This window comes from Nothoprocta perdicaria, unplaced genomic scaffold (genome assembly GCF_003342845.1).
Source record: "Nothoprocta perdicaria isolate Ctin4 unplaced genomic scaffold, notPer1 scaffold_56, whole genome shotgun sequence".
Classification (NCBI taxonomy): domain Eukaryota; kingdom Metazoa; phylum Chordata; class Aves; order Tinamiformes; family Tinamidae; genus Nothoprocta; species Nothoprocta perdicaria.
In genome coordinates, this window is record NW_020455821.1 from 2121271 (window position 1) to 2265449 (window position 144179).

The 144179-nt window shown below is 42.3% G+C and overlaps 3 protein-coding genes across 13 annotated transcripts in view; 2 read left to right on the forward strand and 1 right to left on the reverse strand.

The window, feature by feature from the left end:
• TRAF3 (TNF receptor associated factor 3) overlaps window positions 1-21633 on the forward strand; it is a 56405-nt gene extending 34772 nt beyond the window's left edge. For 7 of the 9 annotated variants that reach the window (XM_026048694.1, XM_026048700.1, XM_026048699.1 and 4 more), the window contains 8 exons: window positions 504-608; window positions 1546-1713; window positions 5282-5362; window positions 8035-8109; window positions 9899-9991; window positions 14336-14476; window positions 19369-19543; window positions 20512-21633. In XM_026048694.1, coding sequence (XP_025904479.1) covers window positions 504-608; window positions 1546-1713; window positions 5282-5362; window positions 8035-8109; window positions 9899-9991; window positions 14336-14476; window positions 19369-19543; window positions 20512-21083 — 1410 coding nt within the window. In that variant the 3' untranslated portion in view covers window positions 21084-21633. The remainder of the gene's footprint in view (window positions 1-503; window positions 609-1545; window positions 1714-5281; window positions 5363-8034; window positions 8110-9898; window positions 9992-14335; window positions 14477-19368; window positions 19544-20511) is intronic. The other 2 variants (XM_026048701.1, XM_026048702.1) reach the window with 2 other exon arrangements.
• A 13485-nt stretch (window positions 21634-35118) lies between these two features.
• Window positions 35119-55773, forward strand: AMN (amnion associated transmembrane protein). Its single transcript, XM_026048622.1, has 12 exons — window positions 35119-35161; window positions 38288-38406; window positions 38536-38580; window positions 47877-47964; window positions 49083-49300; window positions 49944-50081; window positions 50192-50282; window positions 51292-51374; window positions 52059-52245; window positions 53487-53667; window positions 55270-55387; window positions 55663-55773. The coding sequence occupies exons 1-12, from the start codon at window positions 35119-35121 to the stop codon at window positions 55771-55773; spliced, it is 1422 nt and encodes a 473-aa protein (XP_025904407.1).
• Window positions 55774-60322: 4549 nt separating this feature from the next.
• Window positions 60323-120022, reverse strand: CDC42BPB (CDC42 binding protein kinase beta). Of its 3 annotated transcripts, none has more exons than XM_026048691.1 (36): window positions 119936-120022; window positions 109122-109205; window positions 105949-106044; window positions 103001-103149; window positions 98239-98332; window positions 97254-97454; window positions 95235-95483; window positions 93928-94007; window positions 92764-92930; window positions 92529-92648; window positions 91114-91247; window positions 89055-89297; window positions 88061-88171; window positions 87025-87269; window positions 86744-86849; window positions 86068-86192; window positions 84864-84969; window positions 83131-83279; window positions 82417-82511; window positions 82220-82299; window positions 79536-79625; window positions 79014-79088; window positions 78486-78591; window positions 76881-77017; window positions 76190-76329; window positions 74576-74657; window positions 71557-71773; window positions 71092-71154; window positions 68034-68630; window positions 65913-66010; window positions 65714-65798; window positions 65455-65572; window positions 65205-65322; window positions 64042-64150; window positions 63870-63934; window positions 60323-61949 (listed from the first exon to the last, which is right to left on the reverse strand). In XM_026048691.1, the coding sequence occupies exons 1-36, from the start codon at window positions 119996-119998 to the stop codon at window positions 61818-61820; spliced, it is 4929 nt and encodes a 1642-aa protein (XP_025904476.1). In that variant the 5' UTR covers window positions 119999-120022; the 3' UTR covers window positions 60323-61817. The 3 variants fall into 3 exon arrangements, with proteins under 3 accessions (XP_025904476.1, XP_025904474.1, XP_025904475.1); XM_026048689.1 differs by having other exon boundaries at window positions 65455-65575; XM_026048690.1 differs by lacking the exon at window positions 79014-79088 and having other exon boundaries at window positions 65455-65575; window positions 119936-119998.
• Window positions 120023-144179: the final 24157 nt, after the last annotated feature.

Consider the following 144179-nt stretch of genomic DNA (forward strand, 5'->3'; position numbering starts at 1 on the left):
CTAGTGACAGTGTAACTGCCTTTTTAAAGATCCTGACCCCTCCAAACATCTGCATATTGGCTCTTTTGTCTTATGGTATCATATCTAACAAACCAGCTTTCTAAATAATGTAGTTCTAGCTTACACAGGTCTATTAAAAAAAAAAAAAAAAAAAAAAAAAAAAAAAAGGCTAAGGTCTCAGTTGATTTTTCTTTTTTTTTTTTCTTTTTTTTTTTTTTTCCCCCTCCTGCCTTTCCCCTACACTGTGTTTATAATGAAAGTGAAATAAGTAGTAGAGCATCTGTCCAAATATTTTTCTGGCAGAGGAAATTATATGGCAGAGGAATTTCAGTGACATGCACATTTAAGAAAAATTGGATGATTGGGTTGTGTTTCTTGCATATAAAGGTAGAATTAAATGACGCTGTAGTCATTGTTGTAGTGAAATTGAATGACATCTACTTTATTTGAATATTCTCGAGTGCTTTATAAATTTATAAAATGAGGTGGCTTTTGATTTTCAGGTATTTAAGGATAATTGTTGCAGAAGAGAAGTACTTGTCCTTCAGATATACTGCAGAAATGAAAACAAGGGCTGTAAAGAACAACTGTCTTTAGGACAACTACTGGTAAGTAATCAAACCTAGTCAAAGCTTCCTTTTGAGGTGTAGAAGGAGAAGGAATGTTGCAAATGAAAACCCCATCTGTTTTTTGGTTAGGTTATTCTATTGGTTAATCAGGTGACTAATGAATCTCAGAGCTAAATTGTTTAGAAATTCAGCTTTTGATGACTTGGAAGGAAATGCAGGAAAAAAATCAAGAATTTCTGTAACACTAATATGCTAGTATACAAATACATGATAAAAATACCTGAACTGAGAGGACATCCAAAATTAGGGAAGGATTGTAATGTGTACTTAATAAGTGTGAGGAGTTTGAATTCCTCCTTTTTGATGGCTTTCTCTGAACTTTAGTTGACTTTTTAAAATATTTTGAATTTCCATTTGTTTATTGGGTTGTCAGTTTTGGTCTTCTAATATAAGTTGTGGTTTATGTTTGGAGTTGTCAACACTGGGAGCTCTCCAGACCAATACAGAGTAACTTGTAGTGTAGTTGTGTGAAGGTGTAATGCAGTAATTCACTAGTCTCTGACAGCCATAAGTGCTGGTTACACAGCAGCTTGCAGTGAGGTGTGTATATACTTCCACTTGTTTTGAGTGAGCTRGGTACTGAAACTGCTTCAAGTAGTGTATATGTATTTGTATGAGACAACAGAACTTAAACCAAAAATGTTTATCTTTGACTAAATTGGCTTATGTGGAATTTGTACTGTGTTAGAACACTGTCAATATGAAGCCAGCTCAGGTGTATCTGTACTGCACTGACACCTGCCCTGTAGGTATATGGAGTGCAGTATCAGAAGTTTATTCCTCAGTAGATTTATTAGTACTTCTTCTTACTCCAGTCTTACTTTGGTTCCAAATTTCCTCATTGTGGGATGTTTTCAAAGAATAAAAGCAATGCACAGAACTTAGTTGTCTTGCCTGTTTCTTTTCAATCTTCCAGACGCATTTAAAAACTGACTGTCAATTTGAAGAACTTCCATGTCCTCGTGCTGATTGCAAAGAAAAAATACTGAGGAAAGACTTGCCAGACCATGTAGAGAAGACATGTAAATACCGGGAGACAACTTGTAAATACTGCAAAAGCCAAGTTCCAATGATTACATTGCAGGTGCAGTATTTCTTTGTACACAAGATAACTGTTCATGTACTACGTTGAATAGCAACTCTTGTGCTTCTCTTTAGTTATCAACTATGGTCATTCAGTTACTAAGTCAAAAAAGAAAACAGGCTGACTGCAAAGAATCAGAGAATAGTTGCAGTTGGCAGGGAGCTCTGGAGACTGTTTGGTCCAACCGCTTTGCTCAAGCAGCACAACCTAGAGCCCTGTGCCCAGGACCATGCTATTGGGATTTGAGCATCTCCAAGGATGGAGACTCCACAGCTTTCCTGAGCATCCTGGTTCAGGGTTCAAGCACCCTCATTGTGAAAAAGAACTTTCTTAGGTTCAATAGTAAAACTTTCAGAACATATGTTTGCTCTGTGTCAACTACTGCACTGATTGAGATTTTTTTTTTTCATTTTTTTTCTAATGTTCAGATACTGCATTTAAGAAAAAAATGCACCCACTGAATAATATTGATCCTAAAGTAACTTCTGCTTTTTGATTTTCTGTAAATGTTACACAGAAAAAACATGAACATGACAATTGACTGGAGTAATAGCACCTTTCTGTCTAGTCCTCTTTCAGTCCTATGTGAGCTGTTTGGAAAGGAAAGGAAGAAACAATACAACATCAAAACATATATTAGCATGGCCAGTAATGGAACCTGTTATGCCTGGAGAACTGTGCTTCTCTTCTTGGCATATGAGTAGCTTGTCTGATAGACAGCTTGATGTGCTCCAGCATGGAGATTGAGAAAGCCATGTAACATGGCAGAACTGTAACTTGAGCATATTGGCATTAATTCCCATAATACTGTATGATATTGAATCTCTTACTATAATTTTGATATTTATTTTTAGTCTGTTTATATATTTCCCATAGTTTGACAATCCAATCCATATCTAGCCCAAGGCTAGATAAATGAGATGTAAAAATAGGCAGAGATTAAGTTTGCACTGTTTATTCTTATGGTTTTTATCTTTACCTCTGTATCAGCATGCTTATTTAGATGGATTATGGATGCTGTTCTCCCAGARTTTTGTTAAGATTAAAAATTGTGTTAGACAAAGAAGGCGTTCAGGAATGCCTGGAGTCTAAACCGATGAAATCAGCGAGTATTAGATGAATTTTGCTATACAGCTAGATTCCCATATCTAGCCAGTATACTCACATGCTTCTGGTAGACATTCTTTTTTAATATGCTGGCAGTGGCAAAGCAGTTGTGATACACTTAACTTTCAAGAGTCTGAAATCATCTTCATCTTTTTGAAGATTAAACACAGTTTCTCTTTCAGTTTAAGAAACTTTAATTAAGTGTAGATGGATTTAGCTTTTTTTAAATAAATGTTCTTTATGAAAGTTTTGAACTAGTAGCTTTCAAGACGCAAAGGAGCTGAGACAAGCTTTAGTCTACCAGTTTCAATTCTCAGTGATTCATATTTTAGATAATCTAGTTGTTAACAAGAATGACATTAGTATGAACTGCAGGAAAAAGAACAAGTATTTGTTCTTTTTCAGAATCTTCAGCGGTTGTATTTTGAGTTGCTGTAAGAGGCAATAGTATTTACTTATCGAAAGAGCTTGGTTTAAATGCAGTTTTGTATTGAAATGTCACTATTTTGCTTGTATGAAAGCTGGTACTGCTATTCACATTCCTTTAATGCTCTAAATAAGGCTATGTTTGTAAATCACAGTATTTTCAGGAAATGTTAAATGTTTCAATTTGGTCATCGGTTTATATGTTTCAATGCATATAAAAAGAAAAAAGGCAATTTGCTTCCATGTTGCTTTATGGATGCAAAAGCATCTGCATTTAGAAGATCAGCAGTTGCCTAGTGCTGCTTGTTAATGTTTTAATTGACTAGATGTGATTTTATAAACGCTGATGGCTGTGTTGTGGCCTGATAAAATGCTACCTCATTGTACTTTAGTAATGAGAATTAGAGGCTTAATGAGACTGTACAATCAAATGAAGGGATTCTTTTGACTTTTCAGTTCAGCTTTTTCACCCYGGGCTTGAGTTCATCTCTAGCTTTTACAGCCTAATGTTTTAAGTATGAACAACTGAGGCGGGCTTCAGTGACTTGAACTGAAAATGGTGATAGAGAGAGAGAGAGAGAGCATACCAAGAAGAAAGGTATGCAAATGAAAACAAAAATAATTTTACCGGACCRCATATGGTTCATGTCTTCATGGAATCCCATGACCCGTGGGGTAGGAAATCCCCCTTGCCGAAGACAAACTCTTTGCTCACCAGAGGTTTGTAGGATGCGAGGCTCCCAAAGCTGCTGGTAGTGTTGTCTCTTTAACCCCAATAATGTGTTCAGAGTAGKGGGAGGTTCCAGGTTCAGTTTCTTAGTATGTCTGAAGAGAAACCGTCTCATCTCGGTCATTTCTTGGGAGAGCGCCCTGGTSGCTGCGGCAGAGGTTGTTCTGGCAGGAACATGGTGGGTCTCTTGGGGTAGCACTGCTYGTGGTGAGCAGCCATCTCCTGGTGGCCAGGGCTGAACCATGCTTGCTGCTAGGGGGAGATCCAGCTACCGGGAGCCACCTGAGCTTTCCTGCTTCCTGTCTCTGTGGCTGTGCCCATGTGTCACACCYGGGAGCTGATGGGAGCAGGAGGGACTGCAGGGTAGATCTGCATCATGATAATATTTCTGGTTATTTCTTTTTGGAAACTTTTTTTTTGGTTTCCAAAGGTGCCCGTTTTCATGGCGGTGATTTGAGGTTAGGCTTCTCAGAGCACAGGTCTTCTTTACATCTTGGTATTGTGTCAAAACCAGACATCACTGCTGGGCATTACTGCCACCTGTTCTTCCTTTCTAGCAATCTTACGCACCTTAACCATGTGTTTCCTTCTTTTCTAAACTACCAGAAATTCAGGTTGAATGGATTTCAGTTGATACAAAGTCACTTTTCCCCCCAGATTTTTCATTTTTGATGAGAAAAAGAGAAGTGTAAATTAACTTTGACGAGCCCTTGCTTCCTCCGTTCCCTGTAGCAATCCGCTTTGCCTGCAGCGCTGTCCTCAGCTGGGCTCCGATCAAAATGGCCRCCCTGCGGCACGACAGATTCCGCCATCTCCTTGAGCTGGGGCTGTTGATCAGTGTGATTCATGCTGATGTGTGGCAGCGAGGAAGGCCAGATGCTGCGGGTGTGCGACAYGGTTGCCCTCCTGTGCAGGGGCTGCTCTCACCAAAGGCTGCCCGCTTTTCGGGTAGCTCTTGGCGAGAAGACTTGTCTGTTATTGCTGCATTGCTCTAAGTGAAAACGTGTCGTGRAGAGCAAGTAGGTTAACTATGCGTTGGGAAAAGAAAAACAAGAAGAAAATCTTTTTTTCAGACTGCAAACCCATCTATTAAAAGCATAAACCATTCAAGCAATTGCYGTTCTGTGACACTTTGCACAATAGGGTTAACGTTGCCGTAAATACCTTATCTATTACTATTTTATTAATTTTATTATTGTATTAGTAATTTCCTACTATTGTAGGATGCTTTTCTTTCCAGGTAAGCCCTCTCTTTAATTTCAGATTAAGGGTTAATTTGTGATTTGTTTGCTTTTTCCTTTGTAGAAACATGAAGATGCAGACTGCCCGTGTGTAATGGTTTCATGCCCTCATAAATGTAGTGTCAAAACACTCATGAGGAGCGAGGTAAGTAATTGTGTCCAATATTGTGCTGAAATACTAAGTAATAGTAATTTTTTTCARTAAGATCTCGCAAGAATTTTGCCAGAAGCCATTTATTTTTTAAAATGTGAGATCTAAAGAAAAGCTTTTTCTACCACACAGTTAAGTGTGACAACATTCAAATTTTTTTTTAAGATTTTTTGGAAAGTTATCTTGCAAAAATTAATTAATCCCTTAATTTTCTGTCTCTTTTACACTCAGCTTGTGCAAGATTAGCGCATGTCTTTCCTGCTTTCATTTCTAATACCCCTCCTGCTCCCCCCTTAGTGTGAAGCATCTGTTGAGCACAGTAGAGCAGCCTCTCGGGGTAGCCATAGCTGGCATGTGCTGAAGCAGAATGAGAGAACGGAAATTCAGTGCTCGCTGACATGAGTTAAGAAAGATAGAAAAATCATATGGACAAGTAGATAATGTGTAGAATTGGTCCATGAAAAATATAAAGTGCCATTAAATCTATCATGTTTTGGTGAAAAACATAAAAAGTGATGCTTCGAGTATTAGTGTAAGACACAGGATTATGTGGAAATGGCATTCCTACAGCCAGATGCAACGAGCAGTGATGATTTCTCTATTGTATAGAAGTTTCCCTTAGTACTTTGGCCAGATGGAAAAGCCCTGTCTTGGTCAAAAAGATCCATGTTCTGTTATAAGTAGATGTAACGTCTGTCAAAGCCAAGGTGCATTTTTTTTTTCCTTAAAGTAAAATTTATTCACCTAAGATAGGATGGAGTCTATTTATCTCTTCAGCACTCCTCTAAGCTGTGTTTCAGACACAAGGATGAACTTTTCTCTTTTCATTCAAACTTACGTCCCAAGTTGGATTCTTTCYACTTCTTAAGGTATATTTAGGAATTAATAATCGTGTCATAGTCACTAGGGGAATAAGGCAYCTCACAAACACAGCTGTAGTCTGTGTTTGATAGAACACAGGATAGCAAAATCTATATGCTGGATACTGAGAGAGAAAGTGTGTCTGTAACTGTACTAGCCATTTGGGCCCATTCTGTCAGYGCTTGCTTCTAGGTTAGATCTTAGCACTTAGGCTTATTCTTGAATCTTGACTTTGGCACTGTTTCGAGGTGAGGTGTGTCTGAGAGTTGATAACTTTACCGCTAAAGCCTGGATCAGTGTGTCATGGAATTTATAACTTTTCCACAAGTAGCTGAAATTGGGTCTGAAGCAATTAGTAGGAATAGAATTTAATCATCATCTTGCATCTTGCCTTCCTTGAATCTTCTATTGTTGTATGTTGTTTAATTTTTTTCTATACTGTTGAAGTGTTACTCAGCTTCACAGTTAGATGGAACTACTCTATTGCAGAAAATGGCAAAATGCCTGCCTAACAGTTTGAGAAAATTCTGTAACATGTAGAAAGAGAATATCTTTTAGAATAAAAGGCAGTTTTCCATTTTTATTTCATAACTTGTCGATAGACTTCTGGCCTTGAGAAATGGAAGAAGTGGCATTCTAGTTAAGCCAGTTGCATCACATCTCTCTCTTATTTGATCTTTTTTTTCCTGAACCATGTGTTTCTTTCGAGACGTAGTGTGAATCTTTAGAAATAGTGTTTAGAATATAATAGGTGAGATTTATGCATAGGAGATTKATGCATCTCAGATTTTATGCATTACCAGATTTTAAAGGCTGTCCTGTCTGGGAACTAGTGGTTCAAAGCAGAATTGGTTCACCCCTTCTTTTCTTGGAGGTGGATGAGCTAAGCTGCCTGGGGCTTTTTGTGGGGGAATTTCAAAGGAGATCTTGAAACCACCCCCAAAATGATGCCAGCTGAGGAGCTAGCCCCTAGCTCCCGTCTGCTTTGTGGGAAACACAAATTGCAGATCTCATTCTTACGCTGTCCTTTCCCAAAAGGGCTCTCTGCTCTTTTAGGCAGTTTGCATATAACTGCTGCCTTCTGTGCTGCAATGGCTGCTGTCTGCATATATGTACACGCTTCTGTGAATTGGTTAATTGAAATGAAAAGTGCACTGTGCTCGTAATGAACCACAGTAATGGAATAAATCTCAATCTGTGAAAAATGCAGGCCTTTTACTAACTGGTTTTAATCCTGTGTACTGCATTTATAAAAGTGGTTATCCTGTATCTATTATAGAACTGTCCGTTTCACGCAGTCTCTGTGTAGTTTAACCGTTAAATTTGGGCACTGAGAATTGCATGTTTTGAAAAATTGGTTTCTTGTGAAATTAGGATTGGAGAAGATGTACTTTACTACAGTGAAACTGATCTTAAAAGACTTATCCAGAAGACCAGTAAAAATCACTTGTTAAGAAAAGATTAGTCATTCACTGAAGTCAAATGAAATCATACAGATAACTGTAGAGTGTGTTCTTTGTTTGCTTTTTCTTTAAATTGGGTTGCCTATTGAAATAGTCTTTAGTAGAAGTTTCACTGTATATTAAATGTATCACACTGTATACTGTATTGGCATGTGCGTGTGGTTTACATATGTGTATATATAGTATTTGCACTTGAGGTCAGATTGGAGAAAATATACACACGTGTATTGTATGTTCTGCAAATGGCACACAATACCAATTTGATAACCTTGTGCCCTTTATGTTTTGAGCATTATCATGCAAACGTCTTTTGCCAAAACTCACATTTTTTTCCTATTGCAGTTGAATGCACATTTGTCAGAATGTATTAATGCCCCAAGTACCTGTAGTTTTAAGCGTTATGGCTGCACTTTTCAGGTCAGTATATAACAATTATACTTCCCAATTGATGAAAATCTGCAAATAGAACTTAACGCTTTGACATGAAAATTCTGAATTTCTCTAGTCTTGGTTAAGAAAAAGTTACCCAGTTTCACAAGTGATTATGCATCAGATGTTTGGTTTTGCACTTCAAAAATATACAATATAAAAGTCCCACATATTCCYTCAATGCTTTGAGAATTCAATTATTAGGTGTATCTTGTTGACATAGGAAGATGATATATGTGAAGAACTCTCTACTTAAATAAGAGGAAACTCACTTTTGTTCTTCAGAAAAGAGTCTGGTAACTTCAGTTGTTGCAAAGAAAGTATTTTCTTGAGCTAAATATGTTTATATTTTCTCTCGTTTGTGTGTCTTAATATTTTCATTAAGATTAAACATGGATTGGCCCAATTAAGACATGTATTTTTATGTGCATTCATATGTCTGTGTGCACATAATTGTGTAATAAAACCATAGCACCAAACTTACCAAATTGTAGCTTTTAATCTTGGCAAACAATGGACTGTTTTTTAAAATAAAACAGAGCCAAGCCCTGGAGTTTATTTTCAGGTGTATTATTCCATTTTCTTACTATATTTTGCTTCCTGCACCTTATTACCTGCCTGTATCTTGGGCAATTCTGATCCTTACRTAACTAAGGGATTACTGAGGAAATTTCAGAAACTGCTGACAGGAAAATATGGAGTTTATCAAAGAGTATCATTCCTTTGAAAGGCCATGATAGAGACCAGAACTATGAGCAGCAGCACTTTTCTCTAAACTGCTTCCTGCAGGAATTTCTTGTTTCTTAAGCAAGGAGCATTCATCCCTCTAAATACTGACAGTACAGAAATGCTCTTAGTGCTAGAACTGATCAGTAGTATAACCCTGACCACTGTTATGTCTTCTGTATTGCCATTCATTTTATGTATGTATATGTGTGCATATATGTACATATATCCACATATATATTTTAGTATTTTATATAGAGTACATACCTTGATGATCATTGAAATCCTTACAGTTGCTTTGCAACGTATCTATCCTTAAAACTAATGTATACTGCATTGCAGGACACTTGCTGAAGAAAGTGTAATGCAACACAATACAAATGAACTGATATGGTCTGCATCTTATGTACTCTGTATATGATCTATGTGTGTTCTGTAAACTCTTTATATAGTGGTTATTTGTAACAGCACTAATAGGTTGTGCAGAGGCAGCATATCAGAATATCACAGAACAATCATGGTAACATTTTAGGATGACAAAATAGTTATTGTAATATCGAGAAGATTATAAAGCTGGCAGTTTCCAGTGATGATAAATTTATCTTGAATATTTTTCTTCAGTGCTCAGCTGAGGGGAAACTTAAAGCTCATAGAGCTGTTTATGAAATATAACACAAGTTAAATTATGATTTGGGGAATTGGACATGTTAGTTTTTTTTTATGACTCGAGTTTCATTGTAATTTATTTAGTTCAAAGCTACCCAGAAGACTCTAAAATACAATTCRCTTTGTAAATCTGTTAATCTGTGTCACCTTGGATGTATTGATGCATTGGATGGAGATACATGGCAGTTGAATAAAACACTTGCTGTACTAAATGTCTTCCTGACTTCTGTAAATCCCAAGTAGAATTGCCTTCTCTCTGCATTTCTCCAACGTGCATCCATGAACCAAAATATGTAGCRTTGGTTCGATGTCTTGATGTACTCTTTCTTTGTAGGTTTAAAAGAAGTGGRATTGGCTAAAATGTATAAATTCTTTGTTGTCACAGGGAACAAACCAACAAATTAAAGCACATGAAGCCAGCTCAGCAGTGCAGCATGTTAACTTATTGAAAGAGTGGAGCAATGCTCTAGAAAATAAGGTATATCTTCTACTCACTTCTAATTTTCATTGATTTCTTTAAATCATATCAAAGTATTTGAGGAAACAGCATTTTTTTTGTCTGACACCTGTTCAGCAGTACAGCTAAAGCACCAGTAGGATCCAAAAGTAATCAAGTCACTTAGCATAACTGTACCTTTATTATATAAAAATGCTGGGAGAAACATGGCTTCACAACTCTATATTCAGTTATCCTGATTGGTAACTTTAAGTTGTCCTATATTAAATTTCCTCTTCAAGCTGCCTTCCAGTGAAAGAAAGGTTTCAGGAAACTGTACTACAGTGCCTTCATCTATATTTTTGTTTCCTCAGTATTTTTCTGGAGATAAGATTTATCAGGAATGCTGCGTAATAAACTAGTTGTTTACTTTATTCACTTTCATTATTGCTCTCCAAATTTAATGACCTGCAAAGGCTGATTAAGTTAGGCATGCTGAAAGTCTTTAGGCATGCTGTTTGACCAGAATAAAGCTCAGCTACAGTGCTTCCCTGGCACTCTTGCTTTTTAGCAAATATTTTGGATTTGGGAGATGCTGGAGATCACACCAGGGACATTTAAATCATGTGAWCGGTTTAAATGACTTAACCTTATATTCTTCAAATAAGATAAAAACTTAAAATGTAAAATACAAAGCTTCAGAACAAATAGCTTATCTTAAATCTTTCGAAGGAGCTTATTCTAAATGGCATGAAAATAATTCTTCTAATTTGAGGTTGGGGTACAGCCCACAAAATTATGACATTCCGTAAAGACAGGCAGGAGAGTCAGGAGCTTCTTCAGGTTTTTCTAGAGCGAGTTGGAGATTTCTGTGAGAGTAAAGACCCCAGCTCAGTGCTGGTTGGGTGTCTGTRCTGGTGCCTTCTGTCCCCTCGCAGCAGATTGGCAGCCGACAGCTCAGCGAGCCCTGTCTGCAGAGCATATTCCCTGTTTGGCCACCACAGTAATCCCAGGGATTTCCAGCAAGGTCCTGCAGGCACATGAGTATAATTTGAAGGCAAAGACTAAAAGGAAGAGCAAAATATAATGGTGTCCCAAGCAGCTTGTTTCATGGAAACCTTTWTTATTATTATTTTTAGTTATTTGTTTAACTTGGAGCCCCTTTAGGAGACAGCCTGTGGAAGCTGGGAGAAGTCTAGGGTGATTTTAATCAGATACAGTTTTTCTTGCTCGTATAAATTTGATCAAAAAATATTTTGGTTTGCTTTTGCACTTCAATCTCTGTGTTAATAAAGGAACAGTATGGGGTTTTGGTTTTAGCAAATACAGATTTATAGGCTTCCCCCTCGCCATTAATCTGATTAAAGCTATAGCTTTAGAGAAAAATGTGTTCACTTTGACTTCTACTGTAGATCTCTCTCTGCCTTTTGTCAGTGTCCTGGGAGGTTTTCTATCATTTAAAAATGCTGTAGTAGCTTTGTGTGTGTGTGTGTCTTTTGTAGAGCTAAGAGAATAAACACTTGGCTACATTTTTACACTCAGGTTTTTTATTCTCTTGTTTTTGCTTAACCTTATTTGTTTGCCTCTTTTTTTCCCCCCCTTTTTTTTCTTTTCACTTCCTGCTTTGTAGACTTCTTCCTATTCGTAATAATGAGTTGAATCACTGGAAATCCCAGGACAGTGCCAAGTTACAAGAATAGCTAACCGCATATCATATGTCAGTGACTTAATGCTAGAGAAGGGTAATAAAATGATTTGCAACTTCACTGTTGTTCTCTTCTTCCAGATAAAAAATTAATCAATGCAGGGCAGGAAGATGGTGCAAAGTTGACTTAGCTGATGCTTATCACTCACATCCTCGCCCCAGTTTTAGTCAGTAGAAGTCGTGTCACTGGTTTCGGTGGGGTCAAGATTTCAGCAGAGACACTCGACTTGATTTGTGTGCAGGGGGAAGGAGAAGCTGCCTTCTCCAGGGCAGCGAGTTTGCAGAGCACACAGGCCGAAAGGCTTYGGGGCTGCGAAGCTTGTGCTAAGTTCACAGCTTTGTGTTTAAGGGGTACAACTGGCTAGAAGCAGTAAGAGGAGGTCAGGCTKAAAATCTTGAATCAAAATTTCTGGGAGCTGGTTGAAAATTTGGTGCTTTATTTACTCTGAGAGTCTGAATTCCCACAGATTTTTGTGATGTTGAAAATAACAATTCGTTTCTAATTTTGTATCCTCTTCCTATCCTTAAAGAAATCCGTTTTAAAAGATTTTTTACCTGTTAATGTATGACTTAAAGACGGACGTTGTCTGCTTTAATCYGATTCTTTGCATCATAAAAGGGGTTTTCATCCTTTTTAAGCATGCGATAAAGCAACAGTACACCTTGATTTGAAAAACAGCTGAATAAGAATAGATTTGTTTTATACTTAGTGTTTCAAATATGAGAAGGGAGTAAAAGAATCTGATTCATGATGTATTTTGTAAATAGAAGCTGTGTTTCCTTTATGCTTTTTTTTTTTTTTTAGCTTAAAATTAAATGCAAAAGCTAATGCCAAATACTATTAGGAGACTTTTTAAAAAAATGTTAAAGATTTCTTATTCACAAATTACCACTTGAACTACAATTACTGAGCTAGCAGTGGCAGCTCTGTGTGATTAAGGACTGCAGGGCATAATACTATTCCTCTTGTTCTGTAAAACTGTGGAAAATCTCAGCACAAGCCAGGCCCACCTATTGCAGCCTGTACAAAAAAGGAAACGTGGCGCTTTGGGAGGCCTGGGGAGGAAAGAGTGAGAGAAGAGGAATGTAAAGATCACAATTAACTAAATAACTCTGATTCATTAAGGAAAAGGAGGATGCAAAATTAAAGCAGCCACCCAGCAGATCTGAAATAGGTGGGAGGCAGGGTACCAGTTTAAATTTCTGTTTGTTCTGTAAAATCTTTTCTACCTTCAGTGCCTGGGCGTGTATTCCTTCAGCATACCAGGATACCTCTGTGCTGGCAAAATTAGTCTAGGCTCATTTCTGTGAGCTGCTTCTGCTAGTTTTTCATATCTAAAATGAGCAATTCTTATATGTGAGTGTGTGTATATAAGTGCATACACACAGGCATGCTATACTATATTGAAAATTAGATATAGACATATAATATGAAGATTGCCCCGGGATATTTTGGGGCAGCTGTCCAGTGTACATGCTGAGTGTCTGCAGGCCTCTGGCAATTCTTTTTGGTTCAGTGKGGGCTAGTATGGGTAGAACAGAATTGCTTAATGTTGGTTAGGTTCTTGAGTGCAGAAATACAGCCCCCTACAACTAATACAGTCATGTCTGATCAGAGGACAGCCACGGTAGTGGACAGCTACAGGGATGTCCATGTTGCAGGTAAAAATTACTTGACCTCATAAACTATAGTTGTTTATAACTGTGTTAGATTCTTCTGGGATGTGAAGCTATCAGATAATTGATCTGTGATGTGCTTCACWTGATCAAAAGCAGTGCTGCTTCCTATCCACATAGGGATCTAACTTTGGATCTAATCAGTCAAGCCATGTCTAAATGTCTTCTTGAGATGAATGTTTAAGTCTTAYTTAAAAAAAAATTGCATCTGAATAATCTTGCCTGTGGAAAATGAGATTTTAAAATAAAGGAAAGCACAGAACGACTCCATCCCCACCACCACTGCATTAATAAACAGAGCACAAAATAGGATGTATCTTCAGTGACAGAGAATATTTATTGCATTACTGTCATCTCCCAAGAGATATAAAATATGATGATCTTGTAACAAGACTCATGCTTTAAGATCAGAATGAGTCACTAATGAATAGATTCATAAATTGTCTATACAGAGAGAGAGAGAATATTATGTGTAATCTGCATCTCTAGCCTTTTATTTATTCTCTACTAGGAGACACCRTTGGATTTGCCCTCAGTTATGGATTCCTGCTCTATTACCCATCTCAGTAGCTTCCATCACCATCACGTTCTGTGAAGCCAAGCCAGTCCCATGCAGATGCCATGTTTATTTAAATGTTGTATAAAYAGGAATAGACTGGACTGGGAGGGGAAAGGCGAGCGTTTCTTTCTCCTGCCCAGCTTTTCAGCTCTTCCAAGAAACCCAAACCATTACACAGCAGAACAGATAAATGAAAGATTATACTTACATAACTTATGTCTAGCCTCTCTGCTCCTTTATTTGCTTAAATTATACCAGTAGCACTCTGGAAGTGGAAAAGTAGCTATCAGAAGCCTTTGTTTTATGTTTTTTCTTCTAACAAAATGTGGAGAGAGATTTTATTAGGATCCCATCTCAATCATGTATGTAAGATAGCTTAAAAATATTGAAGTTGGTAGGTATCTTTAATAAACATTGGCAGGAGTAATTGTAGAATTTTTTCCAGGTGGCCTTGCTCCAGAATGAAAGTTTGGAAAAGAACAAGAGTATACAAACTTTACATAATCAGATTTGTAGCTTTGAAATAGAAATTGAAAGACAGAAGGAAATGCTGCGGAATAATGAATCTAAAATACTTCATTTACAGGTAAGAATTAAAATTACAAATATCATCTGAAGAATCATCATCAGGATTTTTTCCCCCTGGTTTAAAAAAAAAAAAAAAAAAGTTTGCTTGAGGAACTACAGCCAAATTGGAGGAGAATATTAGGCCCCTTAAAACTGTTATATATTTATTGTATGSTTCTTTTCTGTTTTCTAGTATATTAAAAAAATTAATCATGGACAGAAAGACTGGTGCGGAATTAATCTAAATCCAGTGCAATGCATTTAAACATCGTTCTAAATCATTATTTCTTGTGTTTGAGTCTTCTGGGGAAACCTCTCTGTATGTTCTTTTGCCAGTAGGTCTGAGTTTCATTTTATGCTCTGAACCGCCTGGCCACAAGCCAGGGTCAAACCAAGAAGCCCCCTGAATGTTCTAACACGGTGTGAAATAGCCTGCTTTGCACTCAGAGCTCCCGTGGAATGTGGGTGCTGGGAATTGGGGTTGTCCTGCATGCTGTTGACCACAGTTAGGCAAAAACTCCAGAGACATTTGGCAAACTATTGCGTAGATATCACTTACACATCATTATAGCATGTCCATGGCTAAGTTAACAGATAGCTGCTTTAGCATCTGCCTTAAATTTAATGTAAATGAAAGTGTCCTGTTTGCTTAGTAGTAAACAAAGAAAAAAAGATACTTGAGGACATTTTTAAGTGTTCAAACTAACGTATGGCTGAAATTCAAAGGGGAGCATGTGCAAGAGTTGAGAGCCAGGAGCCCCTCAATGTTGGTGTCTAAGGAACCTGCGAGTTTGGCAACAGCAACATTTCTCCTTACAGCACTCAGTTCTTGCCATCATCTGTCCACATATTAACTCCATAGCACCACATAGTATCGTCTGATGATTGTTTAGGGTATTATTGAATGCTCACAGTATTGCATTCTGACACTGGGAAGGTAAATCTTGAAACTATTGGTACTGCTGATTGAATCTACCAGGAGGTAAGTTAATATAAGAGGGGCTTTTTACACATTGGCTCTCCATAATCTGTGGTGAGAAAGGAATTGGAAAAAAGGAGACTGAAGTTTTTCTTTTCTTTTTTTTCGCTTGTCTTGCCAACCAGTTACCATGTTACAGACTTGCCAAAGTTGTAAGAGTGTTAACAGGGTAAATTCTCAAAACTTTTGTGTTCAGGAAGGAAAAAAAAAGTGGCTGGCGGATTCCAACAGGTGGCATTTTAGTTGTAGCAAGTAGTAGAGAGGGTATTTGGGGTTTCTCTTCTGTTTTCTTTCTCCCACTCTATTGCTTCTTAGCAGTTTGAGCTATTTTACATAGCTTTAAAATAGCTTTTTTTTAAAAAACCAAACTGTTCTAGAGCTGTTTCAACCTGATTCTTTCTCCTTTTTGGATCTCCCTGGTTTAGTTAGGTTGCTAAGGGCACTCTGGAGATGCACCCCAGTTTATTTTTCCTTGGGCAATTTGACTAGTCACCTTCTTTTGCCCACTAGGAATTGAAGGAATTAGTTACCTCTCATGAAACATTATTTTTCCACACTGTGTGGAAAGTAGTTATGCCAGAGCCATAGACAATTCCAGTGTGGACCTACAGGTGTTATTTGCTTAGGCTCCAAGCCCTTTGCACGCTGGTGATTGCCGGTGCAGTGTCAACAGCAGTTGTCGTGTGATCTTCATTGGCCTGGGAACAACTATTCCATTGGAATCAGCTGGCATCATCTCCACAGTGAGTCATTGTGGAGCCACTAGCGTAGAAGCATGGAAGGTGTCTGGGCACTGGCAGGAACCTCAGCCTTGAGATAAGTCAATTTTGCACGTTCCAATCTCCAAGGAAAGCATTGCTGCTTTTTCTGCCTCCTTTCCACCAGCTTTACCAAGAGGGCACGTGGTATTTTCTTGATTGCTGCCGTGTTGAAAGGAACTTTCACATCCAGYCTCTCTTACAACTTGGCTTGCTCAAAGCACTTAAAAGCTGAGTGTGAACATGTAGTGCTTCAGACAAAAGAAGCAATGACCTTATGAACATAAGATGCTTAGTTAGATAATAAATTCCTTCAGAGGAGGATGCACAGTTCGTTTCCTCAGTCAAGTAGTGCCTTTAATTCCTTTTTTTTTTTTTTTTTTTTTTGGCTTTTCAGTTTTGCTATGTCAGTTGCCATGGAAAAACTTGCTATGAACATCTAAAAGATGGATAACTAAAAATACAGCTTCCTTTAGTTTCTCATGAAATTGTGAAATTCTCCTCTTAATAATAGTGCTGAAATTCTGAAAATAGTTTATTTAAAAAACAAAACAAAAAGCAGATGAAAATCAACATCCATAAGACCCCTCCGTGGCCTACCAGGGCTCACCATAGCTCTGTGGATTAATGATATGGGGAGGTCAGTTGCTGGAATAGAAAATCCATGCAGAAAATTGATATCTACTTGAAAATTTATGAGTACAGTGTGAGACATCTGTGTGCTTTCTAATGGCATAATTAGAGTGAAATTCTCCACTTCTGCATTAAATTCAGATTAAGTATGTCACCATCTCCCAGCATGAGACCCCACTAGATTCCTGTTGGGTAAAAAGATAGAAATCCTAGCACTTTTCAAAAGTGGAATATAGGTCTATTTCTRGTGATTGTACTTCTCTTGAATTGTCATGAAGATCTATAGGAGATAAAATGCTGACAAGCTAAAAACCAAAATAGGTTATGTATACACAGAGGAGTAGAGTGTTGTCTGCAGGTTGGTGGAGGGGACATGGCCCCTCTTAACAGCTCTCAGAAACTTTCTCCCAGAGCAAAAATACCTTAAAGTTCTTCTGTATCTTTGCCACTTTCCAGTTTCATCTGAAAATGTATTTACCTATTGTGTAGCATTTATATATTGGGTGTTTATATATTGTGTTGGCTCCTATATGTTAGAGCCAAAATGTGCCAAGCAGAGATGGGAGTTTGTATGAAGCACTGTGCAGACTCATAACAACATTGTTCCTGCTTGGAGAGCTTGTTTTGCTGAGAGAAAAGGGAAAGACCAGATTTAGGGGCACACTTTATATGTATTTTTGTATGTTAAATGTAAACTGCTGGCAAAATGTAGTGGCTTTGCTCCTACGATGTTAATTCAGGCCACTCTATGGCATCCTGCATTTGGTATGTACAACCAACAAGGATCCTCTATGTTGTTTTCTGATTTGCAGCAATCTGAGAGAAAAGGGTATGAATATGTTGGTAGCTGATGGAGGGGATGTCTAGGACCACAGCCCATGTYTTTGAGATTCAGTATACAGCTTTCCTTCACAAAAACATTCTATTGCAACTGATATATATTTAAAAATATATAAAATCTATATATAAGCATGTTTTAAAGTACCAGCACGGAAGGAAATGGCTAATTTTGAAATTAGCAGTGGTAGGTAGTAATTTTGAAATGCAACAAAATAAAACCATCCTGGAACATAATGATTTTACTAGTTGGCTTGTCAAACTGACAGCCATCAATTAATCATTACAGAATTTCAGTATCACCGAAAACCACATGATTAAAAGCAAATGTCTAGAAGGGGAAGTGAAGGTTGCATGAGCCAAAAGGGTTTTCCCCATCCGTGGGGAACACTGAATCCACATGCCTAACCAGAAAGCAAGGGCAAAGTAACTTTGTATTTTCTGGTTTTATACTCAAGAGTTGCTTTAAAAATAAAAAATAAAAAGAAAAAAAAAAAGAAAAAAAAGAAAAAAAATATTTTTGCACTACATGATACTGTATGTAAAGTTAAGAGTTGGAATTTAACTGTAGCTGGTAGCAAAAGTAGTTTCTTGTCTCAGTATATTATTTCTGTTATCACTTGAACTTCACAACTAAATATGGGGTTCTGGCTAAAATTCCTGCTAGTCCAACTTGGATGTGAAATATAAAATACTATGTATTTCTTGCATCAAGTTTGAAGTAGTCTGGGGAATGTGTTCTTTATAAGATACTGAGGTGCTTGCAATATCCCTGCTCGAGAGAATAGTGGCATTCACTATGCCTTGAGTGTTTATATTTTATGGCTTTCCAAAATCCAGCAAGCAGCTTCGGGATGCGTRGTGTATTCAGTTTAGGAAGCAAGGGCTGGGATTTTAAAAGCACTTAGGGGGGTTAGATGTACTAGCCTCACTGACACTCTTTAGGAGTTGTGCTTCTAAAGGCATTGACACAAAAAGCTGTTGTTAAGGCTCAAGTTACTACGTGAGCTTGCAGCCTGCTGCCGGTGCTGCTGTATCTGCACATGCAGGAGCACAGGCTCCTGTTCCGTGTGGAGTGCAGGAATGCTGACGTGTTTCCTGGGGTAGGATCTTGGGCTTTTACCCCTTGTAAACACACGCACGTGGGCAGCCACTTGCTTCACGCCATGGTAAGTTATTGCTGTGCCCGTCCTAKGCTTCTTAAGGGCTCCCAAATGAAATCAAATAGCAGCCTGTAACACCAGTGCAGAGATATTGCATTAAAAGTTTGAAGGGGGATTTGTTTTTGTTTTTTTCTAGTCTAGAGCACATTATCATTTTTTAAATAGTTGTGTTGGTTATTCTAATCTTATGTGTTCTAATATTAGTTCCCAGGAGCTTTATAAATACTGGGGCTTAGCAATGTTTTTATTTAAGTTAAAGCTTTGTTTTGGAACTGATAAAAGCTGAGATGTCCCAGAGATTTCTCCAAGGCCCTGTAGCAAAAAAGGATAGTTCTGCAGGAGTGTTGGCATATCTTTTTTAAATTCCCTGTTTTTAATTCCATCCTTATTATTTTGTATTTTGAAGGTTTTGTGCTATTAATAGACCTTAGTGAAACCTGTTTATATTTGAGATAAACCATAATCAAAATACAATTCATGTTTAAATCACATAATTTGTCTTTTTTTGTTTCTTTTAACTCTATTTTATCRTTTCATAAAGCGAGTGATAGACAGTCAAGCAGAGAAGCTGAAAGAACTGGACAAGGAAATCCGCCCCTTCCGACAGAACTGGGAGGAGGCCGACAGCATGAAGAGCAGCGTCGAATCCCTCCAGAACAGAGTGACTGAGCTGGAAAGCGTTGATAAAACTGCAGGGCAAGGAGCTCGAAACACAAGTAAGTGTAAGCACAGTGCAGTGAAGTACACAGCAGTTGTGTCAAGGTGATATCCCTGCAGTGTCACTCCCATTGAGTTTTCTTTCCCTATGGAAACGTCAAGAATGTTAATCGTGCTGATTCCTGACTAGGAAACCAAGTGTGTTAACCCTGTGTTAACAATGTGCTTATCCACCTGAAGCCTTCTGTTTTGATACTCCTACAGAGTGAGATATTTAATCCAAGAATACCATGGAATCTGAAGGTTTGCTGAGCAAAGTTTGCTAAGATAGTGTGGATCATATTTAACAGCTCAAGCAGGCCAAGGAACTTCATGTTTAAATAACTTGTGTAAGATAAACCTGTCTTGCAAATGTATCTGCTTCTTTGTATTGCTGCTTAGCCAGCATTGCCAGTATGTATAGAGTGATGTATGTGTAGAGACCTTTCATGCAAGAGAAAGGAGACATTAGAAACAACTCCCCCTACAAACCAAGCATGTGATCACATAATGCAGAATAACACTTAGCTTGAATTTTCTGTTCTCTTTTGATCAACRTTTGATGAGACATAACATCTTTTTTGAGCAACTCTGAGTGGTGCTTCTGAATTTCAGAGTGATTATGTAGGATCTTGGACCCCTTCTGAGGCCTACACTGATGATGATTATCTACAGATAATGCATTTAACTCTTATCTCAAAAATTGATGTCTCTGTGGTTGTATTGCTTCCTGACTTGAATATTTGAGACTTTTACTCTGTGCATGATTGACACCATGTTTGTAAGGATCCCAGTTAACCTAATTTCCAGTTGGCAAACTAGAAGCAGTGAAAATTGTTTTGAATGTCACCAAAGGTGGTCTGGTTCTTAAGACAGAAAATGTCTTCCAAAGCAGCGTTGGTGACAGATACATGTATATACATASACACACTTAACAGTTTTCAAAGTAAGCACTTTTCTCATCCCTGTCCTCCCCATTTTCCAACAGGCCTGCTAGAGACCCAGCTGAGCAGACACGATCAGATGCTGAGTGTTCATGATATTCGGCTGGCTGACATGGACCTCCGCTTCCAAGTCTTAGAAACTGCCAGTTACAACGGAGTGTTAATTTGGAAAATTCGCGATTATAAGCGGCGGAAGCAAGAGGCAGTCATGGGGAAGACTCTGTCCTTGTACAGCCAGCCCTTTTATACTGGATACTTTGGCTACAAGATGTGTGCCAGAGTCTACCTGAATGGAGATGGCATGGGAAAAGGGACGCACTTGTCGCTGTTTTTTGTTATAATGCGTGGAGAATATGATGCTTTGCTGCCTTGGCCATTTAAACAGAAAGTGACTCTTATGCTGATGGATCAGGGACCGTCTCGACGCCACTTAGGAGATGCCTTCAAGCCAGATCCGAACAGCAGCAGTTTCAAGAAGCCAACTGGAGAAATGAACATTGCATCTGGCTGTCCCGTCTTTGTGGCTCAAACTGTTCTAGAGAATGGAACGTATATTAAAGATGATACTATTTTTATTAAAGTCATAGTGGATACATCGGATCTACCAGACCCCTGACATACAATGGGGGAGGCAGATTAAGCAGAAGACAACTCCATTTGGGGGTTTTATATCAGTTTGTCTTCAATCAGAGGTCCTAAAGCTCACAGAACCACCTTGTGGAACAGAAGGAAGAGTTTGAAGGCATAACTGCATAGGGTCCAATTGCGAAAGTAGCAACACATTAAGAAATCATACCATGGTATATTTTTTAATAGAACTAGAAACACTTAAGCTCTGAAGAATCATTTATCCCTCATGAGGATAATGATTATGGTCAGAGGGGATTTTTTTTTTAACTTATTAATGATCAATAGTCAATTGGAGGTGAAAAGACATATACAGTATGTGCTGAATAAATTACTGACTCTTATTCCTTTAAGCTAGAATTCAAAAAAAAMMAAAAAAAAWYMAAAAAAAAAAAAGTTCACCTGTGGGCTAGCTGGAAATTGTCAGCATGTTAAAAGAAGAAATGATGAAGTAATGTTGCAACTATGATATTATTTGAAAAACTGAGGTGCAATCTTGTCTGAAATATAGTATATTGTCTTTTTAAGGCCTCATCTGGTCTCTGTTTTAATAATTACTTTGTCAGAAGATCTTGGAAAAGTATCCATATCTTCTCAAAAGTATCTGAATCAAAATCATATTTTTATTTAAAGTTCTATTGTTACAGAAAACATTTTATTTTAAAACTGTTGATAGACTGATATTTCTTGGAAGAAAAATAGAAGATATCAAACACTGGTTATCACTTGTGATAGGAAAAAAAATATTCAATTCTGTTATTTCTCGTTAGAAATGTAAACCTACAATATATGTCGTAGTTAATGACACTATTTCAAAATTAAGGAAAAATCACTCATGGATGCTGTGCATCATTATCAGATTTATAATTGTTTTCACCCTAAAATAGGGCATTTGTTGAACTTTGGAGTTCTAAACGGAATCCTGTACATTTTTTAAAGTTCTGCCCCATGCTTTCCAATCAAGCTATATATGTTGCACATTATGCTGTCAGCAGTATATAGTATTTTCAGTATTGGGGAGGAGGATTAGTGCTGAAAAGAAGCCTGTATGTTTGTTCCGTACTAGCAGCCATTGCTTCTTCAGGACAAACCAGCAATGTCTTAATGCAGTGATGGTGGCTTGCATGCATACATGTGCCTTAGATGTGCTGTGCTGCTTAGAAACCATAGCTTTTTACTCAGATGAATTCTGGTATCTGAAATGGTAGTTTAATGGGACGTCAGGCATAATGTTTAGCCTTATCTTCAGAGCCCGTAGGTACCTTGTGATGTGCACAACAGAAGCCAGGGTCCATTTCTTTTGGTCACTGGAGCTTCTGTGGCTTGGCCATGGTGAAACCCATCTCTAACCAGGTGCYGAAATGCTTTGCTCAGTGCTCCTATGGAGCTTGGACTAAGTCTCCATGGCCAGTGGGAAGGAAGGCGACATTTCTTTGCCTCTAATGCCTGTGGTTGGAAAGYGGCGTCGCTTTCACCGGACTCACGTGAGCAACCCGGGGGCTGTGAATGTCCGCGCTCGTGGCAGCTGCTCCTAGCAGACGAGCAGCCTGACGGGGAAGGCATGGGCTTCCTCCTCGCAGCAGCCTGCAGAAAGCGCTCGCGAGCCCCGGCACACGCTCACTGCAACTGCTCTGCTCACCTGCTTCTGTTCAGTAGTTTGCAACGAGCCTGGCTAGCCACACAGCCCGACTGCGGTGCTTTTTAATACCTGAGAGCCACTGAAGCAGAGCTCAGTTGCACCACYGTGCTCTGCCTGGGTGGGCACCTTGAGCGCCCGCCTGCGCCAGCTTCTGCTTCGGGGGGCATGGGCACGATTTCTGCCTCGGGCGCAGCTGAATTCATGCCTTTGTATTCCAGCTTGTCTTTGTGGTTGTCTTTTTTGGCTGTGCCTTCACCCACAGTGCCTGCAAGAAGTATTTATGATTATACAGTGCATGCTAAGTGATCTCCATGGGTTTTCCGGGCACCTGCTAGAATACTGCCCGCTACTGACAGTGCGAGCCCTCAGTAGCGCCCTGTCTTCCTCTTCTTGCCTTCCGTTGTCCAGGTACTGTATTTCCTTTATGGTACATAGCTGTCCACCAGTGCAAGCTCAAATGTGGAGGCCAGTGCTAGTGCCTGACTTCTAGCACTGAAGGAGGACATTCTGCACAAGAGATAAATATCTACAGATATACCCGTGTCTATATCTCTAGATATCGTTACACAGCACTTGCAGTTTTATGCAGGCTGCATAAGCAAACCCATCACTTAGGCTTCTGGGCGAGGGATCGCTCGCCTTGTGTCATTTTAAGAATTGTGAATGTAGGCAGCTGAGCTTTTGTGTTTGCGCATCACAGAATTTTACTGAAAACAGGATTCCCAAGTGGAAATGTCCAAAGGACTCTCCTCCCATTGCTAATGCATGTCTTGTAAACGTAAATGTTTGGCCATCTCCAAAAGAGTTTATATCCTGTTTCAATCTGGGACTTGGAGGAGATTTCTGGTGTAAGCATGGCCCAGCATGTCCTGCAGGCTTGTGGCTGCAGTTTCCAACTCCTGTGACACAATTGTGCTTCTAAATCCGGGCTCTTTAAGAGAGGGGGAAAAAGAGTTTCCAGCCTTTATGACTGAACGAGGACTTTGAAACATAAGAAACGTGTAAACTAATAGGGAAGTCTTCCTGAGTCTGCACACAGCCTAAACCAGTAGCTTTAAGAGATCTGAATATCCCCTCTTAGTGGGATATTGACTCAGAAACTTCATAGAGAAGTCTGAATATGAGCACTCCTAACTATATTAATGCCGGTCACTGTAGCAGAAACATCAGTCACTGTTCTTGTTTCACAGATCTCTATGCTGCTTTCCACATCTCCCAAGTGCCAAAAGCACCAGCTGCCAAAATCTTCAGCTTCACTTGGGCAGCTTTTATAATGCAGTAACGTGCTATCGATATAAAAGTATTTTTGCATATATGCTTTTTATCAGAGTTAATAAAACGGAGACCTACTGCACTTATTTTGTAAAACTACATGAAGCTGCCAGAGAATTTCCAGTTTGCCAACCCTGCGTACTGTGAAATCCAGGACCTTGCTACAATATGTAAACACCGCCTGCTGTGGAATACCTGAAGCCTTGACTGTAACACTCCTTTTTCTGCAGAACTCGCAGACCATCTCTGTACAGTTCTTACTGTGTACATAGAACTAGGTTTCCTCTGCTTTCCAGCAAGGAGTATGTAGCATTTTGTGAAAACAGGGCCGCTGTTATATTCTCTAAATTAAAAAGATAGATACCTGGTGCTTTACACAACACTTAAATAATTTAAACTTTTATCTTCAAAACGCCCTTGTTTGTTTTCCTGTCGATGCTGACCAGGTATCCACGCTTGTGTGTAGGGAACCTGTGGGGCTCACAGGGCACCGGCCGGGCCGCGCTCCCGAAACCCCTGAGTTGTGTGGGGGCCGAGGGCGTGCGGGGCTCCCGGGGTGTTTGTGTTCCCGTGAATAGGATTTCTTCCGTGGAACCTTTTTTTCCTCCCCGTAGTGACTCTTAGCCGCGCACGCCCGATGTCTGTTGTAGGTGTTCTTGGTGGTGACCCTCCACGTTGCGCCCATGCCTCTCCCGTGTCCAGCCTTGTCTAGGGAGATCCCAAGGTGGGAGAAGCTGGATGTTGCCCTTGCTGTGCACCGCTCCGCTCGGGGCGTGCACATCCTTCATTTAAGAAAGTCTCGATTTTTAAACAGGATGAAGCAATTTCAGTGTTTAAAGACCACGCTGCACTCGTTATGCAGGACCATGTTCGCATTTCTGCTCCCCATCCAACTGAAGGGGCCTTGGTTCAGTTGCTGTCGCCACGGTTCACCTTCATGACTTCAGTCAACTGCTGACTTCTATTATGCAATGTTGATTTCAGCCTCGTACTGTAAATGTTGTTCTTCACAGAGAATGTGCAATAGGAATATGGGAAATGGTGGGAAAAAAACATTGTGGGTAACATGCTAGTCGTCTTACAAATACGAAATACAGATTGATTTACTCTTTCAGTGGCTTTTCCTTCGTGGAAAAGGAAAGTTGAAGCTATGTGCTTGTTTCTGTGCCTGGTGCATTTCTCAAATGCAAAGATATAGAGATCTGTGTTAGTTGTAATTCAAGTGTTGAACCATGAAATGTTAGGTTGTGTTTGTATTGTTCTTTTTGCTCAGCTTGCCATGATTACGGGTTGTTGAGATGGAGTGTAAAAGCTACCACCTATTTGTATCTATATTCCATCATGTGGAATAGGCATTTCACCAACAATGCAGTGGTTGGGGTATGAGGTTGTTTTGTGTGTTTTCTTCTTATTTAATGTAATGGTGCTGTTTGGTCTAAGGCAGAAAAGCACCTAGAGAGTGGCATGAAAAGTTGCCTGCACTTCAGGAGACTGAGAAATGTTACTGCAGTATTGATGCCTTGATATGTTTTAACTATGCAAATATACAAATAGGTGAGGGGGGGAAATTCCTGGGTTGCATACCTAGTTTCTTATTTTTTGCTCTTTAAAATACTCATATATGTGCAGGTACATACATATGCATCCACACAAACATGCATGCACATATATATGCAAAGTAGAAGTGACGAAACAAAACCCTATTCCCCAAGTGATACTTGATCAAGTGGTGCAAATGTAACTTGCTGCTGCTAAGGGAGCATCTTGGCTAAGGGCAAACTTGAGATTTCCATCCTCCAGGTTTACAGACCTGTATGTATATAGCAAAAAAATCCTTTTATCAAATGTGAAATGAGCAGTTTGCTTAGCCTTTCTGAAGACCTTGGAATGTCATCTAGGACCCTTGTCCTTCTTCCTATTTAGCTGGCTGTGAGATTCATGTMTTTTAAATGAATATAGTGGTGGGTACCTAAATAATTGCAAATTTTGTCTCTTTTAAATTTGGGAACAAACAACGATAAAAAGCAGCTGGACCTCTTCCTGGAATTCCTGTCCCGTTCAGTCAATACCTCGCTATTCTGATTGATTTCGAAGTCATAGCTACTGCAATAAAAACAACCATTTCTGGAATCCGATCCGTCTGAAGATAGTTCTAGTGCTATGTACGGTGTCAAAACCGCTTTGCACCTGCAAACGTTCTCTTCTTGTAGCGAGTACTGTTAGTCTTTGCTGGAAAAAGAAAATTGAGGCTTGGAAGTGGAGTGACTTGCCCAGAGCCACGCAAGGAATCTCCTGGAGCCAGGGCTATACGAGAGGTTCCAGCTCCCTAGTGTTAGGATCAAACTACTAGCTTTTCTAATAACAACTGTCCCTTAGAGGAACTGCAAAACAAGTTCAGCCGTAAGTTAAGTCGTACCTTAAAGACCCCCATCAAGACAGTAAGGGCTAGAATTAAACACAGAAGCTGTCCTGATGTGGGCTTGTGCGGCGGTGGTGGCCCAGGCATTGCTGGCCTGCGGAGGGGAGGGCCAGCACGACACGAGTAATYGCAGCCAAGGTCGGTGTCCTCTGCTCCTTCAGCATCGCCCACCAAAACACGTCTCCTCTTAGACTGCGCTTAACGCAGCAGGGAGAAAAATACCGTTTAAAGTGGATTAATCTTGGCTCTACCAGCTATAGCGCGACTGACCCTTTCGTTCTTGTGTGTGTAGTTTGTCTTTTTTCCTTTAAACTGAAATGTGGAGGGCTTAACTGTTCTTTCCTGCCTTTTAATCCAGGCCTTTGCTGAGAAGCACCAGATAGATGAGGGCAGTGGGAATGCTGATTCAGGGACATCCKCTTAAGATTTAGAAGAGCAGAGATTAACAACGCGTAAGAGATCTGACTATTCCTGTTTCTCTTCTAATGTATGGGCAAGACTGCAGCTTTTGTCTTCCATTTCATGATCTTAGTTTAGATACTAGCCTGTGTTTTTTTGTTCTTGTGTTTTTTCCTCCAAGTTAGGATTAGTTCCTTAGGGTTCAATAAGTTCAAAATCTCACAGAGAAGCGCCTGAACCAAAATCCTGGATCCAAACATCCCAGACTTGATGTGAAATTCAAATCTGGATCTCAACTCTGTGGCTTACTAACCTACCTACTTAGGGACAGGTTCGTTGTCTGTATGTGGTGTTTGTGTTTCTGGTCCTTTGGAACTAAGCTTTTAATTTGGTTGCCAGTTCTGCAAGGACTTTTTAACTTCTTAGCAATGCCGGTGTTCACACGCTCCATTGCTGGCAGTGTGATGCGTAGTGATAAAATTTGACTCTGTCTAAGGGTTATTGAGATAAACCAGCATTATCGTTCGTAAAGGTCATTTTCTTGCATAGTGTTCTGAGCTTCGAGCTTGAAGATAGCTCATGTTTGAAAGGACACATCTTCCAACTATGACCTGCGTCACTGGCAGAGAGTTGTATAATCTGTACTTGTGGAATGGGAAGGTACAAGCTTCCATTGTTGCTGATGCATCATGTGTTCCACCTCTTTTGGTTTTCTTATAGCTGTTGTTTGATTTATATATTTTTTCAGTTTTATAGGAAAAAAAAAGGGGAAGTTCAGGATTTTTTCTACAAGGTATAAAACTCCAATGATTTAATGGTGACTAGAGAGCTGTGAAAAGCACCCAGTAGGAGATGATGGGCTCAATCCAGGTCCATTTCTCTTAGACAAGTAGGATAACCTTTAAGATGCATGGAACAACATAATAATTGGGAAAACTAAAGCYGACATTTGTTTCCAAGAAATTCTGTAAGAAATATCTATGGAAAAGACATCAGTGATCGAGAAAAACGTACAAATTAATGTTTAAATCTTGTGTAACCATTTCTTTAATCTCATACTCTTCAGTGAACGGTACACTTGTGTTCAGTTTATGATCAAAAACAAAGACCAAAGAAGGCCAACCTCATTTGATTGTGTATATTCTGCCTGTCTTAATTATCAATAGCTGTAAGAATACAGTGCAAGTGATCTGGTAACCAGTGGTTCTCGTCTTTTTTCTTTATTTTATTTTTTTTAAGGGAAAAAACGACTTTAAAATGTATAATTTATTGCTCAGCAATAACCATGTTGTTAAAATAATAATAATAATAATAATAATAAAAAAAGGAATTAGCAACATGTCTTAATTTCTCAATAGCATTACTATATGTTGTATTTCAGTTTATTGTATATTGTGTTTTTGTATTTATTTGTGTTTGGAGGTCTTGCTACGTCTTTTTGTGTTTAAATGCTAATAAACAAGGACAGTGTGTAAGAGTGTAGAATGCAAAACTCTGAAATGCTAAACTGTGTTATTAAAGGAAAAATAAATCTAAGTAGGAAATCATATTTTTWAAAAAAAACTGTTGTGTTGAATTTAAATGAGTGGTGTTTACTTGCAAATGGGATCAAAACACCTCAGTTGGCTGCTGTGCCCTCACTGATATCCCTGGCTCTGTAGTGCTTAACACTCAGGTGCCCCCATAGACCTTTATTATCACGTTTTATCTTCCTGCTCACAGGAAATTTGCCTTCTGTTTTAACGGATTCTAGTTTGAACGTGAAGTCTTGGTTAGAAGAAACTGTCAACATCAGGAGTCCTTGTGCAAATAGAGTAGAAATAATCAAAATGATTTTCATGCATCTGCATTAGTTACGCTGCTCTCCCAGAAGGGGTGATTGAAGAGACAGACTATAGCTCGATTTAAACAAAAAAAAAAGCAGTGGGTTTTTTTTTTTTTTTTTTTTTTTTTTTTTTTTTTTTTTTTTTTTTTTTTTTTTTTTTTTCAGTGTCATTAGTAAATCATCCCTTCCCACCTAGGAGATTGAGCACAGCAATGAAGACACTGAGGTTCCCAGCTCTAGGAGCAAGGGTCTGTCCAGCCCTCCTTTTCCTGTTCCCTCCCTTCCCTGTCACCTCTTTTCCTGAAATTCCCATTTTCCCTCTTTCCCTCCCCTCTGCACCAGTAACTCCCAGTTTAGCAGCACAGGAAGGTTCTGCCTGTGCTCGGAGCAGGCCCAAGCCCATGGCCTGCACACAGCATGGCAATGGTGATGGGGGACCATGGCCAAGCGTTGAGCTGCTGTCAAAGCAACTGCATTGGAGCTGCTGGGACCACACCTGAAAGGCAGTTTGAACACACTGGCCACACAGCAAACTCTGGGCTTTGCAACAGGCARTCCAAAATTGCTGGAAAAGCCCTGGGAAGTGTAGGTGAAGCAGCGTGCTTGGTACACACTGTGTTGGGGAGCTGTTCCTGTTTTYACATGAGATACACCAGCCAAAGGGTGAATGCAGGAAGCCAAGCAGGGTTTTTTGGATTTTTGCCTTGTGCTCAGGGCGTGCTATGAGAGCGACTTCTGAGTGGCTCTGAATGCTACTGCAGCCTCTGCCCTGCACATCAAGGTTTCCACTTGAGGCTTTCCTTGAGGCGGCGTCACGTAAAGCTCTCAATGACGAGAAGGCAACTTCCTTGTTTCTTATCTTTTATTAATGAAGTGGGTCACYTTCAAGCAGAGCTCTCCTTAAGGAGGAACATCCCCTGCTACCCCTAAAGCCAATCCTTTTCCCAAAATTTTGTTTGGTGCTCCTCAAACTTCACACATCTGTCACCTCAGTGCAGCGGGACAGGTGGACGAGAAACAAATCACTTTAAACACGAAGACTAACATTGATTCTCCCTTCACCTCCGTGCTCCTCCTCCCCCAGCAATGAATCATATTTGGAATGATACATTATGCTCTTCCTGGCAAGAATGAGTTTTTATAGAAGATTTCTTCTGCGAGACAGGTCACAGAAGGTAACTACAGCTTTATTGCGTGCTTCCCCCTGGAAGGCAATACATTACTGAGGATGACAGGCATGGAGTGCCAGCTCTTGGAGCYGTAACTGAGAGCATGGACGAGGAGGAGGAGGAGCACTTGTTCTGGTCCACAGAGGGTGCTCCGTGGACACATACCTGGCTTGAAACCCAACTGGTGTGGCAAGACCGTATCTTGCAAGGACTGCAGGAGGAAAGGGTTTGCTTACTGCCTGCCCAAAAGGTGTCAAGAAAGTATTTTTAAGAACTTTTGACTCGTTAGTCCTCTGGATAGTTTTGAAAACTCTCACGTATAAAATACAAGACTGTTTCTGTATGATGAAGTCTTGTAATTGTCTGAGGAAGGGGGAAATATTTGATGGTTAAAGTGGTGAAAGAGGTGATTTCCCCCTTCCTTCCCCAAAGTCAGTTTTCCGTGAGTCAGATGTGTGTTTCCTTCCTGCACTGCTGGGTTGGGCCCTGAAAGGTGTCCCCGTAAGGTAGTGTGTCTAATTTGTTCTTGTTCTACACGAAGCATGTATGGGCGAAACAAGCAGTAACCAAAGTCTCTCCCTACTCCCCAGGCCCCTTTGCCTGTTCTTCGGGAAAGTTCGCTTGAACTACCAAAATGGAGACACTTGGTGATTCAAAGAAGCAAACCAGCAACTTGGTTGAGTTGTCGCTATTCTTCTAAAAGTTGGGCTTGGAAAAAAAAAATGGAAGAGATGAGTGTATAAAAATTCCACTGATAAGGCAAGCTGCAATGTCACAGTTGGCATGTAGAAAGACCAATATTGTCCACACAAATATCAAGGGCCTGAGGAGCTCCAGTGTTGTTACCTTTCACTGAATGGAATGGTTGAGACTGGAAGGGAGACTAGAGATCATCTAGTCTACCCGCTCTGCACAAGCACGGACATACAGAGCACATTTGGTGAGAAAGAAGGAAGCAATCATACAAACTATTTATTAAACAGTGTCAGCAACACAGAAAAGTGTGTTAAGTGCATGACAAAAGAGGAAGGTTGCTAGGTCAGACTCTGTAGGACTTGTCCATTGCTCAACAGCTCTGGCATGTGCAAACGCCTATCAGTGCAGGGGGAGAGGAGGCCTCAACACTTGTTCAAGTCAAAAAACATACAGAGACTAAATGATTTGATCCAGCTTTTTGGTCTTTTAGGGTGGCCACCAGAGCCAGGTCGGCCAGTTCAGGCTTGAACGGTAATGGCCTGCTCTAGTGTGGTCATATAAGGACAGAAAGCAGCTCAAATGTGGAGACAGTGGCAGCACTGAAGTCCCATGGGTCATCTCTGCAAATATGGGGAGAAATTGAGGGAATGACTTTCACCGTAGAGACTATAAACTAGATTAAGGGGTGTTTGATGGTAACTAGTACTACCTGCTACGTCTGGCACAAATTTTTTGAGAGTGTAGCTGTGCTGATTAGAGACACAAGTTGTTTGCAGGCAGTGCCATGGACACTGAATTGCCACTTTGTGCCAACACAGAAGCTCCCATAGAGAAGATTATTTAAAACAGCCCTGGCTTGTATAAAACGGCCTCTCTAGGAGAGCTTGCTCAAACACCTCTCCCAGTGTAACTGATGCCATCAACCATCTGGAACACAGACGAGGCTTCAACTGTTCCCTTGCTGGATATTTCCCTTTTAGCAGGTGTTTAAGGGATAGAAAATGGAGGCTGGTAAGGGGCTGAAAAGTCTTCAGAGTAAGAAGCTCTCCATCTAAGCATGGGGACTGCATGAAGTGGGCTGATTGTAGTGTCCAGTAGCTTCTCAGCTCAGTGCTTGGAAAAATAGGCCTCTTTACTCAGACTCCCGCATCTGCATGCCAGAGATTATGTGCAGTAATCTGGTGCTGTAACTGATGCTTCTTGTCCAAGTCAGAAAGCTGCTTGTTGTCCTGCTTGTGGTTGCACCTCCCAGACAGCTCCGAAATCCTGGTCGTTGGCATCCGTTCTTCCTTCTGAAGCCAAAATAGCTTACATAGCATTGCACAGACTCAAGTATTGTTGTCCCACTGAGATGGTTTGGATGAGCTTATGTCCCTTAAAATTCCGTCAGAGGAAAGTGCTCCAGGACCTCCCCAGGGCCTCGACTCAGCCGAGGGCTCTGGCMTCTCTGGTCACAGAGCCAGCACTAGCTGACTCCTCTGCATTTCWCATAGCGTGAAAACACCAAGCATGTCAGGCCCTTGCTATCATGGTAAAGCCATATAAGCTATTGCATAGAGGTCTTSCGGTGGCCACAGCAAAGTGCCTCTCATTTTGATATCTATCAGGTGCAGTCCTAGTCACTAACTCTATGGCCAATAAAAGCCTCCCTTTGTGGCGCCAGTCTCTCAGAGCAGCACTGCAGGGTAACCACTGCCCGTGTGTGTGTGAAGGGGCAGCAGGGCTGCATGGACTGGTTGTGATTCAGGGTCCTCCTCCATGAACGTGTTCTTGACTCCTGGCTTGGTGGTAGTTCGAAGGGGAAATGACTTCAGTTCTGASAGGCATTGCCCCTTCCTCCCTCACCTCACCTCCCTTTGGTGTTCAGTCATCTGCAGCTGCCCTGGGAAAGAGACTTTCTGATGGTTTGGATCAATCATGGGAAAGCAGGTGACTGTAAAAGCCTTCTGGAACTTTCTCTCGCCTTACAGGTAGCCGGGGAGGAGGCTGCTGGAGGCACAAGGCCTGCTGGTGCACGTGGTCACGAAGTCCAAGCATGTATCAGGCAGCCCCACGGACAGAAGGCGCTTGGGCTGCTGAGGAAACATGCTGTGGAGGAGTGAGGGCCTGCTGAAGCATTTCTCAGCAAGCCTCCTCTCAGTTTTGCAGTATCTGTGGGACACAAAAGAGCAGGGCAATTCATCTTCCTCAATGATGAAGAATCCTGAGGCAGGTGGCYATCATGGGGCCAAACTCTTCTCAGTGGTGGCCAGTGACAGGACAAGGGGTAATGAGTGCAAATTGAAACACAGGAAGTTCCATCTGCACATCACGAAGAACTTCTTTCCTGTGAGGGTGACAGAGCCCTGACACAGGYTGCCCAGGGAGGTTGTGGAGTCTCCTTCACTGGAGCTTTTCAAAACTTGCCTGGATGCCGCCCTGTACCCCGTGCTCTGGGTGTCCCTGCTGGAGCAGCAGGGTTGGACTAGATGATTTCCAGAGGTCCCCTCCATCCTCAACCATTCTGAGACTCTGTGGTCATGGGCTGACTGCGCATGCAGCGGGAGCTCTTTGAGTGGCCCCGTGAGTTAGGGCTGTGGCTCTCCTGAACAGGCCTATGGCTCATCCAACCCCAGGGACCACCAGGCAACGGCCACAACAGCATAAAATGTGCTCTTGCAGCTGGACCTTTAGCATTTTATTTGATAGGAAAAAAATCCCTGTGGGATGTTACTCTCCACCCGGTCGCAGCTGGAAGCGGGCTGCTTTGAGGGTGGCTCTGTGACACTGGGGTAATGGTTACACGGGCTGCCCAGCCCTAGGCCACACGTCCTACGAGTGGCTAAGGGCTGGAGGCAGCGGGCGCTGGGTGCGCCTCTGCTGCTGCTGCTCCCATCTATCTCCATCTGAGGCCACACTTTTATCGCCTCATGTTTTTATCGCCTAACGTTTTTATCGCCCAGTGTTTTTATCGCCCAGTGTTTTTATCGTAGCAGATTTCTCGCCATGTGCTCAATGGCTTCCCGGGGACGGCGGGGCTCGGCAGCTGGAAGGGCCTCAGCCGGCTCTGTGCGCGGCCTGGCACCCGTCACCCGCCACAGGGCGGCCTCCAGCTGCCAGCACGTCGTGCCCACGGGCGCCGCGCGGGCTCGGCCGCCGGCGCAGCTCGTGCCCAGCCTGAGTGCTCACACCGAGACTTGTTTCCTTCAGACAGAGCCGAAGCGGTAGCCCAGCCCCAGGCTTTTATCACCCRGCGTCTTCCTGCCCTCCCGGCTCACAGTGTCTGTTATATTCAGGCAGCTTCCCTGAGGCAGCGTTGGGCCTGCACGTCCCCAAGGGCGGGATTTGCAAGTGGTAACAAGATGGGAGCCTCTCACGTCCAGGACGTCTCTTGGCAGGCGGCTCCTTGCACAGGGAGCTCTGAGGAGGTTTTGGCTCATGCCCGGGCAGAGATTTGATGCCAAGGAGGTTTCCTCTCCTCTGCCCTGCTGCAGCAGAGGATGGGGCAGGAGGCCRTATCCTCCAGGGTTAGACCCCCAGGGCCGAGCGGAGCTCCTGGGCAGGGAGGGCCGTGGCCACTTTTCCCCATCAGCTGCTTTCTGCAGAGGTGGGAGACTCCACCTTATGCAGAGTGCCAGTGGCTCTGGGAGCGAAGCACCACATCCCATGGGTCTCCTGAGGTCCTTCCAAGCACTTCTCTAGCCTCCTCCTGGGCTCTGGGAAACTCTTGCAGCTTGCAATGGCAATGGCTTTTGCTTTGATCTTGTTGGTTCCTTTCCTCACTTTCCCAACCCATCATTATGAGTTTTTGAGTGCTACTGAACTCCAGCAACTTGTTCTCYAGGGCCTATCTAGAGCCTCTTCTGCTGCCTCGCTCCTGCATGGCACAATCAGCCCCAGCCCATTATTTGTATGTGAAATTAGGAGTATTCTCCTCTTCCTCACATTCATTCCCCTCCCAGAGATGCAGCTCTCTATGTCTTATGGGAGGTGCAATGGCTGCGGCGGGATGTGCCTGTCTGGACTTTTTCCTTGGTCAGGAAACAAGTTGGGAGCTTCCAGCTGAGATCAGCGCTGGTGCTACCAGCTCACACTGCACAGGGGCTCACGCCACCCTGCAATGGCACACGCGGCACAACCGGCAGGTCAGCCGGTGTCCAAAGAACCCAGAGCCCTGCCTGGGAGCTGCTCTTCTCCAAGCAAGCRCCTTGCAAACACACCAAGACCATTACTGGGGAGGATAAGGTGGCAGGCACGCTGGAGGGGAGAGCAGCGTGCAGGGAAATGCTTGGCTTAAGTGTCGGCTGCTCTTTCTCGCTTCACTGCAGCAGATGCCCAGGCTGAAYGAGGTGAGAGAAGGGAGAAATTAAGGTGCAAATGCTGAAGTAACTAATCAGGGAAAAATGGGCTGCAGGAAGGTCCCATGAATCTCATTCCCCCATGGCTTTCCCAAGCTCCATGCAGATGCCTGCATGGGTTCCTGTGCCGCCCAAGGCTCTGTTTCTTCAGGTAAACCTGTGCCCCGGTGCCGGTTCACTCCTCTCCGTTCCCATCACGTGCCCACGGGCAGTCCAAGGTCCGACGGGGCCGAGGCCGTGAAGACAAGTGCAGGCAAGGGGCTGCGAAATGAAGAGGCCGCTTTTCCTCCTGGGCTGTCTGCAGCTCCTTGGTGAGTAACCCTGGGGCCTATGGGCAGTGGGGAACATGAGGGGGCTGCTCAACAGCTTTGCCCTCTTGGGTGTGCGTTGGGGCAGCCTGTTTTGGAGCAGAGCTGCTGACTCTGTCACTTAAGGGGTATTTGTAATGCAAATGGAAAAATGCATTTCCAGCTGGACAGAGAGCTGGGAGGGGAACGAGCTTGCGCGCTCAGGCTGTGATTTATGTATCGCGCTTGCTGCACCTCTGCTGCTCAGGTTTTTCTGCTGTTATTTGAAGCCAGCAGCTCTGCACCGCAGGATCCATTTTCTGTTGAATATGAATGTAGCTTTGATGTTCAAGGACTGCGATTCCCCGGAGACGAGGCTGATTAAATAGCACGCTGATATTTCCAGGGATGTAGAAGGTGCAGGAATGCATCAGCACAGCTCCGTGGGAGAAGAGCTTTGCCRAGCTTGGGCCGCAGTAGCAGATTAACCTCGTCGGCCCCGGCGCGCGCGACCGAGCGCAGCGGAGCCGCCGGCAGCGCCCTCGCCGCGGGGTCTGCCTGCGCCCACGCGGCCGCGCGCACCCGCGGGGACGTGATGCGTGTGCTCAATGGGGACAGCCGGTCTCCCTGCCGGAGCGTTAACCTCTGCCTTCCCAGCTCCCCACAGCTGGAAGGGCACCAGTCAACCATAGCAGGGCCAGAGCGACTTGCAATTAGTATTTAAAGATTTTAAGGTTTTTTTTTTTTTTGATTCTGAAATAACATTTTTTTCTGTGGCCACAGCTCTGAAAGCAGCTCCTTGGGTCTGATTCTCATAGCTGTCAGGGTCTTCTCTGTCAAGGACTATCAAGGAGGGAACGCTCCACTTAAGGGCTCAATTGGAAGGACGCTGGAAATGGCCACTCAGGTCTGTAGAGTTCAGGGAGGTTGTGAAGAGGGACATGGAACTTCTAGAGAGGGTCCAGCGCAGAGCAACGAAGATGATTAAGGGGCTGCAGCATCTGTCTTGTGAGGGAAGACTAAGCGAGCTGGGCCTGTTTAGCCTGGAGAAGAGAAGGSTGAGAGGGGATCTGAACAATATGTATAAATAGCTGAGGGGAAAATGTAAAGAAGTTGGGGCCAAACTCTTCTCAGCGGTGGCCAGGGCAGGACAAGGGGTAATGGGTGCAAATTGAAACACAGGAAGTTCCATCTCCATGTGAGGAAGAACTTCTTCATTGTGAGGGTGATAGAGCCCTGGCACAGGCTGCCCACAGAGGTTGTGGAGTCTCCTTCTCTGGAGATTTTCAAAACCTGCCTGGATGCCGCCCTGTGCCATGTGCCTTGGATGTCCCTGCTGGAGCAGCGGGGTTGGACTAGATGATCTTTAGAGGTCCCTTCCAACCTCCACTGTTCTATAATTCTGTCAGGYTGAAGTGAAGGATCCTGCTGCATCAGGTCTTTTCCTGGGGATGGTCCAAGTCTGGCTTAGGGTGGATGAACCTCAGTGCAGAAGGCGGTTGGAGAGGCTGGGCAGTGCAGAGCTGATTGCCCAGCTGGGTTGTGCATCATCTTACATGGTAAAAACCATATGTCAAAGAAAAGTGAGGTCTTTCTTTTTAGTGACTGACAACTGGAGAAAGCCTTGGACCTTTAGCTTCCATTAGCAGAAGGATTTTCAGATATTTTTGGGGCCACTCCCACCCTTGTCCAGACCTTACCTTCAGCATGCGAGTTTCTAGCCTGGAGTGGGGCTGAGGAAGCYCCTCTGCTCCCCACCAGCTTCTCCTCTCCACTGCAGCCTCCACACACTGGCTCCAGCGCCTGCTCGTGCCTTAGAGCTCGGGTTAAAAATATATCCTTTCCCCTTAGTGTGAACCTGGCTATATACAACAAGTTGTCTCGGCAGTGCCCCTGGCAGAGTCAGACAGCACAAATGTGCAATTAGGCTCTAGAGGAGATCATTACATGCTGATAAAGCCTCCACAGAGCCTACTTAGCGCACACGAGCCAAAGCTCCTCCCCAGCACTTACACGAACAGGTCTGACTTTCTCCTTTGCACCTTCTTCCATCTCCCATAGCCCTCTGGACCCCCTTCCATCTGCCTTTCCTCCCCTCCCACCACTTGCTATCCTCACCAGTCAAGGATACTCATGGCAGCCTGACCGGAGAGGAGAGGACCTCCATGGAGACGGATAGCGCAGGGCAGTGAGGTGGCCAGGACAAGGTGAGGTGGGATGTCCCCATGGCCCCTCTGTTCTCATGTCCACCTCAGCTCTCCCATTGACCTCTCCCACTGGAGCACCACTGACCTCCTCCCTCTCCACTACCCTGTTCCCTCCAGAGACGCTCTGTGTTTTGCTAGGTTGCCTTTTTTTGTACCTTTTTTCCCATAAGAAAAAGATGAACCATATTAGCATCAAAGATTTTTTTTCCTCTTTTCCCTCTCATAACTCACTTGTCCAAAGCCGTTTAGTTCAGGCCGCTTGAGATTCATCTTCAGGTGGAAGCCAAGCCTGGGAAATGTCAGGGTTGAAGACGCAGGTTTCAAAAGCTCTTGTGCAAACAGGCACTTAGAGAGGGATCCAGCCTGCGCAAGGGCAGATCCCACGGTGGGAGACGACTGCGTTCCCACCTGYGGGCCCAAGTGCACAAAAGCAGCCAGCCTTCTGGGTGGCACATGCAGCACCCACCTCAGGTGCTCTGGGATGCCCCTGTTTCCTCTCATCCCTTCCCGTCCGCCCCTGGCTCTCCTTGCTCTCCTCAGACTGGTTAGAAACACCGAGGATGAGGGGCTCTGCATCCTTCACTAGGGACTAGTGAGGTCCCAGCCTCAGAAGAAGCCACTGGACTTAACACCTGCTTGTGTGTTATTCTTGCCTGCAGGCTCTTGCTGCCTTATCCTTATCTGTGAAGTTTTTGTCCTTTCATTCATCTTTAAACCTGTGGATGGGTGTTTAAAAATGCGCCTGAATCCAAGAAAAATCCCCTGCACCAGGAGGTCCCGGGAGGAGACGAGGACTGGGATGCAGCTGAAGTGCTGCACAGAGGTTCTTCCTAGGCAGAATCTCCCCTGATCTGGCCCAAAAAGGCACAGGCCTAGGAACGTGGGTCTGTCCCCTCCTTGTGGGCAGCGTGAGGGTGACAGTGGGTGTCCTTGCTCCTCYCAGGCGCCGCCGCTGCGGGCTACAAACAGTGGCTGCCAAACACCAACTTTGAAACCGCTGCCAACTGGGAGGCAGGCAGCGTCCCGTGTGCCAGCGACGCGGTTCACTTTGAGCCAGACAAGGTACCTGTGGCTTTTTCATTTAGTTAAAGAAAAAGAAAAAAAGAAAAAATAATTCCTCCCATGCTCCCGGAGAATAGAAAATGCACTGAGTGGGGTTTTTTTGCTTTCTTTTTTTTGCTTTTCTTGCAGGTTGTCTCGGTGTTCGTCAAGTCTCACCATGCCGTGAAGGACATGGTAAGGCAGAGCGCGGGGCTGTGGGGAGTGCGCATCGGTGCAGGCTGGTGGGGAAATTAGACTTGGAGCCAAAAGCCCATTTCTGTAATTACTTTTTTTTTTTTTTTTTAAGACAATTGCTTTTGGAAGAAATTCTTTTTTTTTTTCCTCCTGGGAGGAAAGAAGAAAGCTCCCCTGCGTGGCACCGAAAGCTGTGCAGGAGTTTGCTGAGGAAGCCCCAAACTGAATCGTGGGGCTGCCGCTGCAGAGCAGGGACTGGCCCCAGGCACAGGCTGAGTGAAGCTGACATAAAAATATTTGGAAATGAAAACAAACTGTTTGGGGAAATTCTAAAGCGCTGCTCAAGAAATTTCCTTTCAAATGCCATTACTTTTGGTATTTTTCTCCTGCCTGGCTGRTACAGGCACAGATGAGGTGCAGCATGATAGGCACTATGACAGTCTAGTAGAAACACAGCTCGGGGGTACCAGAGATCAGAGGGGTCTGCAGGGTCTGGCTGGCCCCCTGTGCCAGCAGCCTGGCTCTGACAGCAGCAAAATGATAACATTTTGCTTATTTTTACTTATGTGCAGGATAGAAGGAGCCTTTTGGCTGCATTCTACCATAGTGTTATCCCAGTTATCCAATGGGACGTKTGGAAACGTGAATGAGCTGAAGGCCACCAAGGTGCCTGTGGACATGGTTGGTGCAGGGATGTCCTCCCAGGGACACCTGAGCCTTGTGGCCTGGCCCTGGTGCCTTCGCTCTTTTAGCAGCCCTTGAATCCCGACCAGTCCTTGAAATTCCTGCGCTGTGAACAGTGCGGGCTGTCTCCAACACTAAYAGTTTTGATGCTTTAATAACGCCCAGTGCTGCATTTAGCTCCTCTGCAAATATTTGCTTTATTTGCTTTATTTACATGGCATTTTACATATGAATTTTCCAAGGAAAGAATACACTCGTGAAATATGTACAAATAGAGTGTAATAAATGATGTGGAATTTACCCAGAAAAGAAAAGAGCAAAATATCACTCTGGTAGATTTTAWTTTTCTTACAGAAGAATGTATAATATTTCTGAAGTACTTTCATCAGAGGCCTGCAAAGAGTGTAATTGCAAGTGGCGTTATTCATTATATATAGCATTAGCCTATATGTAATGAGGGGACAGGCCGGCGCTCAAGCAGCCACTGGCTGTTCTTTCCTGCAGAGCACAAGGACATACAGTAGCCGATCCCAGCAAGTTTCCGTGGGTGATTTTTCCCTTTTTCATTTCTTTCTTTTCTAATTTCCTCCCCACCATCTCTCTGCTTGACGCTGCTGCGCTTCACGGTCATCAGGTGCTGCCCAGATTAGGGATTAAAAAATGAATAAATAAAACCCCRCAACCCCAAAATCAAGCACCTGAGCAGTTCTGCTGCTGGTGGGGACAGCAGGAAATTTGGCAGCTGGGTCATGAGGAAACAAATTGGTTTGGAGGTTTTTACAGCAAGGCAGAGCTGCACCTGCTCCAGCGCTGGCCTTGCCACTCTGCAGAATTAATCACTTAAATCAGCGGGAATACATTAAGCTTTTGAGTCGCCATGGAGATGCTATACAGCCCTTGGCCGAAAAAAAAGGGGAGGCTGGTGATTGCTATAGGATCACAGGACGAGATTGAGCCCGGCGGGGCTGGGCTCTCATTGACTTGCATGAGGACGGTGCTGGTCGCGGGAGCGGGGGTGCCGGCAGCCGGCCCTGCTCTGCCTCGTGCAGCCCCTGCAGACSCCTGTGCGTATAAATATACATGCACAGCCACATAGAGAGACCCAGGGACCAAAGGAGGCCACCAAACCTGCTGTGCCACAGTGTGTTTGCTGAGGAGGGGGATGGAAGGGATATTGGGACTCCCAAATCCCTGTGTTTGTRCATCCAAGTAGACTTTGTTTTCTGCTATTCCCACTGCTATTTCTGTGCACAGACCACTATAAGGAAATCCTTTTCTGGTTTCTTTTTTCTTATTCAAATTTTCTACTAGTCTAGGTTCTGAAGGAGAAAGTGGCAGGTTGGTGATGGTGGTAAGGAAGAGCTGGCAGGTGACATTCCCAGCCTAGATTGCCTGGGAATTTCACAGAGCGATGCTGGGGCGGGATATTGATAAGGGGGAAAGAAAACAGCTCTTGGGAGCTGCTGCTGCCTCTCGCGGAGCAGGCAGCGCTGGGCAGGTCTTGGCACTGTGGGTGCATGGACAGGTCTAGGAGCAGCCAGGGAGATTTGGGCTCTCGCTGCCTGTTTTTGCTGCCCTGTGCTTGACTTAGAGCAGATCCCATGGCAGACAGTGCTCAGCCCCATTACTGGCAGAATGTTCCCATTCATCAGATGGGATCTGAAGAATAGGAAATGATTTTWTCCTCATGGCATTAGAAAAATGTGTTATCCACATCGTACTGCGGTGCTCTTTGGAAATCTGCAGTTGGGCATCCACGTGGAGCAGACTTCCATCTTCCCACGACCTTATTCCATGGTGATCGTCGTCTCAGCTTCTCCCTCAGGAACACAGAGGTTTTCCTTCCTCAGGACTGGGAATTGCTTTGCTCCTTGCTCTGGAAGGACTGAACTSTAAGGATTTGAAGCCCAGCAGCTCCCATCCCATCCGTCCTGCATGGCCATAGCTGAGCAGCCACSCTATTACTTGGGATTAGGCCAGAGCTGTGGTTAGAGCATCTCTCCCCCACSCCCTTCCTATTTCCAAAGGAAACTCATTTATTGTCCAATTCAGCAGTTGCTTGGTCTGAAGTTTAACGCAGGGCTCTAATTCAGCTACGCGCTGAATCCAAATCCAGCTTAAGCGTAAGTGACTTTGAAGCGCAACCCTGGCTATTAGGCCAGCTTTTCTATGGTACTTAGCTGCCTAAGGAAGCAGATAAGTGTTCAGCAGGTTTGCGGCGGTGCCRGGGGGGTAAATCCACAAAAAGCGGATCCGCAGCAAGCGGGAGCAGGGCCTTGGTGTRTCTTTAGCTACCTCACGTAAGAGCAGAATGTCCTCGGCTCTGCTGCAGGGTGCTCCTTCCCGCCTCCTGGCAGAGATGCATCTGCAAATGCCAGTTGCTCCCTGCAGGCACCAGCTCCATCCAACTGTGGCGGTTCGTGCGTGTCCCAGGCACCGGTGCTGCCCTCTCCTGACCGCAACACAACGGGGATTTCGGGGTAGGAAAGTGCCAAGGAAAGGGATTATTTTCCCTCTTTCTGAGATGAAGGTAAATTGTCACAGGAGTCTGTGTGTGCGCGCTCGTTTGTGCGACAGCACGTAACGATAAGCGCAAATCCTGCAGGCTTTCCTCTGGCACCATTCCCTGCAGCTTTGCCAGAGGGAGGAGGGCGATAAAACTGCCCCTCACAGCTACTGAGGATAACAGCTCCCCGATGCGCTTGTTCCTTGCCATCTAGTTCAGGGCACGGGACACCTTTAAAGGTTGTGACGGCCGGAGCGGATGGCCAGGAGCGCGTGTTGCACAGGCTGCCGCGGGGAGCGGGAGCAGGGGCTGCCCTGTGCCTGTGGTGACCCTGATCCCGCCGACCGGGGGTGTCCCAAGCTCGGCATCCTGCCGTTGGGCTCGGGGAGAGGGAGCGCCGGGGCCCAGGACAGGAGCACAGAGCCCTGGGCGAGGCTGGGAGGCTGCTAGTGCTGGGGTGGCCTTGGGATAGTCTTTGCTCCCACCCCRCTGTTGATTTTTAGTTCCTCGCAGCTCTGCAGCACAGCCAGGGCAGACAGTCAAGCCTGGGTAAGTTGTATCTGCTAGAACCAGACAAAAACGTGCCTGCGTTTTGCTTCCCATCACAAACGCAGCAGAGCGTTTTGACGCCAGCGGCGCTGCGGCTCAGGAGGGACATGCCGGAGCAGAGCTGGAAGTGGTGGTTGGGAAGGGCCACATTCCTGCAGCGCCAGCCCGGCTCCGAGCACATGGCCTCGGAGGCTCCCGCCACGCGGCGCTTTGGAGCCCCGCTCTGACGGTGGCCGTGCCGAGGCCGGCCCAGAGGAGCTGCTGCAGGCAGCAGCTGCAGGGCCCCGTGCTTCCAGCGCAAGGCAAGAAGTGAGGAGCAGACGCCGTGAGGGAACCCGATCCTGCCATGGAGGGAGCGCGGCCGCGCGGCTGCCAAGCTGTCCTGCTGCGCGGGACGGGGCAGCGCTGCCTTTCGGGCACCGCAGCAGGGGCTTCTGGCGCGGACACCGGCGGCCCGGCCGACATTCCCTGCCCGAGCCTGCTGCTGCGGAGGGAGCGGCCAGCGCCCCCTTCTCCCAGGCCATCCCGTGCCCTTCCCGCAGTCTCCACTGGCTTTTCCCGAGGCTCCTGCCGCGGTTTCCCTCTCAGTCCAGGCCATGCCAAGCAGGGGATGTTTTTTGTCATGGAGTGTGGGGSCTAGAGAGACACGGGGTGGTGTGAGCTTGACTTGGCACTTCTCCTGTGAAAGTGCTGGATGTCAGTGCCTGTGATGGAGGGGAAAGGAAGGACGAAGGTAGCCTGGGGTGCAGGTGTGAGCAACGTGGACAGGAAAACAAGCAAGGAGCCCAAGAAGCCCCATGGGGAAGGAGCCCCAGGCAAAGCTCCAGCCAGCAAAGGGATTCAGCTGCAGCTCACTTTGACCCGGCACCTCTCAGATGCCTTCGGCAAGCAGGTGGATCCAGCCCTGGAGTTTGCAGAGCCACCACCTGAAGGCTGTTGGGAAAATCCCRACATTCCGCAGGGCGGGCAGCAGCGGCATGCAGGCTGGGGCCGGCTGCTCCGGTGCCTGCTGCCCTCTGTGGCTCCAGCACTGGAGGGGCAGCGCAGCAATGCGCAGCCCGCGGCCGTCATGACTGCGACTGCAGCTGCRACTGCAGCACCGTGCTGCATGCAGCCGGGCCGCAGTAAGAGCAAATGCCCCTCGGGGTGCCCTGCTGCAGGGCAGGCGCCGTGCCCGGCTCGCACCAGCGCCTGCGGCACTGCGGGGCTGCCGGCCGCGCTGCATCTGCAGCCACGAGCCCTGCTGGCCAGGCCAGGACGGAGGTTTTGCCTGGTCTTTCTGGCACCGATGAGGCTCCGGGCAGGGCTCCTTATTTGGAGGCTGGTTCACAGCCACACGCTCCCAAAGCCAGGCCTTGTTCTGAGGTCAGGACAGCTGCTGGGCATTAAGCAAGAAAGAACCGTAGCCTCGGAAGGTGGGTCTCAGCTGGCCTGTCACTTCTTTCCCCCTTTTTTTCCTGTATATCTCAACAAGGCAGCTTAGTTTTCCCTTGCAGACATCCCGGGAGTTGTTCAGTGTCCCGTTCTCACACAGGGCTGCGCTGCCAGGTTGCAAACGCCGTGTGGCCGAGCGCCACATGTGGCCTTTCTCTTTTTTTCTGCTGGCTTTAGTGAGAAAAATTGTGCCTGTATTTCAGTTGTCATTACAGTTGCTAATGAAGACCAAGGAGATAAGTCATTTAGCAGTATCGGGGATGGGAAATGACTAATGGGACTCTAAGTAGCTCGCTGTATTAATGACCCTGGAGTACAGGTTGGCAGGAGCAGGAGAAAGCACATGAAACTGCCAGCGTTTTGGCTCTGGTCCTTTGGTACATGTCACTGCTCAGTTCAAAATGTTCTTGGAAAGTGTCCCAGCCTATATGTGATTTCTATACTAAACTACTAACTGCAGAAAGCCACTTTCCCAACCAGAGTTTCCGTTTGTCCTCTGCAGTGAGCCGTGATGCTAAACTCTGCTATGTGAAGAAGAAAAAATCAGTGCAAACTGTTTGCAAACTAACACACCCTGGGCAGCTGAGACACTTGTGTTCAGCTCCATTTCAGACCAGTCCGTGATCCTCCTGCCTGCCTGTAGGAACTAGAGGTGAATGCAACACTTGTCTGGCTCTGCGGGCAGGGGCACAGGGAGACCTTCCTCGTGAACCCCTGCAGGGCTCCTCTTGCATGGGTTCTCCGACATCTGCAGGTTTGGTGACTCCTCATGCCAGCCTGGCCACTTGCAGTTTTAGTTCCAGGGCTGGTGTGTACACAGGCCTGTGGTGATCCCTGTCCTTTGTGTCTGGTCTGGAGTCCTGCGTGAACTGGTTGGTGACTGGGATGGTGTGTGTCCTGGGGGACAACTTGCATTAGGTGGGATGTGGACGTCTTTCCTTGGGTTAAAAAAAMCCAGTCTATGTTGTAGGCCTCTGTGGTGGAGGGAGACCTCCAGCATTAGCTGGAGTAGCTACATCTTCTCCAGGCAGCATATCCAGACCCCAGCAAGCTGGAAACATCAATGCTGAAGATGTGGAACATGTTCAGGAAGAGACTAAGAGACCTTTTCTTCTGCCTCTTCCGACTGGTCACGTGTGCTGCTAACCCTGTGTCTCCTGCCCATCCTTGTAGACCCTTGTAGAGTTTGTAGTTGGTCATTGGATTGGCTTTTGCATATTGTGTGTGTGTTTAATCAACAAAACCTGCCTCATCCTCCCTCTCCATGCACTGAACTCTGCCAAATCTCTATAGCTCTCTTTCTAAGCCTTGTGAGCAAGCGGGAATTCTTCCTCTTTTTTTTCCCTTGCTTATAATGCATGCACAAAGTGCTCTTGCGTTGCTCCCTGGAGAAGGTGACTGATGCAGCTTACAAACACAAGTTCCTGTTTGTCTAAGTGTTGTTTTTGTGGCTTTTTTCTTTTCTTTTTAAGCTCTGAACAAACAACCCTCTCAACAGGGAAGTTCATTGCGTCCCTCATGGCCACCTCAGGGTGCTTGGGAAGCCCAGATCTGCAACCACAGTCAAAGTGTTTGGTAAATCTACTGGGGAAAAAGATCTCATCCAGGCAGAGATGAGAGCAGGGACTTAACAACCCAGGGCTCTTGATCCTCYGCAGTACTCATGAGTGCCGGCTTCCAAAGGCTGGGAAAACGTAGCAGGGCCAGCTAGTCATGGACCTGGTGTGTCACTCATCTCTGTCACCAGCAGCTGCTCTCTGCTTGTTCTTCCTCTCTYACAAGGATCTCTGTAGCTACAGGCCTGGGGGCCCAGAGCTGACTGTAGCGAAGATCTGACATTGTATGTTGGCAAAAAACATCAAATACATCAAATAAATAAAATGCATCAAATGCATGCAATCAAGTACATCTTGAAGAGGTCAGCTGCAGTCAACTGGCTGCCYTTCCTGCACAGGGCAGTGATGCAGCATGAACCCAGCTAGGGTGACAGCCCAGTGGACAGAGCGTCCGATCCCCAATGGTTGGTGAGAGGAACAACCATGAGGACCTGACACTGCTTCTGCCTGAGGAGGCCAAGGAATTGCTGGGCAAAGGTCTGCCCACCTGCATACTCAGCTGGGTGGCAGCGCTGACTGTATCTGCCCCACRTACTGGGCACTACCTGATGGCCACAAAATGTCCAGGTGCCTCTTCTCTTTCTTGGGGAAACACAAGCTGGAGCATCTCTGAAGYGAAGGATATTATGTATGAAACTGGTAACGTAGATCTTGCCTGGCTCAAAGCAGGCCAAGTCCCGAGCCTCATTAATGTCCTTGTATGTTATTTTTGTAAAAAACACATTGTCATTCTTATCCTAGCAAACTTTTCAGCCTCTTTCAATGCTTCTGTTTTGGAAGAATATTCTTTACTTGAGGGCAATAACAGAAATTTTGGTGAACATGATGGTTTGATTTCCAGTTAGGCACTACACTTTAAACTCTCATGTYGCATCATAGGCAAGAACTTCTTTTACCTACTGTTGGTGGCGTGGGGCAGATGGTGCCCAGGCCTCACTTTTCTTTTTATGGCCTTTTGTCTAGACCGGAGCAATGTGTAGTGCTGCTGTCTCTGAAACATGGGCAAAGTCACTGTGTCTTGGTGATGGCTACTGCCTGATCTCTGCTCTGGCTTCTCGTGATTTCTGAAGCAAGGGGATGAACTGGGCTATGGAGTTCAAAGCATTACAACATCAAGACACAAAGCATGTGAAATGTTTGCTTGGGGATGAGGATCTTTTTGACTTGTTCAGTATCCCAACAGAGATGATCCCTGTATGGACTGGAGCCTCCTCAGACAAGACTACTCCAAGGACACAGAGCTATCATGACCCATGTGTGACAGTCATTCCTTAAGTCTTGCTTGTCTACATGCTTATTTAAAGACTGATCGGGTAGATGAAACTTTAAAATCCAACCTAACACTTCTCCCTGCCCACAGAGTTCTGTGTGGGCATCACACAGCCCTGGAGGGCTTCCAGTTACTGTCTGAAGAGTGATGCTAAAAAGACTCTGGATACACTGAGTTAGAAGGGGAACAGAGTTTTGAACATTACTCACTCGTTGAGATATGAAAATACCAGGGAAAACCCCAACATTTTCTTGAGTAATTGGTAAAGTAAGACGAGCTGGGCTGAATAAGCCATGTGTTATGAATGAGTTGCCCAACTGGGTCGTTTGGTAAAATGTGTCCTGCAGCTGGCAGCACTGGCAGGTGACCCAGCCACCTACCACCCTTCAATGGGCTAGTCTTCAGATGTAGAGCAAGCCAGAGCACCTTGAGCTAAGCAGGGTTTGCCCTGGGACCACGAGTAGAAGCCTTGCCTCAAGCAACGGTAGATGTGGCAGCCCTGCCTAACTGGCGCTGATGTCTTAGGGAGCGGCTCTTGCTGTGGCAGAGCAGCTCATTAAATGCCACTGTGTTTTCCTTAGCTTGCTCCAGGGGCAAATTCACTAGTTGGCATCTCATTGAGCCTTATTTGACCCTATGCATGTGTTGTCCATGCGGTGTGGCAGGCAGACATCAAGGTGGTCAGACATGCTAAACTGCATGGTGATGTTCTCAGTAAAAACTGTTCCCACGTGTTAATGGGCCAAGCTCTGGCAAATTGATAAGGGTGTCATTTAGTCAACACACCCATGTTGGCCTGTGCTAGCAAAGTGCAAGTTGGAACAGCCTCAACCCCAGCCTTGCCTGGGGATGGAGGTGGTCTGGCTGCCCTCGGCTGCTTCCAGGGTCCATTCAAAGGTGGCTGGAAACCTGTGTACCTAAGAAGTTGTCAGAAGGRTTTATTTTTGTTTTTCTTTTGTTCTTTGTTTTTCCTTTTTCCCTAAACACTTTGTGATTTTATGTGACTATAAGCTAAAGTGAAACTGCCTTTCCCCATCACAGCGTCCCCCTCTGTAAGAAAGGAGATGATGTTTTCCCTTTTACACAGGTCACAGTGAGGGTAGCTCCTCATGACTGCAAAGTGCCTGGGTGACAGCGGGGATAGTAGACATGCAAATAATTACCATGGTTATGTGATTACGAGCCTGGGTGGCTGGCAGCGGGGCCGCACAGTGATGCTCTGAATCCCTTTGTTTAGTACCTTCCGCTGAACGGCGAATTCATCCTGGCATCTGGGGCAGGATTTGCAGCTTTTGACGGCAGCTGGGATCCAGGATGTGACTCAGGTACTTTGTGCCCTGGCTAGTCACCCAATCAGCCCTTAATCATGCAAATTCAGCACAAATACTTCTACAAAGGTCTTTGCTATCTCACCTCTGAATGAAGTGAATCACTCCTCTTTTAATATCTACCTTTTCTTTGATGGCCCTCTCCACATCAGTTTTTTTTTGTTCTGTGAGATCACCTGTCCTCTAAAAAAATAATTATACCAGGGAAGTCTTTGAAGTCGTAGTAGAGAGGTAAATATTGTTTGTATTTCACCCTGTCTATTAAGCATGTAGCCACATCAAAGTTCCCATTTTCTTTGCCATCGTATTTCTAAAGAAAACTGGTTATGAATTACACACCCAGGCTTCGGAGAGCTGAACCACAGCCGTTTCAGAGAGTTGGCCTTTGGCCCAGCGAGTATTTGCATAAAGGCATTTCAGCACTAACACATCATTCAACGTCCTGTTAGTCTCAAACTGAGATTTGCCATGACTGAGGTAGCAGTTTTGTTTTATCAGTGGCTGTTATTAGCCTGAAAGGTATTTGCTAGGGAGAGGTATTTTTGGTATTTAAGAGATAAATAACACTTTCAGCGGCGAGCGACTTTTTAGCTCAGCTGCAGAAAAACAAGCAGGATCAAAGAGGATGCAAACAGCGTGAGCGCCAGGGCTCCGATGGGCCTCTTTAAAGCACGGTGATGATAAACACGGGTTGTTGTCTCTGCCCCTCGGGGAAAAATACCCAGGAAGTTGGATGGGGCAGCGCACAGAAAGTCAAGACAACAGCAGGTCCACGTGGAGGACGGACTGAGGCCTCTGGCTGTTCAGGGTCGCTTCCCAAACCCTCCATCACTGGCATTTTTCCCTCTGAAGCTTTTTGAGCTCTTTCAGATGTGCTTGGGAAACCTCCTCCCCTTTTGCATGAGGCTTTAGCTTCTGACCCTTGGATACCCCTGTGAAATCCATAGGCAACTTAGATTATAAATAAATAAATAAATAAGCATAAATGTAAGCAATGTAGTTGATAAAAGACTATATGATATTGTATAAATCGGAATGAATCGCTGGGTATCCCTCTGCTGGGGCAGCGGGGTCCAGCCCGGGCTGCTCTCAGTCCCTCTCGCCGCTCCGGGCAGGCCCGGCCGCCCGGTTCCGGGACGCCGAGGGGCTCTCCTGGTTCGACCCGGCGCTGTGGCAGCCGCTGCAGCAGGACGGGCGCCTCTTTGCAGTGGATGAGGAGCGCGTCCCGTGCCGCTACGACGATGTTATCTTCGAGCCCGAAACCTCCTTCCGGGTAAAGGTCGACTCATCGCGCGGCATGATTCATCTCCGGAGCATCGCTCTCATGGGTCAGGTAACGCGGGCGGCTGAGAAAGCCGGTGGTGTGCTCGCCTCACACCTCCTCGCCGCGGCCCCAAGTAGGTCACGGGGAGCGGGAACCTGCTGGGCTCACCCCCGCAGTGCTGGGCTCCTCACCACAGTGGGGAAAAGCTATTTTTGGCCTCGTGTGGAGGTTCTCCTGGGGCACCAGGCAGTGCCAGCACTTTGGTGGGACAGAGCTGGCTGGGCTGGGCAGAAAGTGACAAGGGCCAATGGGTGTAAGCTGAAACATAGGAAATTTCATCTGCATGTGAGGAAGAACTTCCTCGCTGTGAGGGTGACAGAGCCCTGGCACAGGCTGCCCAGGGAGGTTGTGGAGGCTCCTTCTCTGGAGGTCTTCCAAACCCGCCTGGATGCCGCCCTGTGCCCCGTGCTCTGGGTGTCCCTGCTGGAGCAGGGAGGTTGGACTAGATGATCTCTRGAGGTCCCYTCCAACCTCAACCCTTCTGTGATTCTGTGAAACATGGGAGGCCGTGGGCTGCTGTGAGCAGCTGCAGTCTCGCCCTCCCTTTGCCTCGGCCGTGCAGCCCTGCTCTGCTGTGGAGGTGGCCGCTGCTGTGCCACAGGGCTGCCCCAGGGCAGCTGCTCACGGGCGCCGTCGCTCTCCTACCACACAGACATTCACCAGCACCGCCGCCCTGGCCCAGTACCTGCGGGGCCCCTCAGCGCCGCTGCAGTTCCACGGCAACAGCAGCTTCCAAGTGACGGGCGCCGCGTGTCCGGACAAGTCCGGCTGTGTCTGCGGGAACTCCCAGGTGAGCCCCCAGGGCCGGCCGGGGCGCCGGGCAGCCCGCAGAGGCGGTGCAGGACGCCGGGCCTGCGGCCACGTGCAGCCCGGCGCTGAGGCCGCCCTGCTCCGCTCCAGGACGGCCAGCGCATCTGCGCGGGGAGACGCTGCCCCGAGCCGGCGTGCCCGCGCCCGCTGCGGCCCCTCGGCCACTGCTGCGGCGTGTGCGGTGAGTGCGGCACCAAGGACACCTGTCACCCGAGCGGGTCTTGGAGAGCCCGGACCAAGCGCGGTGCCCCCAGGCCCTGTCCATCCCCCGCACTCAGCCCTGCACCCATCTAGCCACATCTCCCTGGAGCAGCACGGCGGCTCGTGGAGCCGCCGCCGAGCTGCAGCCCTCCGTCCCCGCCTCCAGTTTAACCTGTCAGCATGTCAAAACTCATCAAGCTAATAGGACTCTGCTGAGTTTAGGCGATGGCAAAATCTCAAAGGAAATGTGCTTTTCTCACGGTAATGTCATCTTTCCAACAGCAAATTTACTTCGTTTGAAATAGCATACATATTTAAAATAAACCGTAAACAGCAGATTGACAGTATTCCCTCTGCATATGTGTGCTTATGCATTAATCTACCTAGGAGGTTAAATGGAGTTTTTCCTTGTGCAATTTTAACTGTTATCGGACCAAATTCATTAAAATGGCACTATGTATTTCTCAGATGTGCCCATAAAAGAGCTTTTAGAAGCCATTAGGAAAACTTCCTATTTCAATAAACATTTTTTCAAGGAAAACGTATGAGTCAATGAAAGCGGTGCAGCGACAGAGGGAATGTGAGTATCCCTTCCTCTGTGCTTTACCTCCAAAGAAAAGGCAGCACTGTTGAATCACAGCCTTGCAGCCTTGAAACCCAGGTAAACATAGAGCAACCCGCAGGAATATGCAGGAAAAAGCCTCTAACAAAAGGCCCCTCTCTGGAATCTGATGGAAAAGAAAAGCTTTTAACCGAAAGCAGTCAATAGAAGAGCTGCAACAGGGAGCGGTTCCTCCTGTGAGCTTTGCTCAGACGTGAGTGCTCCGCTCCTTGGCACTGCAGGGAGATCCCATGGCATGAAGCTGCTGGAGAGCCCGCTGTGCCCCTCGTGGCAGTCAGGGGCATAATTCAAGTCCACGGCAGCTCTCCGGCCACTCCAGGCTTGTTGACCCTGTGCTCTGACTCATATCTCTCTTTTTGGGCTGCAGGTGCCATCGTTTGCCTGGAGTTCACTCCCAACTTCGACCTGCAGCAGTATCGGGACAGGCTCGTCCAAACCTTCCTGAGCCTGGTATGTGACCCGGCCGGGTGGCACCTTGGGGAGCCACCAGCAGCACCAGCTGGTGACTCGCAGGGAAGGTGGCAGCTGCGGGGCTGTGTGGCCATGTGCATTGCCCATGGGATGCCCATGGGATGCTGAGCCCAGTGCTCCCAGACCYGGCCAGCGCTGCTCCCGGCCGCAGCTCCGGGAGCCGCCTCGTGCCAGGGCTGCCGGAGGTCAGGCCGTGCTTGGGATCCACCAGCAGGATCAATGGCAGAGCCTGCTCTATCGATCCAGAACTGCAAGCTTGCTTCCTGCCCTCTCTATGACCGTGCAGATGTTACTACATAGTTTAAGGGGTGTGCTACACTAAATTGCTCCCTTGGCTGCAGGTCAGGCAGGGGCATTGGCTGGTGGGGCTGTGGGACCTGCTAGCTCCTGCAGGGATCAGCAGGAAAGAATTCCCAGTGCTCTCGCCTCTGCTGGGGGATGCTGTACACCAGGGACACCCCACGCATCTTCCCAGGGACACGAGATATGAACCTATTGCGTGGGAAACCCAATGGCAAGGCAATAACAGGAATGGCAGCTCCATGATGGGTTTCACCTGAAGATTTATAGATGGGCCTATGGGCACATCCATCATGGCTGTCTATAGATGCCACTCTAATTTACACCTCCTGCTCCCTTGGCATGTCTTTGTGTTTTGAAAAGCCGCAGTACGCTGGAGTTCAGCTGGCGATATCCAAGGTGCAGAGGGCAGAGAGCGCGCCGGGCGCCGCGCTGCGCAGCTCCGCTCCCCTCATCCAGTTGGTGCTCGTGGATGACGGCAGCGGCTCCGGGAGCGGCACGGCCGCTGCGCAGCTGGCCGAGGACATCACCAGGGACATCGCGCAGCACGGTGAGGTGACACTGCCCTCCCCTCGGCTCCCAACCCGCTCTTCCTCGTCCCCTCTCTTCAGTTGAGGCTGCCACCTCGGTGTCCCCGCTCTTCCAGCAGCCGTGTCCCGTGATGGGAATCACACGCTAGCAAGGCGCTCTTTGCTTGATGCTCCCGGCACCGAAAGCACTTGATTGCCTGGCAATGGCTTCTGCTGTGCACAGCTTTAAAGCACTGCCCTTGTCCTCTTTAGTCTGGTACAGCTCTAAACCTTCCCAGTACACACATGCTCTGCTCTTCTGAGAATTTTGCTGGTGAAACTTTGCCTACCCCAAAGTTGTAGCACTTTGATCATGATAGACATCAGTGCGAGAACAGAACTGCAGAATTAAAGAATTATTGGGGTTGGCAGAGACCCCTGGGGATCGTCTAGTCCAACAGGGTCAAATAGATCAGGTTTCCCAGGACCATGTCCTGTCAGCTTCAATATCTCCAAGGATAGAGGCCCCACAACCTCCCTGGACAATCTGTTCCAGTATTCAAGCACCTTACTGTGAAGGTTTTATTTTCTTGTGCTCAGGTGTAATTTCCTGTGTTTGAGTTCGTGCCTGTTGCATCTTGTCCTGTCACTGGGAGCTGCTGAGAAGACTGTCTCTGTCTTCTCTGCACTCTCCCATCAGATATTTATGCATCTGGATAAGAACCCGCAAGGCCTTTTCTTCTCCAGGCTGAGCAGTCTCAGCTCCCTCAGCCTCTCCCTGTATGATGGGTGCTCTGATCCCTCAGCCGCCTTTGAGGCCCTTGCTAGACTCTCTAGTACATCCACATCCCCTTCCCTGGGGGAGCCCAGACCTGGACACAGGGCTGCACAAGGGACCGCACCAGTGTCGAGCAGAGGTGAAGATTCAACCTGCTGGCAATGCTCTGCCTAGAGCATCCCAGGATGCCATTGACAAGGGCGTATTGCTGTCCCACATTTAAGTCCTTGTCCGCTAGGACCCGCTCCCAGGTCCTTCTCTGCAAATCTGCTCCCAGCTGCTGCGCTGGATGTAGATGCAGCCATGTAAGCTGGGAGATGCTGATGGAAGTGTAGTTCATAAACGGGGACCATGCAGCTGTTTAGTCCCTCTTTGCCTTGGGGAGAGGAGCTGGACCATGCRAGCAGCAGCAGCTCCCTCTGCCCTGTGTGCGAGCCAGCTGGTGTGGGGGAGGAAGAGCTACACTGTGCAGACCTTACCCATATTTCATCCCACCCTTTCCAGGCGAAGCACTTGGCATATCCAGTAGCAGAATGGAGGTGGCCAGTGGCGCTGACGGCATTTTCAGTGGCCAAACAGGAATCAGCACATCGAGGAGGGTGCTAACGGTGACAGTTTTGGGCCTGCTCTGCGGTCTCCTGCTGCTTGGAGGGATGCTCTTTCTCTACAGGAAAGGAACATTAAGGTAGGAAAGGGGCTTCTGCTCCCAGCAYATGGACACTGCTGGCAACCACTGCAAGATGTAGGCCAGGCTAGTGGCAAACTCCCCAGCCCATCAGCATCTTCCCAGTCTTCCAGGCCTGGCTGCTCCAGGTCTTCTGCTACCCTACGGCCACTTGTTACTGAGTGCTGGACTTCCAGCCAGCCTTGCACAGAGGCAAACCCAGGGCTCCTGCACCTCCTTCTCTGTGCTGCATCCCTCCTGCCACCTCTGCAGGCACGGCTGGGTACTCTGATGTGCTGGAAGGCACCGGCTCCTTGTGTCTATCAGCAGCTGGCATAAACCAGARGAGCTTTCAGACTAGGCTGATTCAGATCAAGCATCCAACCAGGGCAGGGTGGAATGCTCTGAGGTGACTGAAAAGGCACTTCCATGCACTCAGGCTGGTACTTGAGCTTGCTGCACAGCCTGGAGGGGCTTGCTGTTTGGCACTGTGCCCTGGGCTGCTGCTGCTGCTGCTCTCAGCTTGAGCTCCCACCAGCCTGACCTTGCTGCTCCATGGAAATCTCCTGGTGACCTTTAATTAGGGATTGAGAACAGAAACTGCTGGCTTTTAAATAGAAGTGCATGGAAATAATTCAAAACATTTATCCTGCCGCTTGGTAGTAGTGAAAGRGAGTGAAAGCATCACAAAAATAAAAATGCAGTGCTGCTCTCTGCCAGCGCCTTAGCTATTGGCAGTGCAGAGGGAGCGCACATGCAAGGGAAGGACGAAGGGGCGCTCAGCTCCCGGGTGCGCCGCAGAGCCGCCCAGAGAGGCCCCGTCTCCAGCACCTCTCCTCCTGGTGAGGCTGTTGGGGCACGCAGGGCTCGGCGGTGGGAAGGGGGCCAAGCCAGACCACAATTATCACCATGGCCATCATGATCATCACGACCAGCCGGACATGTGCTCAGCTTGGCTCCCCCCGAGGTCCCGCCAGGCCTGTCCCCAGCCTGAGCCGTCACTGGTGACACATCGTGTCCCTGCACATGAGCTGCTCCCAGGAATTTCACCCACCCGACCTTGGGCAAGCTGGAGAGACCCCGAACATCTCCTGGGGATGGCCAGGGCTTTCGTGTGAGCCAACAGGCRCTGGCCCTGCCAGGGGCACAGGGCACCCTGTGCGGCGGGTGCCGGTGGCCGGGGCGCGCGGCGAGGCTGCTCTCCCGGCCCCGCTCCTTGGCGTGGGCGCTCCACATGGGCTGCGTCCCTGCCGCCCCGCACGTGCTGACAGGACGTTTCCTAGCAATACACTGGTGYCTTCATTTCATTTCTAAATAAAACTGCAGGACCCATGATTGCTGCTTGATGATTTATCTTCCACTGACATGTGTTTGGACGCTGGACAGGCCTTTGAAACGAGCGCTGTCAGCATTGAGAGGGAAGTGTACGGAACAGGAGAGGCCGGAGCTGAACCCAAGCGCGGGCCCTTCCCAGCACCAGGGGCACCCGGCTCCTTCGTGCCGGGGGGCAGCTCGCAGGGACGGGACATGGCCGGGGTGACCATTCATGGTGCATTAATGACTGTTAATGAACTGCTGCCGCCAGCTCGGGATGCAGACGGGTGACCCCATGTCTCTCCACAGGCTGTGGGCCGTGCGTGTCCCCCGGCTGTGGGGCAGAGCGCTCAGCCCGGCGCCGCCGGAGCCAGCGAGCGGCAAAGGGTTTGACAACCCCATGTTCGACCTGCCGATGGACACGGCGGTGAGTCCGTGGGTCCTGCCTCTGCTGGGGGTGGTGAAGGGGGGACCCTGCTCGAGGTGGGGACACAGCACTGCACCTGTACCACACAGCAGTGCACAGCAGCAACCCCGCACGCTCCTGCACTGCACCTGCACTGCACCTGCGATGGGTGTGCAGCAGTACACCCACACCATGCCCACTGCAGCCCCATGTTCCACACTGCGGCCGCACTGCACTGGCATGACCCAGCACCTGCACTGCGCTCACACTGTGGGTCTCCTCCGGTGCCACCGCAGGAGCCACCAGGCGCTGCCCCTCACGAGGACGCGCGGCACGAGACGGCGCTCACGGACAMGCAGCTCTTCTACCTGAACCCGCTGTACGATGCGAGCGAGGCCGAGGCCTGAGGGCGCCTGTAGGATGGGACGACATGGAGGCCTGAGGGCGCCATGGCGCTGCCGCCCTCCCGCCTGCCTCGGGCCTGCTCCCAGCACGGGCCTCCCCCGCCGTGCTGCCGCCCCGGCCTCCCCGCAGCGAGGCTGACGTCCCCTCCGAGACCCGCCCCGGGATGCGGCGCCCCATTCCCTGCTGCGGGGCAGTAAATGTTCTCATGGCAAAACAACGAAGAACAAGGGGGGTTCATGGTGTTTTGTTTTAGTAGCTCGGCTTCCAGGGTGCTGCTTCGGGAGGCGGGTCGAGGGCACCGAGGATGGGGCCAGGATGTGCCGGCTGCAGCAAGAGGGGAGAAGTGGGGCCGGGTGGGATGGCCCCATGTGGGATCACCATGTGCCGGCCCTGGTGCCTCATGTTCCTTGGCAGCCCCAGTGCCGGGCGGCCCCATGGGTGACCGGGCAATTATGGAGATGCATGCAAATGTATGCAAATTCACATGCTGCTGGGCTCTCAGTAGGGCTCGGTGGCATATTCCATGAGGAAGCAGCTATTTTAGGACTATTTTTCTCTCATCTCTGCAAGACCTGATCCCTTCCTACTGGGTCATGGCAAGTGCAGGTGACCCGCTCCATCCCCCTGCAGAAAGCGACATCTCCAGGGGGACAAATGTTGCAGGGTCAGGGCTCCAAAACACATCCCCAACATGGTCACCCCCATTCCTCGAGCCTGTGGGGACAGAGAGCCACATCCTGGAGAGCCCACTGCTGCTGTGGACTTGCTCTTTCAGAGCAGTTCCTCACATTCGTGAGCAGCTGCATTACTGCAGCTGGAAGGCCCTGCATGCTGGGATTATCAGAGGCGCCCCAGCTCCGCGCACGGGGGCCGATGCCGCCTCACTCTGCCACTCTGGGGTCTGTGGAGTCGCTGCTTGCCAGACTTCATTTTTAAAATGCATTAGCAACTTGAGGTCACTTACAATAGAGGCTTTAATTAAAGCAGAGATCAATTTTTGTCAGGGCGCTCGCAGAGCACAGGCTGTACTTTTCCCCCAGGAGACACGTCCACTCGCGCTCAGCGGCCCTTGGGCAGGGAGAAGGGCTGGCAAGGAATGAAGTGACCGGCGCATTCTGCAATGCCAGGGACCAGCAGCTGCTGCAAGGGCAGAGGTTGCCCTGCTGCTGCAGCTTCCTCGCTGGTGAGGACGTGGCCCGTGGTGCAGGGAGGTAGCGCAAAGGGTTTCAGTACATGAGAGTCTCCTGGGAAACTGGGAAATAAATTCCCGGAGCTCTTTGGTAGTCACTGCCTTGGTTCATGTGTCTGGTGCTGTGTGTGGACCATGGGAGTACCTGGCAGCTTTGCTTTGCTCTTGGTCCTGAGAGGCAAGGAATCCTGCTGTGCCAGACTTATGCAAGATGCATTAGAGCTAATGGCAAGCGCRCCAGAGCTGCTCTTTCCCAGGGCTGCAGAAGAAGACACTACTCGCACAGTGTCAAAGACGGGAGGTTGGAGCATCGTGCCAGCCGCAGCACCTCGGCACCGCTCCCAGCCTGGGCGCACGGAGCGCGTCCCGCTCAGCGAGCTGCAGGACTGGGAACAGCGCTGAGCCCACCCAGCAAACCCGGCCCCTCCTTTTAGTTTTCACCAGTGTTTCAGAAGAACATGTTTAAAATGTTAACTTTAATATTGATTAATGCTAATAAATAACAATAGCCCAMTAGGCATGGCCTGGCACCACTGGGGTTGAAGAACCATGTGGGCTGCTGCAGGGTGCTCAGCAGAGCACTGGGCAGCTCGTCTCACCGCATTCGCTGCTCAGCGCCTGGCTGTTGTGTTGCTGCTGCTCAGGAGAACACAGAGCAGGGGCTGCATGAGGGACCCGAGAGCAGGTGAGGCTGTGAAAATCCAAGGGTTTTATCCATGATGAAACAACCAATAAAGCCGCATAACCCGCTCCGTCAGGTGACAAAGTGCTGCATCTCGGGGGAGCGGGGAACGTGTTTACTGCCAGGCTGTGGCTGATTTCTTGCGTTGCTGGTCCTCCTCTGGCTGAACGCAGCACTGCAGCGCCGCTGCCTCCTCACGTCCTGCCGCTGCTGCTCCTGTCCTCAGCTCACCCCGTGGCTAATGGTATTCCGAGCAGCGCGGCGGATCCCAGCGCACGGCTCCCTCCAACACCCCCTCAAGCGCCAGGCAGCCACTAGTCCTGCTGCCGCCCTCGGAGGCGCGTTCGGGGGCTGCCCAAGGGAGCACTAGACCCGCTGCCTCCTTCGGAGCACTYGGCCTCCGCAGCCTRCTCGTGCTGCTCGTGCYGCTCGTGCCGCCTGCAGCTCCTCGCCCCGCAGAGCAGCACTGCAAGGAGCTCCCCAGAGGCCCTGGTGGCCACGTGGCTGCTGGCCCAGACCCCAGCCCTGCACCGCGCTGGGGCTGTGCTGCTGCCCAAGCGGGTGGTCCGGGAGCCCTGCTGCCACCGGGAGCCCTGCTGCCACCGCGAGCAGGCCCCTGGCAGGTGAACACGCTTTGCTGCCCTCCTTACCAAAGCCTCACAAAGCCAGGGAGACGTGCGAACCAGGACGTGGGATGCTCCAGTAGCTGGGCATTTCTTTTCCTTTTAAATAGTTCAGATTCAGCAACAAGACAGCATTCATGGCCACGGTGTGACAGCTTCCTTAACTGTTACTTGCTAGCTCTCCTAAGGGTGCAATTCTGGTCTTGCAGTCGTCTTTCTTCCCTCAAATGCTCCCTATTTCTTAGCACTTCAGATTACTACTCCACTCAGTGCACCAGCCATGAGGATATTTATGCATCCGATTCCTCCCAAGGCTGCCTAATCTGGCAATGCAGAGAACAACGAGGGTGTCTAAAAGTTCAGCATTTCCACGCAGAAGTTCCCCCCCGCGACTTAGCCGTTTCAAGCACCCACCCTGCAAGCACAAGGCAGGCGTTTACACACGCACACGACAGCGGGCGGCATTCACTGAGGAAGCAGCTCATGCCCAGAACACCCGCGCTGTAGACAGCGGCGCTGGTCACGTTTAGGTCTTGCCTAGCGAGTGACACCAGTGACATTCCAGAACACTGAACCTTCCATGCTGAAAAATCTCTGCTAGAAGGGAGCAAAGTTTTCTGATGAGCCCAGCTCTTGGGCAAGTTTCCTGCATCGCTCCAGCATCATTGGCCTGACCCTACAAACTGCTTCTGTGGAAATAGCCTTGGCGCAGCAATTGGCAGAGAGCAAATTACCCTTGTTCCTTGCATAAGTAAGGTTCCTGCTTGTGATGCTAGATTAGCAACCTCCAGGGAAAAGCAAGCGGAGTCAGAGGGATATTTCAAGAGTCTTGCATTTCCACATCTCTACAGTTCTCCTGAGGGTTTAGGACTCTTTAGGTAACTGGAATTAAAGCCATAAGGGAATAGATTTGAAATGGGCTTGAATGGAGGATGTTGGGAGGGATTTCGCGCAGCCAGACTGAAAAAAAAAAAAAAAAGTATTTATATATTCATGCTAAGCAACTCCTCTGTTTTTCTAGAAACATTCTCATGCTTAAATTGTAAGCAGGCTCTGGCACTGCTGAGTGCTGTGATTTAATACCCCCATAATTAGAGTTTGTTGTCATCCAAAGTCCCTACCGTACAGCGAAAAATCCGCTCAAGAACAGCAGAAATCATTTTCTAAGTCCAAGATTGATGAACGCGAMCACGTCCTGGAAGGTTTCCGGCTTGTTCCATGACCTTTCCTGAGCCAATCTGCAGCTCCTGGCCTTGCCCAGGTTTGGTCAAGCCGGGAAGAGCAAGGCCCCAAATGGCCACSCTGGCCTCCTTGACCAAGACACGCTCTGCAACCTCACACCTCAGGGTAACAGACCCAACGTGGGAACATTGGGGCACTCCGCAAGGGACAAGGCAACCCAGGACACSCTAGGAAAGGTTTTGGCTCTGCTCCAGCCCCAGCAATTTCCACAGTGCTCAAACGCTCAGCTTGGAAAGTCTTCCGTATGTTGAGGAGGGGAGAGGGGAGCAGGCGAGAAGGACAAAGGAGGCCCTGCTCCAACAGGGTCATCAAGAGGTTTGTGGCTCTYTGGGATTCATGTTTTGACAACCAGTGTCTGCAGTGTTTTATCACACKGGATCCTGCAGCTGTAAAAAAATAATCTAAATCACTTGAAATTAATTTACAGGGCCCGTGACTCAATGAAATGGCAACTGTGACACAGTGAGTGCAACATCATATTCCATCTAAAGGATGCCCATTGCTCCTAAATAAGCATTGAGGATGGAAACACACACACACAGCCACACCCACCCACCCTTTTCTTGTAGTGTTCTGGTACGCAATCTCTTATGTAAATTTTTAGTAAAAGTATCTTTTCGTTTATGTAAAATTTTCAAGTGGACAAAGTGAATTTATTATGAAACTAAGGCAAGCATCAATCGCAGACGCTTTTCACATGTCAAGACAGACAACTATGAACTTTAAAACCTCCCTCTTCTGCTTTATTGACAGGTAAATTGTTCAAAAATGTTCTCACAATTCAATAATTACAAAGACTTAGACTTACATTAAAAAAGTAAAAACCAGAAAACCCCAAAGCAGTAGTGTCCAGCTCTAACTGAGCCTCTTTATCAATAATCTGAGAAAAAGAGCAAGTACTGTCGAACACTTAACGTAACAGGATTAAATGTTGACTAGAACACTCAGTTTTAACTAAAGATAAGTGCACGTCCTATACAGTGTTTCAGAAAAGAACATTAGCCATTGGAATATCATTAGCCCATTTAAACCAGATTTTAAATAAGTGACATCCAACTGTCATAAAATTGGCACAGAAGGCACACTAGTGTGACAATGACAAACTGGATATGCCAGCCACTGAATTAATTACAAGCTTTTAATGAAACATGGTCACAAATCTTTGATTACTAAATGTATAATACATGGAAGCATGAGATTAAATATACACGCAAAACATCACCACTGCACGTGGGCCATAGCAAAATATACAGGAGTGTGTTGTGCATTTTTCTACATGATCAATACTTGATTAATAATCATGGGGTCTTCATGCAGGTGAGGATACAATTAATGAGAAAAGCAGCACCCTCAGTTACACATCCTTCACATTCCACTTTGGTAACCAGTAAGACCGATGTTTTAGTGATACAGCCCCTCAGATCAAGCAGACTTCAAGGGCAATGTGTCCACAAGAAGGTTTGCCAGCTAAGCAACGTAGTGTGTCTTCACCCCAAAAAACCCAGGAGAAAGTTTCTCAGAAGGGGATAGCAGGAACTATGAGTACAATTTTCTTCACAGCAGTAGTTACCAATATTTTAAAAGCCCTGACTAATTGACTGCAATCGATGAGGACTAAAGAGCAGGGTATGGGGTACAGGATAACTGGTACCAACTCTAAAGTTGGTAGAAAGAGAGTTATGCAGCTGAGTAGGTAATGGCTAAATGAATTAAAAGGCCACGAAACTATAACCAAATTTCATTTCACTTCCTAGCGATTCTGTTGACATTGGGAGCACCTACATTTCCTAGCATTCTCCTTAAGGGTCAGGAAACAAACAGTTTGGGGAAAAAGGGAAAAGTACATTTATCTGAGGATGTAACTAGCCCTGCTTGCATTTCCTAATCAGAGGTCTAAACCGTGTCTAAAAGGATTTCCTGCTAATGAGACATTACATCATTCTATAGAAAAATAATATTCCTGATATTGTAGCAACATTATCAGTATCTCTATTTCTTTTCAGCATAAGAATAAGACTATTTACTGGTGGCCTTAAATGCTCCTATGCAATAAAACTGTCACAGCTGTGCAGACAGGAATCAACCATAACTGAGCAGTGAACAATTCTGCATAAAAAGCCTTGATCACTATTTAGTGAGGAATTTTCTTCGTTTCAATAGTTTGTATCTACAATCTGGATATATAATTATTCTTGTACAACACTAGCAATTCAGTGTCAGTCTTGGCACTAGCATCTGTGAGAGCTTTGCCCTGCTCCGGAGCGCTCCGGGAGCAGCGGATGAGCGAGGCTGGGATGGTGGGAGCTGCAGCTACGCGTCACACGTCGACTGGTCCAGTCCATCCAGCGTCAGCTGATTCCTATGAGGAGAGTTGGGACTTGGGGGGCCGCTGGGATTTGAGCTGTTGGATGGAGTAGAGTGTTTGGTCGAGTCTGAATCAGGCTGTTAATGAGAAACAGTTAAAAAATGCATTTATTTAAAATCTTTTTTTTAATCTTCAAAATCTTTTGAAGCATTGAAAGACAAAATTACAGAGCACACCACACAGGAAGTATCGTGCATTAGACTCATTTCAAAGCTAAGCAGTAATACAAATCATTATCTTCAATAGGCCTTAGTGCCATCCTGGAGGTGACCTTTCGATGTACCATGAATTACAGCAAGGTATTTGGAAATTGCTAAGTCCCCATCTGCTCTCCTTTAGCCACTTTAGAACTATCAAGCTTTCTGATAGAACACCTTTATCTACCCATTACTGTTCAGGATTTAAAAGCCAGTGTTTCTTAAGCAATTTTAATAGCCAAGGAATTTCACCATAGAATATGTAAACAGCTACAGCCATATGGTGCCCAGTTTGGTGAGAAGGAAGGAAGGAAGGAAGGAAGGAATCAAACTATTTACCAAACAGTGTCATCAACATAGGAAAGTGTGTTTAGTGCATGACAAAAGAGTGAAGGTTACTAGGAATCAGGCTGGAAATCTTGAAATAAGGTGCATGCTTAATAAAGACAGGTCTATCCATAGTTATTTCCCCAGTGCTAGCCTGGCTGTTGGATATTGGCTCCAAAGCCTGGTCCTACTTCAACAGGATGGCTGGCAAGTCCCACGTTATTTTGGTCACAGTTACAGCCCTGAGTACTACACAAACTCACAGGTAATGAAATACTTCCCGGGGAAATTTTTTGCCACTGCTGTAATTTACTTTCTGGAAAGGGAATATTATATTTAGCAAAAAGATTGAAGGTGACATCCTTGAAGAATGCTGTTCACAAGGTTTTGCACGGCTCAAACGATTACAAGACCATCTATAACAAGATTATCCCTACATGATAAACAACCCARCTCAGGCTGTGATAAAACTATAACCCATGGGGGAAAAATAGAAAACAAAAGGTGATTTCAGAGCCTCCTTTTAAAAGTTACAAACTATTATTTTTTTTTAAATTTAAGAAGCCCTAATGAATTGTAAGGTCTACCAAAAAAAAAAAAAAAAAACCCAAACCACTATAAAAACACTCAATATCTTACCATTATTTGTGCCTACAATAACATAAAACAATGGAATTTGGGACAGATGCTTGCAGAATAATGAACTCAACTGAAACAAGCTACCATTAGTGCCTTTAAACTTCAAGACAGTTTAAAAATGCCTTTGTTTAGGCAGCCCCACTTGACAATCCCTGTGTAAGATGCAAAAGGAAGCCAGCGCTAGGGCTGTGGTTAAACCTCCAGGCATCTTGCAGAGCTCTCTGAAAGGAGCACCTTTCAAACTGGCATCTTTACATGTGCCTATAGTTGTGCACCAGAAAGCATTGAGAAAACTCAGAGCTCTTGATCCGGGTGTTTGTTTCCCGATGATACTTCCTGACCCTTTCTTTTTTCAAGGAGCRAAAGCACAAAGCCCCGCTCCTGAGAAAACAAGAAAGCCCCCCACATCATACACCTGATCTGCTTACACTCAGGAAGGGACAGGTGGGAGAAAATGGCAYTTACTGATTTGCAAACAGTTAGCTTTACAAAAAGTTAGTTTGCAAAATCAAAAAGTTTGATGCTTTTATCAATTAATCAGATTTCCCTTGTCTGCAAAATTTAATTTGAAACAGTACATCTCAAAGTGTCATCATACAAGGAGGTATTCAGAGCTTCGCTTTAGTGCTGGCTTATTTAGTTTATAATCAGATGTTTTTACCTGCTGGAGAAGACAATTGCAGAAGGAAAACATCATCATAAAGAACATGACCTTTATGGAGTATTTCCTCAGATATTTTAATTTATTGGAAAAAGCAAGCCTACAGCAACAGGATACTGTCAGTTTGCACTTCTTGCAGAATCACAGAACGGTGACTATTAAAAGCCCTTTACCTCTTTGTCAAACTCCTGGTCGGGATCGGACATACTTCGGGAAGGAATGGCTCCTTCACTGCCACCTGCACAGAAAGGAAGAAAAAAAAAGAAAAAAAAAAGCGGCAGTTTTACACATCCCGTTGGGCTGTAAATCACTGCTGAGAATTGGCAAGCTTGTTTTCAGCCTTACTTGACGACGGCCAGGAAATGTAGGTTTTGTTTCTCTGCTGCTGCTGCTGCCGTGACAGGTTAGCTGTGGAGGGACATGGTTTTTCATCCTGGGCAGCAGGTAAAACGCTCTGTGTGAGAAATGAAACACCTTGTTAGCCAGCACCAGCACCGTCCCGTTGAGGCTCCCTTCCCGTGAAACCTCTACTGTGCTTTTGAAGCTGTTACCACCCAACACTCGTAGAAAACCCTCTGAACTTACTTGACCACATCCACACGTTTTCAGACACAGACTCAATGCCTGAGCAAGACAGAGACAGAGCGGAGCCCCGGCAGCGACAGGAGCCTCCGGAACCTGCCTGGCAGCCTCCGAACCCCGTCAGCCTCTACATGAGGGCACCCACAGCCTGGCCTTCCTCTTCCTTCCACCCGAAGGACAGGATATCCTKATCTGGGTTAGCCGAAAGTGCCAAGGAACTGGCTGGCAGCTATGAAAGGGAAGGCTGAGAGCATAAGAGAACCTTGGGCTCTCGTAGGCCTAACACTGAGCAGCTCACAACATGCTGGACTCGCTGCACCCAAAGCCCCAAGACGCTGCTATCGAGCACTGCAACCTGCATGCGTGTTAGTGCTCATCTTCCAAAGCGTTGCCATTCCCCCTCACTGCTGCTCTAGCGTTAGTGAGGTGCCACCACACACCACTCCAGCTCCTCAGGGTTTGCAGCTACTCCTACCCTTGCTAGGGAAGCAGAGGAGGGACAGGAGGAGGAAGAAACCAGGGGGGAGCCTTGCAGTGAGGACTGGTCACTCTGGAGAAAGGTTTCAGCAGAGCCAGGGCTCATGTGATAGACGTGCTCAAAGYCTGCTGGAGGTGACACCAGAGCAGAGTGTCGAGAGGAGGAGGGGGAAGGAAATTCATTCTATTATTTTAAGACAAACAAGAAAAAAAAAAAAAAGGAAGGAGGAAAGACTGATTATTTATAGAAGGACTAACAAGTTCCTGGCAGTGATATCTGTTTCTTTCAGTGCCCCAGTCCGAAGTCATCAAGCAGTATTTCCTTGAGCAGGATGGGCATCAGTAAGGTTCACTTTTGTCAAATGATTATAAGAATTTGGCACCGAGACAGCTGAATCCTGTAGAGCTCTCAGTTTTCAGAGCAAAAGTAAGTGCACAGATGTATTTACCAGTGGGAGGTCCATGAGAACCTGCATTCCATCTCCTGGTCCCATATGAGCCACATGGTTGAAATTTGTTGGGTTAGAAATCATCTTTGACCTTAGCTCAGGGTCTTTAAGCATTTCCCTGGAGAGAGGAAARAGAAAAAAAAGAAAGGGAAGGTGGGAGAGGGAAAGTGGAAGAGCGATTTTTTACTACTTATCTCTGCATCTCTGCATGTCATCATGCATTAGTTGTGTAAACAGATTCAATCCTTGCCTCCTTTGTTGTAAACGCTCTTCCTCAGGAACCTTGAATACAAATCTTCTTTTGCTCCTGGTTCGAAGCATTTGCTTTTTGCTGTTGTCAGATGTTTCTGGTACGCTGAGGACACCTCCTGCTGTAAGATCACAGTTTTACATATAGAGCTATGTGTTGATCCAGAATTTTCCAAGACAAGTTCCATCCACACGTAAGTAACATTGCTTACCTAGCCACTTTGGTAACATATTCCCATTCTGCCCTGCTCAGAACTCACCTGCAAACCTGTTCTTGAAATATATTAGCCTTGGTGGCTCACAGTTGAGGAGATTTAGTGTTCCGTCCAGGTTTAATGGCCTGATCTGTTGTGAAGGAGGAAGAGGCAAGGAATTAACTCAAGCCTAGCATACACTGCAAAGAAAATTCTCATGTGGAATTAACCCCGTCAGACTCAACATTGGAGGAAAACCACTTACCCTGCGCAGGCCAATAGTCTGGACCCATTCCATAGTGTTAACATCAAATACATCAACCCCATACTCGCTGTACACTGTTACATACGAAGAATTACAACCTGCGTGTTTTAAAAACAAACAGAAGACCATAATGATGTTTCAGAAGTCCAGACTTGACATAAACTTGAGTAAATTCTAATAGTYACAGGTTTTCCACTATGTGCAAGATGACTTCGACACTCCCCTCCCTATCAAGTTCACTGTCAAACACATATTTTGATGAATTTCCTACTAGCACCATAGAGATTTAAATTGCAGCATTTTTAATTTCACATTTTAATTTCATTAAATTGCAGAATGGTGCCTGAAGCTTCAGAATGGAAACGTGCTTGTTATTTAGTTGGAACCGAGGGGCCTGTTTGAGCCCAGCTTTTCTGAAGCTTCCGACTGCTGCGCGCTGGAAGTGACCAACGAGAGCGGCTGCGCCGGGACCGGGCGCTCGCGAGCTCCCGCCGCGCGGCTGCCCTGCGTCTCCTCCCTGCTTTGGCTAAGAACCACCYAGCTTTAGATGTTCGTGTAGGGGCTGCTCCTCCCCGCTTGGCAGAAAAGGGTCACAGCAGGCAAAGCTCACAACCTGCTTTCTCTTTTAAACTTTTTTTTTCCTTTCCTTGAAATAAAAGGTGTCAGCAAAAAAATGGTTATTTTAACTCAAAAGAAAAATGGCTATTATCTCTTCACATCAATGTGCTTTTGGTCAAGATCAGAYCCTGAAGTAAAGAGCAGTTACTAGAAATGTATGGACTCAATCAAGGAGAGAGCTGAGAACACTACTTCAATAAAGCAGAAGCAAAAAACCAGTAGAAGACCAAACACATCAGAGAACCTCCTTGGGAGGACTGAGATAGGGTTTCACAGTGGTGTGTTTTTCAGAAGTGACATGAATGTCTATCCTGCCATGGGGTGACCGAACGCCCTGCAAAGTCATCATCATACCCTCCTCTCCCTGAAGAACGTGGTCCTTTACCAGACAGGACCCACCACAGGGAGAGAACCGTGTCTATGTCGATGACCACCTGACGGGACAGCCAACAGGAAGGGTGGAAAAGCTGCCCTCACTAGAGGCAGACACTGAGGAAGGAAGACAAGGCTAAGGACAAGGGAAGCAGCCAAGTTCCCTTTGGCAGTGGCCATAGTTGCTATTGCTATCAAAGAAAAAAGGAAATAAAAAATTGCCCAGGCGGTCGCCTCTTGGGATCGCCTAGGCAAGACTGGCATTAAATAGTTCACAGTAGTAACATCAYAGTAAAAACAACAGACAAAACCATCAGCTAACATCTCTGGTTTGCTGCAATACAGAAAGTGTAGTGCTGATTAAGGAAAACCTTCGCTTTGGCTAGTGGTGTTGTAAATTTGTGACTGCTTTCCTTGCGCCTTTGCTTTAAACTTCTGCACAGAACTAGGTAAAACAGGCAAACAATTTCAGTTCAAGACAATTAACCAAATTATCAGAGCCTAGCCTGATTAAACCAACGGGCATCCAACTGCTCAGTGTAGTGTTTAAACAAAGGCTACTTCTTGTGTTCAATCACTCCCCACACTAATTACTTTCTGAGCCCAAACAGAAAGCCAGGTTTTATCACGACCTGCCTTTGACTACTGAACCCAAGCAGGGTTCAGTTCCTGCACCCCACAAAATGCTTCTGTCCTAACTAGCTGGTAATCTAGGTTCCCAAGGAGGGCAACTGAAAATCTGACTTCACCCACTGCATTGTTTTTGGAAACTCTCTCCTTAAAAATAAAATAAAAAGCAGCAAATTGCAACCAGTTCTGCAAAAATCAGTAGTYTTGCTCTGTCGTGCATCCAGGGCTACTCTCTGTATAAGGGACTGSGAGTTACATTATTATTTTTTCTGTGTTCTGCAACCAGATTGAGCTTCTTTTCTTGTGACATCCAGGATCTCTGAGCAAGAGATTGCCAAGTCCAAAACCACCATCAGGAAAAGCTAGGTAGCCTGGGCACTCACCAACACTTAAACTGCAGATCTTGAAAGACAAACCAAAGCGAAAATAGAATACATGCCAATTATTTTTAGACAAGAAAAGCAACAACAGGGATATGGCAACAGAAAAACATATACATACTACAGGCAACAGGAGTTGCAGGCCACATTAGCTCCTGCATGCGTGACCTTCGCCCTTGTGAATCGACGTATATTCCCATATGGCTGAAGCAAAGCAGGTATTCCTCATTACTGAGCTCCACTGCACAAAGGGCATCAAAAGACTGCTGTGAGAGGAACATAAGCGAGGGGTCATTAGGATTTACCAGGTTTATAGATTGTCCATCTCCCTGGATGCTCAAGAGAGAGAACCCAGACTGGTAGCCAACACAAAGCTTGTCCTTGAACAATGTCATCCACTGTACAGTCCCTGGAGCCTGAATTTCACTGAATTTTTTGTGGAAAGGTTTAGTTCTGTGAATTTCATAGCAAAAAACCTGTCGCTTGATAGCCACAAACAAACAAGTTGAAGAACTCTTCTTCAGCGTTCCAGTTATAATCAGCTGGCAGCCTTTAGTTTCTGCAAGCTTCAGGTCAAAACTTCCTTCGGATCCATCCAGAGAGGTCCAGGGGTAGAGGTGAACGTGGTGGTTCCGACCACAGAGGAGGATGATGATTTTCTCTTTGGGAGCAAGCTCTATCTGGTACACCTTCTTACAGTCAGCAGCTCGGACTATCACTGCAAAGAGAACAAGAGCTACTGTAAGTTAAACAGTACAAATACCAGGCCCTGCAGTGTTAGGTACTGGTGTCAGAAAATGAATCTAAACACGGATGCAACCCTGGTAAGAAAGAACACTTATTGCATGTATCCTGGGTGTTCTTTTATGAGTTATCAGAAATATAACTTTAACTTAAAAAAGACTACTTTAGGATAAATATTATCATCCCTGGCATATCAATACACTGCAAGATTAACATCTGAAGGTGGTCTCCTATCCAGGAAAAAAGACTGATATCATCAGTAAATTATTGCAGAAGATAGAATTGGGAGCACCATAGAGAAGAAATACAAAGTATTTAATGCAGAGAGCCGAAGACACAAAATGCTGTATTGCTAGAAACTGTCTCACCCCATACAAAAGGCAATGCAATGAGTGGATTTTAAATAACTSAAGGGGAAGGCAAAAAATGCTACATGTCCTGGAGCAATGGTAGTAGCTCTGGGGAAGCAGCAATGAGCTTAAGTAGCAGCAAGGGAGAACAGACACCAAGAAACTAGACTTCACTATTAAGCTTTAGGTCCCCTATGGAAACTAGGGAATTTTCACTGTGTGAAGATTGGTTTTCAAGAATGGATTAGGTGCATCTAGTAGGCTTAGGATCATCTTGCTCTGCCTTTGGGATAACGGATATATTAGGCAGTATTTCAAGTGGCACATATAGAAAAGACTAAGCAACCCTGAAATAAGGAACAATGCACAACATACACAGCTTTATTAAAGCATCACATTTATTTTTCTGTTGGCTGAATGAATATTTGTGAATCATAATCAAAACAAGAAATAGCAACTAGAAATTTTAAGCATTTTTTTTCCAGTAATGGTTGAGTAGCCTAGCCAAGGCACCAAAAAAAAAAGAAAATCAGTAAACTTGTTACAAGAACTTGACCATTTAGATCACAAAACCAAGTGTTGTTGTGGATTTTTCACCATGCTCCATCACTTATTTGAACAGAGGATAAGTCTGAAGATATTTTCTTCAAAATAACCAATGTTTCTACTTCACCACAAAGCAAAAAGGCTTTCCTCTAGCTCCAATTCCACGCAGAGTTTAGTGTATTTGTGAAGAACCAGCTGACACTCTGATCAAAGATCCCCGATAAAAGCATCTGGCAGTCACCTCGCACTGAAAATAACAACTACCATAAAACAAGAGTGTTCTATCCATAAAAGTGCTATTAACACACAGAAACTGCCCATAGAAAACTCATGAAAAGCAATTTTTAACTTAAATCTAAAGTTGACAGCCTGCTTTCACTTTTACATGTGATACAGCAATGCAGATAATTGTTTCTTTCTAAAATAGTCTTTCAAATTAGATATATAATTTGACTCATGTTAAAAACGGCACTGGAATCTCTCTGGAATTTCTTGCCTCTCATGTTTATATCTAGGTACTTGCAGAATGGCCACCACTGGAAGTATATTCAAAGGAATGGCATGTATTTCTGCTAAAAAAGAATTTCAAATATCTGCTGTCTCCATGTATAAACCAGTTTCTTCTAGAATTGGGCAATAGCTTATTTTAAGCAATAGGAAGCAGWAACTTTTTGTTTTTTACCTCAAAACCCCATTCCTGACTTTTTTTTGGAACTTCATTTTTACTTGGCATGCCCAGTAAGATTTTTAAAACTGTATTCATTGTTGTACTCTTTTAGGAGACTGTCACAGTAATTTATTCAAAGCTGGCAGAGGGACTCGGGCATCTTTTATCTTTACAAATCTGCATCACTGAGCTCACTATCCCCAAGTCACCGATGGCTAAAAGATGGCTAAACACAAATACCTAAGTTTAGAGGCTCTAAATACAGGTGAAGAAAACATTATTATTATTTTGCTAGAAACAGACCTATGAGATAGCAAAGGCTGTTAGCTTCTATGTCATGAAGAGAAGGATTTGAAGTGTCTTCTAAGCTTAAAGCAGCTCAGAGTTACCAGAAAGCACGGATTTCACAAGGTATCTCTGGCTGCTTATGAAGGCACAAAAGAAAGGTAAAACTAATATTTCCTCATGTTAACTTCAGAAAGGTTATCAGAAAAGCAGACTAACTTTTAATCTGCATCACTTMACACTGTCCTTTCCCTAAGTGCCTGCCTATTCAGTGGGCATCAGCTGCTGCAGTGTGTGTTTTGAGTAYGGAAGCACTTTGCTGTGTGCTGTGGAAACACAGTTAAGGTGAGAACATGTCAGAATACGCCCTGCACTTGGMCCTTTAATTTCAGCCAGTCAACTGAATATAATTATAATGACCAAATTAGTGTTTATCTTTCTCAGTCACTTTTCCCTCTCAGTTAACTGAGTGYTTAGTACTCACTATACATGAAGGGCTGTTGTGTCACCTATATTCAAGCAGCATTGAAAGTTATGGTGCTCATTATTCAGAATGTAATTACTGCATAGATTATGGCCTCACTTACCATCACGGGTCACCTCTATCACATACAGTCCTTCTTCTGAACCGATTGCTATCCTATCTCGATCTAAACAAGGAGGGGGAAAAATGTTAACTCAGTTGTGCTTGATGTTATCTTTAAAACAGAACTCTTTCCTCCTTTGAGCAGGTAGAAACTTTCTAGATAAAAAATTAACTGCAAATCTTCAGCAGACAGACAATTTTAAGTTTATGCAGTTTACCTTTCAAAAACGTTATAAAACACTGTTTTGCAAAAACATTCTCTTAATTATCTAAACAGTATTATTTACTAAAAGTGGTTGAAGAAACTTGAGTATTATGCAACATTATCATTTCCCCCATTATTAAATTCCTATGAAGGTATTTAACCTTGAGCAATTTATTTCAAGGCATCCGTGTTTTCACTACAGATTCCCACCTAAAARTTGTAGCATTCACAGAAACTCCATAAGAGTTAAAACAAACATACCTACAATAGCAGCAGCCAAACTTGCTTTAATAAGAGGCAGGGTACTGTCATAGGCTTCCTGTGGAATATGCACAACCTGGTTTCTCAGCCTGTTTTTGTGCAGAATAGATTGCAGCCCTTCTAAAATCCCAACCCACTTTCTCTTCTCATTCTCATTTTCTGTCAGGATCAGCAGAGAACAAGACTTTGAAGGCAAACCTAAGAGAGAAGCTGTCACCTTTTAACAGAGAGAAAACAAAATTAACATTTTGCTGACAACAGACTTCTACTGCTCTATGATATACTTTACAGAGCTGTTGAAAGCACTTTTTTGTAATAATGTTAAAATGCACAGAAATGGTATGAAATGGTATGAAACTCAGCACACATCCGATATTCCACAGTTCTTGGAAAAAAAYGCACAAGCTTTAGTGTTTTTGTTTAAAAATATTCAGTTTAGGCATTTTGAATCCTAAAGTATAGGTAAGAAATGCTACATTCCTGTCTGGCAACTACCTTATAATCCATGCGAGTCAAGGGCTACTTCCTGCTCTGAACTGGAATTTTAGTAGTAAGCAATAATTTGTCTTGAAGCCTTCCCCCATCCCCTAATTTTTAATAACATTGAAAATGAAATGCATTATGAATTAGATGAGTTTAATCAACTGTACTACTACAATCTGCTCTAGATTTTGATTTTTTTGCTTATTTCTCAAAATACATGTCCAGAAAGAGCAATTCATATTTCATTAAAAGCTCAGAGGGAAAAGCAATCATTTGAGAGTGAAATATTGCATTCTTCCTTTCCCCAAGTTAAAGCAAAACCACAGTGGTTTCATCTAATTTTCAGGGAAATTATCCAATAGAGGGCTAAGCAGGATAAACCCAGAACAGGAAAGCTACCCAGGAACCATCTGTCGGTCACAGTGTGTGCTTATTAATTCTTAATGTTAGTTTGTGACCTGTATGAAAAAAATCACTGTTTGAAGTCACAGACAGTGCATCAAATGGTATCCGGCTTCACAAAAATAACAGTAGTTAGGCAGCAAAAAAACAGCAGTGCAAAACTGCAGGCTATAACTATTAATACATGGAATAAAGCATCCTCAGCCTCTCTATTCCTGCAGAAGAAAAACCACCATTTTTCTTAAAGAAATTCTGGATAATGCAACGTGAAAGACAGAAATCCTGAAGTAAGATGAAAGAAATGCAGTAGGAAAGAACCGACAGGCTTGCACTTGCTCACAGTTTGTATTACTCTAAGCTGAACGTACATGTGCTGAACTGTAACTAAATATCTGCATTTTAAATACATCTGTAGACATCATGAACAGTATTTCTGCAATTAGGGGAAAAAAAATACTTCAGCTGCAGTTTTCTCTTTTAAATACTGCCATGTAATACTCCCCATTCTTTTCAAGGGGGCATTTTTATGTCATCAAACCTAAAACAAGATGGGAGAGAGTGATCATAACATACCTAGCAGCACCCATCAAGCAAAAAAAAAAAAACAAACAAACAAAAAAACAACCAACCAAACAAAAACTTCTATTTGCTGTGAAATTCAAATCTTTTTACTCAATCTGTTAACTTATGGAAGGATCTCAACTAGAGACACTACCTACTATGTAAGTTTAAAAATGATCTACAGAGGCACAGTGTTAGAATAGCTTAATATCAGCTTTAACATTTAGTCACCGAGAAAAGATGCTGGAGTTTGAGACACATTCTTTCTTTTCTTGATTTCATGGAGAGTCACAGGTGGCCACACTTTAGTATCTGGCAACATTTTGATCTTGTTTTTTGATGGCAGAAAATCCAAATCAACAAAGACCTGTCTCTGGTGGGCAAAAGGAGCGTGCCTTTTATACAGATGATATAAACTATTTTTAACTGTTGGCTATGTTATTCTATGGCATTATGTTAAGGAGATGCAAGGAGATATGATGTTCTGAGTGAATTAAATTTAATGAAGAGAATATATTATCCTGCATCAGAAGTCTCGAGTCTCCAGTTGTAAGAATCCTTTCTTACATGGAGACATGGAGAAAAGAGATACTCCATTAGCTGCATCTTCTCTAGTCCTTGTCAGTGGGGCATCTAAGCAGATAGTCTCGCACACCAGGTCTTTAGTTAATTCATCAAATATCCTTAGTGTGGGATAATCTAATCAAACGGAAGAGACATTTTATCACGTTCATTCACACAAGCAAGGACTGTTCAGCATTCTTTTTTCCTCTCTTTTTCAGTTAGATGCATTTTCAGCTAAAAAGGACAGGCAAAAATGAGAGAATTAATTCAAGTAGGCTATACTGTATGGATGCCCTGCTCTTAAACAAATCAACCTCCATTCTGCAGAGCTCATCTTTTGTCCTCAGGAGTCCTTTCTCCACAGTACTCAGTATTTGCTAATTTGAGAAGAGGGTAAGCAGATGTGAACAAAAGATACGTTTAGAAACCAGTAAGAGGGAAAAACAAGTAGGAACAGTAGCAAACTGAAGGTTGAAAACCCACTGCAGAAAGGATTCCCACAAAATAGCTAGCAAAGCCACAGAAGCATGAATTAGCCAAGCAATTTCCTTAGCAAAACCCTAAAGGAGCAAATGAATGACTAATGGCAATGCAGCTGAAAACACTGAGTTTCTGTATTCTAATGCAAGGAATTACAGTTTTTGATTATTAATATATTTTTCTACTCTGTTACAGCATCAGTCCCCACAGCTAAGTCCTCTAAAACTAAAACGATACCCAGAAATTGCAGTGGAAGATGTACTAATGCAACCGAATTTTAATGGACAAAAGAAGTTATAYATGAAAGAAAGCAGGAAAGGAAGTGTTCTTTACACTGTCCTATACAATTGTGAGTATTATATCATTTTTCTACACATTTCAGCATTTCTTATAAATTTTAATACTTCTCCAATGAGAAAGAGTTTGCTTTATATAATAAACATTAAACACAGACGGCATACTTCACAATGAAAACAGAACACTGAAATTTTAACTTAGATTTTCCTTAAGAAAGAACTGATTGCCATACCCTGAATATACAAGGGACATCCTTACGAGTTGCATGTATCACATCTGATGCCAGCACAGAGCTCACACAAAACTCTTCATCTCTAGTAAGAAAGGAAACAACAGAATCATATACATGTGCACACACAGAAAAAAATTAACAAAAATCTAATTGATACTGCAATTGTTTAAACAGGCTGCAATCTCCTAACACTGCACAGAGGTCACAACCGGGATCACTGCTTCGTTACGCTAGGAGCTGGTCTTGACCCAAAGAGCTCAAGCTTTAGTTATGACTCTACAACATCCAGTAAATGTAACTCAGTCCACCCGAAGGCAAGTGGGCTGCCTTTGTGTAGTTTTTGGTTTACTGACCACACCTATTCTACAATTAGCAGCAWGAAATTTGCTCTTCCAGCCCAGCAGACACATTAGAAATGAATAATTCATACCTCAATGTGTAGCAAGAGAGGGGCCTTTGGAAAAAAAGAAAAATCACATAAAAAGCTCTTGGCAACATAATTATAGTTTGTGGGATTCAAATAAGGGTTTTCAAAATGGCTAGATTTTATTCTCTGTTACAGTAAAATAAACAGACATCAGAACAACTTTTGCATTGCACAGTGCTCCACCCCCGAGGGCTTGTCTATACAGGACTTGTTAACTGCATTTGACCGAGCTGATCACCATAATTGCCAATTTTAGTGCAAAGATGACACTAATGCCTGAAACTTGCCCACACTAGAATTCACAGTTGCAGTCGTTAATGTCTGTTAAAACATCTAAGGATCCTCAGAAGAGACTTAAAAATGCTGCCAGAACCAGCAGATAAAGCATGGGGCAGTTGGTATAATATCTGGCTGTGCTGCTTCAAGCAATGCACTGATATGAACACTGTTACTTGCAATACATTCAGCATCTCTGTTCTGCTGCTGGCGTGTCAAAGGGAAGCATCAGTGTCAGCTCTCAGAATAACTGGAAACTGAGCAGCAGTATTACTGCAAGCCCATGGCAAGAGTGTTCAGAAGAAATATAAATCAAGCTGCTTGTAAACTTTCTATTGAACAGAGACAGAAGATGTTGTAACATTACAAGGTACTGCACTTTCTAGACATTCCAGTATATTGGAGTAAAAAATAATCTTGGTTACTCTCCTGAACATACGTATCAGATCTTTTGTAGACAGTGTTCAGTGTTAAAATGGTTCATTAGGAAAAAATGACCTCTATAAGGAAGGAGGGTTCAGTTCACTAACTGTGAATTAGTTGCTCCTTTTCTGAAGACCAGTTAGTTTCTTTTAATATTCCTGAAATTACTGGCTATGGAGTGGAGTGTGACTCACTTTCACCCAGAGTGCAGGGAAGGACCAATCTTCCAAAGGTCATCTGTTTTCCATTTGGGCATATGGAATTCTACAGTATTCGCATGTTCTTTACAAATCATATTCACTTAACTGAACTATCATTTTTGTGTCAATTCTTTCAGCCTCAGCTTAGTTGATGCATACATTCAGAACACACAAGTCATGTCAGACCAGGGCTCTGATAATTAAATGCTTTTTACACATAACCATAAGTAAATCTTCTTGTTAAGGAAAAAATACAGAGGATTTCTACTCTGTCGTAACAGTACAAACCTGAGATCCAAGACTTGACTTGCAACAACCCCAGGCTGGGTAGATTTTCCTTCAGGCACATCATACAAGAAGAGTTTACAGTCACAAACAACTGCATAAGCTCTCTGCCACCCTTTCTTAACTCCTGTAGGCTTTGGAACCTGTGGTAAATAAGTGATTGCTTACTGCATGTAAACACATACAGTTGACACAGAAAGAAGGGACACTGAGAAAAGCTCAAATTTAGATTAATAGAATTAGAACACATTTTATTTGCCCTTCAACACAGAGGAAAAATAAATCAAGAAACCAAGCAGTGTTTTTTCCTCCCATTTCTGTTTAATAAACAAAAATATATCTCAATAACTAGTTAGCTCTGTACAGTCCTCAAATGCTAAAACAGTAGGACAGGTTAACTTTTCTACTATGTTTTCATCAATACATCAATTAACATCAATAATTATGTTTACATCTGTATTATGACAGAAATTCTTCCTTAAAACAAGTTTTCTTCTAGCAGCTAAAATGTCCACATTTCAGCTCTTCTAGTAAAACCCCCCCTTTCTAAATCACAAGTGCTAATACACTACGTACCTTACACAAAAAGTCTTAAGGTTTTAGTACAGTTTGAGATGTTTAAACATGCTGAGAGCTTCCAAACTCCGTAAGTGAAGTTTAGCATTGCTCTCTTGCCCAAGAACACAGGACTTACCTTGACATAGCCTTTATATGCGGTTCCTATCCCTCTTTGCACGTCGACTCCAAGAGGCCTTTTGGCTTGCTCGGGGGGTATAGGACAGACTTGGGGTGCACTATCCTTGCAGGAAACATGGCATGCAAATGAACACACTAAATACGAAAGAGAAAATCCACTGTGAAATGTGCACACAAGGCAATCATTAACAGGAAACGAATGCAGTCTACTCCCATAAACAGCAAATTAATGACACTGAAATTGCTGGTCAAATTTTTTAATAGCCCACTCTGCTGAAGGAATGCACATCTAGATACTGTATGAGACAGCCAGGAGAGGGGGCAGACTAAAGGAGGCTGCCTGGCTTGTTYTTGCAGCCACAGCCTGTTGCTGCCTGGAGAACTGGAGGTCACACACAAGGTGCTCCCAAAATCACCTAAAAAATTCACCKCTTTCAGGAGGCATCATAATTATTGGGACTGTGCAAATCACGGCACACGGGTCACAGAATAGGGAAAGGCCACAGGATACAGCCAGTTCCACAGGCCTCCAAGTGCAGGGTTGGTACCACTGTATGTTAGTGTAGTCACCAGTAGTAAGAAAAGGAATCAGGGAGCACAAGTGATTGAGGTTGTACATGGTGACAATTTTACTCTGCTGGTCACGTCAATGTGATTTTAGTTTGTTTTGTAGCTATCAAAGAAGTGGATTAAAAAGCCAAATGGGGAAAGTTATGATACAGTGCTTAATCCAAAGACAAAAATCTATCTAGTTGTTATATGCACCAAGAGAGGGAAAAAAAAAAAAAAAAAGACTATTCCAAACCTCCAAATTTACAGGAAAAGATGCGAAACAAAGTTCAGAACCGTCAGCAACATGAGCTGAAAAGGAGCCCCAGAGCAAGTGCTGGCAGGGCAGCAGGAGCTCCGAGGAAAGAACTGGCCATAGCCCTGGCAGGAACGGAGCCCCGAAGGGCAGCAGCTGCAGCCTGGACACACTGCTGAAGGTGCCAGTGAAGGCAGTGCTGCTAGCAAGGACCAAGGAAGGCACAGGGATGCAGGAAGATTACTTGTACTGTAACATTTTGAATCAATTTGTGAAATACTTCTAACCTCATGTGTCTAATCAAGGCACAGGTAACTATTTTTAAAGCAAAATACTCCCAAATACTCATATTTGCTGTTCAATAGTGAAACATGCATCAGAGAAAGCCTTCTAAAGAAAACTAAGAGATAGCAAGGCAGGCTAGAAGCCAAAAAGCTCTCCAGAACAGAGTCCGCAATCAGGAGAGCAAAAAATAGCCCGCTTCAGATTAACATGTTACCATAGCATTCCCACAGTCTCTTGTGCAACATGATACACTAAGAAACCCTTCCCAGCTCACACTATCCTCACACTGAGAGCAGAATCAGTAGTATGGAAGGGTCACGGAGCTTGAATTTGGTCACTTTAGATGTCTGATAATGTAAGAAAGCAAAGAGAAACATTCAGTGATAGCTATGCCTCCATCTTCCTGACCAAAGAATATTTAGGGCAATTTAGAGCCCTAAAATATACAAATTTGGGGGCATTTTTTAAGAGAGAACTGCAGGTTCCTGAAAACCAAAAGGTTAACTGACTCACCGTCACAGGCATAACCCTGTCGAACTAATCCCACCATGAGAGAGGTGCAGTGACTACACTGAGTAGGGCTTGTAAATGACTTGATATTGAGCTGATGAGCTTTAGGCTGAAAGACACATTCAGGATAAAAACAAAGTGAAAACTTTTTAGTCTCTGTATTTTTGTAATGAAAGCATCTCCTCCCCAGTGACCCTCTAATATGTTAGAGCATATGTCAGGAGATCTGGGTTTCTTTTAATTAAATGCAGCTTGTAGAAGGTGCTGCAAGACAAAATAACCTCCTTCATTTCCATTTGCAGAAGACATTTAAACCCAAACATACAACCAAATATATTTTCTGATGTTCCTTCTGACAAATCAACACCCATCCAAACTTGCATTTAGGATCATCTGAATAAAAATGTAGACCTAACAAACAAGCAACACATGACAAACCCAAACAGGACAAGAACAAACACGGATGGCTAATCTATAAATGACATTATGTTTCCTTAGTTCTTCAAAGTAAGGTTAGCACAGTCCCCCTACCTTTGGTACAGCTAGAGAAATGGACTGAATGGTGGGGGAAGGAGCAGCAGGCATCCTCTGAAGCCGAATTGGTTCCTGAATCACAAAAAATTGCAATTGAGCAAAACAAGGCCTCAAGGATTTGTTTTAAAATTGGGGTGGCAAAGATTATTGGTTCCCAACTCCCCCTTTTTTTTTTCTTTTTTGAAAATCATCAAAAGTTTAATTGTTGTAAACACTGGCATTTGGATTTAATATGATTTTTAAAAACAGATTGTGTTTTAAAGCACTCACAGGAAAGCCTGCACATTAACAAACAAGCAGCAATACAGAAAACATAGGAAAATGAGAAACATCAACACACATAGAGCCAAGGAGAAGGTTTTGTTTGCAGCTGGCCTCGAAGCAGGTGCAATTAATACTGACACATTACAAATAAGCAACATCCAATTCTGCTCTTCATAATGATTGCTGCAATATATATTTATAATAATCTGTACATACAGACACTCTAAATAAAGGATAAAATAACAGCTGCCTTACTTCTTGTTGTTGCTCTGCAGTTATAACTGAAGTAGATGGTGAAACKTCTGTTTTGGGGCCCTGTGTTTCTTGCTCGCTAATGGAACCAGTCTGAAAAGGTGAAAGCAAACAAAACAGATTAGATACTACAGATTCGATGAAAAGTTCTCATGCCAACAAAATAAAGGTAGCCACAATCATTAACTCACAGGAAAAAAATGCTCATTTCTGTATGTAGTAAACATATCTCTAATCTCTAAAAACRAAGCTTCTCTCTCAAAAGAAAAAAAGCCACAAAACAAAAGACAAAACAAAACAAAGAACAAAACTTTCCTCAAAACAAACCCTACTACCTGATGGAAAGAACTCTAAAGCACTGGATTATAAAATGTAGTTAGAGGCAGCATATAGGCCTTAACAGTGTTCTATTCCCAGCAAGACTGCCTCTAATCTCTTGCATGCAGGTATGGAGTGATGTCTGAGAAGCTTGGCAATAATCCACAGCTTATTTCTCACTGTAATTTACTACAATTAATTTTTTCTACAACACAGCAGCCACCAATTCAGCCACAAGAAAAATTCTCAAAGTGCTGCTACGCAGTCTTTATATAATTAGAAGCTATTTAACAACGATCGACAATTCTATTACCGCCTTTATCATTAAAATAATCATGTCTATTTAATCATATTGGCTTCTATTGAACAGAAAAAAAAAAAATAAAGACCAACATCCATTACAAGCCTTCTATTTATTTCACACTTACATTAGCACCTACTAATTGTCAGCACAAGGGGGAAGTATGCTACAATTCCAGAGCTAAAGAAGCTGGGTGTGGAACCAGGATACTCTATTACTGTACTCTGAGGACATCACGAAAATCATGATTAACAAACACCAGATTAGGCTTCACATAAATGATGTAATTAGCTCCAAGGCAATGAGTAATGAATCACTCACTTCCCAGCCTGTTTAGACAGGAAAATGGCTCAGTTCAGTTAGCTCACTAAATATATTCAGATATTTGTTATTTTTGTTATAAATTGATTGGTAGAGCTGGGCAAATGAGAAAAGAACAAATTATACCATCATGTAATACAAACGGTTTAAAAACAATAAACGTGATTCAGCCTTAGTCATAATAGAGTCAAAATAGAGAATAATAAGCCTGTAAAGAGGTATTAAGGAAGGAAAACTAAACTACCTCTATTTAGTTGGTTAAGCTATAGATAAGTTAAGGGAGCCAAATGTCCACTAGTTTTAGAAGGCCATTTTTACTATGACAGTTCACAACAAAAAAAAAGGAGACAAAACTACCAGCAAGAACTTACTTCTTCCCAAAAGGCTAGCAGAGAAGATGTAGACGAAGAAGAAACAGAATCCTTTGTTGTAATGGATATGAGGGATAAAAATGATCACTTATCACCCACAGGAAAACTTCAGATGGAATATTAGTAGGCTATCTAAATAAAATGTTTGTATGGCCGAATGGTATTTTCACAGACTAGATTAACCCAAAGCAGATGACAGGGACCATCTTTGTAAGTATATGTAAAACAAATTGTTAGTGGAAGTCATTCAATTCAGTATCATGATTTTTAAGGTAGTTCATCAGAAAACACCACCTATGCTCCCACAGTGACAATATCTACTGCCTGATCTGCAGGATGGGGTCCCGACTGGGTATGGACGTGGTACTCTGATGTGCTGCTGTTTGCGTGGTGCTGTCTTTTCCTCCCTCCCCAGTACAGCACATCTTGCAGCTCCAGCAGGAAAGCCAGTATGGGCATTTTGTGACTGGAAGCAGCACATGCACAAGGTATGAATATAGCATAATATGCCCATATGCCTTTTCTTTCTGACAATGGTAACACCTTGAAAAAACAATACAAGTGTACCTCTCAGATATAAAAATCTAACCTGGTCAATGAGGTATTAATCTCACCCACTTTAAATTAGTTCCATAAATATAACAGATTATTCTTCCCATGACTAGTTCTTGATTTTATCTTAAACAGCTTTGTGCATTCTGTTAAAAAAAATCCAGAAACTCCTTAAAGATCAAGAGTTCATGAAGTAAGGAAATGTAATTTAATGTTGCATTTAACAGCTGCTTCCTCAGGGGATGTACAAGTTTTTTTACATGAAACGCCCACTTGGAGCCATCATTTGTATGATTAGTTTTGTAAGGAACAGAGGGTGTGTCATGACAAACTTATTATACCAACATCTGTAGGTCCTCTGATTCTCTTCCCAGTTCCTTCTACTTTAACCACTCCATTAAGATCTAGAGCCAACACTTTTACATATCTGTATAAACATTCTTTTTGAATTGCATTAATACCTTTTACTATATTAAATGGAATGTCCCAACTGCAAAACTTTTAATCCATTATTTGTAAGAGGGTGTGATATATCCCTTCTAAAAAACCTGGATGTGTATTGTTCAGCCAAGGATTTGAGATTAACCAAAATAAACAAACTAGAGAAAAAAACATTAAGTGAGCTTTTGGGAATATTCCCCAAGGTGAGGGGAAAAAAAAAGGCACTAAAAACTACGCAATCTGACACCAAGAGGATATCAGTTCAATGCACTGTCATACTATTTTGACTTCCATATTTTACATATACTGGATCCAAATTTATTACATTGGGGCTAAGTGGTACTTTTAAATAACAAATATAAAGTTCAACTGTAATGACTCACTCTGAAAGTCAGATCACGTGCAAGAGGAGAGGTGTTGAAATATTCAAAAATGGAATCTTGGAAGTCTGGAAGTTTAAGACCTAGAAAACAAACAAAACAAGGCAAAATAGACTGAGTTAGCTAAAGGGCTTCACATGAGCTTTTCCTGCTTCATAAATGCTATGYGAATTCTGTTAAAACACAGAGATGTTGATTACCTGTATCAGTTCTGTATTTTTCCTCCAGCTTTTTCTTCAAGCCTTCCATTTCTTCCAATAGCTCCYTATTTTTTGCTTCCGATTCCTTTAATTTACTAAAGCAACAAAACATGATCAAAGTGGGACCTGATATCTCCCCAAAATGTATGATGTTCCCTCACGACCTAATGTTTCAGAGCTGTGGATAATGTCCCCCCTCCCCTTTTCTTTGTTTTTTTTTTTTTTTTTTTGGTCTGATTAATTTGACTTTTTCCATGAGCTGGCATCTCACCACTTGGCTGGAGAGTGAAAACTGCACTTAAGACTTCTCCTATCACTGCAGATATTTGCCAAAGGAAATAATTCTAACTGTATAAAATAAAATMATTCTAGCTGGCCTCATCTTCCCAAGATGCCCACTCTCCAGTTGGTATTGGATAAGAAAAGGTATTGGATTTGCTCTGAATATGCTCTTATACAATTTTTTTTCCTTGGATGTATAAAATCCATGTGTTGCTACCAAGCCATTCACAGCAGTGTAAGGGTTGTTTCAAGAAATTCCTAGAATTGCCATTGAATTTAAGAAAGAAACATGTAGGCTGTTGAATAGGATCTTTCCGACGAAGTCCAGTAATATCCCTGGCACAAGGGGCAATTTTAAAGAAGTTGCATCTATTCTAGCACATAGACTAAAGCAGCACATTAAAACCTTAACAGAACCAAAGCCCCTATTACCTTTCAAAAGATATGTTTGCATCTTTAACTTTTCGAAGCTCTTCTTGAACTAGTTGCTTGGCACGAATTTCTGCATCAAGGGCAGACTGTAATTCCAGCCTAGCTGACATATCCAACTTCTGACTGCGGCGTACTTTCCAAAGTGGATCCTGTTGCAGTAAGTTACTGAATATTAATATCAACTGGAAGGTATTTCTAATGTTATTCAAGGACATAAAATAGCTTTCACACTGCTTAAGAGAACGCTCTTTTAATTATGGATACTAATCCTGCTACACAGAAATCAATTCACAGGCAGACTTCACATTAGTGACAGAATGAGCGATTTTTATAATGGTTAAACCACTAATAAAATATGCTTGAAAGAAAAAGACTTTAACACTGGGCATGAAAATCAAACTGAGAGAACCCAGTGAAAACAGCCAGTTTCATTCATGTAAGCACTGAGTAAAAACATGGTAAGACTGATAGTGGCAAAAATATGAGGAAAGAAAAAAGAAATAGTCTGAGTTTGGAGATATTAGGATACCTGCATTGTTTTCCTAAACGAATACTAATCTTGTTATGCAGCATACACTATGCTTTGGCATACACTATGAAACTCAGTTCCCTCCTCTAGGCATTTTCCAAGCATTTTTCTGCATGGACTTCATCTGCACTGTGGACTATTCCTTAATAGATCTCTAGTCAGGCATGAACCTGCAAACTGCATTCTCAGGGAAAGGGCAGCCTTTCCTTACACTGAGAAATAATTGCCTGAGATCCAGTTCTGCTGACATTACAAAATCAGCTGCATTACAAAGAACAGACAGCATTCCTTATTCTGGCAATAGCCAAGAGGAAAATAATGCCTACTGCATTTGATCTGATTCTCTTCCTATGATATCTCACGACATGTTAGAGCATTCCTTTTTGATGAAGCCAAAGGGTAACTCACAGGAAAGGACAATTTTTGTCTTGTTTTCCAATATTCACGTATTTGGAAAGGATGAGTAACTCCATATAAACCAATAGCAGCTTGTTTTTTTCTACGACTGTTCAGTGATACTAATTAGCACTGCTAAGGACACAGGTTTCCATACTGGGTTGCAAATGGTTCTTCCCTTCGTTAAGCAGGTGTTTAGTACTGATCATGACAAAAATCATTCTTCCCTTTGGAACTATTCACTCTCATGAGGGCTTCACCTCTCTTCTATTTGACAAACTGTTTGGGAAATCATGATATTGCCTATACAGAAAAAAATTATGGCCCTGGGTCTCATTGTTTTACAGATACCTAAAAAAACCAATGTGATCTCAAATGTGTTATTAGTTCAYAATAATATCGACCAGCCAATGTTGAATCAGAGAAGAAAATTCTTTGTTATCTCACTGCAAAAGCAATTAAAATTATTCTTGTGCATTTGGCTGGGTGAGCTGAGAGGCATTTTCATACTGTCCTTCATGGCTTTAATTATTGCTTCTGCTCCTCCACACTGTTTAAAAGCAATTTGCAATGACAGATATTAGTAAGAAACTACTAGCTCACAGTATCATCAAATTCTGATGAGCTGACCCAAGCAACTCAACGCTAGGAAGTCAGTGAAAAAGCAGAAGCTTTAATAGAAAAGAGTTCTGATGGTTCACATGACTTTTTTCTCCTTAATATGTGAGCAGAGATGAATAAGTGGCAAAGCTAAAAGTTTAGCTTTTTAGACATCTCAAAACAGTCTGAATGCTTTGCTGTTTCTTACCAGTGTTCTTGATCCCAGACTGGAACTTCTTAATGATTCTAGTTCTTCTGTCATTTTGGAAGCTAATGCTTGGAGATAGCCACGAGCATCCTTCTCATCACTCACCCTATTGTGATAAAAAAAAACAGTTACTTGCCAGTCTTATGGCTCATGGCATCACATACTTCATCACTGAAGATCGGAGTGTCTGCACTGGGTTTAGGGACGTAGCACAAGTGGACAAAGACAACAAAATTGTCCTAGACACAGAAACCTGAAAACAACCTAGACGGCTGCCTTGAGCTTTTTCTATCTGGTCTTGATTGCAGCAGTTGCCAGGGAAACTGTAGCTTCCCTTCAGTCATCAACAAGAATTCTGCAGAAATTCACTCTTCTATAGAGTCTGATCTACATATTGCCATATTGTTTGCCTCTTCTTTTTCCTCTCTCTAAAGATCACCTTCAAGGCCTTCTCTAATATCTAGAAGGGCAGATATACACACCTTATGAATCCCTTCTCATCCCACAATCCCTTCACTATCTGAAATATAGTAAATATTGTCCAGCAACTAAAAACTCATTTCACTACAAAACGCTGTTCTCCAATGCCTAACCTGGATGAGCATTCAACTTCAGCCAGCAAAATAATTGCAAAAAGCAAATATATACCAATGACCAAGAAATCTGCACTGAAGGTAGCTGCACACGGCTTACTAACTCAACAAATGCAGAAGGTGTGACATGCTGACCTGTGAGTTACGTTCCAGTGCTTGCTTTGAGGAAGATGGAAAGAAGCATCGAGGGAGAAAGACAAGATCCCTCTGGGGGCTGCTGGCAGAACAGCTGTTTTGATATTTTGAAGTGTACCTTGTAAATCATGACCACCTTTCCTGAATGAATTTATCAAAATATTCCAGAAGACATTGGATGAATTTGGTATCACTGTAAGGTTTGATGCAAGCTGACACCAAAACTTAACAAACTGCCCAATACTTAATGGTATCTGACAATTTCATTCTGTATCTCACAATAGTATTTGACAATTCTAATTGTCTTACTACTCAGCTCTACTCTGAAGAAAAGAGAAACAGATTATCAACATTCACATGAATATCATTTCATTGATATGAGGCACCCAAAAATGGCTTAGCTACCATACACAGAAAAGCCCAATAAATATTTAAAAAATAGAAAGTGGCCATTGAGATTTCTAAATAAAACATACCATTGAATAATTTCTGCAATCTGAGCTTCCCAGTGAGCAACAGATTCTTTCTTTGCTGCTAGGTCTTGGAGCTCGTCTTCCAGCTGCCTGTTCTGTGCTGTCAATTTATCCACAAAGGAGCAAAGCTGAAACAAAAGATTAATTTCACCTGTAGCTCATCTTAGCTTCAGACTTTTTTTGTGTGTGTATGTATACACATGCACAGGATCTGAACAAGCAAAACAACTCTCGGTTATTTGGGAGTTCTAAACACATCAACCAGAGGACTAGAAGATGCTYGTTTTTGTGCAGCTGGAGACTGGCTTCTGAGCCTAGCAGAATACATTGCTGCTTCACACAAAATAACCCAGAAGAGGCCATCGTGAGCGGCGAAGCTGAACGGAAAGCAATCAAGGAGGCAGTCATGCTCATGCGTCTTCCTCTGTGCAGCTACACCAAGCAATCCAAAGGCCTCCGAGTTGTGGGAATCAATTCCACAAAGAGCAGTATAGAAAGGCTGCAGTTATTATTTAGATTTCTGACACACACATATGACCTGAATTACATTGGCTTTGTTAGGGTACTGCCTGATCATTTACAGATTCTGTTCTAATCAATAGACAGACTATTAAAATTACAATATATTGAAGATAATAAACTAAAAATTTGTATTAAGAGTGTTTCATAAAATAATTACCCTCTCATTTTCTGTTGTTAGCTTTTTGTTRTCTTCCAAGAGCATAGATCTTTCACGCTCGTATTTCTCTTTCATTGTTCCTACTGCTTCCTCCATCTCACTGTGCCTAAAGAGAGGGACAAAAAGATTGAAATACTTGCACTGTAACATTGCTGAAATTTAAATTGAGATTTTCAAAAGGAATAAATAGAACTGAGGTGAAACAGCAATTTTGAAGTGACATTGCACTGTGACAAAAAGCAAGTCATCTATAATAAATCAATTATGCTCAAAAACCTTACCTCTCTCGCTTTGCTTTCTCTAGTTTGTCCTTTAATATCATGATCTCCTTCTGCAGCGCGAGCTGATGGCTCTCTGAATCGTGTACTTCTTTTTTTACATTTTTTACTTCCAAGACATGTGATGCTTCTCGTCGGACCARCTCCTCTTCGTAAAATAAGATTTTTTTCTCCAGCTCAGACTTCATTTTGGAAAGCTCCTGCTGATGTTCTAGTGTGACACCTGCTGCCCGGCCTCCCTGCTTCAACTGCATCCGAAAAGAAATCAGGAAGAAATTATGATTTTTGTATTTTGGAACATTATACAAAAGCAGAACTGTCCAACTGGCAGACTTTTTAAAAAATGTTGTTTGGGTGCTGAGTGAATTAAAAGGTACTCAGCAGGCACTGAGCCCCATGAGTGCCTGCTCTGCTTCCCAGGATCACAAAATGGTTAAGGAAAAGCCCTTAGAAATCATGTAAGTCAAATCCTCCTGCTCTAGCAGGGTTGCTTAGTCCAGCCTGCCCAGAACAGTATCCAGACAGATTCTGGGTAACTCTGATGGTGAACGTCCCACAACTTCTCTGAGCAACCTGTTGCAGTGCTCAGTAACTTTCACAAAAAAGCCTTCTAATCCTTTCAGCCTTCTCTTCTCCAAGTGAAACAGTTCAAGCTCTCTCAGCCCTTTCTCATTTGAGGTGCTCTAGTCCCTTAACCATCTCAGTGGCCCTAAAAAACCCAGTTTGAGTGGACTGTACCTGCATTTGGACAACGCAAGCTAAACAGATGCTTAGAATTTGATATAAATTTGATATAAACTGTCCATTTTCAAGGCAGTAGTATCCATAATCTCTGCTTTAAAAGATATTAATTATCGATATTTAAGTATTTAAAGAAAATAAGGATATAAATCTGAACAGGTTAGGTTATGTTTCCAGTAATTCTATACTTCTTAGATGTCCCACAAGTATCAACAGTTGAGTAACAGTTGACATAAGTAAAGCTATTGCAGGTGTTTCATTATGAGTAAAAAATGGCTTTAAAAAAAAGTTAAATCACCTTCAGAGCTTCCAGCTCATTTTCCAGCTGCTTAGAGAAGACCTCACTGTGCTCACGAAGTTTGCGTTCTTTTGACGCTTCTGCTGCAACTTCTTCCAGTTGAGCTTCCAACTACAATGAGAGGAAATAAAAGTCATTTCAAAACAAGGCTGTGCTACTTGTATTCCTCTCCTTTAAGGACCAGGTTGTTGGCCTTTGGGGAAAACAAAATAAAACAAACACACAGACAAAAAAAAACAAAACCAAAACCCATCACCCTGTTTTCTACTTCCATCTTCATTATCCCACTGTTACTATTAACTCAGAATGTCATGACAATATTTGCCTACAGCATTCCAGGCATTAATCTGTATCATGAAGAACTAGTACCAGATGAGTTTTTGTATCCATATAAACTGTTTGCTTGGGRACAACTGCACAACTTCCTTTCATCGTAAGAGGAAGAACTGGCACTTCTTTCTGTGCTTTCAAATTTAACAAAATTGTTTTTAAAAGGATGGTATTTTGAATTGTGGATCAAAAATAACGAATTCAGATTATGTTTTGAATTATTTAGTCTGTACCATTATTCCTTTCTCAAACTGAAGAGAAAAATTCCGTTAAGTAGTAGTCAGTACTCCAGCACTGAAGCATATCAAGACACTAAATTTCTTGGGTTTCAAGCTGACAGTGACTTGGAGTCTAAAACTAACATGGCTAAAGAACTAAGAAGCTGGGCATATAGCAAGAATCGTTTTCCCCAGATTAAAAACAACCTGATTACAATCAAAGAAAAGAAACTATTAATTTCCTGGTAGCTTAACCAATCACTTAGAGAAAAACAAAAGATCTATTTTGTGAACTGTATCAAAATGGTATGAAAAATTTGTCCGAGCAATTTTTTTTTAATAGACAAATAAATTAGTTAATGCTTCTGATTTTTTAATATAGCCACCAATGAAAAACTACATAAGCAGCAGCTGAAGCAATTTGTGGTTAGCTTTTGTCAGGCTACCTCTTTTCTGATTTTCTCCGATTTACGGATGTCCTGTCGCATGGCATCGATTTTCTGCATGCTGATTTCCACCTCCTCCTCTTTGTCGCGGAGCTGCCGGGAGAGCTTCTGCTTTTGAGAGCGCAAGTCCCCCATCCTCTCACTGAGCTCGGAGAACTCCTGCACAGCCAGCTTTCTCTGTTGGTGGGCATCCCTCAGTTCTTTGGATTGGGTCTTTAGTCTCTCGGAGGCTTCTACGAGTTGCTGGTTAAAAGAGAAAATATATCAAAAATTGGAGTCCATAACTTCTTTCCATGAACCAGGGAAGTGGAAATATATAAGCACGACTCAAAAGCTCAACTACCTCAAATACTATTTCTAAAAGTTAACTTAAACAAATTTCTTTTGGATGRGCAACTGCAGTAACACCTCAAGACAGCAGTTATTTTTTCCTATAGTCCAACACTACTATTTTAGAAAATTGCAGGGCCTTTCCACTTGTAGCATGGCAGTCTGGGAACATCTTTGCTATTCCACAAGTCTTTCTTATAAATCTGACTAGAGAGGTCACCTCACTAACGGTTTCATTTTAGTTTATCACCACACACCTGCACAATAATATATATATTTAAAGAAAGTGTTTCAGCAGACTGCATAGTCAGGGAAACCATCAAATACCCTGTAAGTGCTGCTCCTGCCTGTCTTGTGAAGTTCTTCAATTACTCAGAAGACTCTGAGGAATATTCCTCAGAATAACTGTGAAGCTTTAATATTTTAATGGAAACTACAAAAACTGTTGCCATTTACAGCAAGAAATTAACATAAATTAACAAGATTAAAAAAAAAAAGGAATGTTCTACATAAAATCATAGGAGGCTGAAAATAAAAAGGAAGAACTAAACCCCAAATTAAATTGCTTCTGGCCAAGAGTCATAAACAGATTTTTGCCATTAGTACTGAAATTCAAGAGCAATAMGTTACTTTCAAAAAGGTCCAAATTCAGACAAGGAGGAAGAGAACCAGCTGCTTAGCTAGTCATATCGTTTGATGAAAAACTCTTTCCCACGAGTAAGACAGTAGACAGAAGAGAGGCTGCTGAATTCTAGTGGACAAAAATTAAAAGTGCCCTCAAAAACACGGAACAATGTGTCAAGGATCTTGTCCCATGGATGACTTCTGGTGTGTCTTAACATCACACGAGCAGTATGGCTACTCAGCCTTTTGAAACCTAGTTACTTGTATATATGGGCACTGCCCCACACTCCTGAAAACCACAGGTAATACACAYTATGTCATTACTTATTTCGAATTAAAGCATTCTGGTGACTAAAGTAAAACGGTGTTACATTTTAAGGAACAAGGGTGTAATTTACACAACACTTAGTAACCCCAGCAATTACATAAGCTATCCTTGGCCTTAAATAATTTTTTTTTGAATTACAAAGAGTAAGTGAGCTCAAGCTGGACCAGTAGTTTAACTCCATTAGCTCATTCATATCTATGCTCTTCAGTATCTACAGAGCTAACTGCTAGCCACACATCTGCAAATTTAGCTGTGTATATTGTAACATCTTGAAAGGAAGGATGTTAACAATAAAAAAAAAAAATTCAAAATACAAACCCACTCCTTTCTTCAGACCCTGCCCCAAACAGTTTCAAACTTAATATCCTTACCCTTGGGCAAACCATGTACAATTCAGCTTTATGATTATACAGTCTATTAGCTCCAGCAGTCTTTTTTTTTTTTTTTTTTTTTTTTTTTTTTTTTTTTTTTTTTTTTTTTTTTTCTTTGTCTTCCTGGGTATGTAACATTCCACTGTCTTCAAAAAATAACATACCAAAAAGGCAGTATTAAAAGCTCATTGTCACATCTAGTAGAACGAACGCACTTTAACAAGATTCCTAAAAACTTCCAATAAAGGTATATCACAAGTAATGCAGTGACACACTTTACAGATTCAGTGACATCCCAGTAGTTTAAAAAGCAGGATTCTAAACCCTAAAACTGTGGTTGCAAGGGAGCTGCTCTAGAACTCCTTTCAGTGGCACTTTTTAGAGGTGTACACATTGAGAGCAGTACCTTGTGAAGGTCCTCCTTCTCCTGCCGCAGTGCTCTGCACTGTTTCTCCAGTCCTTTTAATTTGTGTATGGAGTCTTCATGCTCTTGTCGAAAAGCCACTGCATCTGCAAGCTGTCCTTCCAGTTTACTTATATCTGTAGAGAAAGAAATCCTAAAGGTAACTTGTTCCAAACTTATATCAAGAAAGTAAGCAGCATTACACAAGCACATTTTGGCTAGGAAACTCAGCTCTTAAGTTTCTGTCATCTTCCCCATTTCCACAATCTTAGACAACTTATTTTTGTGGCATTGAAAGCCCCRTATAATTTTAACTTTTCCAACATATTAAAAAATCCTCCTGTCAAAGAACTTTCACTTGTCTTGAAGTGAAAAAGCTTTGTACCGAGCTTTGTTTTGAACTGAGTCTAATTTGACTATTTTGACTCCAGTCTAGTTGAAGAATAGTTTTTCTTGKCATCTACTTGGGAGAGCAAAACTGATTCTGCAATAGACCCACCTAAAAGAGGGCATATTCAAACTACGGAGGGGAGAAAGAAAAAGTGCTTTGCTGTAACAAGCATGACACGCAAAGACTGAGAATAGCAGAAGCTTGGAAGCAGGAAAAAAAAACCCRAAAATTGCCTGATGCAAAAAAGCYTGTGGCRAACATAAYCTGAATGGAGCACAACAGATGGAGGTCATGGACATCAGCAGCTGAACTCACTTGAGGAATGCTACAGGCCACTACAAAACTCTCAGAGCCAASTCGTTAGCATTCTAGGTGCCATTTAATTTACCACTGATTCCCACATAAAAAAGGGACACTAACAGSAGATTTGCATGGATAAGCAATAGCACTGTCAAGCTGCATTTTTTTCAGTGATATAGATGAGTCAGTTTTCTCTCAGGACCAAGGCCAGCATTTGATTTTCAGTGATGCTTCCTAATTACTGTATCACCAGACCAAAAATAAATAATAAAATAAAAAAGGGAGTTATCCTTCCCTTTATGTTACTAAAGGGCAACTAATCCTCTCCCCCCACCATCTCCTACATCTTCTCCCAAAAAACACTCCCCAAAACCATACTTTCCCCAAAGAGGACGATGGATAACAGAAGCTGCTGAGATTTTTAGTGCAATGAATACAATATGAACACTAATTGACTACATCTAGCTGATTCCTTGTACTCTACACTTCCCACTCCAATGCATCATATCAGGCCAAAGAAATGGAAGAAAAAAGTAATTGCTTATCTGAAAAAAACTGATAGGCCTCTTAATACTGAGCAAGACTGCAGAAAACCTCTTTTCTTGAGCAATTCCRGAGTATTATTTCTGCTTAGTGCAAATACACTACAAAAACAATATATACTTTGCTACTGGCTAGTAACATTAAACTGCATGACTCAATAAAACTTATCATACCAGGGGCTTACCTGTTAATTTGTTCTTCAACCGTTCAATTTCTTCATTTAATTTTTTTATTTCCTTATCACGGTTGGCGTTTACTGTAACAGATACCGGACCTTGCAGGTTCTGCATTGTCTGTGTAGATTCTTAAATTTAAAAAAGGAGGGAAAAAAAAAAAAAAGAAAAAGATGATCAACTAAATACAGTCCAGTTCCTTCTAAGGAGCAGAATCAAGAATTCACACAAATATACCCCACTAACCTTGCAGTTTCCTGCTCAAATCCTGCTTTTCTTGCTCCAATTTCCGTATTTTCTTTTCATAACCTTCTATTTGTGAACTGTTCTTTAAGTCACGCTGGGCATCCATATCTTTGGTTACAGTGTCCGACTGCATTAAACTCTTTAGAGAGCCTCTATCAGATAAAGAGCTACAACCAAATACATAAGTTAAAAGATTTTTGTGAATATTCACTGCAATCTGCAACAGCGCCATGCTGTGATTTCACCAAATACACACATCAAATGCGTACAAACAATTAAAATAATAATTGCTATAGTCCAGATAACTGCTAGGGTAGACAGAGTTATTATTCCCTCGACACTGTRCACGCTGCTAAAGAATTAAGATATTTGCATTTGGAACAATAGTGAGGTTAATGTACGTTCACTTTACAAATTGCTTGAACAATTTAAAGTGTTAACTCCTCTATGCTAAAGGCTGCCATCTGAGAGCAGAACAGGCAGAATGGGTGTACCTACACTGAGAGAGCTGAGACACAGAACAGGGTTTAGTTTCAAGTGCTGACAAAGACGGATTTAGGTTAAGCCACATGATTTAATTCTGAAAAGGACGAGATGCATGTGCTGCACCCTTTCTGCCAGCAATATCACGGGGAATAACAAACTACAGCAAAGCAGAATGAAGTAGTAACAAATAAAGCAAATTAATCTCAAAAGAGGCACAAGAATATGGACAAGGATCCTTTGTGGTCAGAGGGAAATTCTCCTCTGTTGAAGGAGGGAGAAAATGAGCTGCGTCTGTAAGCACCTCACAACCATGGACCAGCTCTGGAGTGGCACTAGGTTACACTACCTCAGCTTATGAACAGGGCATCGGGGCAAGAGCCACCCCTCAACAAACCCACCTACTCTAAGCTCCTCTTCATGTGGAAAGAGCAAGTTTGTATCTGCAAGTGCCACATCTAGTCCCGTACGTTTCATCCATTTCAAAGAGATAAGATATTAAATATAAAGGTATCTAAATCTTGAGCAACATAGGTTCAGATACTTTAAAAGCTGGGATGAAGATTTACCCAGAGGTACCTCCACACACATCAATCTTTCTATATATTTATAAAAATGAGATTTTATAGAATAAGCTATATTTGGGAAGCAGGTTTAAAGAACAACATACTCTTTGCTTACCTATCAGTTGTGTATGTAAACCCAACGAATGGTAAATGCAATCCGGAAAAGCCTGAATGAGAACTTGGTGGCACCACTTCCTGCATAAAAATAACAGTCATGAAAACCCCAAAGAAAACCCATAGGGTGCAAAGGGATTTGACTTAGCCTCCATGGCTGAAGAGATGCAGCTAAGGGAAAGACTTTCCTTGCTGCATAGCAGTGCACAACTTGCAGTCCTTCTTTACTGCCTACCCTTCCATCATCCATGTAGGAATTTCATTACAGGCTGTCTCTTAACATAATGACCTGAGTTCAGGACTCTTCTTCCCAAACCAGCACTCAGAAGGGCAGTATTTTGACAACTTCAAAGCACAATGCGACCATTAAAAGAAAACTCCAAACTTCAAGTCCCTAATYAAAAGTGACCTGGCACCAAAACGTGTGCTTCTGTTTTAGCATTTTAGTAACTGTTACRCAGGTAATTAAAATATAAGTCAAAAGCTCCTCGACTCTTGGTATACAAGCTGATGAATAAATTGCACAAAAACCTCTGCCCTTCCTGACAACTGTTTCTAAACTATAAGACCCAAACCCACACAAGCTGGCACTAATCCCAAACAAAGCCCCTTGCTGTTAAGGGACTAAAGTAGCAGCAGTAGCAATGGGAGTTCTTATCACCTGGACAGCTCCAATTACAAGTTGCGTGGTGAATATATGCGTAATTTTGAAAACCCAGGAATTTAAGTCCCTTTTGATAAAGMATAAATGAAAATACAAGCTGCTAGTAAAGGAAAATAATAAAGGGACTTTTTATCCTTCTAAATGCATTTTGATTTTGACTGACCATGTTGTTCAACACTAGAATAAATCAATCCTGTCATTTCAAATGTGAAACAAAGCGCTTCATCCTTATGTCACTTTGAGTATTCAGAAATTGTTAGCTTCTCTTCTAAACAGTAACACATACAAAAATGGATCTGATCCAAGGTTTAATGGGATACAGTTCTTTTGAAATTTCTCAGAGCAGCTTCACTTGTGACCAGCTCTATGCTTGTGAGGATTCATACCATTATGACTGCAAGAACACTATTTGCTGATTTAAGACTGTACCACAGTGCATATCCATATGAACGYTGAAATAAATTTGCTAGGCCCAGAAACCACTTTCAAGGCTATCAGAATTAAAAATAAAGCCCCTTATTTTACTTATTAACTTTTTTCATACTCTTTTATAAAAACTCATTTGCTTTAAAACAAGTTCTCACTACTACCACACATTGCAGCAAAATAATATACTTGTATTAGTATTTTAATAAGAGACTCACTGGATTTCTTAATACATCATCATCTACATCAAAGTTTGATGTATCAGAAGGACTGCTAACTTCTGGAATATAAGGTGCTTCTAGGTTTCGGATGTTGTCCCAGTTAAGTCCTTCAAAAAACGCATGAGACTTAAAATCCTCTATTCCATTCTGTCCCAGTCTACGCTCTCTGCTGCAGATAAGTCGCTGAATAAGATCCTTTGCCTCTTCAGATACATCTGTAACATGGGATGGAAACTGAAAACGCTCCTAGAAAACAGAAAGAAAAGARTTTGAGATACTTTTAGAGAAAGGACCCATTTCACAATTTCAGCAGTGGTTTAAAAAAGAAAGTGCTGAAGTGCTGAATTACATCAGCAATATTGGAAATGAATAAGCAGACATTGTTCTAGTTCTAGTGAGCAGAGGCAAAGCACAACACAGTACATTCAGGGGTAATCTTTTTATCTTAACATGGATTTTGAGGACAAGAAACCTCTTCTCAATTCATGTAATATATATCTAGCTGAATTTACTGTAATTCTGTGAGAAAAAGCAAATCTTTCATAAGACCTATGCATAAACTCTGACATTCTCTAGTATATTAAAGGTCATGAAATAAAGGTAGATACTCATTGGTATTCTTACTCATTGGTATTCTTACACATAGATCCACTAATTTGCTGAAGGACTATTCTTTGAGGTTTCATTAATTAAAGCTCCTAAAAAATCCCCATGATGCTTGCTATTTCATCACAAAACATTTTTAAATATAAAGATGTATTTCTCTAATTTATGCATTAAACATCTTTTGGTTTTAATAGAAAAATCTCTATCCCTCAAAGATCTTCTATCATAATCCACAAACATAAATTCTAAAAATATAGTTACCAATAATATATAGAATTACTCCAGAAAAGTTKTTTTTATCCACAATTTAGCTTGCTACTACTTCTACTGTATAGCCAAGATGATTTTTATTTTCCTTTTGATCTGGTTTCTCAAGAARGGACAATAACATATTTATTTATTTTCAAGCTTAAATTGAGACAATTATGGACCAAGATAGAATAATGCAGATTAATCTTAAAATAATCAGCTAAAAATATAAAATCATATTCACGGTGTCTAAATGAGATTACAATATTAAGACCATAGCACAAGAGCTTCAAATGCTTCCTCACTGGTAGATTAAGAGCCCGGTAGCCATGAGTTACCACTGCTAGTCACGTATTTCAATATAATTAATAAAGGGTGCCATCAGTTAGTTTATTGAAGAAATTAAAGCAAAAAGAGAGATGAATATCTCTCACTGCTAGTGTTTCAACTCTAATAGGATTTCATGTCTTATTAAATAACACTGTGCTCTCACAGTGACACTGTGGTAAGACTTGTAAACTGCACTCCTCTCGRGAGGAGAAAGCACAACACACCCTACACAACAGCCTCTGGTTACCCAAGGTGAACGTGTCCATCCTGCTAATAAAACTCTCCAAAAGACACCATGAACTGGTGTCCATTCTTACTCCCTAATGGTCCAACATACCCAGAAGTTCCAACATTCTTCCATCACTTCTTGACTGGACAAAACCCCTGAACTCCTGTTTTTAATGCAGCTAAGTGTACACCACTTGACTTGCCTATTTTCTTTTTGTTCTGACTATCAGTGTAGTAGTAATTGTGCACAGCTGTGTAAATAACACAGCTGTCTCAATAACACATTACTTCATTTTTACGCAGTGCAGAATAAACTCTTGTTGTGCTTACCTAAGAGTTTTAATTTTTACTTTTTGGAGATTTTTTAAGTATTTTTCAAAAACAAAATCACCATTTGGATTATCATTTTAAGAAAGAATTCAACTTCTGCAATTCAGAAATGCAAGCATTCCTAAATAGCGAACTAATAAATCTACACAACTAGGTCTGGTTCTAAACCATTGTGAGAACAATCGTGAGAACACAAAACTACCAGCACTTGAACAACTTTTAAGTCATAACAGTCTCCCCAGTGCATCCATGTAGATGGAATATATTTCTTACTTCATGATTCATAATCTTCCCATAGGTTTCCACCAGTGACTCTGCATAAAAGGGTGTTTCACCATAAAGCATTTCATACATGCAGACACCCAGTGACCACCAGTCACATTCAGGCCCATATTTGCCCATTCCATCTTCCATTGCTTGCAGTATCTCAGGAGAGATGTAGTCAGGAGTCCCCACTGCTACTGATGACTGTACCTTAAAAAAAAAAAAAAAAAAAAAAAAAAAGTATGTCATTTTGGCAAGTTTCCAGGCTTTCTCAGAAAAAAAAACTTGTTGTGGTTCCCTTCAATTCATTCTGCACTTTAATCTGGTAATTCCTTGATAGGCACTGCATGTCACAGAATGTCACTGAGACATAAGATTGTGCCAAAATTAGTGAATAATGCTGCATGTGTTATTTTGGCAAGATTACCTCTAAATACATCACCTAGGCAAAGAAAAAATAATAATAAAAAAAGGAGATTGAGCTTATACCAATGAGCCAACCTTGTTCACAAGGTGGACAATTACTGTACCCTTGCGATTTCTTTTTTAAAAGGCACCAGCAATATGAGACAAAATGCTTATTAATTAATCTCCTCATTTTGGATGACTTTCCCTTCAAGTATTTCATGACTGCTGGGCTGCTGGTCACCTATGACTCTAGCACATCAATAGCATCAAACTTGTACCCTTTTAATGAAAGGTTTTCAGGTTTTTCCACAAAGAAAAGACCTGGTGAGAACTCACATGCCTAGTACGAAAGAAGGTAAAGACTGAAAAGCATTGCAAAGGATACCTTTAAAAGTCAGTCACAGATGAATATTTCAAAACCATTTTAAAATGTATTATACACTTCCCCCAGTTTTTATCATGTCAAAAAGCTTACAATCTATCATCTCCCTGGTGCACACTAACAATATTTAATGCCTTTAAGACCAACAACTCACTTAAAAGACCCCATTACTAACTACCCCCTTAAATTCTGCTTCATACATACTGTGCCATCTTCACTCATTTTCAGACAGGATCCAAAGTCTGCTAGTCGTATGTGGCCGTTCATGTCCAAAAGAACATTATCAGGCTTTATGTCTCTGTTTTAACAAAAAGAATAGAAAAGATTTCAGTATATAAATTACTAGCTTTGCTTGTGAAGATTAATCTTACATAAGAATAGACTTGCCATTGGATACCTATTGGTACAAACTTTTTTTCTGTATATGATTCCCTCCCCCAACTTATTCTTCATCTGCAACACTGGAGGCTCAAATTACATCAGATTTTCAGATCAGTCAAATTGAACTCTCAACAGTCAAAAAGCCAAACAGAACAATTACGATGAATCATAGCACTGTAATGGAGAGGTAGAGCACTTCACCAACATTAGTTTGAGATTATGCGTGTCACAACACATTGTTTCGGAGCAATAAAGACAAAAAAGGAATGACAATTTATTTCAATCTGTTTTTTGCCAAGTAACTAATTTCTGACCTCCTGATATAAGTGTTAGTGACATATATAGATATATGTAAAACAACCTAAAAATATCACAAATAATTTTAATAAAACCTAGCCAACATGTTGGGAAGATGGGATAGAGAATGGAAGAGCAAGAGGGCAGAGCCATCACAACTGAGCACTAGATGTATTGCACAACATCCCACCATCTTGCAAGGTAACCTGTACTTGTTTCCCCCCTACTTTCTTTAGTTATCAGTACACAGCATAAATTCCTAACAGCTCAGTAATATCACCATGTCATTTCAAAATATTACCAGTGAGCTGGCTTAAGAAAGTGTGGTCTTCCCCCCCTCCCCATCTCAAAAAGCTACCAKATATACTAAAATAAAACTTTGTATTATCAATAAATAAAACCACATGTCCTTTACATGAAACCTGCTGGTCTGCATCACAAAATGCCCACTTTCAGATGTGAAGTTCCAAATAYGTGGGCACTATTTGTGGCAAATAAATAAATAAATAAATAAAAATTTAAAAAGTTGCACAATAGTGTTAGCTTATTTTGGGGAAGAAGATAGAGTTTCTATGATTAAAAAAAAGAAATGCAGCTCTCTGAAATCTCCTTGCCTCAGATGTGGAAGTTGACCATGACTGCTTTTTAGATTGCTAAATCCCACTATGTCACACTTGAGTAAACTTATGGAAGAAAACATGAGAATAGCTTTAACAATGGGTCTTCCTAGTAATAAAAATCCTGCCAATCTGCTACATTTCTCAAATGTAAAAACAAAACAACAAAAACAAGTAAGCTATTGCAAAGCCTAATGCTTTGAAACTAATTACTGAAAATTCACTAATACTGTTGTTCAGTGGCAGTATTGGAAAAAAATAAATTAAATGCTAATTYATGGCTGTCAAGATACATAAAATGCCTCCTTTTGTGTTACAATATGGAACAATACTTGCTAACCCAGAAAATTAAGCCATCTCACTCTGCTTTCCCAGTAAACCAATTAGCAATTTTCCACTGTAAAATTTATTCCATATGTTTAAATTTTCACTGTAAGATTTATTCCATACATTTCAGTTCTAGATATTCTCAGAATTCACTTGAAGTCAAACAWAGCAGAAGCAGAAGACTATAAAAGCTCAGTAGAAGCTCTTATTTTTTAAAACCRCACCACTCACTCAATGCATGAGGCCAACAACATCCAACTCATCTCTGCTTTACATGCAGATCCCCCTTGCCTAAGGGAAGGCTGTTTCTGTTCAGAAAGCTTAATGCCTCATCATTCAGCTCCACTGCTTCCTATCTGCAGCTACTAGGTCAAATAAGCCTTTAAAGAGGTCCTGGAAATCTCTCCAGAGCAATCATGTTTCTTGATAAACCATTCCAGTTGCCACACAACAGTTTCATTCTATCATATGAGGGAACAGATCATCTATCATATGAGGGACAGATCATCTAGTCCAACCTTTGCCTGCATGAGCAGGMAGGTTGGACTAGATGATCTGTAGAGGTCCCTTCCAACCTTAAATATTCTGTGAATCTGTGAATCTGTGAAGACTGARTGAGCTGGGCCTGTTTTCCTTGGAGAAGAGAAGGCTGAGGGGATCTGAATAACATGTGTAAGTTCATGAAGGGGGAATGTAGGGAGGAAGGGGCCAAGCTYTTCTCAGTGGTGGCCAGTGACAGGACAAGGGGTAATGGGTGTTAGTTGCAACACAGGAAGTTCCATCTGCATGTGAGGAAGAACTTCTTCACTGCGAGGGTGACAGAGCAGTGGAACAGGCTGCCCAGGGAGGCTGTGGAGTCTCCTTCTCTGGAGGTCTTCCAAACCCGCCTGGATGCCGCCCTGTGCCCCGTGCTCTGGGTGTCCCTGCTGGAGCAGGAGGTTGGACTAGATGTTCTCTAGAGGTCCCTTCTAACCTCAACCATTCTGTGATTCATATCTCATCTCTCCAAAACACATTTTGCCCTGGAACTCCAGTTGCCACCTTGAACCTTCACGCAACCCCGTGCAAATATTTAGCAGCTCAGTCAGTTGCACCATCTTCCTTGGAAACAGGTGCAGGGTGTCTTGGAGGGCTCTTCTGTGGACAGATGTGTCCTCTGAGCACTGCTGAAAACTCCCATTCACACAAGAGCATACTCTAGCAAACAGACCTGCATGGTTCAACTCAGTGTGGGCTTTACAAATAACACAGAAGTAGCAACACTCTTGTGTTACGAATTCATCTGCATCTAGAGCTTGTGCTTTCAGTGGACCCCAAGTACAGACCAAGCAACACACAGTAGCTTCACTATTGTCCATTTAGCAATGATACATTTATTGCAGAGTCTAGAAATATCAAAGCATCCTGCCTGTCCAAACGCAAATACTAACGCTCGGTTAGGACAGCAGATCATCTTGCYGTGTATTTGTGGCAGGGGCCAGAGACAGCGTTCCAGACCATGCTGCTACTTTTTCATGCAAATTCTTCCATAATTTAAGTTTACAAACCCCAAGAGACAGCTTTTTTGATAAATGCATATACAAAGCACTTAAGCAGTCCTAGCTTTAAGTAAGTGCTTGGGCCAAATTTGACTTGTGTAACTATTATGTAATTAAATGATAGATATCAGCAGCTGACATAAATAGATAGACAAAGGATAGCAACAGCTGTGCTGGGTAACATCTAGGGTCCAATTCAGTTTCTAGAAAGGCTGCACAACAAAAGGGTACCAATCTTTTACTCTCAAAACATGTAAACTTCTTAATAACTATCATGGACATTTTTATTCATATAAATATATATATATATAAACGCACTAACGTTTCATTCATTCAATGGAATTGCTGAGTTATTAAACTTCTATACACCTCCAAACACACATATAAGGTTCACATACTTACAATCATCTGTCCTAGAATGCAGAATCACTAGCAGCCTCTAACACTCTAAGATCTCCATGTACTGTCTGCATCTATTTACAAATTATTACATTTTTTACATAAGTTTCTATGTGTGTGCTTGTAAGTAAAAATTTATGTATGTGCATGTGCATATATAAAAATATATTTTAATCTTCAAAACAGTGATAAAATTCTGAATGAAATAAAGATCAAAAATTGCATTTTGTTTTAGCATTTCATGTGCCTCTTGAATATTAGTTGTGAATAAATTCATCCCACCTACTGATCTGCACTTAAAATTTCATGACAGGTCAGTAAAACTCTCATTTCACAGGCACAGATATAAAGGCATGGAGAGGTGAAGAGGCTTGGTCAGGATATACCTACCAAGTCAGATACAACACTAGAATGGAGCCCTCTTCTCCCGAGCTTGCATTTTGGTGACCTGTCATGAACCTGCTCTTATGGCCATAAGCAGTTTTCAGTTAAGTACAAAAACACAACTGCTGAATATTTTGCAACTTGCCTGCAAGATACCCGTTACTGAAAGCAAGATACAAAGTCAGAGTGTAAAGAGACAACTGCAAGGGTTCCCAGGACCAATATCGTTTTGCTTTCTAATTGGCACACAGCATGCAGTTGTCAAAGCTTGTCGTTGTTAAAGCTGGAAAGCACAGCAAGGATAGAAAAATCTCACTTATCAAGATGCCTACAATGACAAAAGCCGGAATAGTGCTAGGGAGGCATGCAGTAAGAGCTCTTCTGCAGCAACTCGTGCCAAAAGGTAACTCAACAGAGAAGCCTACAAAGCATTAAGCTGCAATCCTTATTTCCTCTTCCACAGCATRAGGAGTACGTTAACAGTGGCTGTGGAAACCGCCAGAGACTGATCTGGAAATACATTCCATATGCAGACATGCCAATTAGGTCACTTGTTGCAGTAAATGTACATATCTGTTTGATGAGTACCTCGGGCAGATRGATATGCTGAAGGTATCGTGTTTACTGCAGAAAAACTTTACCCAATGTCACAATATTTGCAAATTTTGCCTAATGTYACAGCATTTACAAATGTCACAACATTTGCTAATTCAAACTGCTTCAACTTCTAAGCTGTCTTGGGCAAGGGCAAATAAATATTCATCAGGTAACTTTGTCTGAATTGAAAATAAGTCAAAAAGCTTGATTAAATATGAAAGCTTTACTAAAGATTAGCTAAACATAATCACTTCTAAAAACAAATCCGCCAAGTCTGTATTTAATCTGCAAAAATTTATACAGTTGTTACACAGTAAGCAAGTGCCCACAGCAGTTTGTCTGTGGCTACTGTGCTCATCTAATAATTTCTCTAGGATATTTTACATTATCCCCATGTTTTTTTCTCCAAGAAAGACGGTATCTTACCTGTGTACATAATGCAGCTCATGTATGGAATGTATAGCAAGCACCATTTCCCCAATGTAGAACCTGGCCATATCTTCAGGAAGTTTGTCTTCAAACTTACTGAGGAGCGTCAGCAAGTCCCCACCAACGTAGTAGTCCATCACTAGATACTGGAAAGGGAAAAAGGAAGCAGTGAAGGATTGAGACAATTGGTAAAGAAAACTTTAATTTCTCTCTTAACTAGTGTAAAAGACATCAATCTATTCACATCAGAACAAATGCAAGTTATTAAACCRTAAACTGAAAACTTTTCTAGAAGGGATAGAAAGAAAAACTAGTTCATAATATGAATTTATTGAAGAATAATTGAGCTACCTTTCTCATTAATGGGAGATACTTGATACTGCCAGYAGAAGAGAATACTTAATGAATGACGAAAAAGTATTAATGTTTCAACATTTAATGTAGGACACATATCCTGTGCTAAGCATTTGCTGAGGAAAACATTCATTTTTATTGATTCAGCAGCAGCAACTCAGCCTTCCTCTGAACAGTATTTTGATTAAAGTTTCACTCAAACTCTACCAGAGCAGGGAAAAAATAAAGTACTTGCAAAACTGATCTAACATAGTCTGAAGATAAATATTTCATTATTGCCACTACTTTTTTGGTAACACTTTGCCTGTACGCAGGTCTTTTAAATTACAAATCATTTTAAACACATTTTCAAGAAATTCACTGGAAAAGGAAACACTAGAATGTCTTCATTTTGTAGAATTGTGTACTTTGCACTTATATTTCAGTTCTGCGTTTTCACAAGAAGTAGGGCAGTAGCTCTGCCCTACTAATGTAAAATAAAGGGAACAAGCCCCCCAGTTACTTCTTGATTCTCTCATATCAGCCACTAATTGTCTGCTTTAGCATMTTACCTTTTCTTTATCCAATTGTCTCATTACATCTCTTTCATTATATAGCCAAAGGAGGATAATAAAATCCCCGCAGGACACACAGACATCAAAGATTTGTGTCTGCTTCAGGTTTAGCAGATACCGTTTGGAATTTAAGAATCATTAGCTATGGTGAACAGAGATCAGTGGGAGCAGATGCCAGAACCTAGAGCTTTCTCTTCCAGGSGAGTTATGAGAATGAAGCTTGTCTGCCTCTTCTACCCCTGCTCTGCCTTGTAGAATGGAACATAAAARCTAATCCAGGGTCAGCAGCAAGCTACGAAGTAAACCCAACCTGGTTGGCACCTACCACACAGGAGCATTTTCCTGAGACTGGAAAATTACAGCTGCAAACTTCAAGCTGAACAGAGATCTGATCACCAAGATACTACCGAAGAGTCCCTCCTGCCCAGGTTTCCAAAAGAAAGCCCCTTCCTGATAGGTTTTGTCAACATTACTTTTTCTTCATATACTATTTATGGCAGATACACTTCATCTTTGAGCACCAGACATCCATAGTGGAGAAATGCTGAGTAACAGTTCAAAACAGAAGCTGTTGGTTTCTTAGATTCCACACCTTAAATTTTAGATGCCTAAACTCTGCTATTTGGTGAACCTTCACCATCTAAATACCTGTGGGAACCTGGAACGCACTACACTGCTACAAATTGCTTGGAAGAGATTTCCACCAAGCAGTACGAGCAACACAGATCCCTCTATTGTTACTACTATTTCTTGCTGTCACTACAGCTGCAGATTTTTGGTATTTCCAAATAGCTCCCATCTTGAATTATTTTTACACAAGGACATCTCGAAATATTTTTTACAAAAGTCTAAAGGTTATATCTGAAGAAAACTGAAATCTTGAGGTATCTTCACCTCAGAGGCAGTGCCACAAATACCTAAACTTTAGGGACAGAAAATCTGGCCCTGTCACAAAATAAAGCCATAATCAAACGAAAATTTACTGAGTGAGGGTCCAGAACCTGCCTGCTAATTTTGCTAGTGTGGTTGTTACTCTAAAAATACTTAATTATGATACATTCTTAAAATTTTTGTTTGGTTCCAACACCTCTGAGAAAGCTGAAGTATCTTCCAACTCCAACTTATGCTTGGTTCCTTAATCCATATACATGCTGTCATCAAGAAGTTTTTCTTACTTATAATGATGTGTTACTGTGGTGCTATCCAAAAAGCATTAAGAACTTGAAAACTTTTACACTGTAACTATGCCAGTGCTACAGTCCACACAGCTACTGCCAAGTTAAGCACATTTAAGCTCTATGTTTCAGTCTGCTTTAATACGTCAGGACGGAAACGGAACTTTTCTAACTTCTACGACAAAGAAAAAGTGGCTTGTTATAAATCTAGTTATCAATTTTGCAGTATAATCATCACTATTTTAAAAAATTGTGGGTTTTGCCAAGTGCTGCTTAACCCCAAAAAACTACTGAGATGACCAGTCTGCTGATTTAAGTTCTTTATTTATATATATATATATAAATATATATATATATTATATATATATATTTATATATATATATATATAAAGGTGTTTACCTTTAGGGAAGTTCTTATTTTTTATGATTTTTTCAAGTATGATTTTAAGCTGTGATTAAAATAAAACGTTAAATTACTTGGCCATTTTAATAAAGTCTTGCTTCAAAAGATATATCTTGAATGTTTAAGGCAAAATAAAAATATGCTGATTCTGTGAAAGGAAGAAATATTTCCAAAATGCTTACTGCATGGGTATCAAAAAAGGCTTAAGAATGATATACTTTGTTTAAGGGTAGATTTATTAATTTAAGGTGATTAACTAACCCTTATGCTATACTATAACAGGACTTTATCACTCTCCTGCAGTCCTTCTGAGTATTTTTTTTAGTCCCTGAAAGAAAGAATGTGAAAACTCTACTGCAAGGCATGAAGTGGACAGATTTATTGAACCAATATCCTTAAATTTATCAGAAAAAGTTCCTACATAGCATAAACTTCTGTGTGCTGAAGAATTAAACATACCAAATAGTTCTCATCTTGAAAGGCATAGTGCAATGTAGTAATCCACTGACAATCTCCATTCACCAAAACATTTCTTTCTTCTCGGAAACAAGCTGTCTAAAGGAAAGAAGGGGGAAAAAAGCCATTGTCAATATCTATAAGTATCTTCATACCATGAATATATATGCATGTTTTATAGGATTAAGATTTCTGGACAGGGATCTCTATTCAGCCTCCTCTTCGGTTCGCAGTTAGGCATTCGGTCATTCTAATCCTTACTRTGGCCTTAAAAACACAACGCAAAACTTAACAGCCCACAAAACGATTCGAGATAACACCGAATATTTGTTCCATAATATATTTAAAAAGAAACTGTACAATGTGGTACTGTGCCACATTGCTTTAATTTCAACTGTGGCAGTTTCTTTATGTAAAATAGCTTTCTATAAAGGATAGTAGCTTTGATAGCAGCTTGTAGTTTTATAAAATACACTAATGTTTTATTTTGTTAAAAATATACATGCGCGCGCGCACACACACACATATGTATCTCAAGATGCAGACCTTGGGATTCTTTCACTATTCAATTCAGAAAGCCATTAGGGTGTTCAGTATTTGTCAATTCAAATTCGAGATAAAGACTAAGTACTTGTTTACAATTGTTGGTGCCACTTTTCCAGAAAATGCTCATGAAAGAACATTCCTGGAAAGCTCAAAGGTCTCCTACTAGAGAAGGACACAGTATGGCCAAGTTGGAAAGTCAGCAGTTGCTGGTGCAATGAAAAATAAATCAGAATTAATGTTAACACAGATGATTCTAAGGTTTATAAATACAAGGCCAAAGGTATCACTTTACAAAAAGTTTGGAAGTAACAGCAGCTCTAAGCAATCTGCTCGCCTGTGCTAGAACAGTTCTCTGTTGTTTTGGCATCGCTATTTGAGGAGACTGCCAACACAAAAGAACTAATGCATTCATTTTTGAAGACATAAGCGACTTGATCCAGTCCGCTGTGCAACCTCAAATGGTGAGGGAATGCTATGAACACTTTCGAATTAGGAATGCCGCTCAACACTTTGCAGCATGAATACACACCAGAAAGCTTAAAATGCCTTATGGGCCATACCTGGAAAAGCACGACYGTCTGCCCAACTACCTAATGGGACTGGTTCGGAAGTGCAGTGAGCAGCACRCTAACGGCCGTGCATTCTGTTGTCTGAGCAATGAACACAAATGTGCATCTGATCACCGCAGATAACATGTCTCTTTTTGCATGCAACAGGTGTCAGCTGATGCTTACTAATCTTCCAGTATTTTAATCACTTCAGACAGCGTGCTTCATGTTGCAGCTTAGATACCAACGAGCAGTATTTAGAATAACTTTGCTATGTATAATAAGTTACACAATACTTTGTATTACAACACGTACYCCAAATACAAACATGCTTCTTGAACCGCTAATATAGTGGATAAGACATGTAGAGCCTGCTTTTCAGTGGAGCGGCCCACAAAAGAGGCTACTCTATGTTTGCAGCTTTCATTTTAAAAATGACAAGATTTTCCACATCGGGAAATTAAAATTTCCCGAATGCTTTACAAACTTGATATGCAGGTTAGCCAGGAAAGGTAAGAAAAYGAATCCAGCAAACAAATCACTCTTGTGCCAAAGAATATGGCAGAGAAAAATATCTGCCTACAACATCCCATGCAGGAATCAGTGGAACAGGACTTAACTGGACTGTTATTTGCCCCAGGTGTGAGCTGGGAAAGCTGCTGCTCTATAGGGCTCCTTCTTGGTAGACATCCCTCTTTACCTTTTGCTTGCCTGGCGGTGTATAAGGAGCCAGTCACATAATGTGATGATACTTCTAGTCACCTAATATCAAGACATCTCCACATGAAAAATTTACAGCCATTTAGTGAAGCCATTTAAATAAATCACCTCAGAAAATGACTGAAGCCAACACAGTTTTATCTTCACTACAGTTTGAAAACTTCCCCATAGTATTTCAATTTAAACTAATTCAGTGCTGATTAATCTGATGAAGATCTGTGTGGAACCGGCAGCAAATTCCCCCACAAGGGCAAAGGCTCCTTACAGAGGCAGTGGCGCAGCACAGCCCCGAGCACAATCCTCCCCCCAGCTCGGAGGAGAGCRGCGCACCAGCGGCCGCCTCCGCCTGCAGCGGAGGGTAAGGACTGATGGACAGAGCGTGACTAAAGGAGGCAAATGCTATGGTGGAGAGGGGCTTAGCAAGGGATTTATTCATAGGAAAAGAGGGGGAATTGACTTGCTGAAAGGGAASGGAGAGACCAGAGAGGATGGGGGTGGTGCCAGGCAGGAGAGAAGAGCAGGACGGGAATGGGGCTTAATCTGCACGGATGGGGCTTAGTCTGCAGCAAGACGTTAGTCTTTGTCTCTTACTGTAACTGCTACAAATACAGATGCAGTGCATGGATCTTCCCCTCAAGCCTGTTGCTCATTTAACTGTTGATTTTTTTGATAATAGGCTTGCCAAGACTTAGGCTTTGCTTCTGCAGTGCAAGAGGAGGTATTCTAGGAACATGCCACTTACTGTGGCATATTCTCAGTAGGTTCTTTAAATGCTGGTTTTCCTAGTCATAGTACTAGTGAAGTACCTGTCACACATTTATGGTACCTTTCATAAAATACCTTTATTTTATTGTTTAATAAAAAGATTTTGTTCATAACTCATTTTGTTTTACAATCCCAATTTGTGTTTTGTTATAGTTTTATCAATTACATAAAGACTGCTACAAACCATAGGATGAAAACTCCTTAATGCAGGCTTTCCGAATGCAGGAGAAAATAAGATCTTTTCATAATTGTTGTATGCAGCTGTGAATGTCATAGTAGCACCAATCTCAGCTTTCATGTAGTCTTTAACTTGCCTTTATTGTAAACAAAAATCTGGCCAATAAATTCAGGGTAAGAACTAGGGCAGACTGTCTGGTAAACGAATACACAGTAACGCTGAGAACAACAGATGCCTGGAAGGGACTGTCAGACTTGATTGTATTAAAACAGCTTAAGAAAAAAAAAAAAAAAAAAARAAAAAAAAAAGACCGAAGCTCCTGTGCTTATGAAATAATTCTTAATCTGGACGAGTTTCAATGTAATTTTCCTCATACCATTTAAAAAAATTCCCTGCATTAGGAGAGCCGTATTACTTACCTCCGCCCTTTTAAGCATTTCCCACTTATTTAGAATTTTCATTGCATAAATCCGTTCTGTACACTTCATTTTAACAACAGCAACCTGAAATAATAAAGATATTTTTGCTTATCAAAAGGATGGCCAGCAAAAATTAACATTTTAATATCTTAATATTCCAACATCAATAAGAAAGAGTGACTAAACAGTCATCAGCAATTAACACACATATTGCTAAATCATAACTTGGTTCTTTGTTCCTTCCACATCGCTCCTCCCTTACTAAAGGCACTGGATGCACAATACACCCTGTGGCCAACTGCTCATGACCAAGTACGCAGAAATTGAGACAGGAAAAGCATCCAGTTTTTCATATGTAGACGTGCAGTAAAGCAGCTTTGTTCCCCAGGAACAAGCAKGGCTTGTGCACGGTGCCTTCCACCAGGAGAGGAGAGGCAGCTTTAGAAAACAAGTAAGGCCGCTGTCAACTGAAATTTGACTAATTTATTTTACACTTTAGGTTTCAGAAACTTGAAAGATATTTTCAAATTAAGGCCCTTTTGTGTAGTGCATGCAGGTATTTTAACAGAAACTGAAACTGTATTCATTTACTTATTCACCATTCTGCTTGAAGTGTTTTACCATGCAAGCTATGCATTAGATTTGCGTAAATTGCTCTATTACAAACAGTAGTTGTGCTTAGAGCAGTACAGTAGAAGAAAAAGAGAAGAACACAAAAACTTTAGGGCTTATGGTTACAGAGTTACAGTTATAGAGGATGACAAAGACGATATTTTGACAGCAAGGTTTGTATTCTCCAAAACCAAGACTAAAACCATAATTTCCACAAACTTTTAATTTACATTAAAATTCTTACAGTTGGCAGCAAAAAATGGGAATCCTAACTAGGACAGCAACATCTTCACTGCATTATACACCAATTCCTGGAATACTTCTGCTGAATCTGGGCTTTTTTTTTTTTTTTTTCCCCCTGTTTCAGAAGAACTGACAAATCTGATGAGCTTTCCTCTTTTGCTGCTGAAACTCTTTATCATCTAAAAACTGGGGGGATTCAGGACTTCTAAAACAATGCTGACTGAAAAACAAGGTTGGGATAGTGCACCAAGCACAGAACCAAAATACAAGCCAGAAGTCCCGGGAAAGCAAGAGTGGAATCTAAAACCTTGCAATTAAAGCAGCTGCAGAATTAGGAAGCAGAGAGGAAATTGTTCCTCCCGTAGCACCAGGAGGAGACACTCAGCTTTAGCCACGTCATTCTGTGGGCTTGCTCCTAATACGCTACCTGCACAGAGTTATATAATGGAAGGCTATCTTGGGAAAAGGATCAGTACGTTACCGTATCTTACCATAAGGAAAAGCATGGAAATCTAGCTGTAAATGCACCTGGGAAAAATACAGCTTAAAGGAGGATTCTTCTTAATGCTATATAGAATAACCACAGCTACATTACATCCCAGCCTCTCCTCATAATAACCATGTCTCATGGATACTGCTTATGCTGGGAAGGAAGTAAAATGAGGAAGTCTCAGCTGAGCGTCTTCAGGCAAATACCAAACTTATGGTTTATAAATGTTCAGCTTTTTTCCTAGCCTTGTCATGGCCTTAAAATTAAAACCTATTGTAAAAAAGAAATTCTCCTTGCACGCTCTTAATTATTTGCCTGATACAGCTGAAGATACATATGAAGGAACATATGAAGTATGGTAACATTACCCTCTATGTGCTCTAAGTTCTACTTCATATGGAAGAGGATCACTCAGGAAATGCTCCAATTTCCACTAATGGGAGAGCTCAGAACAGAAAACGATCAACGGCTGCAAAAGGGCTAAGGCTCTGGGGCTGAGGCAGTTTGCAAGCCCTCAAGTAGCAACGTGCAAGTTGGGTTATCCCACAGTGCCAACATCACTCAGCCATTCAGGCACAAACAGAGCCCACAAATGAGCACACAGGTAGCCATCAATCACACTGTATCTGAGGCCATCACTGTCAGAAAGCTCTGTTGGGTGGTGGAAGCTGAAGAACTGAGGAGTGCTGAACTGCTAAGGGGCTATGGGGCTGGCATCCTGCAGGACACATACGGCTCAGAAGCTGTGTCAATGTTTGAATAGGAAGGAGTCAATAAGAAAAGTGCGAGGAAGAATTCCGAGGAAACCCACAGTACCTAGCCTGAGTTAGCATTTCTTTAACTACAGCTGCTTATGTCACTCCTCTTGTAATGTTCAAGCGAAAGGACTAACTAAAAATATCTTCTGGATGAAGAGAACTGTTTCCTGCAGAAGAAAGGACTCAGTAAAAGTCAAATCTCAATTTCACTCTAGTTACCAAATTACTGCATCAGCAAACACTCAGGTACCACATTTGAAAGGGGGTGAGTGGGACTTTTTTTTCCTCTTTGAAAAAACCACAAGCAGAGATATTTGTGTGACCATACAGCAAAATGCGCAATCACCCAAATACAAAGAGAAATAAGTAGTAAGTATTTTACAGGGAAAGAAGCCTGAAGGGAACATAAGATGTCTCGTGCAAGCAGCAGAGTTTTGTCCTGTCTTGGCCTCATTTCCGATTCAATCATTCATTCTGCATTATTTTTTAAGAGGAAAACAAAAAACAAAAACAAAAAAACAGGCCACACAATATGTAAATACATACAGAGATACCTTGATGGTATCTCRAATAAGGAATAAGGAAATACACATCAGGAATAGGAAAGATTAAGGAAATAAGGAAAGAACACATCAAGCTACATCCTGAGAAACTCAGTACTATTATAAGCAAGAATTTCATAGCAACATTGATTTAAAAAGCTACACCTTTTGTTTCACAAAGCTTTTTTTTTTTTTTTTTTTTTTTTTTTTGCTCAAGTTAGCTCCTATTCAGTTCGTCTACTGTTCATCAAGGGAAAATATTTCTAAGTTTACCTTACTTATACAATATTTTGAGTTGTTTCAGAGATACTATTTTATTGATTATTAACGTATTTCTATTGTATTTTTCCCATTTTAATATTAATTTCTCTTTTTCTGGCATACTTAAAATTCAATTAAAAACAAGGTGGCTCCTTTGTAACAGCAAACAAAAAAATCACAGTATCTGCAAAATTGCAGTATACGCAATTGTGTAAGACATGCAAAATGTTGGATTTTAAATATGCTAACTGCTACAAATATCTTGCTTACCTTCCACAAAGGTTTAAAAATTTTAGGGATGAAACAAGCGTTTGTATCATGCACGGATTGCGATTTATTTCTTATTCTTTATTTCTAGGGCTACTGCAACATACACTGTAATAGATCTTGAAGAAGATGAAAGGATAAAGAAAGGAAAGAACAATAAAACAAACTCCTGAACAAATTTCTCTACTTGTAAAGACACATAACATCTACTTTTCTTTTTTTTTTTTTTTTTTTTTTTTAACTTACATCTTTCCATCTCTCCTTTTCAAGAAGATGCACACAGCTATGTAATCTATATAAAAAGCAATAATGTGACTAGATGTATTAAATGGTTCCGCTATGAGAAGACCTAAATAATCCAAGAAACTCCAGGGCTGGAAGGAGTATCAGTTACAGATATGACAGGCATACAAAAATACGAGTGTCTTGGAGGAGATCAATAGAGAACAATTACTTGCTGTTTCTCACAACACAGAAATCGAAAAAGCAAAAAAAGCAGCAAGCTTAAAGAAAACATTTCCCTGCACATACATCTAGCTTTGGAAGTCTGCCACAGGCTGCTGCGGACACCTAAGTCTGCAGAAAATATTTAAGAATATGCTTAATACATGTGTAATACACACGGCAGGTGCCTTGGAAGCTGCTCTACTMCAGCGGTGCTTAGGGGGCTCCAAGCCCTCTGTCCTGGCTGCAGGGAAAGCCGGAGTCTTGGTCTTGGTCTCCAGTCTTGGATTCTCTTCTACACATCCACCTGGCCACAGGGATGGGCTACTGGACGACTCATCCACGTAGCTTTGGCGCAGGGCCCGGGTGTTCTGGTCAAACTGAGGCACAAAGCTCCTCCAACTCACCTCTCACTGCGCTTGCTGGAACGGACAAGCAGCATTTCTAAGCACTGAACAGCGTATCGGAGTGCTTTGGTAGAGGCATTTGGATGATTCTGCTTTCCTGGGGAAGTCTGAGCACTCCAATGGGGAGAGCTGCAGCGAGCCGGCAGCTTGCGCTCCTGCAGGCCGCATTCCAAGCGGCTCCGGGAGGCTATAAGCTGCTGCCAGCTGATTTGATTACCATCGTTGTAACTCTTCATGCCCTCAAGATTCACAGCAATAAAGACAGTGCAATAAAGCTGTTTCCTCAAGGACATCAGAAAGCCTAATGAAACCAAGGACCTACCCTTTAATCAACTTAAAGTCATATTTGTGTCAAGAAATGTGAGAACAGGAGTTAAAGCATAAGTGAGAGCCAACTGTGGTTCTACATGCCATAACACCCTATCAAATTTGTATTACTTCTGCCATCCATTTTCTTACAATATTTTTTGCCTCCAACAGCTCCAGTTGTACTGCAATAAAATAGATTGAAACAATACAGCCAATACAGCATTTTTAGACTTTGGCAAGACCTACTACTTTGTTTCTTGAATTATTTCGTAAGTCTTTTGCTGTAGTTTCATCTCCAAAAGCCATTTGATATTGACATTTAGGGCTGCAAAGYGCAAAGCTATCCTAGGTAAAATTCCACCATTTCTTGTGCCCCAGTAAAGTTTATAGGGTGTGAATCTGAGTCAAATTAGGCTGAATAAATATGACAGAATTTTTCTGCTGAACCTTGTCCCTTTGAGTGACAAGACCAAGAAGCAAAAATCAAAGTACTTTTTTTTTTCTTTTTAAATACAATATTGTAAAGCATAAGCCTGGTATAAGTGCAAAAGCATTTAAACAAAAGACAAGAGTTTCCAGAAAATAATGAACATCAAAACTAAAAAGACTTCCTGCTGGGAATCTTATGTATTATTTGAYGCTTAACTTATTGGAAACCATGTTGATATTTTAATGCAAAAACAGCTACCAACCACTCTGCTTATGCTCACACCATGTTAAGCTTCCAGTAAATGTCTGTCCTCAAGAACTGGACTTCCAATAAAAGGTCAATCTCAAATACAAACCAAGGCAAGAACTGTTCTATCCTCCTGATGGGAAGATACAAACCAAAGAAGATAGTGGACCCAGAAATACAGTTGGTATTCTAATCCTCATGAGATCTGCTAAATAATAATAGGTAGTCAGGAAAAAAGGCAAATAATAGGACTCGAATTCAAAGGCAGACAGGTACCATCAGGGACAGGGAACACTACGGCGTTGTTGCAATACAACCTCACAAGAAAAACCACACACAGAGAGCCACGTAGAGAAGCTCCATCTGGAAAGGTAGAATGGACGACTATTCAGATGATCAAGGAACTAAGAGCATCTCATATCAAAGGGAAGTGAGAAAACTGTTGCTTGCTCAAAATAAGAAGAAAAGAAAATGAGAAGGGGATATGATTGCTGTCTACAAATAAAATTGAAAGGAAGAACAACAGCAACAAGGATGGAAAGAAGATCTGCTTAGGTTAATGGACAATGAAATTACACAGACAAAATGGTACAAACCCCTGTGAATTAATCTTCTGCAGGAACCTAGAATGATTTTAGATATCTGAGCAAGATATCTAAATAACTTTACGCAAGCCTTTCTATGAGGAGAATAGATGGMAAATCATTTCAGATGTAAACAATTTAGCTGTACTGTCTTATATTATCAAATTCATAATCGAATATTACAATCATTTTTCCCAGCTAAGGGTTCTATTATATGCCATTTTCACAGTCCTCTCTGCTTTATCCTATTGATATTTTGGATGCTGACTACTTTAAAAAAGTGCAAGAACTGCTTTATGATCCCGATACTCTTGGATACGACAAGTCTTTGATAWACAGCTCATTAGTTAACCGTTTTAATGTTGCACATCTTGGAGAAAAACTGGTTGGGACAGCTTTATCTTTTTATGACTATTTTACATGTCATATGAGCGAGAGTATCCTTGGTTGGGCTCATATTCAATGGTGCACATTTCCAAAGCAAAAAAAAAAAGAAAAAAAAAAAAGGGGGGATGTGGATCTTCATGTTGTGCAAATGAGAAATGCTTCACCAGGGCTGGCCAGAAAGGTTCTGCAGAGTAAAGGTCCTCAGTAACACCTAAGTCCTTCCCTAGCACATGCTGCACACACAAGTGACAGGTCTTGCAGTGTCACCATGAGGAACTGTCTCCCCAGCCTCTACAACCTGCCTGTCACCAYAGAAACTTCATCTGCACAAACAGCAACAGAGCTGGGGTGGACTAAGCAGCAGTCTCTTCTGAAGCATCTTCAAAACCAAACGGCTTCTTTCTTAATCCCTTGGACATTTCTGGGCAAGGTACACCGTGGAAAAGCATAGCTAATTAACTATTTCTTTTGCATTGTATTCTGAACACACTCTGACTCCTAATAGCTGGATGAGGACTGTCATGGCATTTATAACCATGGGAGGCAATATGTTAACCTGCAGCTTCAGAAGGTACAGTTCCTGTTGGGGACTTAATACCACTTACTCTGAATAGAAGACAGAAAGCCTTTAATGCAGTGTGTAAGCTCACWGTGTCCCAGCTTAATTTCCCTATCAAAATTAGTCAGGACCATAAAACTACGATTAAAACAGCGTAAGGGCACAGGCTGCACTGGACAGTTTTTGTATATTCACTTTCAAATCTGTGTTCTTAGCCAGTATATTCCTCATTAGGAATCACACTATCAATTAGAAAGCTGTGGTACACACTGAATCATCCTTACTCTCTCAGAAATGATTTTATTTCCTTCTGGAAACATTTTTACACGTCCTGATCCCAGCTGAGACCCTTGCTAAGCATACTGAATCGAGGTGACAAGAATTGGTACTAACCACTAAACAAATCAAGCCTGTACCTCAACAATATTTATAATGAAAAGGTAGTTTTAATCTGTCCCTAGGAGTAAGACTTGGGCAGGGCACGCTAAGAACTTGAGTTATTTTCTGYGCTAAGCAGGAGAAAAGTGTCCCACCCTTCCGCTGCAACCACAGTAAGTGTCGCCCATTCAAAAAAATCCTTAGTAATAAACAAGGGAAGGAAAACGATTGTTTCACTCCCTTATTGCCATATTTCCAGGAGGTATCAGCCACTTTGTACAATCACAGTTCTGAAACAATGTACATGAGACAGTTCTTCCTTCCACAACCACCCTTCGCGCTACTAATTACACACACCAAATCTTGCTAATTCCACAYAATTGCTTACATGGCCCTTTACACAAGATACAGAGAAGTGATCTTAGAGACTCACAGTACGTTCCTCAAAGGTCAGATGAAGCTTGCAAGCAGTTCGTACAAGTCTTTTGAGTGTGGCAGTTGCCATGCCCAGCATCCTTCTCCATCCCTCCTGCTGTTCTCTAGCACTCCCAGCTTCCCTGCATGCAGAGGCAGCCACCAAGCACAAGAGGCTTCTTGGGAWGTTTTTCCAGCAGGCAAAATCCCACCCAGCCCCATTGCTCAAGTCACTGTTTCCTTTCCAATAATGTCATGCAAATTTCAAGTCTTAAATTATTATTATTATATTTTTTAAAGGRCAGGGTATTTTCCACTGTGTACTTACACACACAAAATAACTTTCCCAAGCCACTGACTCCAGGAATCAGAACCTTAAATATTCCTGTAGAAGATATTCAGACATTCATTTTACCATGCATATAAAGTAGCTGTCTTTGCTTATGAGGGACCTGTATGTTTTGGCAGGTTGCTAGAAAAGAAATCTCAAGTTCTGAAACCATTTTTTTTTTCATTTTGGCATAATGATAATTAGAACGTCAAGAAAGATTTTCTCTCTTCCCTTCCCAGTTCTCCCTTTTTATATGAATTTTCACTGAGGTAGTTTTGGATTATCAGTTCTGTCCTCTCCCCTCAAAAAGTGGACAAAAAGTGTAAAGAATCAGGAAAGTCTGAAAAGAAAAAAAATGCACCAATAGTAAAAGGTAAGTGCTGGCAATTACATAAATATGCCTTAAATTAGATACTGCTTTTGCAGTTGTGTTCCTAAGACCACACTCACATGAAGGCTCAATCCACTCTGGTCAAAAACTACATTTCTCTGGCTTGTGCGTTACGCGGCAAGATGAATTTCTGATTCTTACTGATAATTATTAGTAATATTGTGTGTAMGCATTTTGTGTAAGCTTTTTCTCCAAAGCAATTATCTATACAAAAGGAAGACTAAAGCCTCAAAGGCTCTCCAAAAAGTCTAAAAGTAGGTAAACTGTAAATATAGGCACATTGGACATTCAGGAGTGCCTTTTTTGAAGTCTAGTTTGTTTTGCTGTTTGCTTTTTAAACTATTTAATTCTAACATGAATAGCTTGCTTAATTCTGTTTAAATTCTTTATAYATTCTAACAAGTATTTTAACTTTTTTAAAGAAATAGTTCAAGAGCAAAAGCGCTTTATGAATAAATATCAGCATGCTCAGCAGAAACTGATTTTTATTTATAGAATATCAACTTTCACATAATTACTATTTATAATGTCTCTAATATTAGGCACTTACAGCCATGTAGCATATACAAAGTAAAAGAACAAGACAGTGCAACACTGACAGAGCACTACCACTACCTTTGTGAGCGCTCCTAAATCTAACAGACAATTCTCTCTCCTAGACATCATTTGTGCCTTTCAATCCTTCCTTGTCTAATATTTCCCCATTTCTGTTTTTTTTTTTCCTGCTGAACTCTTCACAGTAACTTCTCTCTTTAAACGTGGTGTTCAAATAATATACCCCAGTTAAAAACAAGTGCTTAAGCGAAATTCATTAGTGAGCTGATTCTGGGACAGTATTTTCATTACCCTAAGATAACATTTCCCCTTTTTACAAAAAGGGCAGTAACTAAAGGTTAACATGCACTAAAAACTGAACTACTGTCTTACACGTCAAGATGCTGCTCTCAGTCTGGGCATTTTACTTAAAAGGCTCAAGTTCCCTAAACAGCCTTGCCTGCTATGACCACACGTGAACCTCATGTTACCTCGGGGGATCATTAGAGTATAAAACAGATGAAGAGGTAAGTATGCTTCAAACAATAATTTCTCTGTTTCAGAGAGCCACTTTCCTCAAAGGCAATCCTTGAAACAGYTTAAAATTCTTTGGATCTGAAGATTTCAGAAGCTGAAGAATCCRAGGATACCTTCATCCACCACCAAGACGCACACATACGTATCTCTGCTTTTCGAACCCAGGCTGAGCACAGCCCTAGCGTTTTCCCTGCTCAGTTTCAGGTTTGGCTGTAATACCAAGAGGAAAACAACCTTTTCTCATTAACAACGTGGCTCTTCAAACCACACTACTTTCAAACAGCAAGTGGCTCTCCATAGCAATACTGGCTTTGCAAGTCTTCTACTCAGGCCTGCAGTAACACGAACGGAGATCTGGTGTTGGGGAAGGATACGAATCCATCCAATATACTAAGCATAAGGGTTCACATCCGTTTCAGCAAGTTTCTACATGACCTTATTTCCCATCTGAAATAGGGTCTTCATCCTACACATTAGCACCAGTAGTACTACTAGGAATACTACTTCCCACATGCATGAGCCTGCTCTCCTCCCCCTATTCCTATTCTGCATGAAATTCCATGCAGGGGGCAGAGCTGACTTTTCCCAAGCTGGTTTCTGAATATCCAGCAACCACGATGAATGAGCTTGGTTACATAACCAAACCCTGTGGGAAAGAGCTTGACGTGTGCAGGACACACCATGCTCAGAAGGTGCAGCCCAGGCACGGAGATGACACCAGATCAAGGCAGGGAAGCCCAGCCTTAGCCAGTGGCAGCAGAGGTTGTAACTGTTAATGGGACCAAGTCATTAGAGGCCACTGTACTTGACTCTAATGTGGTATCATTCAAAAGAAGCTTCCAGAAATAAATTTAAGGTTTTTTTGCCCTTTTTTTTTTTTCTTTTTGACTTCTAGAAATTCTTCATTTAATCAGATCTTTTGCTTACAGTTGTGGCTTCAGTACTTAAGTGCTGAGAGAGTCATCTTTGAGGTACCCCAGAAGTCTCAGGTATCCTATGCCTACTAGAGAGGGCACRTTCATTAACGTTTTTGCCAGTGGCAAGACCTATCAGATTTCTGTGACTGATGAGACTTTCATTAAGCCTGTTAAGAAGTAAAGCTGCAGTCCAGGGTCCCAAGACTGGCGAGTCCTCAAAACACAAGGCGTTCCTATCATCCCAGCATGATTCAACTTGCTGTCCAAAAAAACAGATCCAGCAGCCTTTGATCTTCAAAGATGACAGGGAAGAGCCTTTGAGGCAGCCAAATGCCTCTTTCTGCATTACCAGATTGTTACAGACACAGGCAGATGGGTGGAGCAGCCTCTGCGTTCCTGCCATAGAAACAGCCCAGTTCTGTGTTAAATTATAGCAGCGGAGAGGAGTACATATGGCAAGTGGGAGAAGGGATCCCAAAGTCAGCTGTACAGCTGCTAGGTGGGACCACCCTTCGTCACACACATATTGAAGCAGCACTTGTTTGCTAGTCTGAAGTCAAGATTAGTCAAGCACAGGAATGGCAGAACTGGATAGTAAATACTCTCCTGCAAAGGACCTTCAATAGTACCTGCTTATTACGCCACATTTGGGAGGATTATGTAACAGCCATGTGACTCTTCTGACCTGTGCTTGTCCTAAGGACAGCTGCAAGAAGAAATCAGAAACGAAGTTGACAAACGACATCACTACATTGACAAGACAAGAATCTTACCTCACCAAACGCTCCTCTTCCAATCACTTTTATAATTTCAAAATCATCTCGATGAAGYTGCATTTCCTTTACCAACTTTGTGAACGGCTTTGCTGTTTAAAAAAATGAAAAAGGAGAATTATAAACAGAAATATTGTAAATGAAGATAATTCATAAAACAGAGGTCAAAGATACTTTGATACAAAGCCTACACAGTTCATTTTTTCAATTAGTATTAGAGTATAAAGAAAAATAATTACAGATTTAAAAAAGAAAAAATGATTCTTATGAATACTCAAGGTTTTGCTCATGACTGTAGAAATTACTAGTCCAACCTTCTGTTATCCGACATACTATCTGGCATATTTATCCACCACAAGAAGTGTCTATGGGCCACAGTCCAAGTGCTCTGCTGGAGATTATACAGTCAAAGTGTCTTTTAAATTCTTAGAACTGCAATCAAGGAAGGCTGTGCGTGGGGTTAGGGAAAATAAGCAGAAGAATAAGCTGAAGATCCTCTATTTTGTGATTTTACATATACCAGCTACAGATTTCACTGCAATTCATCTTAATACATCAATGCTCGGTCTCTACTTGTGGCCTGGGCATCAGCCTTGATCCTATCAAGCAATCATAAGCAAAGCAGGCTTCGGCAAGGATTTTTTTTYCCCCCTTAGTCACGTGAAGCAAGTGGGACAAAACTTGCTATCAATAATCTGTAAAGAAAATTCACACTATTCTTTAGCCACAAGAAATATTTTCTTCATAAGCCAGGTCCAACTTCACCTTTTATTATTCCAACTAGACCAGCTACCAGTCTCAGGAGAGAACTGCCTACTCAATAGCAATGAAAGAACATCAGCAAGATCAAAAAGGCAGAATTTTCACTCTGAACTACACTTTCCACTGGAATCAAGCAATATTGGCAAAAATCTCAGAACCAATATTAAGTGCTGTAACATAAAAGCTGCTGAGGAACTAGCCTTTACTTTGTTGCAGTGGCCTCACTGGACTTGAGATATTTCTCAAAATATCTGGATCATAAAGTCCACTGTATCTGCACCTCCCACCAATTTCCTCCTCTCCGGTCCCCATTCAGAATACCTTAGTACTGCCACATTACGTTTTGAGGTGTTTAAAGATAATTTTCTATTTACTCTGATTATGACCATAACACATAGGAAAACCATCCTCCCACCTCAATTCATAAAAACAAAAGCAAGAACAACACCCCCCCACACACACTCTTCTCCATCTTACTGCAAATATTATTAGACTTAAGAGATTAGAAGCTTTTAGATGTATTTTTTTTCCAGGTACAACTGAACAAAACATCTCGCACACTCCTTGTGTTTGAGCCCACACTCCCGTTTTACCCTCCTTGCACTATGACAAAAACTAATAAACTCTAAACCCAACAGATTTCCCGTAAGAGGGAGTCTCTGCTTTGACAAAAGATCTYGCAAACAAACAAAACCTTAAAACACACAGCAGATACAGAAACCTCAACTGAGGAACACAAGCTCCATTAGAAAGACTAACCAAAAAAAGCCTGAAAATCCCTCAGAAAAGAAAAACAAAAGAGAGTCAATAAAGTGAAGAACTATCCATACTGAAGGGCAGCCATGTTTCTTGTTTGTATTTGGGAAAAGCGTGACTGAAAAGGGTTCATTCACAAATAATATCCTTTCAAATCTCACAGCTTTCTGTTTCCTCAAAGAATGATATCTAAGGACTAGAAATCCCATTTTCTATTTGGATTCCCTACTTCTATATGAGAAAGGAAAGTCTTCCACATAGGATCTACAAAATAAAGAAGAAAAATCCTCAGCTGCTATGCCCTAGCTAAACTTTAGATTCTAACAAATTTAACAGCAACCCAATCAGACATCTATACCAGCCAATGCCTCTATGGATATATATCMGTTATTTCACAAAGAAAAAATCATGTTTGGCTATAATTCAAATCAGTAAGCAGATTACCAAAAGAGTTGGCTAAATAATTATAAAAAACTGTCAGGTTAAATCGATCTTAAGCAACTTGCACAGCAGGAAGACAAACCTATATAAAGGTTAGCTGTCCTATACATTTAAAAAAAAAACCCACAAACAAAAAAAACACCCCTTATTTCTTGTATTTTTTTTTTTGTCAGGTGGTCATGCTGTTCTTATTTTCCAGTTTCTCTTACTTTGAAGAAATGCATTAAGCTTCATCTCACTAAGTTGGGATTTGGTTTATCAATCCATTAAAGCAAGTGAAATCAATTAGTTTAATATATTAAAAGATAATTSTTTGATTACTATCAAGCATAATGTATAACTTATAGCTAAGTAAATAGAGGAAAAATTATTTGTAGAGACAGGATTAACTCTCTACAAATTGCATTCTTCAAGATGTTAGGATCAGCAGACTTCATCCCCAAGGACCATTTCAATTCCAAAACCTGCAAGAGTCCTAGGCTGGTCTTGCCTTTTCACCTCAATTTGTTAATTTAGGTACTACATATCAAAATTAATTATTTCAATATCCATAAATGAAAACTGCATTCTCTCCTATAAGGAAGTTACCACTTTTGCAAGCTGTTTATGCTTTTAAACATTGGCTTCTAAGTATCTAGCAAGTCTTGGTGTTCAGAAGCGTAGCAACTTTAATGGTGGGATTCCTGGAAAGGTTGGCAGCAAACATCATTGTTTGAATATAAAGAAGAATATTAAATTGGATAGGACTTCCACCAAAATGGACACAAATCATAGTCATTTTTTAAAGTGATACTTTGTAAACATTGTGGAGAAGAGTTATACRTACATCTCTATGATACATCACTGCTTTCAAGAATTGGATTGTACAATCTTTACCTTTTAGTAACTCAAATGATAAAAAAACCTCAATACTTCTAAGGTGCTTTGCTGCTTCTCCACGGGATTGTAGTCATTCCTGCTGTGCTCAACCATCTAATATCCAGGTTAGCAGCATTTGCACAAGTGGGAGAATGGAGTGAGCAGACACCTGCTCCAAAAGGTGCAGAGCTCCATTCGTCCTGCTTGGCAGAACGAGGCCAACTGATACAACTTGTACTATATAATTAGTGAAGAGCATCAGCTTTTCCTTTCACACACAATCAAGCACTGATAGAAGGAAATAAAGCATATCACTAGTTTGCAAACCAGGAATCCAAAACAAAATTCTCTCCATTTACAGTAAGTAAATTATAATTTGCTGATTAGTTTTGAGCCTAATATTAAATGCAACACTTATGATTTGGATTTAATGTAAGACTCGATGAAAACATTTCATGCAAGGAAAAACAAAAGGGGAGCATTAACTCTGCCAGGGGTTTTGTTGGCAGTAATTACCAAATTTTGTTATATATACACTGTCCTCAGGGTAACATTATCTGTGGGTAAATGCTGAAGTTTGTTTATTCAAGGCTGTGATGCTCTAATCAGAATTTAAGACAGACTATGTGCACTATACACTTGTACACATCACTGCGTCCTCTCCCTCATGCTGCTTCTGCATTACTGCATTTATTAATGTTTGGGAGAAGGAGATTTTATATAAGGCCCCAGAGGCGTAGTGAATTAATTTTAAGGAGCCAAGATATATATGCTTTCGAGCATATAATGTAAACCAGCAAAAAACTATGTTTTGATCAATATTCATAAAGGGAGSCTGAATGCCAAAATATATTTTTTTAATGAAAACCCGAGAGCGCATGAAAGAAAATTCTCCACCCACAAACTGTATTCCAATCATATCCTCTTCTTCCCTGGTGGACTGGATTAAGCTGTTTTACCCGCACAGGAAGAAAAGGTAAGGTTGGAACAGCTTGAAAACAATTTGAAGCCTGGACATGGGTGTTCAGGTTTGCGATTCAGGTGCATCTGCACTGCAGCCACCTGATCAAAGACATGCGAAGGTGGAGCTGTCTCAGAGGGCCCCAACACTGCAGGGGACCCCAGGAGAGATTATCTGAACAGCCAGACGTGGCCAATGAGGTCCTCATTTTGCATCGCTCTCCTATGAGCCTGGCCTCCCTGGCAGGGCTAGAAGCAGATTTATTATTTCCTTTCATTTCTGAAAGCAGGTCCAGGGAAGGATCCTACTACTGTTAATCTTGCATGACAAATAATGCAGCGCCTCTCCCCAAACTTCATGGCAAGGTGGACAAAATACTACTGCTGGGTTTAGGATGCAATGGTAGAGTAGTGCCCTGGCTCTAATCAGAGGAACGACAAGACCCCTGGATATTTTGTTAGGCAGGTTCCAAAAAACTCAGAGCCACAAAGCACACACATACCTTAAGTGGAAGCTGCCAGATAATCAGGACTATCTGATGCTTTGTACCACCAACTGCTTCTAATCTAAAGCAAATGTGACAATCAGAACCGACCAGTACAAAGAACCATAGAAGAATGATCAGAGAATCCTTAAGGTTGGAAGGGACTAGAAGGGACTCTAGAAGGGACTTCTAGAGATCGTCTAGTCCAAGCCCCCATCTAGAGATCATCTAGTCCAGGGTCACCTAAAGCATGTGAATCACAAGAATCAAAGGACAAGTCAAATACTTATTTCTGATGAGGTTACTCAGAATTTTGTCCAGGCAGTTACCAAAAATCTGCAAGGATGGAGATGCTGCAACATTTCTAGACAACCTACTCATACATTTGACTGCCCAGAATCAGACAGTTTCATAGTTCAGAATTGTTCTAGTACATGATTTGTTTTTCAAGTCCTTATAGAACAAGATSATAACATTCAGAAAGATCTACCTAGAAGATACTTTCAGGCTTTTTATTGGGCAGGAATTCATCCGCCAGCACCACTGCCTTTATCTACTTGCTTCCTTTTCAAGAACTTACGCGAGGAAACTATGTGAATTGCAAAATATTAACGTCAAAGAAAATAGAAAGTGTCAGATAATCATCTGCAAAACCATATTCCCACCAGGCACATCTAATATTTTATTTAAGATGCTTTTTTTCTCTTTGTAGGAAGAACATGAAAGAGAATGGAGCTTTAGCATTTCCCTAACCATTTTTCATAACTTACGTTCTAGAAATCAAGCAACTTGTTTGCCCTTTGTGCACCCTTCTCAAAGCAGCAGCATTCCTGTGATATTGCTACTAAAACAGTAGGCTGACAGGTTTAACAAGTTAGTGCTTGTATACATGTCTTGAGAGATACCCACACCCAGTTAGCCCCAACCAGCACACCAGGGCTGATAAATGCCTGCTGCAACCCACACTTCTCAGCTTTAAAGCAGTACCATCATCTCTGTACTTGACTCAGAATTTTTCACCCACAGGTATTTTAGAAATGTAGATTTTTGTTATTATTGCATCCTTTGTTGACTCCAAACTTTCTTCCCAATTACAGACCCTTCCTCCCTTTTCCTGAGCTAGCTGGTTTCTTCTTTTCATCCAATGTGTAAGGTTTTTTTAAGCCTATTTCCTAAGGAAATAAAGGATGTGTGATCATGCTGCTCGGCAATCTGAGGCCGTTTCTTCTTCACATTTAAATTTCACATTTAACATTTAAACCCCAGCAAGACCCTTCAGTCTCTTCACCAGATTTCACTGGGGTTGTCCAAAGAGACCAGATTCCTCTAAGTTTCATAAAAACTGACAGTGAATAGGAAAGAGCCACTCACAGGATCACCTCTGCTAAGGGAAATGCTACAAGAGAAACCTGGCAGCTTGGCTGGACACTCAGCATACACCAAGCTGCAAACCAGACATGTTGTTGGAGCCATGGGGTAAAGTTTCTGCTATTTACTGGGGTGTTGTCTGACCATTTTTATTGCTTGTTTCACTTCATCCCTACTGCCTCCCTTATTTATACACACAATATATTTATACATATTTATACACACAATATATATATATATATTATACACTCACATTCACTTCATTTATTCGGTCTCCTTCTAACTCAATGAGCTGATCTTTCACAGTTTTATCCAACATCTATTAGACAAATTCAGTGGCCCAAGACGTAGAGCATGCAGGTATCACTCCAGCAAACACAAGCTCCACTGCATTAAAACTGAAGAACCTGATGGGGTTGCTCATTGCAAAGAGTTTCCGATCCTTGCAGAACAGCCTGCTCAGATACAGGGACGTGATAAACACTCTGAGTTACCTCTATAACCCGAACAAAGTTACCAAGTTTTATAGTCCCTGACTTATCAGTACTTAGTAATTTCAAGACATGTTCTTCTTACATGTTATTTATGATGCCTGAAATGCCAGTAAGAACAGACCAATAAAACACCACAAACATCTCAATCTGAAACTGATAGCATCTTCCGTGAGAGTTAACAACAAAATAACAAGGGGAATAAGTTTATTATGAAACTTAAGATTTTATTATTAAAAGATGGTATTTAAACACTTCAAGCCTCTTTGTGAAAGCAGCACACAAAGGCAACTTCCACTTACAGCTATGGAGTCTGAGTTTGCTTTGCTCCATGCAAGTCTTCYATCAGATGTAAAATAAACCACCTGGCCACTTTAAATCAGATATTCTGTTGACACTTAACAGAACTGAGTTTGGACAAGATTAACGATATATAATTATAAATGCAATCTTCAAAGACTGGATATAGCAGTGAGCACTTTTGCTCACAAATCAAGGCTTGGGGGCTCAAAGCTTCCACATTCTGCTTTAGGAGCAGCTCTATCAGTAGCAGAAAGACTAATATCTCTATTTATATTCTGTGTATCAGTTGATACTAGTTTGGGATGACGATTCATGTGAAAATTTAGTCACATAAGAAGGTACTAGCATTAGAAAACACTTTGAAGAGAGAAAAACARAACAAACAAGAAAGCACACAGTTCTGATACTGATCTTACTATCATCACTAAGATTTGCTAGCAGAAGAGCAAAATATTTACCTGGAAATATCATGTGTGCTTGCTGTTCCTCACTAGGCACGCTTTTGTGCTGCAAGCCCTAAAAGCAAGTACCACGTAGAGGGATTTATCTGCAGCAAGAGGCTCTCCCTTGCCAGCTTGCTGGCGAGCGACACCACCAAACACCAGCAGCTGGCTGGCTGCCCCGCTCGCCCATTCCCTGTCTTTCAGGCTTACAAGGAAAGGACACCAAAGACGATGCTCMACATTTGTGCCGACACGGACTGAAGAACACACAGATGGTTTTATGTCCAAGTGACAAACATCCATTTTCCTCTTAACTCCTGCTTCTCTTTGAGAACTAAGCAGCAGAATTTGAAAGGGCAAAAGAGGCAATGTGCACTGGTTCACAAATACCAAATGATTACCTTTCTGATGATAAGCTTTCATGCAAGGGACTGTAGCCCACCTACAGAAAACATAATGGTCTGCTAAAATATAACTAATGTGCAAATCGGACGCAAATGTAACACCTTAGCATTAGTGTTTGCCATATGCAAGTACCACAGGACTGGAGACATACATGTGAGATGCAATAGCTGAAGAAGCKGACTGCTCAATATCCCATCTTCACGTTGTGTTACTATCATGGAATGATCCATAAATGAGGAATGTAGACCGTGGGATCTAGAATCAATTCAGGTGTTGCTTGTTATTGTTTTTAAATGCCAAACTTTACTTGGGAAGATGGAATCATCAGTACTGAGAATGAAGAAAAACACGACTGTAACTTGCATTTCATCTGGGAAACCTGGAAATGACTTCACATCCACACAAGCTCAACGCATCGTCACAACACCTGGCCCTTKGGCACACAGAGCGACCTTTTCACACAGGATGACACATCCCGAACAAGAAAACCTGCACCTCCGAGTACTAACTGGGGCACTGCAAAACCCACACAGTAGCCTGAGACTAAACTCTWCTTGGGCTTTTCGAGGAGGTTTAACAAAGCTCTTCTCTGGAAGTCACGCTTTGGATTGCACTCTGTGGTTCAGTCCTTCATATGTGCCCCAAACTTGCTGCATTGCCCCATCTTGCTGCAGAAGGGAAGCTGCTCTGCTTTGCTAACCCTTCCCTAGGAGCCACAGCTCCTTCCGCACCAACCACAGCTCCACTGGTCATTCAGCCTCACAGAATCCACCACGGGTTGTGGAGAGACTCGGAACGCCCACAAGTCATGGTTTTCTAAACAGTCCCAAATATCAGGTCTTGCTTCATATTTGAATTTCATCAGTTTTTCAAAGGTGATATTTTCCTCCTTCTGCATCACTGAGAAATGCTAAGAAAAGATGACTATTCCACCACAAAAATCTCTGTTCTTAAACAACCGTTGCTATCCAATGTCCTGTTAAGTCTCCTCCAACCCTTTTATTTTCTTCATGGGAACCAGGCCCAGCCCAGAAAAGCACAAGCACAAGTCACACAGGGGCTCTCTGAATCAGTCATTTCCCCCGTGACTGAATCTGTCATCCCAGACACTTGAACAAACCCAAAATGAGTTACTCAGCCAGTGTAATCCAGCAAACCCATTCTGCTACTCAGAGATGGTCTCACTTCCCTGTTCTTTCAGGCAACCCGCTCGTTTCCATTGCCCAGATGATCACTGACGTCCATGCAGCATGTCAAACCAGGGAATATTTGCAGGCAAAAACGGCCAGCCCTGTCCCCCCCGCCGGGTCATTCCCTCGCCCTGACTCACACACAGCTGCAGGGGACTCCAAGGCAGCAGCAGGAAGCGGCTGCAGGAAGGCAAGGCCCAACTGCAGCCCATCTGTCTCGGACAAGGCTGAGCAGGGAGCTCCCGGGCCCTTTCGAGCCAACCTGGAGCACATTTGAACAGGATGATCTGGGGAGGACGTCAAAGCATCGCAGAGAACCGGACAGCAGCAAAGCCCTGCAATAAAGCCTCGCCTAAGTGGTTTTGGGGTTTTTTTTTTTGGCTACTTGAGTTTTTCTGTCTAGGGCCACATTTTGCAAGTGCTGGAGATATTCTTGAAACCACCGCAAAGGGAGATCACATATTCAAGCACATCAATAATGGAAAGTTTCATGCCTCTACATGAATCACTAGTTCCAAACAGTAACGTTTAAATGCTTCAATCTCTCCCTTTCTATAACAGAGCTGTAAATAATGCTAAAATTCAGATCTTACAACATGATAAGTGATCTACAAAGCAGAGTTAAGAATCATTTTTGTACAGTAGTTCTGGGGATTATGACAGCTTAAAAAAAGACATTTTTTCACTCATTTTCAGATGATTTCAAAACAAAGACAGCCTCAAATCTAAGCTCACCCAAACTTGAACAACTAAAGCATCATCATATCCAGCATCTGTTGCACATCTTACTTAGAAATAAAACAATTCTAGTCTGATACCATATTGTGCTGATATAAGTTTACCCTACATTTACATTAATTAACAAACTACCACAACATCACTGGGCAAAGTCCCAGTTCTCTGACTCCACACTTTATACCATCTTAGACGAAAAGCCTATTGAGAAAAGCAGCAGAACCCCTTCATTAGTTATTTACAGTAAAGCAAATACCTTCTGCTTGGTCCAGACACAAGCAAGATACAGTTGCTCTCTCAAGTAACGGAAGATTTTGTATGTCACTGGGAAACAAAAATCTTTCTTTTGCATTGGTACCATATCAGCACAGTTCCTCCTTTATTTTCTCTCCTTGACACCCACTTTTTCTTCCCCCCAAGATGGCAGGAGATCCTGATGGCAGGAGAGAAATACTCCTGAGCAGCTCTGCAGTAAATCCAGCATGGGAGCTCACGCAGTTAAATGATAATTACTTGTGTGTGTGTGTGTGTGTGTGTGTGTGTGTATATATATATATATAATATTATAATATATATTATATATTTTACATATAATTTTATATAAATATATATATGAGAATAAAAGTATATGTGCATGTGTATACGCACATATACTTCTATTCTCATACAAAGCAATACCACAAACTGAGAAACTAAAGGAACGACAAGATGGGGCCTTAAAGCAGGTTACGGTGCTGCAGAACCCTACCTGGTATTGTGTTTGCTGACTCACGCCTGCAAAGCCGCACATACAAACACCCCCAATTGCTCTAAGGTKTGAAGAGCTCCAGTAGTCATGACTATGTTAAACACAGGTGTGGCAGATCCTACTCTCCACCTCACTTCCTTTCAAATCACAGCACAGAGCAGGACGTTTTCCAGGGATCACACACCAGCTTCAGAACCTCCTCAGAGCGCCAGGTCTAATTACAAGGTCAACAAAAGTCAAACTCAAGTGACAGGCAGTTACTGTAACCAGCGCCAAAACTATTTGATGTAGTTGAAGTTGCTCGAAAACACAGAAGAGGAGGATCTCTCTAAATCTGCTGAAAATATTATCAAGTCTAGTTGCAAAATTTGCATTACACATCACAGTGAGAGGCTTAGAGAATCCTTTTKATCATTATCTCATTTCCCCTAGTCCCACAGCCCAACACTCCTCCAGGACAGGAGCTCTGGCACCAAGGCCATTCCCATTCTGCGGCAGAAGGATTAAGCATTTAAACTCAATCAAATTACAATGACTGGTCCTGCGGCATTGCGACACCAGCGCCAGCTCCGTGGCCTCCCTTGCCTCTGGCGGAGGTGAGGAAGAGGAAGAGTGTTGACAGCAGCGCTATTGTTCCCTCAATTGAGGCACTAAAGGTCCTCATCCTCCTTCCACCGCGGGAAACGGGCAGGAGCAGCAGGAATGAGACCCAATGGGCACCAAGAGAGGGGCGAAACTGGGGGTTTCTTCAGGGCCCTTGGGGCCAGGGTGTCTCCTGCTGCTTGCTCAGAGAGGGTGTACAGAAGCAAGTGGAAAGGGGAAACCCTCTCCCAGGCTTGCAGGGCTATCAGGATCTGCAAGTCTGACACATCCAGTTCCACACAATGATCTGCTCAGTGGCACAGGACCCAACTCCACCAAGCAGGCCAGAAGAACAAGCAAATGGCACCAACAGTTTCCACAGCACAGAGCTTGGAGTGAACATTTTTTCCCCCTGCCCTGCTTGGTTACTTTGCCATGAGGTTCAGCTCTGATTCAGCACTTTTCAAAGCCGGCCTGCACTGACAACCCCACTTCCTAAATGGAAATATTAAAATTTAAATTTTGAATTTAAAAAAGAAAAAAAACCAACAAAAAAGCAAAGTCTGTTTTTGGAGACTACTAGAATTCAACTACAAATCTCCAAGGATACTAAATCTTGCCTTAGAGGTAGGTTTCTAGAGCTRGAGTTCAACTGTGGTACATAAAATAGCAGAATATTTTTTTTAAAACTCATGGCCAAAACAAGGCCCAAAGGCCTTCTTCACTGGGAAATAAACCCAGAAGTTTTCAGAACTCAGGTCACATTGATATCTCTGACATTCTGCACAAGGTATAATTCAGAATATGGGATACATAATAACAATTAATATATTTTCAAATTTTGAATGCCATCCTTTTAAATCATCTACAGGGATGTCGAATCAGTCACTCAAACAGTAAAAATGAATTCTTAAAATCCAATAGATTTAGAGTACGTCTAAAGAACGTTAAAATTGCACATAGATTCTTCTCTGTAAACACTTTGCATATAAAACCAGAAAAACACGATGCTTTCTTTTTTTTTTCCAGACATTTAGAAGCCCCTAAGCAATCTAAATTATCTGTTTTAGTAGAGCTGGGATGAAGCTCTTCCTTGTTCTCTTCCCCTCAACCTCTGAAATCCAGCTCCCAATCCCCCATCCCACTTTTTCCTTTCCCTAGTTTAGGTACAATACACTAGATAACCTCCCTGCCTCTAAATTTGGCTACAGCATAAAACACACTTTGCATTTGTTTTCGTTTAATACTACCCATCCCATCCTTCCTTCATATTTTTGCCATATCATCTTTCAAAAATTCTTAAATGCAGTTTCTAGCTCATGATTTTGGATAATTTGATAATCTCCAAACAGTGAGATGACATTACCACACAGTTTAATAGAAAATAAAGTGCATGCTATGAGGCTTCTGCAAGTTTCTTGCAGGCTCCTGGAACACTTATATSCTCCACACTGCAATTCCAAGTGCTACAGACCTATTCCAACACCATCCAGCAGGTCAGATGCAGCCCATGCTCACTGGGTTCCAGCTTCTTCCTCACAAATACTTGAAGCCWTCAGGAAACAAAAGTCTGTTTCATGGTCTTTAGCTGACAGTGTTTATCCTCAATTTTAAGGTTACTTCAATTAAAAAAAATAGCAAGAATTTCCATCACTACACTTTCTAAATATTATACGTGCTACACCTTTTTGTCCTGCCCTTCCACACTTCCAAGCGCGTGGAATTGAGGTCCTCAATTGAGGACCATCCCAATGAGTTTCTACATGAGGTATATCTTCTGACAWAGCATTCTGCATTTGGGCTTCTCATTTTAAACATAGCTTCCCAGTTTTCCACACTCCCCTGTCTGATTTCAAAATAAAATTATCCATATGCCCCCTCTGTTTAATTATCCATATGCCATCTGTATTTAACAAAAATTGCATCCATATTCCTTTTGCCCTAACATTTATTTCTGCCCATTTAAGYGAGAATTCCTACTCCTAGCTCATTTAAGGACCATCTCAGCAGCACCTACTGATTTGAAAACAGAAAATCAAGTATTGTGACATCCAAAACTAGCTTGTGCCGGGTTAGCAATTTTAAACTYTAATCTGCATTACAGGTCCCAACCTTTTCCTTTACTCATTCCTCAAAATAACAAAATGCTCCGGTGCGGTGCATGGCAGCACAAATGCTACTGGAAGACCCTGGCAGCGTAGAATAGCTTTTTGATTTTCCCTTTTCCACAGTACAATTCTTGAAGGACCCATCGAAGTGCATTAATTTCCTTCCACAAATTTTCTGACAGAGAAAARTAAGTGGCCTCTGAGGAGGCCACTAAAAACTTCCTCAAACTGTTGCAAACCAGTAGAGATGGAATCAACTATTTACAGAGAAAAGCCATTTTTGGACCTCTTCCATTTCACTGTGGATCATTTTAAGCTCTACTTCACTTCTTTTTCCTCTTTTTCCACACRGAATTTTGTATTTTCCTTTACGATTTTATCTCCAATATCATCTAAATAAGCCTTGGCTTCTTTGATCATTTGCTGATTGTTTCAGCTCTTAAGTCATTTTTTCCACTTGCCTCTCCTCACTTTAAGGAAAACATTCAGTCCCCAAACTACAATTCTTTAARGACTGTCAAATTTGCATTCTTGATAGTGTAGTTCAGACACATCAGTTTATTTTTGATGCCAATATTGTCGAGCTGAGGCTACAAAATCCTTTTGTTCCATAAACATACTGAGTATTGTCTAACGCAAGAAATCCTGGAACAGCTTGAATCTTTATAGTATTCTTCAGTTTGTCATCTCTGAAATTCTCAATATTTATATTGCTTACAACCTTTTTATTAGCCCACTATAAGAGATGCACGGGAATGCTTATTTAGTAGCACATGATTCCATCTTGGGTTGCCACTGTGAACCCAGCAAAGAAATGACCAATTGCAAAAGAAAAAAGGCCTGAATTTGTYGGCAGTTGCACAGTCTTTAGAATAACATGCAAGTTTTGGTCTAGCTTCCATAGAGAGGTGCACCTACAACATAAACAAAACAGTTGTAACGAAGATGGAGATATCAAACAAAATTGAGGGCAAGGAAGAAAACGCTCACAAAGTTTCCATTTTTGCTGTTTGACCTTTACAGAAAGCAGCTCCAGTTTTGAAGACTATTTTTCCAGCAATCACCTTAATACTGACATCTTAACAGACAAGGAGCTTCATTTTTATTATCCTTTCTGTAAGTTTAACCCTTGCTTCATATTTACTTYGAATTTTAAAATCATATTTATAGCTTTGGTAAATAACTAGGTCCATGAAACCTTCAGAAAAAAAAAGACTATTAGAAACAGCCGTGTGTTGAATTATTCTATCCTACTAGTTGTGTGAGCAACAAGCATCATTTTGTTCCAATATCCATCACAGTGTTCATTACAGATGAATCAAAACATACCAAATTTTATTGCAAGATATTTTGTGATACCAGAGCAGTTTGTGCAGTAGCTGACAAACATTCAAGCTAACTCTCTGTTCAGCTGCATTTTAAGGRCAGGCAAGGCAGGAGTGTTTACAGCTGGAATCCATGAAACCAAAATCTAAATGGGCCGCTTCTAAGAAATCACTGTTGAAAATGCATTTCCAAAGAACTAAAGAGTCATTTAGGAGTCTCATGCTTCTTGCATGAGCATCCACTAACACAAAACAAAACAAAAAAGCAAACACAAACCCCAGAACCCTAGCAGGAATCTTTTAGTAATAACAGCGGAAAAGTTTTCTTCAAGCATTGTTAGTTCTCTGTTCCTTAAAAATCTTACTTATCAGATCTTTCAGGACTTAGGTCCTAAATAAGGTTTTCCTCAGAGTACAGGCTACTTGGCATTTCCAGACGTGATGGAGATGGCCATCTGACTACTGCTGCCGAGTATTGATCAACATTTAGGTCTTTAAGTGAGGCCTTTTCAAGCCCTTTGTAATTGATTTGCAATTCTAATATCTGCTTATTTTGAATTGAAATACCGCAAATTTTAATTCAAACTCTACAACCCCTTGCTGAGGAGCTGCATTCTGGACAAGTGTTAAAAGATTAAAAGTAGACAGTGCTGATTTCCTCTTCCATGAATTGTTACGCACAGCTAAATTTATTTCCTTGCCAATGAATCTTTTGCCCAGAAATGATAAGTAAAATTCAGCAGGAGTTCCTCACAAAATGAAGCAGAAAGGTTCTTAAGTGGTATATGGGACATGATGGGGGAGGGCAAGATGAGATAGAGGAGATTGAAGTAAGAAGTAGGTCTTGTCCACGCATCTCTTGCTGAAAGATAATCCATTATCTTCCACCAGCTGTCACCCATTTTAGAGCTCCCCATAGAGAACCAAGGGTACATTATTGGAGCACGTTTTTCCAGTAGAATCTTCGTATTATTCATTCTGTAGCTACCAAGCGCACACACCTGAAGCAACAGCTACATGAGTGATGTGTTCACTGATGCACTGGAACCACCAGTGCCCGAGATCAGTGCGGGGACGTGCAGCTGCATGGCTCTTTTGAAACCTTCCCTGAAAAGTGGTATTTCTCTAAACAGACAGCTAGTAAACAAGAAGAAATAAAAAGCCYGAGTAATTAAACAAATGAGGAATCTGAGGACTTGAGGGGAAACGCATTTCTCAGTTTTACCCAGTGAGATTTGGCCCAAGAAGAATTTACTGCCATTACTTCACTCATGTTTTTCCCCGTCCAGAAAAGTCTGTACACTGTGCTGGGACATCCCAACACAGAAGCAACACACTGAARTTGGGACAGAGACGGGAACAACGTTTATGTATCAACCACAAACACTGCTAAGTGCTTAGAACTAACGCAGCTGCAAGAGCTGCACGAGATTCTGAACTAAATTTCTTCTGAAAAATGAGTGCACCCAATATATTGCTCGTGTACAAACAGAAACATTACCCCTAAAATGCAAAGGACCATTACATTGTACCTAACTGTCAAAGAATGCCTTTACAAACTAACGGATTGCATATATTCTCTGACAAGGACGCCTACAAAAAAAGTAAGTATTTAAGAATCATCACTATTTCAAGAAAATCTTATTATTCTCCCAGAAAATAAAAAGTTTGCCTTGTGCTCGGCTTCAAGCAGCACATACAAATTCACTGCATGGAAAATGCATCATTTATCACCAGACGATATCCTATTAAACAACACACAACTAAAACGAAAGSAATGAAATTGGGTTTTATCCCATTTATATGTTACCCATATTTATTTTCCTTATTAGGCTATTTTAYAGATCTGTCCAGGTATAGATAGATACAGATGGATCTTTTTCAGAGGAAAATTTTAATTTCATCTAGCTGTTGTAACTTCTTGATCAAACTCATACATTGTTAGATACAAGATTAATAATCCTGCTAGAGATCCCTTTGCTGTATCCTTCTCATCTAGTAGGGCAGCTAAATCTTTACTTTCTAAATAAGATTCAACTTTGAATCGTGCAGGGATAACAGGGTTTTCCGAAGAATATGTGTAACAAACCTTTAAAATATTTTAACTGTTATCAAGACTAACAACTAGACCAAGAAAACCAGTAGTAGACATAAAACACAGGTTCAAAGTCCTTAAAAACCTGTTCTGGCAATTCTGTTCCAGGAACAAGGAAATCTACTTTTATTTAATAAGTGGCAGAACAACATGAACAAAAATTTTCTTCAGCTCCCTATCAAATACAAGTCTAAAAATTAGTTACAATTTTGTCAACACTTAYATTTAGACCACATGGTAAAACGTCAACTCAGTAAATAGCTGAGGATTAAATAAATGGWGGCTTTATGCAAGCTGTTTTGAACTACTTGGCCAGTAACAAAATCATTCTATTTCACATATTTTTCATTTTGAGACATATGAAAAATGACTCTTTCCACTTAAACAAATGCTCTTGAAGAGGATATGAAATAAACTGGCTAGCACACACACAAAACCGGTAATATAGAGCATAGATTAACTTAGTTTGAAAGAGACCTGCAGAGGTCACCTAGTCCAGCACCTTGTTCAAAGTCGAGCTAATGTCAAAGTTTAACCATGTTGCTAAGGCCCTTGTCCAGCTGAGGTTTAAAGATCCACGACTGCTCTGAGCCCCTGGCCCAGGGCTGGGCAAGCCTCACAGGGGAGATTTTTTTTCCCCTTAGTCATTAAGCAAAACCTTTACATCATTTAATACTACCTGCAAGAGCAGTAAGAATTTATATTAGAATATGAAAAATTTTGATTCTAATTCAACCAGGCATCTCTACTTCTGGTTCGGGTCACTCTACTATACTGACCTTCACCTTTGAAGTTAATTACTGCCAGATAAATCATTAAGAACTGTATGAGACTCTCCATCACTGAATTTTTTGAAGTGAAAAGTCTCCCCTTAAAATGTCAACCTTATTGTATCTATAACCCACCTCAGATGCAAACAACTTTGGATGCATAAGAATTGTTTATTTTCAGACACGGATTTAGACCGGGTTGGTCAAGCCTGACCAGCACGACCATGTCGGCCCYGCGCTACATCTAATCCAGTAATCCTGCCAGTCCTCCCGAGCAAACACAGAACAGGAACCGCAGCTCAGTTGCCCTAATAACCAATAAATACTTCCAAGGGCAGGATAAAGCCGGCCTGAGAGCCTCCAACAGCTTCCACTTAGGTGGCCCGACTGCACACACACAYGTACCTGGCCAGCTGAAATGAAGCAACACAAATAAAACCATGCCCTCTGATACTGTAATTATTCTAAAATCTAATATTAAATGGCTAAAAAAAAATTGTTAATTTCTTGATGCTGATAAATGAAAACAAAAGTAGTTTGATTTCCCTATGTAGTGATACCATGTTAGACGACTAGGATGCTTTACTACAACTAGTTAAATCTGGCCTACAAGGAAGGTTTTGCTATTTCTCCCCCGTGACAAAACAGGATAAGTCAGCAGCATTTTTATCAGAAAATCTGTTCGTGAAGATGAATTGTTATGAACTTAGGAAAAATACCCTGTTAGCCATGCAAGGCATTAAAGGTTTTATACCACAAACTCCAGGCTTCACCCTGCATTCCTATCTTAACATCTCTTTTACGGGCTACCATTTAATCCATGAATTTCAGATTGTATTTAGCCACTTGCACATGTAAGCATTTGCTCCTCCCTTTTTTTTTCCCTCCCTGTAGTAAGGGAAATAAAATGAAGTTTGCAAGTGTAAAAATACTTCTCATTTTTGGGCAAGTAACTTGCGGGTCCCAGGGTCATCCAAAGTCATCCAAAGTCATCCAAAAAGAAAGCACTGCCAATATGCAGGACTACCCCACTCTTGTCACAGAGAGCATACAAACTGAGAGAAAATTTGGAAGCTACATTCAAATTTCACCCCCGGACACAGATCACAGACTACATAACAGATATGCAATTCCTTCATTTAAGATTTCCAGGACAAACATGCCACTCTGATGTGACTATCCTTATGAAAAACACGTATCAYGCTCATCTTTGGGTCTGATGCTTCAAGAACAGTCAGAAGCCAAAGGCTTCCATTATGCAAATCTAAGCTGGAGAAAAGTGAGAAGCTACAGTTAGAAAGCAGATTAGTGGAAAAAAAATAAAATATCTAACTTTTCTCACCTTATTTTTAAGCTTATGAGCCATATGGTTGGACTGCAAAATCTGCAGAACATACACACTATGTTCATCTCTTCGCACCACCGTGGAAACATGGCCATCATATATAGAAACGGGAGGAAAAGCATCTAACTGGTCTTACCACACTGCACTAAATAAATAAATAAAATTTAAAAAAAAAAAAAGATTTTTGACGGTGTATGTTGTTTTCCTCCCCRTCCATCTCTGGAGGGGCACACAGGAAGCTCCACCAGGCAGGGATKTGCTGTAAAGTACCACTCTGCCAGCCTCCTCTACCACCAAGATACAAAAGCCTCATTTTTAATTGATGCTTTTCAACCAAATTAAAGCACAAACCATTTTAATGCACATTCAGAGAATTTCTAGCGACACTAAAGTTGTTCCTCAAGTCCCATCTATCAATGGAAGGCATACAGCTCCCTTCCTAGACTACCAGCAGGGGAATCATGAACCACCACAAGAACACACTAGCACAGCGGATGCCGTATTTTAGGTAGAGTTAAAATTTGTATAAAAAAAAAATAAAAAAAATAAAAAAAAAAATCATGTCCCACGAACACCACAAAGAGTCCTAATAAAAGCACAGTATTGCTAGAATAGCTGCAACTGTTTTAAGTTTGACCTAAACTAATGCATATTGCTGAGCATATATTTAGGAGTTTAAATCTGATCAGTATTACCTTATTTTGCACTGATTTTTCTGATGAAGACTAAACCAATACAACCTAGGTTTAAGTTGACTTCAAAGTCCGAGGAAAAAAAATTTTTTTTTTAAATCATCAATACACAAACCTCATTAAACTGCCACTAATATGTTACAAATAAACATGGATAATAGCTTTGTGAAGGCCTGTTTTTTACAGTAGAGAGAAAGTATACGTTGTGAAAAGCATTTGGGGAAAGCAAAGGATTTGGATTATCAGGAAATGGTGTTTCTGATTTCTGTTGGCTTCCCTGGGAAAGGAAGCTATATTCATAGTCAGTGCTCAATGGTATTGCACGTAAGCAAATGGAGAACTAGATCTCAGCCTTCATTAACATGTACTTGATTAATGTACTTGATCAATGAACTCCATGTATTTTTAAGGATTCACTGTTTGGTATAACCAGCCCTTTCCAAAGCTCAGACTCCTCTACAGAGGTCTTGAGCTGGGCATCCAGAGGTACCAGTTACATRTGAAGCTTCAGGCCGCAAGGAAATAATAACAGGTTTCAACATKAAGACCCTGATGACATGAATGACAGAAATTAAGATCTCGGGCACTGCAGGATGCCTGGGGCCCCAGCTGACAGTGACGGGTGCACACACTGAATCTGAACACTCCATAAGAGTATYCACAGGTCCATGATTAGCCAGGTTTATGCAAAATCAGGGCTTGAGAAGCCAGCATGCAGTTGCACGCTGGAGAGAGCTACCTTCATTAAAGGGAACAGAAGTCATTAGAAATGAGAGGTTGCATTCCAACAATCTGCATGTTGATGAAAAATAGAGTGGAATATTTTAGCATGAGAAAACAGTTAAAAAGAACAGTTCACATTGAACGACAGGACAATTGCACCTCAAAAGAATATAATGTTAGAGCTGCAGTCAGATACATTAGCGAGCAGGATAGAAGCTATTCAGTAGCTATATTCAGACTAGATTGAAATTCCCCAGTGCACCTTGTGAAGGACTCAGAAAACCAATCTCAATCATTTAAAGCATTACCAAAGTCACGAATCTAGTAAGAAGCCCTTTCCTCACTTTTCCAAACAGATTTGCTTGTGGTCCATCATCCTGTTCATCTTCTCAGATACCAATAAATCAAAACATAGGAAAATCATTCCTAATTCTGGGCACTATATTCTGCTAAGGGCTCCAATACATTTGTGATTGTTTAGACAAGCATTATAATTCTTTTCTTTCTAATACTCCTCAAAACAGCCGTCAAACTGCTTAAAATTATTGAAGACTTTAAGACGTAAGATTATTCCAACTTGTAAAATTTAAGTACTTTAACAGCCCCGAATAACCTCGGCAATAGACCAGCATTTCTAAAAAAACATCAGTATGTAATCATAAAGCAAAATTAGCTTGCTATAGGAAAAAAAAATGAAACAAGTCTTTTCAGTTCTGACTCATAGTTAAAATCATTTGTTTTTAGTAGGTGTAGATGAAATGACTCACTCCCACATATGAATTATTTGCAAGAAAAGGTTAGTTCAACTTCAGCTGATAAAAAAGTTCATTGCCCTGAATCTGCTGACTAAACCARCAGCCAGACACTTTCTCTCCAGTGAAAATGCATTAACTGGTGCCAACCACAGGAGTTTAAGTGACATAAAAGAAGTATTTCCTTGAAAAAAAATTCAACTGATAGTAGTATCACCTATGAAAAAATATTAAAATCACTTACATTTCTAAGAACCAAGGCTTAAGACTGTTACGGAATGCTTGTTGTCGGGGGTGATGTCTTTTGTACATGATCTTGTGCTATAAACGAGACTATTAGCACAGATTTGTCCTTGTGAAGACAAGATTACCAATTACTTCTTTATTTCCTCACTTTTCGTATATGAAGTTCAAATATAAAACTGCAGGCCATGGCCTTTAAGGCAACCACACAACTCCTCCAGTGACGTGTAAAGACAGTTGCTATTTATCAGCAACTCTGCCCACAGGAAAGAGAGTGATGCTGAATTCCTCCTATAGGACAAGTGACAAGCTGTCCCTAAGATGGCTCTCATTTTAACAGCATATGCCAATGTATATCTCATCTTCCAAACCATGTTCCTCTCACACTGTCAAAGCATCATTTCGGCAAGCAATGCCAATGCTTTGCAAAATAAAACATTACACTAAAGTTCTTATTTAAATATATTGCCTCATTCTTAAAATAACTGGTTAGAAGAGGTATTACAGGGGGTCCATCACACATACAGACTGAAACTCAAGCCTTCAGATCTAACCCTGCCTACAATTCGRCTAAAGCTAATAAGGCAGTTTTTAGGACTCTGACAAAGCAGAGAGAAGACAGACAGGAACCCAGGCTGACATTCGGCCACTTGTTCATCAGCTGTCTTCATTATCTAACCAAGCTCCCTCCTCCTTGTGCCCAACAGGCTTATCACCCACTGCACAGCGTGTGCCTGCACGGAGAAGGAAGGATGTCAGACAGGCTAGCAGAGGATGGGGATGCTTCCTGGCTTTCTAAGAATATGGCTGGATGAGGGGAAGAGGTCGTAATGGGACAAAAGAGAGGAATTTGAAAATTAACAAGCCATGAAGTTAAGAGATAAGGTGTTATCAAGGATCACTCTTTTCCTGGTGTAACCCCCCAAAAAACACCAAAGGAAAAAGATAAAAATAAAAAAGTCTCATAAGCAGCCTTGAAGGTCTGTCACCATTAAATTCACCTCAAAAAATAGTTTAAAATGGTTTCTGTCTTCTGCATGCTCAGCCACACAGCATGTTTTCACTCTTAGCTATAGGTTTTTATAGTACCTCAGCACCTGTGGTTGCCTTTATGATCAGTTTGGAAGCTGCCCTAACGCAGGGCCGGGAGGCCCCGTTCTCAGACACACCTACACTCAGCGCTGACTTTCTGAAGGCAGCAGATTTCATGCAGAGGATGGAGGCTCTAAATTCTTCTGAGGGTACAACCACCCTGCAAGACTCTCATGCTTCACCTGAAAGCTTCAGATATCTCTTTAAGGAGAGGCAGAGGGAGGAGAGAACAGGTTTGGGGGAAGACCAACTGCTTACAAAGCTTAGAGTCCTATTTTTGAACTTCCCAACAGTAGGATCCAATACCGTAAGTACCAATCCTGTCAGTAATCCAAAGCTACTGAATTGTGATTCACTGCACCGAGGCAGCACAGCAGCAACTTATCTGACAAGCCTCCCATACAAGACCTGCCCRTCTGTACTCCAGTTTCAAATACAACAGGGATATCCCCAATCRTGGCAGCTTGAGGCCAGGCTGGAGAGGTTGCTGCGAGTGCTCTGCACTCTCCCCTAGGCCAGGGTAAGACTATAACCTGCTATCACAACAGCCTCCACCGCCAGCCTATCAGGCCATACTGTCTCCATGCCAATGCCATGCTGTCTCCAAGAGACTGGCAGTGGGTGCCCGGTTGACCAACCCATGCCACTCACTGGCAGCCTTCTTCCTTTTATCCAGAGCTCCAGCCTCCTAAAAGTAAGTTCTTCTCATAATAAACTGAACAGTAGCCAGCCCCCTTGCACAAACTGAGAAGGCAGAAGACAAGTTGTGAGCCATCTGTTTGAATGCCAGCTTATTGAGTAGAAGAGTCCACAGAAGTATCCCATACAAGGAATAAAACATTACAAGGAAAGACGAAAACACTGTCTGTCAGATCCATCCAAACTACTCTGAAATTGCTTTGGAGGTGTTCTCATGGAGAAGATTAACCATCACACGGCCCAGGGGTGAGACAGCATTGAACCAGCTTTGTGGGAACATGTGCCATCCTGCCCTCTCCAGCAGGCTAGCAGTGCAAAACAAGGTCAGAGGAAACAAATGCTGAAGCAACAACATCTATGAGCATTTTTGAACACAAATAAAAGCCCRTTCTGGTCAGACTCTTCTCTGAACATTCTCCCATGCCGGCTGCAAGCTGTGCCAGTAGCTGTTCAAAAACGGAGCAGCCAGTTGTGCCAGTCTGTGGTGACTGGATGAGAAGGGCAGCAAGCACCAAAGAGCTCCTGCAGAACAAGGTGATGTCAGGCAGGCTCGCAGACGGGGCTGGCAGCACCTCGCTGTTCTCGGGCTCCAGCACATCTGGCACTGGATAACACAAGATTAAGATCATTTGGCATGACTGAACAAGGCACTACATGAAAAACACCATATCTAAAAGTCAAAGGAGAGACAATACATGTGTTGTAGCCACGTTGCTCCACCATTCATGTAGTTCCTCCGTCACCACGTGGAACAAGGGTGAGCAGATTCCTGCTGCAGGGAGCCTTTTGGGTGGTGTCTCTCCAGCGCATGGATCGTGTCACTCTGCAGCATCTCAACAYCGGTGCCATAGTGCAATCCACCCAGCACCTCCAAAGGCCACATACCCTCCTCGGGACTTGTCTTTTGCAGAACGGCAGTATTTATTAGCAGCCTGGCTCAGCTGTGGATAAGCGCTGCCAGGTATACTGCTTTACAGGAGTCCTGGTAGACCAGAAGGGGAGGCAGTCCCAACAGCTCACAGTAAGAAAGTGTAAGCATAATGAACAGGACTGTTAAGATTCTTCTTTCCATTTCTCCATCTAGGAGCAACACATGCAACAGCAGTTTAAAAAACGCTGGACAGACGTGGCAACCTCTTCCTGAAGATGTACAGTTAGGGTTGCATAGCAGACTTGAGCGTAACAGACTTGGATTCAATTCCCACTAAAAACACTGAGCATTATTTCCATATCTATTATATAAACAATACAATGATAGTCAGCTGGATGAAACTTCATTCAATGGAGATTACAAATAAAATAAACTGGAAGAAAAGGACTTTTGAATTTCTGTAGTTCAACCAGCCCTTCTCCAAAGATAGTTAGGATTAAAAAAGATATATTATCCTTCGAGCACAGGGAAAACAGTGCATTTGAGAACTCCATTCGCCACGGGAAAGCCACAACTCCCAAGGTTAAAAYGGCAGATTCTCACATTTCTAAGGAGAGGGCAGTCACAGCAGCCTCCAGGAAAACGGCCACACCCAGCTCCTGTGCAGCGGGGTAGGAAGAGGCTTTGGAAGAAAYAAGCCTGTGGCAGGAGCTCCAGGAAGCAGCAGCAGATACACAGCACAGAAGCTCTGAGATACAGTGCTCCGGATCACCCCTCTCTGCCAGGGAGCCTCTGAGTTTCTTCAGAGGTTCTGCAACTCTGGGAAGCTGCCCTGATCCTCGCAGGATAAAGGCAGGGCTTCATTTTCCACTCGTTGATTCCCCTCTCCAGAATATAAACACTTGCATGTGGGTCTTGGGAGAGATGGAAAACCTACTACTCTGCATCCCAACAACCAGGCCAAAAACACTGCCTCTTTGCCACTTTCTCTTACCAGCTGAA